Consider the following 121,164-nt stretch of genomic DNA (forward strand, 5'->3'; position numbering starts at 1 on the left):
CAGAGACAGGGGCAGGGACAGGGACAGGGACAGGGACAGGGACAGGGACAGGGGCAGGGACAGGGACAGGGACAGGGGCAGGGACAGGGACAGGGGCAGGGACAGGGACAGAGACAGGGGCAGGGACAGGGACAGGGACAGGGACAGGGACAGGGACAGGGACAGGGACAGGGACAGGGACAGGGACAGAGACAGGGGCAGGGACAGAGACAGGGACAGGGACAGGGACAGGGACAGGGACAGGGACAGGGACAGGGACAGGGACAGGGACAGGGGCAGGGACAGGGACAGGGGCAGGGACAGGGACAGGGACAGGGACAGGGACAGGGACAGGGACAGGGACAGGGACACACTCCGGTTCTCAGTCGCCATTCTGGAGGCTGTGGGTCCATCTCTCTCCCCATGACTCCCATCCTCCAAGGCTGCCCGGGCTGCCTCTTCCCCCGGGGTTTGCTTTGCTGGGCTGCTCCGTTTTTCTTTCATTGCCTTTTTCAGACCCTGCTTTTTTAACCCGAATTTTTGGCTCGTTTGCTCGCCCACGTCCACAATTCTTTTTCTTCTTCCTTTTACTTTCCCTCCTCCCTCTGCTCCCAGTGCTGCCCAGCTTTTCTCTTAACCTCCTGCTCTCACTCTCGTATTTTCTTGGTGGTCCTGCCAACAACCTTCTGGGATATAAGAAAAGGAAAATCTCAGGGCTACACAGCTGAGAAGCTTCCCTTAGGAGCTGAGGCTGGCTGGGATAACTTCTTAATTCCCTTTTCTTCAATTCTTTTTAAACCATGCCTTCCCTCACCACTGCATTCCCAACTGGATCCCTGGTGCTGTGGGACACACCCCAGCCCCAACTGCACTGCAGGGATGAAGGTGGAAAGCTCAGGGCAGAAACATTCCCAGGAGCTGGCTCTGTGCTGGGCCTGGTTTTGTCCCTAAAAACCAGGGAATATCAGAGACTGAAGTTTGACTGAGCAGTTGCTGCCATGGCCAGGCCAAGGAGGAAAGCAGAGGCTTGGCTGGAGTATTGTGAAAGGGAAGAAGCTGAAAGAATGGAGTTACAGGCTGGGTAGATCAAGGATAGAATTTTGATAGATCCTGGTTTTGGGAATGTGAAAGTGGATCACAGATGATTCCTGGTTGTGGGAATCTGAAAGTGGATCGGGCACACTCGTTCCTGGCTCCTGCAACACTTTCTGCACCTGAGGGTCTTGGGTTGGGTTTTTTTCATTGTATTTTTGCCTTTCTGATTTGTTTTCTTCTGCTTTGAAATCCCTTTGGTGCCCCTGGTATTTCCAAAACTCGGTGAGAGCCTCTTCCCAAGGAGGTGGAACATGTCAGGTCCTGGGGATGCTCCAGGGATGTGACAGGAGCCACCTGACTGCCATGGCAATTTCCTTCACTCAAATTCAGCTTTGTTGCAAAATTCTGACTCTGACAGCAACCAAAGGAAGGAGGAATTGTAGAACCATGGAATATCCTGAGCTGGGAAAGACCCACAAGGATCATCCAAGGAGCTGGAGGCATCTCCTTGTAAAATCGGAGCTGCTCCTGATGTTCCTCTGTATTTGTTCACCTTTTTTTTTCCCAAAAAAAAACCTCAAAGAGCTTTCTCTGCAGTGCCCAGGCCTGGTCAGGCCAGCAGGGAGTGGTGCAGAAAATGTTTTATTTCAAGTTCTTTAAAGCATTTGTGAAACTGCTGCTGAGCTGGAGGAGCTCTGCAGTGACCTCCTCTCCCTCCTGGCCTTTGAATTCCTCACTTCCCTCTTTTCCCTGTTAGTGGAGAGCTGCTCTATTTAGTGGCTGGTGAATTCCTCATCAAAGGCATCTCCCAGCAGCAGGTTTCTGTGGCTCTTGGAGTCCCAATTCCCTGCTTTGCTCTGGAATGATGGTGTGGAGAGCCAGCCTCAGCTGAGCCCTCTCCAAGCCAATCTCTATTCCCAGCAGTCTCTCCCTGCTCCCTTTCCCACAAACCCAGCAGCCTCTCCCTCCTCACTTCTGAAAATTCTTCCACTCAGGAATCAGGAACTGAGCTCATGGGACCAGTTAGTTCTGGGATTGAGGCAATCCCACAGCATTTTTTCCATATGAATAACACTAAGAATCCCTTTCTGGGCACACGTTGCATCCCACCATGGGCACTATTACACCAAGAGGGATGAGCAGAGCAGGGAAACCTCAGCAAAACTGAAGATTCCCCTGGCAATGGGTGGGGTGGAACTGTGTAAATCCAGAGTCATTCTGTCACTTCCACCAGAGTCAGAGCGGTGTCCGTGTCACCAACATCACAACCTTGACACTTTTCTATGTGGGATTCCAGCCTGAAGGACACAGGTTATTTAAGCAATAGGGAATTTCTTGGCATGACCTTCATGCCAAGAGGCAGAACTCAGGGTAGGAGCAAAAAGAGCAGTAGGAAGTTGGATCTAAGCTGGATCCTCCCATCCTGTGCCCAGGAGTTTTCTTGCTACACCTCCACCTTTGCCTCACTTAGTTTGTAAATCCCCCTCCCTTTGCACATCTTTGTATCCCAAATGGGTGGAAGTTCCTCGACTTTCCCACTTATGCCATTTTCTGGCCTGTTTATGTCCCATAAATCAAGTCAGTGATGAGCTTGGCATGGGATTGGGAAGATTTTCACAGCGGGATCAGCTTCTCCCCTTTAATTAAACATTACAGGTTCCTCATTAATCCTCCCCCTGTGAAACTTTTATGGAAAGCCTTAACAGAGTAATTTATGAGGAATCTGTTTTGATGTGCAGATCTGGGCCCCAATTCTAACCTTGCACACAATTCCAGAGTTCCTGTAAATCATCTGCATTTGCTGGATCTGCCCTGGAACTAGGAGTCAGGGGGTAAGGCTGGGCTGGGCAGAAGAGTGACCAACTTGCCCAGGTTTGGGCTCTGAAGTCTGAATTTGGCCTCTCAGTTTGGGCTCCAGAGTCTGATTTCACAGATCCTTCCTCCAGGTGGGTTTTAAACCCTTTCCCAAAGTATGGAACACTTGGCTCCAGGTGCATCACACAGCAATGAGATCCATGAGTCCCTTACAAGTCTGCAGGCACTGAGCTCTGCTCTGGGACAGGGACAGGAGCCCAGGAAGGGCTGGAGCTGTGCCAGGGCTTGGGATGGATCTCAGGGCAAGGTTCTTCCCCCCGAGGCTGCTGGCACTGCCCAGGCTCCCCAGGGAATGGGCCCGGCCCCAAGGCTGCCAGAGCTCCAGGAGCGTTTGGACAGCGCTCTCAGGGATGCTCAGGGTGGGCTTGTTGGGGGGTCTGGGCAGGGCCAGGGGCTGCACTGATCATCCCTGAGGGTCCTTTCCAGCTCTGGATATTCCAGGATTCTATGAAGAGACCTTTGGTAGATTCCAACCTGTGGCTTTCCAGTTATATCTGGACCCAAATTTCTGTGCTTTGTGGATTAGAGGGAAACTGCTCCTTCTCCAGAGCTCCCTGGGGTTGTTGTTTCTCTTCCAAGCCGACATTTCCCTCTCTTCAGCCTTTTCTCCTGGGGAAGTTTTGCCCTTTGCACCATTTGCTGCCACACCCATCCATTTTTCTTATTTTTCTCTCCCTTTCTGAGGTGACCGAGAGCTGCTGGCAGAGACGTGGGGGTGCAGCAGATTCCTGCAAACACAGGATGATCTTTCCAAGCATCATCCCTGCACCACAGCAATTCCCTGGCAAGGCTTTTTGCTGCCTTAAGCCCCAAGCTGACATTTGCACAGTGACATCCTCTGAGGCCTCTGAGCAGCTTTGGCTCCTTTACAGCCCAGTTCTGCAGAAAAGTTATTATTTTTTAAAGAACCAAAGTGGTTTTGGTTACAAATTGTGCTGTGACCTCACTCCTCCTTCTGTAGAAACACCAGCCAGCAACAGGTGAACGGGAAGGAAGGATAAACATCCCTGGGAGGGTTGATTTCCCCACAGCAGTGGAAGAGGGAGATGCAGGGCCTGTGCCACACTGGCAGTGAGGCTGTCCCTGCACCCCCTTGTCCCACCCAGGGACATGGGAATGGGTGACAAAAATGGGAAAGGAAATTCCTCCAGTTCCCTTGGGCGCAGCAGAAGTTGTCCCATGTAATGGTGCTCTCAGCAACCCCAAATTTCACCTCCTGTCCTGCTGCTGCTTTGTCCCAGCCACAATGTCCAGGGACAATTTCCCACATTGCTGGGGCAGGATGGTTCCAGGCAGCTCCCAACAGGCACAAGATGCCCTCTGAGGGCTGCCCAAAAGTTGTTTTTTGATAAAGCCCCAAAATGCTAACACATGTGTAAGGTCTGTTCTGCAGAGCCAGCCGGTGTCCAATCCCACCGTGGGTGTCAGATTCTTCCCAGCCCTTTTCCACATCAAGTTTTTTCTCCTGCTATTCCCATCTCTCTGCCTACTTCATCCTATTTATAGAGCGCCTTTCATTGGAGTCTCCAGGCTTTTAACCTTTATTCTTGGAATATTATTCATTTCTTGGACCTGCCATGGAGCAATTACTCAGCCAGGCTCCTCCCCAGCCTGAGTTTAAAAGGAATTCCCACGGGGCAGCTCAGGGCGTCGAGCTCCCCACGACCAAAATCCCGGCTCTTCCCTGTGCCTGTCCCGGCGTGTCCCGGGTTCCCAGCCTGGCTCTGATGCTCATTCACCTGCAGAGAGGCTTTGATGCTTCTCTGGTGAGATCATTCACCTCCCAGTGCAAGAGCCAAACACTCCCAGTGGGATTCTGGCATCGCTTTCTCCAGGTTTCTTCCTCATTCCCCAGGTTTCTTCCTCATTCTCTCCTCATCACCTGCTGGGCCACCACAGTGTCTGTCTGGGAGTGTTCCAAAAACATGTGGATGTGGCACTTGGGCACGTGGCTCAGTGCTGGCCATGGGTTGATGGTTGGACTTGATCTTAAAAATCTTTTCCCACCTTAATGATTCCATGGTTCTCTGCTCCTGATGTTCCTCTGTATTTGTTCACCATTTTTTCCCCAAAACCTTGAGCTCTGAGCTTTCCCTGCAGTGCCCAGGCCTGGTCAGGCCAGCAGGGAGTGGTGTTGAAAATGTTTTATTTCAAATTCTTTAAAACATTTGTGAAACTGCTGCTGAGCTGGAGGAGCTCTGCAGTGACCTGTAGGAAACTCTGTAGGACTCCGTGACTCTGTAGGACAGAAGATCCCAATGGTGAAGATCCCAGAAATCTGCAGATCAGATCCCAGCAATTTGGGGGGGGGGGGGGGGGCGGGGTTGTCCCCCAGCTGGATTTGGATATTGTCCCAGCCATCTGGGCATGGATTCTGTGAGTATGAAAAGGGGAAATTTTCCCTTTCCCCCCAGAATTCCTACAGCACCTTCCTGGCACTGTGGAGGGTGGAAATAACCAGCAGGACGTTGGAGATGGGTGTCCCAACACCACAAGGATGGATGGGGATGGAGAGGTCTCATGTCCCACTTCTCTGCAGGGCAGAGGTGGGTGGAGGGGAGGTGACTTCTCCTCACTTTTGCTGTTGAAAATCTCCGATATTTAGAGCAGGAAACCACCTGCAGCACTGCAGGGACCCGAGGCTGGCATGGGGACCGTGACCTGCAGGACCTGGCTCCTCCCTGAGCCTGGCAGATGTGGTATTTGGATTTCGGAGATGCTGATGCCTGAGACTCCTGCAGCATTCCCTATGGAAAAACCTCCTTGTGGGTTTCAGTGTCTCATATGGGGCCTGGCTTGGGACTTAAGGAGGGAATTCTTTCAGGCTGTGGGGGATATTTCAGTGAAAAAGTCAAAGAAAACAGCAAATGGACACAGCTGGTTTGGCTGAGGCAAGCTGGGCACAGGTGGGGAGAGGAGGAAGGAATGGGGGAAGTGGTGCTTAAACACTGGTCTTGGAGCTGTGCTGGAGACTTCTCATCCCTTAATGACCCTTAAAGAGCCTCACTGGAGCCTGGAGGCACCACTCGAGGGCAGCTGAGCCAAAGTGGGGCTGGGAAAGGACACAGAGCTCCTGCCAAGCCCCTTCCAACTGCTCTGCCTCCATTTCCTTCCCAGGATGGAGCCTACAGCTGGATCCAGGTCTTTGCTCCTCTCGTTGGGATCTACAAAGTCATGGAATCTTCACTGGTCACTTGAGGAGTCCCAAGACAAGAGATCACTGAAACCAAAATGGTTTGGGCGGAAAGGGAATTAAATCCTTAATCCTCAAACCTTAAATCCCACCTCATTCCACCCCTGCCATGGAAGGGACACCTTCCACCATCCCAGGCTGCTCCAAGCCCCGTCCAGCCTGGCCTTGGGCACTGCCAGGGATCCAGGGGCAGCCACAGCTGCTCTGGGCACCCTGTGCCAGGGCCTGCCCACCCTCCCAGCCAACAATTCCTTCCCAATATCCCACCCAGCCCTGCCCTCTGGCAGTGGGAGCCATTCCCTGTGTCCTGTCCCTCCAGGCCTTGTCCCCAGTCCCTCTCCAGCTCTCCTGGAGCCCCTTTAGGCCTGTGGGCACCCCCAGCTCTCCCATCCCAGTCTCCCAGGGATGTGAGGATACTCTCAGGGACAGATCCTGGCTTGCAGGGACACTGGGCATCTTCCTGCTGGGAGAAGCCCGGGCAGCAGCTCCTCTCCTGCTCCTCTGCTCACTCCTACACCCGTGTTGCCACGTTTTAAATAATTCCATCATCACTTTCAGGGTTGTTACCAGCAGAGCCTGCAGGCTCCTGCCTCAGTTCCTGGGCACAGTGCCCTTCCCCTGCATGTCTCTGCACCTTCCTGCCCCATCCCAGGGCACATTTCATTCCTTTGTGCCTTTTTGCCAACAAATACCAGACTGGTGTCGTATCTGATCATGGGAACCACTTCAGTCTGTGTTGAACTCTGTGATCCAAGGTGTGATCACAGCCCTGCCCAAAGTACAGCACAGGCAGCTGAAAGCAGAGTGGGAATGAGGGTGTTTGGGCAGGAGGGAGAAGAGAAGGGTCAGTCCTCACATCATCATGTGGTGTTGGTGAGAACACAGCCTAAAAACCAGGGCACTGCTCCAGGCTGGATGATTCCTGAACTCTGGAGCCACCTGGGTGGAAGTGCTTGTCCAGTATCACCTTCCCCCAGCCAGGTGGGCAGAGGTACTCGAGGTTCATTCCTGAATTCTCTTCTCTACCAGCCAGTGAAAGATTCCACCCAATTTTGTATTAATCACAACAAGTTGGTGGATGCTGCCTGGCTTTTGTAGGACATTTGCTTTCTCCTGGTGCTGGCAGGGGGCTGAGGAGGAACAGTCCTAAAGCTGGGCCTTTTTTGTGCCTGTGAGCTCTGTGATTTCCTTCTAAATCTCCTGTAACCCCATGGAGAGTGGGGGTGCTCACCTGGCGAAGAGAAGGCTCCAGGGAGAGCTCAGAGCCCCTTGCAGGGCCTAAAGGGGCTCCAGGAGAGCTGGAGAGGGACTGGGGACAAGGCCTGGAGGGACAGGACACAGGGAATGGCTCCCACTGCCAGAGGGCAGGGCTGGATGGGATATTGGGAAGGAATTGTTGGCTGGGAGGGTGGGCAGGCCCTGGCACAGGGTGCCCAGAGCAGCTGTGGCTGCCCCTGGATCCCTGGCAGTGCCCAAGGCCAGGCTGGACAGGGCTTGGAGCAGCCTGGGGTGGTGGGAGATGTGTGGGAGTGTGGCAGGGGTGGAATGGGATGAGCTTTAAGGTCCCTCCCAACCCAAACTCTGATTCCCTGACTCTGTGGAGCTGCCCTGGGTGTATCCAGCACCAATCCGGCATCCGGAGCACGGCGTTTGGGATTGAGCAGAGCCCTGGCAGCTGTGGGTGCTAAGGGTGACCCCTGACATCAGCCACAGCCACATCCCTGCCCTCAGTGCCACATGGATGGGCCCTGCTGAGCTGTCCCAAGGGCTTTGTGTTTGTGCTCCAGGCCAGAGGAGACATTTCATTGCTTGGCTGCTGCTCCAGCCCAAAGCACGCTATCTCTGGTGTGGTGGAGCTGGGTCTTGGCTTCCAGGACCAGGCTGATGGATCCAGGATCCAGGGTTATGGCAAGGAGGGCTGAACCTCTCTCCATCTCTTCCCTTCCAGTCACACCCTGGCTTTCCTGCTGGTTGGGGATGCCTTGGGGAGGCTCAAGCTTTATTCTAAACACAAACCTTGTTGTTTGAGCAGGACATGTCTTAGGAACAGATGTCCAGCAAGAACATGTTGGGAGGGACTGGAAAACATTAAAGATCCTGAGCTTTGACATCTCCTTGTTGCACTGGAATTGCCAGCACTGGACAAAGCCTGGTCTGCAGTGTGGGTCAAGAGTGGTGAGCTAGAGCGAGAGAAAATTGATTCATTAAAAATGTGGCTTTGGAAAGGGAGTTTTCTGCTTTTTAAAGTCCTTGCTGGTTTGGTTCTTGCTTGTTCCTATTACATAATATATTGCATTTGGCATTGCTGTGTGAAAGTAGGAAGAGGGAAAGCTGGAGCAAAAGGGGCTTCACTCAAAAACCTCATTGCCAGGTCCCAGCCCTTTCTGTCCTGCTATAACTCAGATGAATTTGGATACCAGCTATAATTTTGGAGAAGTAAAGTCATCATCAAAGTTTCCAGACCTCGGAGAGATGACAAAACCCCTCCATGAGGACCCCAGCAAGTGCCTTAGAGGGACAAAGAGCACCAGGGCACATTCCTGGTCTTGGCAAGGAGATAAGGAAGGAACCCAAATGTCTCCAGCCTCCCTAGAGTGTCCCAAAGGAACTGAGAAACCCATGGTGTGAGGCAGGGAGGGGAGAGCAGATGGACCTGGCAGGGTGAAACCTCTGCCCTTGGTTTCTGGAGTCTGCTAAATTTTAATTTGGGAATTTCTGGTTCTGATAACAGAGAGAGAAAAGGGGAACAGGGTGAGAGGCAAGGAGAAACTGGGAAAGCCCAGCTGAGGTCTGGGGTGGGTAGGAAGTTCCTGCTATTTCTGCTGTCCCTGCAGCACTTTCTGCTGTAATTTGTGGTGGATTTTGTGCTTTTATGACCCTTTTAAAACCTGAAGCCTGCCTGGAACATCTCCTCCCTCCCCATGTCCCACAGCCCAGCAGCTCCCAGCACAGCTGCCAAGTCTGGGAGCATCCCCATGGCACAGGGATGTTTCTCTGGACATGGATTGCTTCAGAACTGGCTGCTCAGTCCTGTGGGGCCAACCTGGAGCCCTGGGAAAGGTGTTAAATCCACCAGGACCTGCTCTCCAGTGGGTGCCATCATCCCAAAGAGGCTGGTGGCTCAGTGGGAGGAGCTGAGGAACAGCTCCTTATTCCCACAGGAGGCAGAGCCCTCTCATTCCCAGTGTCCTGAGTTGTTTGCAGGTGCCTGTTTGGAGCAGAGGGAAGTGGCTCCTTCGCTGGGAATGATTTGGGAAGTGAGGAACATGTTGGGATCTGCAGCCCTCAGTGCCAGAACCTCTCAGGGTAAATGCACCAACGCTCCATCCATCAGGAAAGCCAAAAAAGGAGAGGATTTGTGATCATTGGGATGTTAAATATTCCCAGGCTGTTCCACCCAAAGCTTCACTTCCCCTAAATCTCCCTTTGCCTCAGTTTCCCATGGCATGGCCACACCCCCCAGCTCTTGGTGGGACAAATATCGTGGCCACTTTCCCAATCCCAAATGGCACTTCCAAGGATAATTCCTTTGAAATGCCAAGTTCAAGTGAAGTCATGTCCTCCTGTTCTCCTGGGAGTGACAAACAGCTTTAAATCTTTAAAGAGAACAGTGATCAGCCTTGAGTGGTGCTGAGCTGTGAGAAAAGGGATCATGGAACAATTACGGAAAGGAGCCGAGACTAAAAGTAGGATTTAACAGGATCTGGATCTTCTGTCCCCACTGACCTGAATGAGCTCCTTCTGCCAGGGAAAAGGAGCAAAACCTCTGAGATTTGTGAACTGGAGTTTTTAGGGCACACGTGGATTCGAGGTTGGGCAGAGTGGCTTTAATGTGGAGCTGCTCCAGATACCTGTGGCTCATTCCTGGGGGTGATGGGATGAGCCATGGAAGGCTCTCCACTGTCACTGTGAGTCTCCCTCACCCCTGTGTGGTCCCAGTGACATCCACAAATTGCAGGAGATCCTGGACCATCCCTGGTGCTCAGGCTCAGACATAGATGTCACAGCAGGATGTCCCTCTCTGATTCCTCTCTGCTCTTCATGGAGCCCTGCCAAGCTCATTTCATCCAACAGCACATCCACAGCTCCTGATTGGTGACAAAGGTGTTCCGTGTGTGTTTTGTGTCCCTGCCAGCCTGATCTTGTCACCATGCTGGGTGGCCTGAGCTCCAGCCAGTCCTGGGACTGAGACCTGTAACTGGACCACAGTGACCCGCACAGACCAGGACCAGGGAGCAGAATCTTGTCTGTCCTTATCCTGCTCAGCGCTGCCAAATCCTGTCCCCTGCAGGATTCCTCCATCACTGGGAGTGTTTGGAGATAGCCCTGACCCCAAAGGTGACCAGGACACCTGGGGTCAGGGGTTGGTGTGTGTCCAGCACCACCTCACCAAGGATGGATGGATGGGGATGGATGATGGATGGATGGATGGATGGATGGATGGATGGATGGATGGATGGATGGATGGATGGATGGATGGATGGATGATGAATGGATGGATGGATTGATGGATGATGGATGGATGATGGATGGATGGATGATGGATGGATGGATGGATGGATGGATGATGGATGGATGATGGATGGATGGATGATGGATGATGGATGGATGGATGATGGATGGATGATGGATGGATGGATGGATGATGGATGGATGGATGGATGATGGATGGATGATGGATGGATGGATGATGGATGGATGGATGATGGATGGATGATGGATGGATGGATGATGGATGGATGGATGGATGGATGGATGATGGATGGATGATGGATGGATGGATGGATGGATGGATGGATGGATGGATGGATGGATGGATGATGGATGGATGGATGGATGGATGGATGATGGATGGATGGATGGATGGATGATGGATGGATGATGGATGGATGATGGATGGATGGATGGATGGATGGATGGATGGATGGATGGATGGATGGATGGATGGATGATGGATGGATGGATGATGGATGGATCCAGCTCAGGGCTGGGAAGCCAGAGGGGACATGGGAGAATTTTTCTAAGGGATTGATCCCCTTTTCCATGCTCAGCTGGAGGAATGTGTTAAGCTGCAGCATTTGCTCCCAAAACCCTGTGGTGGGGTGTCCTCCCTCCCTGGGCCCCTTCCCTTTAAACAAAGAGCCATCATTTTTATGGCTTGCATTCCCTCCAGGCTGAAAGGGTAAGAGGAGGAAGATCCTCCATGATCCCAGAATCCCAGACTCATTTAGGCTGGAAAAGACCTCTGAGACCATTGAGTCCAACCTGTGCCTGATCCCCACCTTGTCACCAGCCCAGAGCACTGAGTGCCACCTCCAGCCTGGGCAGCCCCTTCCAACTCCTGACCACCCTTTCCATGAAGAAATTCCTCCTGACATCCAACCTGAACCTTCCCTGGAGCAGTTTGAGGCCATTTCCTCTTGTCCCATGGATGCTCCAAGCTGTGGTTCAATAAACCAAGGTGGTACCAGCCCAGAGAGCTGCCATCTTCCCTCACCAGTTCCACACCATCTCAAACCCAGGACAGATCCCCTTGGCCGTGTTTTCCAGCTTAACTAATCCCTGAAGCTACGAGGAAGGGCCAGGTTTGTGTTCTTGATCAGAACTGGCATCAGAAGCTCTGCAGCCCTATGATCTGCAACCAGCCCTCCTGGGCATGTGGAGCCCATCCAGTATCAGCTGTGGGAATCAGCTCATGCAGAGGATGCTCCATCTCCTGCTGGCTCCCTCCAGCTCTGCTGCAACACCTGGGGATGTGGAGCCACAGGAACATCCAGCATCCAAAGCGCTCCAGGCCTTCCATTATCCACACCTCCACAAGGAGATCGCTCCGCTCAGCAGGTCTGAAATCTCCATGCTGACAGATGGGATCTGACAGGAGCAGCACAGCTGGCAGAAAGGAGACATCCCTTCCCTTCCTGAAACCTCCCAAACGCTCCTCAATAACCCCAGTGCTCGGAAAGCTCTGTGGTTCCTGCAGGAATCATCTCCTGGTGGATGTTTGGTTGCTCAGGGGAAGGAGGCAGCAGCTGTGCGTCAGCACAGCCATTGCACAACCCCCCGGGCTGGGAAGAGCTGATGGATCCAGCTGAAAGAGGAGTTTTGGGTCAGCGGAATATTGCTGTCAGCACTGGGCCGTGGCCAGGTTGCCATGGGGACACCTGTGCCTTTGGGGTTTGGCTTGTGCAGGGATGCAAGGTGCTCTTTCACCCCATTTCCCTGAGAATTTTGGTGTTTCTGTGATCTTCTCTTCCACCAGCCCCGCTCTGAACAAATCCCCAACCACATCTGAGGGAAGTGTGGAGGGCTGGGAGACTCCAAGCTCCTCCAACAAGCCCAAGCAGCACCTGGGTGAGCTCCACGTGCATCTCCAGCAGGTCTTTGGTGCCCTGTGCAGCCTTAGACCAGTGGCCCTCAAGGGACAGTGCCAGCATGGGGGTGGCACAGCTGGAGCTGGGCATTGCCTGCAGAGCTGTGCTGTGCCCAGGGCACTTGGCTTGGCAGACAACATCCAAATTCCCATCTCTAAAATCAGGCCAAGAGCCCAACCCTGCCCAGGTTGGAGGGTAAAGGCTCCAAAGGCTGGGAAGCGTTTTGGAGTCCCAAGCCTTGGGAACGTGGTCAGGCAGGTTCTGATGGAGCCAGGGATGAAATCCAAGGGGAAAACTTGCAGCCAGCCTGGTGAGCAGTGGCAAAGCCACCTGAGCTGCCAGCTCGAGCATCTGCCACCCCTCATACCTGTGGCAGGAGGAGACAGAGTCAGGCAGGGGCTGGGAGCTCTAGGGAGAGAGGGAATTGTACAGAGGGAAGGAATATTCATCCCCAGAACCAGCCTGTGCCGAAAATACCCAGTGACTAATTTTATGCCTTTCTGATTGCCTTTTAACTGTGAGTTATTAAAAACGGGAAGAAGGGAGATGATGTCCTGGTGGGAGGATAAGTGAGCGTTGCCATGGCAGTGAGGGGATGCTGCAGCACAGCCTGGACCACAATTGGTGAGGACAGATGCTGGTGGACAGCCCGGGAATCCAGGGAAGAGGGGCTGTGTCATCCAGCCGAATCCAAAGGCACTATTTGGCCTGGACGCTGCTCCACTGCCCTCCCCTGCTCTCCCACCTGGCTCTCTCCTCCTGCTCTCCCAGCCGGATCAGATTTCCCAGTCCCTGAGCTCACCCCTTCCCAGAGACACTTTTATCAGGCTCAGGGCAAGGAAGAAGCCGGGATTTGGGGGGGGTTCAAGAGATTAGGAAAGAATTTGCCTCTGGGAATCTCTTTCCTCCATCTGCCCAGGATAAATTGTGTGACGGCGGTGGAGGCTTTGCAGCTCCACCTGCTCCGAGCTGAACGTGTGGAGGCAAAAACGCTGCCGGTCCCTCCCTGCTGAGGGAACAGGGTGTTGAAAGGTCTTGGGAAGGGTGAGGAGAGCTCTCTATCCTGTGGCTCCATGTAAGGATGAAGTGGGAGGGTGTTTTGCCGGAGCTCTGCGAGTGCAGACGGTGCCTGTTCAGCCCCTGGCATCTTTCCTGGAAGGACCAGCTCACCCAGGGAGGCAGGAGCAAGGAACAAACCTGGGCCAGCGTGGGAAACGTGATTAACTGGGAGGAAAAGAGATTTTATTTGGCCTGTTTATGATTTTCTTCTTTCATCATCTCCCTATAAAGCAAATGCCGCGCCAGTGAACTGCCCTGACCCTGCTGGAGTGGGGATACAACCGAGAAAACTCTCCTGAGAGTCTGCTCACTGCTCTGGCCCGTGTGGGGGCTGTGTGCATCCCATCCCTGCTCCATCCCTCCAGCTCCCACAGCACATTGTTCATCTCTCACTGTGCTCAGTCCTGCCCCTGCCAGAGAGGGCAAATCCCTGCCCTGGAGAGCAGAGGCTGCTCCTGAGCTCGTGTGCTCAGAGCTCCTAAAGCAGGGCCTGGATCCAGCCTCACCGGGTGTCCTGGGAAAGGCAGTGCCTGGTTTATTCCTCCTTTAGATCTTGCTGAAGAAAAATGTCAATACTGCAGGTGTGAAATGTTACAATTTCAGGGATTTGGAGGGTTTAGAGCCTGAAACCTCTCTACAAGAGCAATATCTTCAAAGTGGGATGTGCCAGACAAAGTGGGATGTGCCAGTTGTGTCACTGCTGCACCACATCCCTGGCACAGAGCTTCTGCCTGAGGCTGTTCCTGCCTGTGCTGAGCTGGGGGCTCAGGATAACCCCCACACGGCCAGAACCCGAGGGTCTTTTATTGCTCCCTTGATGGGATTCTTCATCTCCTCCCTGTATCCTGGGAGTGGGTGGGATGGGACATCCCCTCTCTCACCTGCCCAGGAGGTGCCAGTGGCTGTGACAGGGCTCCTGGGAACAGGAACGGGGACATCAGAGGGGTAGGAGGGCAGTGGACCAAACACTGCAAAATGGGATTTTCACTGGGGTTGTCTGAGCACTGCTGCCCCCAGGGGGATGTCTTGTCCTCTCTCCTTATCTGTGCCTGGCAGGTTTCTTCTCCATCCCTGCACCCCCCAGCACCTCCATCCATCCATCGATCATCCATCCATCATCCATCCATCATCCATCCATCATCCATCCATCCATCCATCCATCCATCCATCCATCATCCATCCATCCATCCATCCATCCATCCATCCATCATCCATCCATCCATCCATCCATCCATCCATCATCCATCCATCCATCATCCATCCATCCATCCATCATCCATCCATCCATCCATCATCCATCCATCCATCCATCCATCCACCCATCCATCATCCATCCATCCACCCATCCTCCATCATCCATCCATCATCCATCCATCATCCATCATCCATCATCCATCATCCATCCATCCATCCATCTATCCGTCCATCCATCTCTCCCACAGCAGGCTCAGATACCCGGGGCTGGTGGCCTTGTTCCCTCCCCGTGCTCTCCAGGAGTGTCACAGAGGGACAAACCCCCTCGCAGGTGCCCCTGAGAGCCTCACTCAGTGCCCGGGGCAGTCCCTGCGCTCGGGGCCGGGGCTGAGCTGCCTTTTGTGGCGCTCGGGCCCCGGTGATTGGGCGCTATTTTGCTCCGGCTCCCTCCGGCAGCTGTTGCTGTTCTTTACCCGGGACAGCCGGGGCCGCCCGGGGGCTGCAGCCGAGGAGGAGGCGGCGGCCGACCCCAGGTACGGATTTCTGTGGCTTTTGAGTCCTGATGTGGGGCAGCCCCTGGGCAGCCCCTGGCCACAGCCCGGCTCCCTCCGGCCGCGCGGGACCGGGAGCCACGGGGCTCATCCCCGGGCGAGGGTGGCAGGGAGAGCGGGCAGGCGAGGGGACTATTTTTGGAAGTTTCTTTGATGTGAGTCAGCGGTGAAGGCGACCTCGGAGCCCGTGCAGGAGGAGTCCCAGTGGCAGCAGAGCGGAGCTGATTATTTGTTAAGTGCCTGCGATTTTGAGCCTTTACGGGCGGATCTGGCGTGCGGGGAGTGAGTCCCGGGGAGCGGGATGAGCAGGAGGGATGGATGGGAGCGCTCCTGGGCAGGGCCGGTGCGAGCCAAGGCTGCAGCTGGACTTGGGGGCTGCGGGTGACCGGTCCTGCCATGGGCAAAGTGTCCCTGGCACTGGTGGCCACCCCTGCCCTGCTTGGACACCCTGTGCTCATCCTGCAGGTGACACGGCCCATCCCAGCTGGGGACAAGGATCCTGCGTGGGCTGGAGAGCCCTGGAGTGCATCCACCTCCTGCCAGGGCACAGAGCCCCATCTCCTGCCCAGGGGGGACAGACCTGGACGTGGATGTACTCAGCTCTGGGGCCCAGTTAATGTCTTTGGGGCAGGGAAGGACACCTGCCTGCCCCCAGGTCTGGAGGCTGTTTAGGCTCCTCCATCAGAGTGAAGCCCAAGGGGTGGAGATGTGGAAAGAGCCTGGAACTCTGTGACAGGGCACTGGGCTCAGCTGGGGCCTGGGGAGCCCAGCAGGGGTGTGCTGTGGGCACAGTGTTTGATCCCTCTCAGTTCAGTGAGGGTCCCTTGAGGTCACACGGTCTGTGTGTGGCATTGGAGAAAGATTTGGGATGCCCTGAGGCCACCAAAGGGCTGTCCAGGTGGGCAGGGAGAGCTCAGAGGCGGCAAAGGAAGGACAGAAGAGGTTCCTTGTCCTCACCATGAGCCATGGCCACTGGTAAGGTGTGTGAGACTGCAGGACATAGCTCAGGCTGGCAGAGATGGTTCTTTGTGGTGGTGTCACTTCACAGGGTGACCTCGGGCATTGAGGGACACCTGTGTGACACCAGCTCCATGGGAACATGGATCCTGGCCAGGGAGAAGAGGAGCAGAAGCTCAGGCCCTCCTCTACCTTCCTGGTGCTCATCTGTGCCCAAAACCAGGGTGAATGATTGAGAAGCTCAAAAACACAGCAAGCACGTGTGGAGAAAACACTTTGAGAAGTTCTCCAGCTTTGTGCTTTCCCTGGGTCTGGAAAACCCCCCAGCCACCAGGAGAGTGCTGGGACAGCTCCATCCCTTCCCAGCAGAGAAAGGACCAGTTTACATCACTTAAACAAACCACAGACTCATTTTATTTCCTCTTGAAAGCAAAGACCTTTCAGATTATGACCAAAAGGTTTCTTCTTATTTATCTGTTCTGCTTCCAACATTGAGTCGTAGGTTTCATCCTGGGAACTGGGGTCTTTTCTCAGTGTTCCACAGGGGGGAAATAACTAAATCCAGCTCAAAGGGGGCAAAAATTTTCCTTATGGGGAGGAAAACCTGAGGCACTGGACTTGGAGATAACAAGAGGGCTCAGGCCGGTGGTGCTGGGACCTTGTGGTGCCTTCCCAACCCTGCAGCTCTCCCAGGGCAGAGAAACCCCCAGGACCCTGAGGAGCCCAACCCCCCTCCCCAGCCCTTCCTCATGTCAGAGCCCTGGGGACTCTCAGTTTGCTCTCCCACTCCCCAGCTGGGAAAAGCCCTGAGAGGCCTCCCTGAGCCCTTGAGTTCCTTTTTGATGTCTGGTTGCTCCATGGACTGAGACTTCCCCTGCTGTCCAGCTCTGGCCTTCCAGTGTCCAGCTTTGTGTTTTTGTGGTGTCTGAGCCCAGCCCGGGCTGTTGGTCCCCCTGTGTGCCTTGGCAGGGAGGTCATTGTCCCTTTGGCTGCCACTCCCCTGGGATGTGCAGGTTGGTGACATTTTGGGGCTCAGAGCCCTAGAGCTGCCCAGAGCTGCCTTTGCACCCCCTCAGTGCCAGGGGGGCTTTTTGCCTGACTTGGGACACCTCTGTCCTTCCTTGGCAACACCAAAGGTGCAATCACAGCCAGGTGTCCCCTCTCTGCAGGCTGGGGGTGTCACCAGGGGATCTCCACCTCCCCAAATTTGTCACCTAAGGAGCTGTGCTGTGCTTGTCTTCAACAGATGCCAACGCTCCAGTGAGCAGAGACAGCCACGGGGAGAGCACTGGAACACATGTGAGTGCCCAGGGTCAGGGTGGGGCTGCTGGGGAGCATCCCTGTGCCAGGGCAGGGGGTGCCAGGGATGGATCCCTGGTCAGGGATGGGGGTGCCAAGGATGGATCCCTGTGCCAGGATAGGACAGGGTGTGCCAGGGATGGATCCCTGTGCCGGGTCAGGGGATGCCTGGGGTGGATCCCTGGTCAGGGCAGGGGATGCCTGGGGTGGATCCCTGTGCCAGGAAAGGACAGGGGGTGCCAGGGATGGATCCCTGTGCCAGGACAGGGGGTGCCAGGGATGGATCCCTGGTCAGGGCAGGGGGTGCCAGGGATGGATCCCTGGTCAGGGCAGGGGGTGCCAGGGATGGATCCCTGGTTAGGGTCAGGCTCCTGGGGCTGAGCTGGGGCTGTCCCGCAGTGACATTCCGGCCTGCAGTGCTGCAGCACGTCCATCCTGGGGCAGCCCAAGGTCCCCCAGCTGTCGCTGTCGCTGTCACTGTCACTGATCCGTGCCGGTGGGCAGCTCTCCCTGGTGCCTCTGACCAACACCAAACCCGGCTGAGCACCGAGCCCGGACACACGGACCCCGCCCTCAGTGGATGCTGCAGCCCCAGCCCAGCCCCGAGGGGGCTCTGGGGGGATCCCAAGCACAGCCTGGGGGTCCTCAGTCTCCAGCCCACCCTTGTGTGCCGGGGGTAACTCGTGGCTAAATCCAGCTTAAATAACGTAAAATACACCCCTGTTTAAGGCTGTTGAGGTGAACGCACGGCCCAGGTGCTGCAGGAGCCGGGTTGGTGCCTCTCGCTGGGGCAGCGCCGGCTCAGCCCCGGGGACCCCCAGAGCAGCGTGTCCCTGTCCCCCCGGCCAGCCCTGTGCCCTCCCAGCAGGGAATAGAGAAGGAGAGTCCCTGGCGCGGTGTCTCCGAGCAGGACCCGGGCCAGCCCGAGGCAGAGACAGGAGCCGGACATGCCAGAGCCAGCCCCGCTCGGCGGGGACAGGAGAGCGGCGGAGAAGAAGCGGGTGGAGAAGGTGGGAGCCAAGGGCAGCGCTGCCGGGCCTCCAGGTGGGTGTGTGGGAAAGCCCTTCCCTGCCCCAGAACGGCCACCCTGGCCCCAGGGGATCACAGAGGCACAGTCCCGTGTCCCTGGCCAGCCCGGGGGCACTGCCTGGCCATGGAGCAGTGACAGGAGGAGCTGTGCTCTCCGCAGTCCTCGGGGACATCAGTGACACGGGGAATGTGATGGTGCTCCTCAGCAGCCTGCCAGATTCCCCACTTCCTCCTCCTCCTTCTCTCCACCCTGCCCAGATTTGCTGCTGGAGAAGGAGCACGGGCAGAGCTTTTCCCAGCTGGATCCCCAGGATACTCCAATGGCACCATGGCCCAAACCCCTGGGTGCCAGCCCCCGGGACACTCCTGTCCCCACTCCTGCAGTGCAAACACGTGGCAGGAGCAGCTCCTGTCCCTACCCCTGTCCCTGTCCCTGCCCCTATCCCTGTCCCTCTCCCTTTGTCTGTCCCTGTCCCTGAGTGGGCTGTGCAGGAGGATGTTAAGAGCTCTTCCCACCCTCCAGCTCAGAGCCCTTTGCCCCTTCCCAGTTCCCTCCAGTAACATTTTTCCGTGGGGGCTCCAGTCCCCAGGAGCCTTCCCGTGCAGAGCAAGGTGGAGCCGCCCAGCCTGGACCCTGCTGAGGAGCCGCTGCTCTGGGAAGGGCTCACCCTCAACAAGTGCATCCTGGTGGCCTCCGTCGTCGCCTTGCTCAGCGTCACCTTCCAGGTGCTCCAAGGTGAGTCGGGAGCCGGACGGAGCGGGAAGGGGTGGCCCGACCGTGCTGCCACCTCCTGGCTCCTGTCCCCTCCTCTCTTCCAGCGCCGTGCTCCAAGGAGGGGCTCGCCCGCGGCCGGCAGGAACCTCCGCCCCCTCCCGTGCCCGGTGGGTCCCGCGCTCCGTCCCTCCCCGGTCCCCCGGATCCAGCCTGAGACAGGGCCACGTCCCAGGCCCTGGGAGCCCCTGTCTGGGGCATCCCACCCAAACATCTCATCATTCTCAGCTGACTGTGGCCTGTCCCTCTCCCCTCCCAGAGGTCGTGAGCCCCAAGGCGGAGGAGATCCCGGAGGTGGTGACTGCCCAGCCTGCGCCGCCACCGGACAGCGGCGCGGTGGAGGATGATGATGATGACGGTGACGATTACGATGACAGCGAAGCTGACAGCAACCTGGTACGGGTCAGGGTGGCACCTCCCGGGGCAGGGAGCATCTCGTCCCCGGGGGAAGGGGTGGAGAGGGGTCCCGGTCACCTGGGCTGCATCAACAGTTCCTGGTCCCCTCTGTCCCCACAGGCAGAACCCTGGATCTTCAAGAAGTGGTTTGGCCGCACAACACCAGAGGATGAGGAAAAAGATGAGGACAAGGGTGAGGACAAGGATGAGGATGAAGACAAGGATGAAGAACCTGCAGATGTCCCCGAGGTGCCAATAGCTGTGATGGAGGGGAAGAAGAGCCAGGAAAAGAAGGTGGAGAAGGAGGAGGAGGAAGAAACGGAGGAGAAGGAGGAAGAAAAAGAAGGGAATGAGGAGGAGGAAGAGGAGGAGGAGAAGGAGGAGGAGGAGGAAAAGGAGAAGAAGAAGAAGGAGGAGAAGAAGGAGAAAGCCCGGGAAGGCCGTGCTGTCCATACGGAGCGAAGCAGCCGGAGGGAGGCACGAGCCAAGGACAGGACACCGGGGGACAAACCCGGCAGAGCCCCCAGGGCCCCCAGGGAACCGGAGCAGCAGCCCCAGAAAAAGCGGGACCGGGAGAGGAAGGAGAGGAAGGAGAGACGGCGGGAGCGGGATGAGGCCAGGAGGGAGGGGTGGAAGGGCCGTCCCGGCAGGGCTGAGGGCGGCCGGGAGAGCCCGAGGCGGGACTGGAAGCAGCAGAAGGGCAGGAAGCCCTGGGAGCTGGCGCCGGGCAGGGACGGCAGGGCCAGGGAGGGCAAGAGGCGCGACTGAGGCCGGGGCGGGCGCGGGGCTCGGTGACGCTGGATCCAGGGGAATCCAATCCCACCACGGCTCCCAGCAAGGGATCCCCGCCCCCGCCTGCCCTCCAGAGACACCCCCGGGCACGGGCAGCCCCCCAGCAGCCCCGAGCAGCAGCAGAGCAGCCCAGGAGCCTCCCCGGGGGCTTTGGGCCCCCTGGATCAAAGACGACCTGAAAGGACTCATGGAAGGAGCTTCTTTGAGCCTCGTTACTTCCCCATTCCCTCCCAAAATCCCCCCGCAGTTCATCTCCGCTCGTGGCTCCGGGGCACTGCAGAGACCCCAGTGAACAGAGTTGTGTCCAGACTGTGCAGCTCTTGGGTTAATGGTTTTATTGAAAGCAAATCAAGAGAGAAGACTATTCTGGGTTATGGAACCAGGCTGCAGCCGTCCTCAGAGGGACATCAGGGACAGAACCCCTGACCGAGCCCAGAGCCCAGAGCCATCGCTGCAGGGTGGCCCAGAACGAGCTGGTGACAGAGCAGGGCTGGAGCCCCTCACCCAGGGATCCCTGCGGGCCTCATCTTCTCCGAGTCGCTTTTAGGAAGGAAACACAAGAGCAATATCACACAGCCAGAGACGTTCACAGCCCCGACCCATGGCAGGTTTCACTATTTGCTAAATCAACAATGGTTAAAATAAACTATTTTCATTTTTAATAAGGTATTCAACTGGATGTTTAAAAAAAATAGGAAAAAAAAAAAAGAGAGGAAAATGAGAAAAGCCCTTGTCATGTGCCCTGGTTATGTGTTTTGTCCCTGGTTGTGTGTGTGTGTTTTCTGTGCCCCCCAAACCCGCGGGGCTCAGGGCTAATCCTGCAGGGCTGTGAGATGGGACTGGGGGGTACCGCCCTCCAGCCGCGCCTCCCCGTGGGGACACTGCAAAACCCGAGGAGGAGCAGCCAGGACAAGCCCAGGAGCTGCTTCCCAAGGGTTTGGATCCCCGGCTGAGGGCTGGGCTCAGCTGGAAGATGATCTGGGACAGGCGGCCCGTGCTGACGCCGGAGGGACGCGGAGCAGGTGCTCTGGCAGCCGTTTGCTCCCGCTCCCATTAATGGTGCGAGCAGCCCTGGAGGTGTAACGGGATCGCTCCCTCCCTCCTCCCCTCGCCCCTGCCGCGGGGTCAGCGCGGGGTGACGCAGATGTGACCTGGCCGGGAGCCCCAGGACACGGCCGGCGGCTCCTCAGGGCCCGGCTCACACAGAGACGTGTCCCCAGGGCAAGGCTGGCCTCTGCGAGGGGATTTGGCCTCTCTTGCTCTGCCGTCACAGCTGGAGCCGTGGGGCCAGGGGGATCTCGTGATGGGCCGTGGGCTGGGGAATGGCCAGAGGATGCTGCAGGGCTTGGAGGAATCAACACCTGCCCTTCCCAGCCACTGCAGGAGCAGAGAGTGAGGGAGAAATGAGTGCCTGGATCGGCCAAGCTTTGCCGTGCCCGTGCCCAGCCCAAACCGGAGTCAGAGCCCGCGGGCACCTCGGGCATCCTCAGCAGCCGGAGCGGGGACGGCCCCAGTGGAGCACGGAGCAGCCCCAGGGACAGGCATGGATGAACCCAGAACCAGAGCGACGCTAACGAGCCAAACCGTGGGGAAAGGACACACGGGAGCTCCCGTCTCGGCCAGAAGCACCAGATCCCGAGCCGGGAGGGCAATCCGGGAGAGGGGCTGGGGTGGGGCGAGCGGGGAGGCCGGCGGGAGCCTCACCGGCAGCCGCACTCCTCTGCCACCATGTTGGGGAACTTGCGGATCTCCAGCCCGTCCGAGGAGAGGCTGATGATGAGCTGGTCCGAGTAGCGCACGGGCACGCAGCAGGGAGCCCTGCGCAGCGGCGAGCCCCGCTCCTGCATGCCCAGCAGCAGCACCGTGTGCGAGAAGTAGCTGGGGACGCGCGTGGACAGCGGCAGCCGGCAGGGCCCCTCGCAGTTGTTGGCCGCGTACGCGGTGGGCATGACGATGAAGTGGCGGTCGCGGAGGTCGATGGTGAGCTCCTGCAGCCGGCAGTGCGCCTGGTGCCGAGCGCTGCGGTTCTGCCGCTGAACCTTCCTGCGCTCCTGCCAGCGCGCCCGCACCGACTGCAGCGCCTTCAGCAGCAGCAGCGTGCGGAGCTTCCGCGAACCCGGGCCCTGCTCGGCCCCCTCGGCCTGCCCCGGCTCTGCTGGGTAATAGCAGAAGGTCAGCAGGTGCTGGAAAAGCGCCGCGTTGGCTTGGAAAGCCGGGATGTCCCTGAGCTCCTGGATGACCAGCTGCAGTTTGCCCATCAGCAGCTGCAGCACGGTGCCCTCCGGCTGCCAGTCCCCCAGGTGCTGCTCCAGCACGGCCCCGCTGTCCTGGGCCAGCAGCAGCACCGAGGGCTCCTCCGACTGCACCAGCCGCTCCAGCGCCGCCTCCTCCGACAGGTTGAGCAGCTGGTGAGGGAGGGTCTCTATCGCCTCGAAGTCCAGCCAGTGGTGGGCACTGGGCTGGGGGGGCGGCTCGCTGGAGGAGCTCAGGAGCTGCCGGATGAAGCGGGTCAGGACTGCCAGGAACTGGGCGCTGCCCCCGGGCGCTGGGGACGAAGTGTTGGCTTGGCTCGGGGCAGTCGGGGTCGGCAGCTCCTCGGTCCCGGCCTGGGGTGGGCTGCAAGGAGAGCACAGGGAGAGTCACGGGGCTCCTGTCTACGCCGGGGGTCCCACCAGGCCGTGCCCTACACTCAGCCATGGTCCCACAGCTGGGGCTGCCCCTGTCCCACCTCATCTCCCAGCCCCCGCGCTCTCCCGCGCCTGCAGCGACGGCCACGGACCTGAGCTGTGGGTACGGAGCCATGTCCAGCACCCCCTCAGCAGATTGGTAGGAGGATGGGGCCAAAGCGTCCTCTTCCTCCTCTTCCTCCTCCTGCTGCCGTGACTTGGCCAGCAGCAGCAGCACCGGGGTCATCCGGGTGAAACATTTGTCATCGGAGCCGAACAGGAGCTGCTGCACCTCCGTGCGGGGCAGGGGGGCACCTGCTGCGGCAACGAGAGGGGAGGACGTTGGTCTGGGGTCTCCTGCATGTCCCCACCGCCTCTCGTGGGCTTGAGAGGACCCCAAACGCCCAAGCAGGGCTGCTGCTGTCCCCAGGGTGTCCCCCCGTCCCTACCTCCCGCTCCGCCGTGGATGGCCAGGGAAGCCGAGAAGCGGAGCCGCTCCGCGCTGCGGGTGACCGAGGCTGCGGCGGCTGCCAGGGCCAGGTACTGCGTGTCCCTGGAGAGGCAGAGCCTCTGCACCGGGGTAGAAGACACAGAAGGCCCCGAGGGCGTGGGTGAGACATCAAGGGGGACACACGTGAGCCTGCGGGCTCCGGGTCACCCAGCCCGAGTGGCCCAGGGAGCAGCCACAAGGAGGGTGAGGACCACTGGGAGCTTCGTCCTCAGCCCCAGAGCTGCTCCGGGGACCGCGGAGTGCAGGGAACCCAGTGAACCCCCGAGGGGACAGGCATCAGCACCTCAGACCGGGCTGGGTACCGGGGGCAGCCCCGCTGGCCCTGCGGGGGCTGGGAACAGGGTAAGAGCTCCATCTTCAGGCACGGCGGGAGCGGAAGACGGGGCGGAGATGCTGGGAGGGAATGGCAGAGGGACTGGGAGGGGGCTGCGAATGGATTGGGAGGGGATTGTGGATGAATTGGGAGGGGATTGTGAATGGATTGGGAGGGGATTGTGAATGGATTGGGAGGGGATTGTGAATGGATTGGGAGGGGATAGCAAAGCCCTGGGGGAGCGATGAATGAATTGGGAGGGGAGCTGGAGGGGTTGTTGAATGGACTGGAGGGATGAGAAAGGCACTGGGCAGCAGAGCCACCCCTCCCGCCCCCTGCTCCCACCGAGGCCCGGACCCACCTGGTCCCGCTCCAGCCCCGGGCCGGTGAGCAGCAGCTCCTGCGGGGGCCCGGAGCCCCGGCCCTCCCGGCGGCCCGGGTAGAAGAGCATCACGGCCACCTGCAGCTCTCCCAGAGCCCGTCCCACCTCCGCCTGGAAAACCAGCTGGAACCGCAGCTTCACCTGCGCTTCCCACTGCACTGCAACGGGGGAGACACGGCCGTGAATCCCCTCCGGGGGCTCCGGGGGTGAGGAGGGGGCTTCGGGACGGGCACTGTCCCCATGCAGGGACCAGAGAGCCTGGGACAGGAGCCCACAGGGTGAAGGGACACGGCAAATCCCGGCTCCAGAGAGACGGAGAGCGGGACACACCCCGCACCCACCGAGCTGCCTCCCCCCAGATCCCATGGAAATCTGCTCTCCAGTGGCTCGGGGACGTTGTGGCCTCTGCCCGGAGAAGAGCCATTTCCCCACTGCCCAGCACCTGGGTGTTGGTCAGAGGCAGGGACAGATGGCAGAGCCACGCTGCCATCCTCACTGCTAAACCTCCTTGAAAACGTGCCCAGAAACATTTCACTCCATCACTCCGCTGTTTTTAAAGGGAACCCAACCCCCAGATTTAATTCTGTGTTTAAATCCCTGACTTTGAGCCAGCAAACAGCATCACCACCCCGAGCCCGGCATCCTTCTCCTCGCTGTTCCACCTCGGAGCCTGCAGGGCTCTCCCACCAACCTTCCTCCAGGTGCAGGACGAGGAATCTCTCCCGCCCCGGCTCCAGCACGTGCTCGTGGATCCTCTGCAGGGGATGGGGAGCAGCCGCCGCCTCCCCGGCCCGGCACAGCCCGAAGGTCCCCGGGAAGTTCCCATCCCAGCTCCGGCGCCGTCTCAGCAGTTTGATGAAGCTGCTCTCGTAGTGGCTGAGCACACCTACCACCTCCAGGTGCCTCGGGGTGGCCCCGTCCTGCTCCATCCTCACCCTGCACACGGGCCCTTCCAGGCCCCCGAGGGGCCAGGGCTGCGGGCTAGAGCGGGACCAGCCCGGGCCCCCCTCCTCAGCCTGGGGACACTCGGCTCCCGGCTCAGGCTTGGAGAAGAGGCGAGTGGCAGCAGCCCTCCTGGACCTGGGTGGCTCCTGTAAACTTCCATTTCCCACCTTTGTCCCTTCTGCTTCCAGCCCCAGCTCTTCCAGCAGACTCAGCTCCATCAGGGAATCCCTTTCCCCTTTCCTGGGCAGAGCTGCAGAGGGGAGCAGCAGCACCAGGCACAGCAGGAGCCCCCTGAGAACGCTCATGGTCCCACCTCGGCTCTTCCCTGGAGCAGCTCACGCATCCCAAGCCCTCGGCAGGAAGAGGGAGGACGGCGTCTCCCTTTTAACCAGGGTGGCCTTGAGTGGCCGAGGCACAACCGCCTCCCCTGAGCCGCCCCGGGGCTGTCGCGCTGCAGAGGAGCGAGGGAGGTGGCAAAGAAACTTTTTTTTGTTCTATTTTTGGGTCTGCAGCTCGTTTTGGAAACGTGCAAAAACCGAAGCTGTTGCACTCGCTCCTAGGGATGCACGGCCTTGACTTTGGATGTTTTCTAAAGGAGGATGAGTGTCTGGAATGGGATCCTCATGGGGACTGGCACGTACAACCCCATCAGCACCGAAACACCGGGAGGGGAGAGCGAGCCAGAGCAGGAGGAGGGGGACAGGGGCAGATAATGGGCTGAAAGAAGTAAATGTATGGAAAGCATTCCCTCTTCTGGCTGGAAAACCTTCCCCTCACACCCTGCAGCTCAACAGGCTGCCCTGGAAAAGGGCTCCATCCTGGGAATGAGAATCATGGGGACAGCAGCAGCCTGAGGACTCTGAACACTCAGCGCCTCCCTTAGAAAGTCTCACACACACCCACTGTAAGGACTTCTCCCTCCATCAGATCCCAGACTCACTGGAACAGCTGGAATTGCCAGTGCCACCTGCCTAAACCATCCTGGAAACCTGCCTCCCCCACCCAAGAGATCTCCTGATTTTGGAAATGTCCCGATAAAAAAATTCCAGACCCTTCTCTGGAAGGGAAGACCCTTCTCTTTCCAAGTCTTTGCAGCCTGGAGCTCAGAATTGTCAGGAACAGAGAATCCAGACTGGAGCAGGACATGGACAGCACGAGGGCTGGGGGAGTCTGAGGTCACTTCTACAGCAGCTGACCAAGGCCACAGAGCTGCTCCAAGGGCTGGAGCCCCTCTGCTCTGGAGCCAGGCTGGGAGAGCTGGGGGTGCTCACCTGGAGAAGAGAAGGCTCCAGGGAGAGCTCAGAGCCCCTTGCAGGGCCTAAAGGGGCTCCAGGAGAGCTGGAGAGGGACTGGGGACAAGGCCTGGAGGGACAGGACACAGGGAATGGCTCCCACTGCCAGAGGGCAGGCCTGGATGGGATATTGGGAAGGAATTGTTGGCTGTGAGGGTGGGCAGGCCCTGGCACAGGGTGCCCAGAGCAGCTGTGGCTGCCCCTGGATCCCTGGCAGTGCCCAAGGCCAGGCTGGACGGGACTTGGAGCAGCCTGGGATGGTGGAAGGTGTCCCTGCCATGGCAGGGGTGGCACTGGATGGGATTTAATGTCCCTCCCAGTCAAACCAGTCTGGGATTCTGTGACTGAGTGGGACCATCTCAGCCCAGCAGCAGAGATGAAGGCTTTGATTCCCCCATCAAGGGGGTGCAGCTGCAGGGTTCCTGTGGCCCCCCAACCAGCCAGAACTGGTCAGGAACCCCAGCCCTGGCCATGCCCTCACCCACTGAGCCCCCAGGATCCCCAAATGATCTCCCCCAGTTCAGGGACAGGAACCTGGGAAAGGCCAGACAAATGGCAGAACTGCTGCTGCTTTTTTATGGGAACCAAGTGATGGTTGGAAGGAAATATTTGGGATAAACCCACAGAGAACTAAAAACCTGCCTGAACAGAGCTTTCAGTGGGAGGAGGACACACAATAAAATCATGTGCAGGTGCTACACCATGGTACTGACACTTAATGAATTAAAATAATAAATTAATATTTAATGTCAGGAGCCTTTCTATGTCCTCAGTGAATGAACAGAGATGGGCTTTGGTTGAACCAAAACTGATTAATGGGGGGTAATTAATGGGACACTCATCAGGCAGCCTGAGGGGGATACCTCAGGCCAAGACAGCTGAGGGAGATATCCTGTCAGGAGGGGGGTGCATTGAGATTCCCAATCCTTTGCCTCCTCTTAGGAGAACTTCCAAAATAAAACCAGCCTGGGAATGTTTCCTGGATCTAAGGGGTAGGGAAAGTGAATCCACAGCAGCAAAGCAAACCAGAGGGAAAGGAAAATCAAAAACCTTTTAATGAATCTACAGAATTCAGTCAGGTTTCCAGACATACAAAAAGGAACTGCTCCCTGGATCGGGGGTGAGCTGCAGTTAAAAAGACACAAATCCCACGGGATGGAGTCCAGGAGGGGCTTCAGTTGGAGGGAGGGGGAGGGGGGATGGTGCCCGGCCCCTCCGTGGGGAGCGGCGGCCGCATCATGGGGGGCAGGGGGGCAGGGGGGGGCACCCCCGGTGCTGGGGGCAGCTGGGGGGGCACTGGTGGGGGTGGCACCGGGCCTGAGGGGGGCATGGGGGGCAGGGCCATGCCCCCAGGGGGGGGGGGGGGCATGGAGTCGGGCAGGGGGGGCCGGGGGGGCACCCCGTTCATCAGGGGAGGGGGCGGCGGCCGCTTGACGGTCGGGGGCCCTGGGGGGAGGTTTGGGGGGGCTGGGGGCTTCTCCATCTTGAAGTGGAATTGAAGGAAGAACTGGGAATGGGAGGAAAGCAGAGAAAAAGAACAATTAATCAGAGATTCACAGAATCCTGGAATATCCAGAGCTGAAAGAGACCCTCAGGGATGATCAGTGCAGCCCCTGGCCCTGCCCAGACCCCCCAACAAGCCCACCCTGAGCATCCCTGAGAGCGCTGTCCAAACGCTCCTGGAGCTCTGGCAGCCTTGGGGCCGGGCCCATTCCCTGGGGAGCCTGGGCAGTGCCAGCACCCTGGTGACAGCTCTGCCAGCACACAGGAGCTGCTCTCTGCCCCAGAGCACAGCTCAGGCCCCTCCTGTTGCCCTCAGATGTCCCAGCCCTGGCAGCATCTGTGACTGGTGCCAGTCTTGCCCCAGATTTTACCTCCCCTGGACTCTGAGCACTGAGGGGCTCCTGTGAGGGGTGGGCACCCCCCAGGCAACATCTCCTGCTCTGACAAGATACAGGGGAGCACCCCCAGGCTCCCTCAGCCAGGTGTGTGCAGGGAACACAAGGCACAGAGCCAGGGAGGGGACTGAGCTGCACATGCATCATGGAATCATTTGGGTGGGAAAAGCCAAACCTAACCCTAAGATCAACAAGTTCAACCATCAGCCCAGCAACACCACCACATTCACCACTAAACCATGTCCAAAAATGCCACATCCACATGTTTTTAAACACTTCCAGGAGTGGTGACTTCACCACTGTCCTGGGCAGTCTGTTCCAATGCCTGACAATGCTTTCAGTGAAGGAATTTTCCCAATATCCAACCTAAATCTCTCCTGACACAGCCTGAGGCCGTTCCCTCTGGGCTTTTCTCCTGTTCCCTGGGATCAGAGCCTGACACCAATCTGGCTGCACCCTCCTGTCAGGGAGGTGTAAGAGCAAGAAGGTCTCCCCTGAGCCTCCTTTTCTCTGGATATTTACGCCCCATCCTGCTGCTGCCAGAAATTTAATCCTCTCCAAGATCCCACACAGGAGGAGCTCTGTCAGGAGCTCTCACTGTACAGGTGTACTGAGGGAATAAGAGATTTGAACATCAGAGGCAGCAGGACAGAGCTGATGTCATTGTCTCAAGTTGCTCTGCTCTCCATAAGGACAGACATTACAAAACCTCAGTTACCTGTTTGGTTTCTCTGTTCCAGTGAGTCCAAAACTTTCCCTCTGCTTTATCAATTTCTCTGCTTGGCACCTGCACCAAAAGAGAACATAGAGCTATTCTTAGCCGCACTAGATTAGCTCAAAGACCTTTTTTAGCCCCAGAGCCTGTGAGATAAGCACAGTTATTCCAGGCCCTGCAGGGTTGTTATTAGACAGAGGTGGGGGCAGGAAAGAATTAAGTTACTTCCCTATCGGTCAAGGACAACCAGCAAAAATCCCTCCCTGAACATCTGCACAGAGGCTGAGGAGTGAAGCCCAGGAGGCTCCTGTCTGTGCCAGACACTGGGAATTCACAGCTCCCCAGAGCTCAGCACAGTCTGGTTTTCATGCCAGAGTCCTCCACCAAACTTCAGTGGGGTTTAATGACTTCCAGCCACGTCTTCCTGACCCCCCTTCCCAGTCCATTAACCCCTGAGGGTTAGCACAGACATCAGAGGGTTCATTAGGAATCAATCCCAGAATCTCCTGAGCTGGAAAGGACCCACAGCAATCATCAGTGCAACCCCTGGCCCTGCCCAGACCCCCCAACAAGCCCACCCTGAGCATCCCTGAGAGCGCTGTCCAAACGCTCCTGGAGCTCTGGCAGCCTTGGGGCCGGGCCCATTCCCTGGGGAGCCTGGGCAGTGCCAGCAGCCTCGGGGGGAAGAACCTTGCCCTGAGATCCATCCCAAGCCCTGGCACAGCTCCAGCCCTTCCTGGGCTCCTGTCCCTGTCCCAGAGCAGAGCTCAGCCCCTGCCCCTCCGCCTCCCCTCGGGAGGAGCTGCAGCCCCCGAGGAGCCTCCCCTCAGTCTCCTCTGCTCCAGCTGAACGAGCCAAGTGCTGCTCCTCAGCTGCTCCTCAGAGCCTTCCCCAGCTCCGTGTCCCTCCTTTGGACACTCTCTAATGGCGCAGCATCTTTCTCACATCACAGTGACCACACACAACACTGATGGTGAGGCTGTCCCAGTGCTGAGCAGAGCAGCACAATCCCCTCCCTTGACCTAGCAAAGGCAGGAAGGGAACTCTCCCAGGTTTCCTCTCCCAGGTTTTCTCTCCCAGGTGTTTCCCAAGTCTCACCTTGAAGGCGATGGTCTCGTAGGGCTCTGCTGCCATCAGCAGGTACTGCCAGCGCCGGTCTGGGGGCTCGATGCGCTGCTCGTAGGCCGACATGAAGCGGTGCCGGGGCATGATGCTCTCAGCTATCTCGGGGTAATCGATCTGGGGGGGCAGGGCAGCATCAGCAACACCCCCCCTGTACCCCCACCTCTGCTCCAAACTTATTTCCCAGGGTGGAGCATACCCAGAGCAATCCCCAACACAAAGGGAACAAACAGTGGAGGGAAGGGCTGAGAATCACAGAATGGTTTGGGTTGGGAGGGACCTTAAAGACCCCAAACTGAAATAGGTGAAATTTAGGAGAGATATTGGGAAGGAATTGTTCCCTGTGAGGGTGGGGAGGCCTGGCACAGGTTGTCCAGAGAAGCTGTGGCTGCTCCATCCCTGGAAGTGTTCAAGGCCAGGGAAGAGCAACCCAGTCTCATGGAAGGTGTCCCTGTGTCCCTGCCCATCACAGGGGGTTGGAAATAGATCATTTTAAAGGTCCCTTCCAGCCCAAACTATCTGTGATTCTGGGATCATCTCATTCCACCTCACACTACACATTCCTCTCCCACTACACAGCCTGGCAGCTGAGCTCAGGGATTTGCTCAACACAACCAGCTGCAGAAACTAGAAAGATAAGGCCTCCTTAATATTGCCTCATTATTATTGATTTCATGGATCCTGCAAAGAACTGTTCATTCCGCAGCAGTTTTATCTGGAAAATCCTGACAAGGAGAGTTTTAACCCTGCCCTTACCTGGAAGAGAAGGCTCTGCTGGCCTGTTTCTGGGTCCCTCTGTTTGGTCACTGTAAAAAAATAAGAAAGCTGAGAACATCCCCCAGCAGGGTGAGAGCACCATTAATCTGCCCTGAGAAACACAAAAAGCTTCCAACAATTAAATATTACAAGATTTTTCTCCTGTTTATAAAAAAAAATGTCTTTAACCAAATCTACTTCTGTGAGGGTGGGCAGGCCCTGGCACAGGGTGCCCAGAGCAGCTGTGGCTGCCCCTGGATCCCTGGCAGTGCCCAAGGCCAGGCTGGACGGGGCTTGGAGCAGCCTGGGATGGTGGAAGGTGTCCCTGGCCAAACCTGGGATGGGATGAGCTTCCAACCCAAACCATTCTGGGATTGTGTCACTGCTGTGGGCAGGTTTGGGTCCTTCTCCCCAAGGACACTGAGGGGCTGGAGTGTGTCCAGAGAAGGGAACAGAGCTGGAGAAGGGTCTGGAGCCCCAGGAGGGGCTGAGGGAGCTGGAAAGGGGCTCAGCCTGGAGAAAAGGAGGCTCAGGGGGCCCTTCTGGCTCTGCACAAGTCCCTGCCAGGAGGGGACAGCCGAGGGGGTTGGGCTCTGCTCCCAGGGAACAGGGACAGGAGGAGAGGGAACGGCCTCAGGCTGGGCCAGATTTAGGCTGGATATTGGGAAAATTCCTTCCCTGAGAGGGCTGTAAAGCACTGGAGGGGGCTGTCCAGGAATCACCATCTCTGGAAGTGCTAAAACACCTCTGGATGGGACACCAGGGGACACGGTTTAGTTGTGGCCTTGGCAGTGCTAAGTTTACTGTCTAATTCAGTGATCTCAAAGGTATTTTCCAACCTAAATTATTCAATGATTCTCCTCTGCTGCTGTGGGACAAAGCACTGGCGAGAATAAAAACCAAACTTTGTACTGAAGGCCAAAACTATGTGATTTCAGAAAAGAAACATGAGTTCTGGATGGAGTGGGTGATTTACAGCATTAATGAAAGGTGCTGCAGCACAGGAGAAGGAGGAGAGATGAAACGCCATCATCTCCCTGGCAGCCTGAGACACCCCATCTATTATTAAAGTGGTTCTCCCTGCCCTGTCAGCAATAAAGAAATGTTCCATGAACAATTTAAACAATAAAAGGACTCCAGGAGAGGTATTTTAATGGGCAGAGCTGCTAAAAAGACTAATGAATAATTCACATCCCATCTGGGCACTCCAGGCACTGCCCATCAGGGACCTCCTGGCCACCCCTGACTCACCTTTGTAGCCTGGGCGCCCAATTTTCACAAATTTCTTCACTTCCACTTTGACCTTCTCTGGGGCAGGTTGGGCAGGGGCTTCCTTGGCTTCCTTGGCTGCTCGTCGGGCCCTGGGGATGAATTTCAGAATTGAAGGGTTACCTGCCCTTGTTTCTAAAGGATACCCAGGAGCAATCTGAATCCCTCAGCACAGCATTTCACAGGAATCCTGCCAGGAAATCCTATTTCCCTTCCCCAGCTGTATCCATCCTCCCCCTAGTTGTCACTAGGCTGTCACTCAATCTGATCCACCCTCATGATGACCTTGAGGCCAGACTCCACAGATGGATTTGAGAATACTTTAATTCTTGAAATCAAACTGAAAAAAAAAAAAGGCATCAAACCCACAGATAAAGCAAACTGGATTCCTTAAAATAAAACTTACTAACTTCTCCAAACCTGTACTGACAAATCCAGATCACAGAATCTTGGAATCTCCTGAGCTGGAAGGGACCCTCAGGGACCATCAAATCCAACCCCAGGCCCTGCCCAGACCCCCCAACAAGCCCACCCTGAGCATCCCTGAGAGCGCTGTCCAAACGCTCCTGGAGCTCTGGCAGGCAGAGTTCCATCTAACCAGACTCAGACAATTTGCTTTTAAAACTCTTTCTCCCTCTTCCTTCAGAGATTTCACAACTGGATTTGAACTTTAGCTCAAAATGGGAGATTTTCAGCACCATTTTTCATGCAGGTTCAGGCTGTGCCTCCTGGCTGCATGAGGAACCACAGTAAAAGAACAATCAGGCAGGGTGCAGTGGAGTTAAAGGACTACAGATACCAAACATCATAACATTAAAGTGCTTCAGTAAGGGAGAATAAAGTTATGGTAGAGAATGACTTACAGATTGGTCTGATGCTTCTTCCCCTGGGTATGTGCTAAGTAACTCCCCTGAAATAAAAACCAAGGCAGAAGTTAAATGAAGTCATGATTGAAACTCTCCTGTCACAGGGAGATTATATCACAGCCTGACAGGGGTGTTTTAATCCTCACCACAGAGGAATCTCACTCCAAAAGTGCAGATTGCACTCAGTTGCTGAGCTGTTCTACACTGTCAGGTTTAACCACCCCTCATAGCTCAGCAGCCACTGCCCAGGTGCTGAAGGTACTGTTATTCCCAAATTGCTGCTGCTGGGATCAGGACAGGCAGGCCTTCCCCTCACCTCATTGTTGTGGAGCGTCAGGCAGAGCTTGCACTCGTAGGAGCCCAGATGATTTTTCATAAAATATGGGTCCTGAGAAAAGAATGATTGACAAGTTATGAGCAAAATCCACTGGCAAAGCAAGAGAACAACCAAAATACTGCAGAGTTCTGCGCTAGAGGAAGTGGCTCTTCCCCCCGAGGGTGCTGGCACTGCCCAGGCTCCCCAGGGAATGGGCCCGGCCCCAAGGCTGCCAGAGCTCCAGGAGCGTTTGGACAGCGCTCTCAGGGATGCTCAGGGTGGGCTTGTTGGGGGGTCTGGGCAGGGCCAGGGGCTGCACTGATCATCCCTGAGGGATCCTTTCAGCTCAGGATTTCCTAGGATCCTGTAGCTGAGTTCAGATTTTAAATTTACAGCACTAGAGAACTCTATGAGGAGGAAACAGAGAGGACCAACAGCAGCTGTGTGCATTGGTGACAGAATTCCCGACTGCAGCACGAAACACCACAACCCAAACCAGCCCTGGGGAGACTGGAAATAGATGGATAAACAAGAGCTGGCATCTCCCTGTCACTGTGTCCCAAACTTTCTTTATTCAACCCCCACATGCCCAGAAACAGAAGTATTTAAACCCAGTCCAAGCCCCAGCCTGGAGATAAAAAGGCTCTGGTTCCATAGAACCTAAAGGGGCTCCAAGAGGACTGGAGGAGGACTTTGGAAAAAGGCCTGGGGGACCAGGACAAGGGGGAATGGCTTCAAATAGACCAAGAGTAGGTTTAGATGGATTATTGGGAAGGAATTGTTGGCTGGGAGGGTGGGCAGGCCCTGTCACAGGGTGCCCAGAGCAGCTGTGGCTGCCCCTGGATCCCTGGAAGTGCCCAAGGCCAGGCTGGACGGGGCTTGAAGCGACCTGGGACAGTGGGTGGTGTCCCTGGATGAGCTTTAATATTCCTTTCAACCCAAGCCATTCCAAAATCCCAGGAATGTGACACTTCACTCTGTCCCCCACACTGTGGGAGGGCCTGTGCCCATCCCCACCTTGTTGATGTCGATGGTTTCCAGCGCCAGCTGCCGCAGCCGCTCCCGCCGGTCCCGGTTGCTCTCGGAGGCCGAGGCCACACCACCGCTGCCTGTTTTACCCCCAGGGCGGTGCTGGAAATCCATGGTGAGGACTTCTGGGCTTCAGCTCCTCCTGGAGAAAGGGAGAGTCTGGGAAAAGGAGAGAAAGCAGTGTGAGCAATAATGGAACCAGAGGATTGTTCAGCCCTGTCAGTGAGGATGGGGATGACACCCCAGACATACCCTGGGCACAGGGTTTCTGTATGCAATCCCATACGGAGCACATCTGGTACCACCAACTCAGGGAACACGAGTAAAAGGATCCAGAAAATCCCCCCGGAGCCTTCCCCATCTCCTCAGCCCAAGCCCAGCTGGGCCCCAGTGTGGCCAAACAGCCCCACCAGAGGCTCCCCCAGATCCCCAACAGGAGCCTGCCCCCCTCACCTGAGGCACCAACAGCTCCCCCCTCTCCATCACCCAGGCCTTGTGCTCCACCACCATCCCCCAAAACCCCAAGGCCACCACCATGGGAGGGGTCAGAGGCTCCAACAAGATCAGGGGCTCTGAGCAGTGTCCCCAAGCCCCGGGTAAAGTCCTGGAGCTCTCCTGCCCTCGACAAGGTCAGACCCCCCCCCAGACCTCCCCACATGGAGCCCAAACACTGTAAAGACCTTTGAGAAATCCCAAATCCTTCCCCACAGAGAGCCCAGTTCTCCCAGTGTCTCTCCCCCAGTTCCTGTCCTCTAAGTCTAGTCCTGCTTCTCCTGATCTTCCCAATTCTCCCCCCATTTTCCCTGTCCTAATTCTCCAGTACCCCCAGTCCTCCCACCCATGTCACCCAGTTCTCCCAGTCCCCCTCCAGCAACTCCCATCCTGATTCTGCAGTCAAGGGGCCCCAGGTACCCCCAGTCCTGCCCTCCCGATGCTCCCAGTAGCTCTGCTCTGGTCCTACCCCAGTTTCTCACTCGTCATTCTCCAAACCCTCGGTTTTCCAGCCCAGATTCTCCAGTACCCCCAGTCCTCCCACCCGGAAACTGAGAACCCAGAGAACCCAGCTCCCGCAGTGCCTCTCCGCCAGTATTTTTCCAGTAACTCTGTCCCAGTTCTGCACTTGGGTCTCCCCCAGGTGCCCCCGGTCCTGCCCCGCTGACCCTCCCAGTACCCCCAGTCCTGCCCTGGTCCTACCTCCAGTTTCCCACTCGTGATTCTCCAGTTTCCCCAGCCCCACCACCCCCAGGTCGCCCAGTTCTCCCAGTCCCTCCTCACCCAGCACTCCCAGCTCCTCCTCACCCAGCTCTCCCAGTTTTCCAGCTCCGATTCCCGCAGTCCTGCCCTGCTCCCGCTCTCCCCTCAGGGTCCCGCTCTCCCCTCAGAGCCCCGCTCTCCCCTCAGAGCCCCGCTCTCCCCTCAGGGTCCCCCTCTCCCCTCAGGGTCCCCCTCTCCCCTCAGGGTCCCCCTCTCCCCTCAGAGCCCCCTCTCCCCTCAGGGTCCCCCTCTCCCCTCAGGGTCCCCCTCTCCCCTGAGGGTCCCCCTCCCCCCTCAGAGCCCCCTCTCCCCTCAGGGTCCCCCTCTCCCCTCAGAGCCCCGCTCTCCCCTCAGGGTCCCCCTCTCCCCTCAGGGTCCCCCTCTCCCCTCAGGGTCCCCCTCTCCCCTCAGGCCCCATCCCGGTCCGTACCTGCGCGCGTCCCCGCTCCCGCCCCGGCGCATGCGCGCTCCCTCCGCCCCGAGCGCTTCCGGGGCCGCTGAGGGCGCTTCCGGCGGCGCTGGCGGCGGGCCCGGGCGGGGCCGGGGGCCGGGGGCCGGGGCGGGCCCGCCATGCGCTACAACGAGCGGGAGCTGCTGTCCCTGGCCCGCCAACCCGCCGAGAAAGCGGCCGAGATCCGCATGAGCGTCCCCAAGAAGGGCAGCGGTGAGGGGGAGTCCGCGAAGGGGCGGGAGCGGCGGGGCCTGAGTGGAGAATCAGGGCTGGGGGTATCGGGGTAGGACCGGGGCAGCATTGGGAGGATCGGGGTGGGGCAGGACCGGGGGTATCTGAGGGGCCCCGAGGCGGGAACCAGGGCTGGGGTTACTGGAGAGGGACTGGGAGAACTGGGGAATCCGGGCTGGGGAAATGGGAGTAGTGGGCGAGGAGGGACTGGGGGAGCTGGGGCGGTGAGACTGAGGACACTGGAGAATCACAAGCGAGAAACTGGGGGTAGGACCAAGTCAGGACTGGGCAAACTGGGAGTATTGGGAGAGGCAGGTGGAGAGGGAGCAAGGTTGGAGGGCGGTGTGGGGAGGCAGGTGAAGGTGGGTCAGGACCGGGGGTCTCTGAGGGCCCCCGAGGGGGGAATCGGGGCTGGGGATACTGAGGAGGAACGGGAGAGAGGCTGCGTGCCCTGGGTGGTGGGACTGGGGACACTGGAGAATCACAAGTAGGACCAGGGAGGGACTGGGGGTACTTGAGGGGCCCCGAGTGTGGAATCAGGACTGGAGTTACTGGGGGACAAGGCTGGAGAGGGACTGGGGGAGCTGGGTGGGAGGATTGAGGGTACTGGAGAATCCAGGCTGGGAAAGCAGGGTGGGACTGGGAGCACTGGGCAGAGGGGAATGGGCAGGACTGGGAGCACTGGGTAGGGGGAGTGGGCAGGACTGGGAGTGCTGGGAGGCAGGACTGGGGACAGGCAGACTGGGAGGCTGGAGTGTGGGAATGGAGAGCATGAGTGGTGGGATCCAGTCTGGGCATGGAGGGAGATTTTGAGGCTGGGCTGGGGCCAGAGAGATGCCCCGATTCCAGAGGATCTGGGCAAGAAGCTCTTCCTTGAAATCTCCCAGCAAATTCCCTTGCAAACCAGCACCGAGTGTTGAGCTCACTCCCTTATCCTGGGCCTTTCCTCCTCTGAGCACCTGGTGGACTTTGTCCCTTGGAGGTGACGCCTGTGCTGACAGCTCCAGGCAGGGTTCCTGGGATCTGGAGCTTTTCCTGGAGTACCTGAGGCCCTGCTGGTGCTGCTGTTGTGAGCTGGAACTGCCTGGGAGCTGCTCAGGGGCTTTGTCAGCCTGAGGCCACTCAGACACTGTTTGGGGGAGCAGCCTCAGGGGGGTGCAGGGGGTGCTTTGGGGGGGTCAGTGCCGTGCTGGGCCCTGGCAGGGGGTACCCCCTGCTCCCCGTGCCCGCTGCCTCAGCCCTGCCCTGCTCTCTGCTGTCCCCACAGTGCTGAAGAAGCGCCTGGTGAAGCTCGTGGTGAACTTTCTCTTCTATTTCCGCACTGATGAGGCTGAGGTAGGGATTGGGCCTTGTGGGTGGGGTTTGTTCCCCTCCTTTCTTTTTCTGTGCGTGGTTTGTGTGGGCTGGGAAAATGGTGCAGACACAGAGCTGGAACAGTGTCCACCTTTTCACTTCCATCAGCTCAGCCAGGCTCCAGGAGAGTTGGAGAGGGACTGAGGACAAGGCCTGGAGGGACAGGACACAGGGAATGGCTTCCAGTGCCAGAGGGCAGGGCTGGATGGGATATTGGGAAGGAATTGTTGGCTGGGAGGGTGGGCAGGCCCTGGCACAGGGTGCCCAGAGCAGCTGTGGCTGCCCCTGGATCCCTGGCAGTGCCCAAGGCCAGGCTGGACGGGGCTTGGAGCAGCCTGGGATGGTGGAAGGTGCACCCATGGCAGGGGTGGCACTGGATGGGCTTTTAGGTCTCTTCTAACCCAAAGTGTTCTATGAAATACAAGACAAATCAGATTTTCAATCCCTTCCCTGCTGCCTGATTTTCTTCTGGCACGTTGTGTCGCTTGGACAGGGGTTTCCTGTGCTTGTTCTTGTTCATGGCCAGTGTCACTCGCTGTCCCCACATCCCTGAGCAGTACCAGGTGTTTTTTTGTTCATCCTGAGCTGCTCCAGCTCCCCTCACACTGTTTAACCTCTTGCAAGACTCCAGACTTACACAGCTCAGTGTTGATTATTCTGGGTGTCACAGTAAATGTTTCGTTTTTGATTCAAAAAGAAAAAGTTCTCTGCTATTGCAGAGTAGTAAAGGCCAGGCTGAATCTGAGCCAGTAGAGGTGATTAACACCTAATTAACAAATGCAAAGTGCTGCAGGTCAGACTGGCATGAAAAGTAGATTAAAGTACCAAAAAATACGGTGCAATCAGACTGAATTATTTAAATAAGTCGCACCAGCTTATGAAACTTGCTTAAAAGGCTCCAGGGAAGAACTGCAGGTTGAATCTTCGTGGTGTTGGGGGCACTGTGGGTTAAACCCTCTCTCCATGTGTTTTCCAGCCCATTGGAGCTCTGCTGCTGGAGCACTGCAAGATCACCAAAGAGGAGGAGAACGTCTTCTCCATCAGTGAGTGCTGCCTGGGCACCCCTTTGCCTTCCCCTCGTGGCACAGGAAACATTTTACTGTTCAGTTCCTGCTTTTCCCTGTTCTCTGGTGACAGTGGGGTCAGCTCAGCCCTTCCCCTCCTCAGTGGGGTCACTGGCCAGCCCTCCTCTCCCTCAGTAGGGTCAGGGCTCTGCTTCCAGGGAGCAGGGGACAGGACAAGAGGAAATGACCTCAAGTTGTTCCCAGGACAGGTTTAGGTTGAATATTGGGGAAAATTTACTCACCAAAAAGGTTTGGAAGTACTGGCACAGGCTGCCCAGGGCAGTGGTGGAGTCACCCTCCCTGGGAGTGTTCAGAAAATATGGCACTTGGGGACAGGGGTGAGTGGTGAATGTGGTGGTGCTGGGCTGATGGTTGGACCTGATGATCCTAAAGACCTTTTCCAACTTTAACAATTCCTCAGCCTTTCTCCTCCTCAGCTGCCAGCTGTTCCTCACTGTGCATGTGGCCCATCCCAAGGAGATCTCAGGGATATTCCATGGCACAGCCTGTGGGATTTGCACAGCTGCATGTGCAGAGCAGCACTAACAGCAGCCAAACCCCGCTGGGTGCCTGTGGAATCCCTGGCAGGGGAGATTGGTTATTGACAGATCTGCTCTGTGCTGCTGCATTTTATCCAAAAAAACCCCTGGAGAGGCTCAGATAAAGCTGCTCCAGCCCCGTCCTCCCCTCTGTTTGTCCTTGTGGCGGCTCCAGCTGGGCTGGCTCCCCTGGGAGCAGCCTTTCATCCCGCAGCTCTCCCCTGTGCCAGAGGTATGTGGCCACAATAACAGGATGTTTCTCCAAGGCCATCCCTGTATCTTTTGGCCTGGCTGCCAGGCACAGCTGTGGCTCTGCTCTGTGCTTCCAAAGGACCCTCAAACAGCCTGAACACACTGAGCCCAGAGCACCATGTGCTGGATTTTGGGGATGTTGGGAGCTCTGGTGGGTGAGGATTCCTGAGTGGGGTTAAACCCAGCAGTACCTCGTGTTAGGATGTGTCCACAGCACACTCAGCTGTGTCACAGCCTGACCCAGGTGTTTGGCAGCAGCAGCCCTGAGGGTCTGCTCAGCAGAGCTCTGGGGACAGGAACTGGTGCCATGTCCTGGCTCTGTCCTGGTCAGGAGCTGGAGTGGCCCCAGGACCTGCTCTCCATGCTGGGAGTACCATGTGGGTGCCACGTTCCCAAAAGCCTCCAGCAAAGGCAGCTCAGGACCTTCTTCCAGTGCAGTTTAACTCCTCAGTTGGCTGCTCCCTGCAGGTATCCCAGTTCCTCTCTCAGGGCTTTTTCCCACTTGGATATAAATCCCTGGTGTCTTTGCAACGAGCCTCAGGGAGTAGGTCAGGATATGGCTGTGCTGGTCCAGTTCAGTTCACCCTCAGTTTGGGAAGTTGCTCTTCCTGAGGTCTTTGACTGCTGTAAGCTGGGAAATGCTGTGGGCAGCTGCCCCAGGCACCCAGAGCCACCCAGGGAATGGGAGAGGGGCTGGGGGTTGGGATTGCAGACTCGTTCCCAGCTCATCTGAGTTAACAGAGCTGCTAACTGTGGCCTGGCAGAGTCTGGGGAGGGAGGCAGGGGAGCACCAGCAGCTCTGTCAGGACCTGCCTGGAGCTTTTTCCTTGTCCCTGGCAGGTTTCATCGAGGAGCCAGAGAGGAAATACTGCTTTGAGTGTGCCACGGAGGAGCAGTGCCAGGAGTGGGTTGAGGCACTCAAGAGAGCCAGGTGGGCTGAGCCCTCGGAGCCAGGGCAGTGCTGGGGGCTCTGGGCTGTGTTCTGGGATCAGGAACTGGGAGGGCAGTGCTTGTCTTCTCCCAGACAAGCTTCCCTCTAGCTCTAAATAGCATCTGAAACTTTCCCACATCCTTCTCTGCTCAGCCCTCCCTGTGCTCTGTTCCTGTCTTGCAGCTACGAGTTCCTGAGGAGGAGCCTGATTTTCTACCGGAACGAGATCCAGAAGATGACAGGGAAGGTGAGCACCTGCCTGCAGGGCACTTCCCAGGTGGTGACTGATGCCTTTGGATGGCAGCAGAGGCTGTTACTGCCAGTCCTGCCCAGGCTGTGTGTGAGAAGGAGATCCTGTGGTCTCCACAGCACCTTCTCCTGGGTGCTCACTCCCACCCTGCTGCACACGTTCCAGCGTGTGTTTCAGGTTTGGAGCTGGACGGGTCCAGAGCTGGCCTGGCCTCCCAGGGAGGGGTCTCTGGGACAGTTCACACCAGCCCTGGGCAGATCCATGGGTGGAGATGCTGCTCACCCCCTGCCAGGTGCTGGGAGCATCCAGGGAGGGAGGTGGCTGTGGCTCCCCTGGACCTTGGGTCCTTGCTGTGTCCTGGTGTCCCAAGGGTTGCTGGGCTTTACCTGCATCTCACTGGTTCCTCCCTGTGCTCCCCTGCAGGACCCCCTGGAGCAGTATGGAATCTCTGAGGAAGCTCGTTTCCAGCTGGGAGCACACAGGCAGTGACCCCCTCACCTGGCTGGAGCTGGCTCCTGGCTCCACCCCAGTCCCCTGGGAAGGACAGCAGCTCCCACAGTGACCACGTGACTTTTTTATTTATTATCCAAATAGTTTTGTATTTTTTTTTTAAGGGAATTCGTTGCACATTCCCAGTTTCCCAGCTGGGGAGGCTGAGCTGCTCCATGGATGCTGCAGTGGGAGCAGAGCTCCCCAGCCCTGGGATGAGCAGAGGCAGGGACTGACGCAGCTCCCAGCCCCTGCTCTCCTCCAGGACACTCTGGGGCCACCTGAGCCAGCTCCATCCCTTCTGCTCTGTCCTGAGGGGCCTGCTTGGCTTCCCTGGCTCAGGATCCTGCTGCAGTGTCCCAGGAGCCATGGGCTCATCCCTGGCTGTAAGAGCATGGTGTGACTGATGCATTTCTGGGCTCCAGGGTTAACCCCTTCCTGCCTCTCCAGGGAGGAGTGGGAATTCCTCCAGCTCAGCCACAGCTCCAGCTGATGGAGAGGGGCATCTGCTCCCCTGTGCCAAGGCATCAGCCCTGTGCAGCCACGGCCTTTTGGGATCTTCTTTTCCCTCCCCTGGGCAGGTGCTGTAATTCCTGGGGACTGGGTAAGCCCATCCAAAAGAACAAAGCTGCAGAACATGAGGGAACAAAGACAGGGAGAGATCCCTGTGTGATCCTGCCTGTCTGCAGAGCTCTGCAGTGATCCAGCTTCCCAGGGAGGAGAGGCAGATGGAGAAGCTGGCAAAGGCCGGAGCTGCTCCCTTTGGCTGGAGGATGGAGCTGCAGGACGTGCACCAGCTCAGCCAGGCATTAACCCTTCATTCCCTGAGCCACTGCTGCAGCTTTCCTCCCCTCTGTGTGTCCCCTTTGTCCAAAGGGACAGACCAAAAAACTGCCAAGGTCACAGTGAGCTGCCAGGGAACCAGGGCTGCCTGTCCTGGAGCTCGTGCAGGGAGGAGATAAGGATTAGGAACATCCCCACAGGATCAGCCCTGGCTCTGGCTGCACCGAGGAAAACTGCCCAAAAATGAGGAATGGAGGACACTCCCCACACCCAGGGCTGCAGCAGACCCAGATTCTTGACTATCAGAGCAGATTCCCTGGAAGCAGCCTGGGAAAACCCCCAGGAAAGGCCTCTGGGAAGGTCCCAGGTGTCCCTGTCCTGTTGCTGGCAGCAGGAACGGGACTGGGGCAGGGTGGGGGCTTGGCCTCCTGGGCTTTGGGAGCTGCAGTTCTGGGTGTGTTTCCCCTCCAGCTGCCCAGCCCAGGGAGGGGGTGGAGCAGCCTCTGAGCTGGGATTGAAGGGAATTTTGGGGTCTTTTCCTCCTTCGCTGGAAATTAATGCCCAAAGCGGAGCCGACACTGCAGCCTTTGGTACCGTGGTGTTCCCTCTTTACCTCGTGCAGCTGAGTACCAGGAGTGACACCTCTCACTGAAGCTTTAATGTGAAAGCTGAGATATTTTTCCCTCCTCAGATATTTCCTTTCCCTTGAATCATTCCAGGTGCTTGCTCCAGAAAGTACCAAAATCAGCAGAGGGGCAGCTGCCCTAGGGCATCAGCTGAGGGCAGCAGGGAGGGAGCAGAATCCAGGGGGGGTTGCAGACAGATGGCAGCTCCAGGGGAAGCAGCAGCAAGGGATTAAAAGCAGGAACACAGAGGAGCTGTGCTTTAGGGAATCAGTATCCTTGGATGACTCCAAAGTGCATTTTAATCCTGCCCAGCCTGCATTTTTACAAACCAGAGCTGAGTTCTCAGCTGGGCCTGCCACTACTGTAGCAAAGGTGTCACCTGTGCCTTGCAGGACTTGGTGGCCTCACTGAACACCTTTCCCCAGGTGGAGCTGCCAACCTCCAGTGTCACTGTGCAGAAAATGGGTGTTTTGTATTTGCTGTGACAGGGAACAGTTGGGTGAGCAAGAGCAAAGCCCAACACTGATTTAAATGTTCATCACCAATGACATTTCTTAACTGAATGTACAACAAAAGCTGTGAAGGGTTGCCAGGGCCAGGCCAGGCCCAGGGACTCAGATCCATTGTAGGGCTGGGACACGGGGTGGGATTTAGGGAGGGAGGATGGTACTTTGTAGACACTTTGAAATCTGCATCAGCTGCTGCTGATATACAGACAATTGCTCATTTTTCACACTCTGAGGACTTTGCTTGTTGTGTTTCAGCTGGAGCTGGTCTCCCTGAGAGCCAGCTGAAGCCATTTCTCTGTTGTACAGTGAACATTCCCAATAAATCCTGTTTTAATCTTTGTGGTGGTCAGAACTGTTCTACAACACCAAAACCTCCCTGGGAGGGGTGGCTGGAGCCAGCTCAGGGGCCAGCCCAGGGCACCAGGTGTGGTTCATGCTCAGAGCCAGCTGGGGATGGCTCCACAAGAGGCTTTGGAGAGGCTTTTTCATACATCCAGAGAATACTCTGGGTTGGAAAGGAGCCTTTGAAGGTCACCTAATCCAGCTGGTTTTGGTACTGGAGCCAGGGCAGTGGCAGGTGCCAAAGCAGGAGCTGGGTCAGGCTGTGGCTGTGGTCCAGCAGAGCCAGGGGCTGGGGGCTCTCATGAAGCTGGGGCTGTGGCTGGTTTTAAATCCTACAGGGAATTGGCTCAGGAAGCGTTTGTGGCCTCCAGCTGTGAGGTTTAAACACATAAAGCCTGTGGGTTTGTTGCACTGGTGCCACTGCTGGCTAAAAGGGACCGATGCTTGGATGGGTTGGGAATTGTGGAAGCATTTAGGTTAGAAAAGACCTCTAAAAATTCATTGAGTTCGACCCAGCAGTGCCACGGCCACCACTGACCCATGTCCCCAAGTGCCACATTCACACTTCACTCCAAAGCTCCCAGGGTTGGGGACTCCACCACTGCCCTGGGCCCCCCCTTCCAGCGCTTCCCAACCCTCTCAGTGAGGGCATTTCCCAATATCCAATATCCAACCTAAACCTCCCCTGGCCCAGCCTGAGGCCGTTCCCTCTCCTCCTGTCCCTGTTCCCGGGCAGCAGAGCCCAACCCCCTCGGCTGTCCCCTCCTGGCAGGGACTTGTGCAGAGCCAGAAGGGCCCCCTGAGCCTCCTTTTCTCCAGGCTGAGCCCCTTTCCAGCTCCCTCAGCTCCTCCTGGAGCTCCAGACCCTTCCCAGCTCCGTTCCCTTCCCTGGACACGCTCCAGCCCAGCTCCAGCTCCCTGGGCCCTGCTGTCCCCAGTGCTCAGCACAGCCCCAAACCCCCAGAGCTGAAGGTGCCACCTGGTTCAGGGGTCCCTGTCCCTCTGTGTCCCCACAAAATCCCCAAATCCCATTTCTCTCCTGATCCCAGCCCATCCTGCTGAGGCAGTGAAAGTCCACACGAGCTCGGTGTATTAAAATACAGACACTTTAATATAAAGACAAAACTTCAAAGCATCATTTCAATTACAAATCAAGGGAGACACAAGAAATTAAGTGGAGGGAGGGGAGCAAAAACTAACTCTTACATTGTGGAGAATTAGAAAGGCCGGGTGGAAATATATATATTATACATACATATATACACACCAGAATTCACACTACTGCTAGGCAGGAATGAAAGGAATGACAGGACAACTTACCAGTATAAAAAAAAAAAAAAAATTAAACAAAAAATTAACAACCAAAAAAAAGATAAATTAGGGGAAGTTTGAATTTTAAATAATTCAGTTTAATAGGCTAAACTATATAAACTAATTCCTATTCACTAGGAAACATCCCATATCACTGTCCTAAGAAAATGGGTTTTTCTAAAAATCCATTGAAAAATGGATTTTTATTAGTAGTTAAAAGTTTAATAATCAATTCCTGAGCAACAGCAACCTCATCATCTACTGCTTTCCCCATCCAAGTCCCACTCAGCAAGGGCAGGCTCTCACTCCTAAAATGTTTAAATAGAACAGAGACCTAAAAAGTTGGGTTTTAATTGGAAATTGATCACTTCAAAGATTAATAGGTTAAAAAAGCCAAGCAGGATGGATCAACTCATTCCACCTTTTCCTCAATAACTCCAGAGACGAAACCTTTTAAAAATTATGTGACTGCACCAGAAAAGCAACCAGATGTACCTTGAGAAAACCAAAGGATCACAAACCTGAGAACTTCAGGGTTAGCATCGTCAAACTTTGAATTTTCAATGTGATTTTGTTTTTACACCATAAAAATCAAGGAGCCTCTTCAGGAAGAAGGTCCCAAACAGCGAAAGTACTGGACAATTATTTCCCAATTTTTTTGTCTTGGGTTTAAACCCTGAAGTTCCCAGTAAAAGCATTTTTCAATGCAATATTCAGTCTAAATAGATATTTATATATTTATAATGTATAAGGATAAATAAAATATGGCACAACAACATTTTGAAACTGGAACTCCAGCTTTTAGTGAAAACCTGATGGAGCGGAAAATGGAAATGGAGTAAAAAAACAAAAAGGAAAAAAACCTTTAAAACCAGTAAGACTTCAAATATTCACACACTGACTGCACATCTGTGCTCCCAAAACTCCAATTCCTGTGATTTTTCCTCAGTGCTGCAAAGATAGTTCACAAAAACACTGTGCAGTTTCTGCTCCCCAAAAGGATTTGGGGTTCACAGCCGTGTCCAAGGCCCTCCCCTGCTCCCAATCCTTAATCAATCCTCTCTGTGCTTTTGGCTCAGACAAAACAAGAAAAGCAGAGTTTTCCATGACAGCCACCCCCGGGATAACTCCAGGGTGGAGTTACCCAGGACAAAACACAGGGAGAACCCTCAGGTTTCCACGCCCGGGATCAGAGGGCAAATTCCAGCACCGAAAGCAAATGGGCGACACAGGGCGAGCCCAAACCCCGGAACCCTCGGGACGGCTGCTCCAGGAGCATCCCCGGGGCCAGGGACCCCGGGCCAGGCAGTGCAGGGACCCCGGGGGTGCTGAGGAAGGAGGGGAATCACCATCGGCAGCCTGAGAACAGCTCCCAGTGCTGGGAGTCTCCTCTGGCAGCGATCAGCAGGGCAGCCTGAGCATCCCGAGGGCACCGGTGCCAAGCTGGGCCCTGGAGGGACCGGGAGGAGCTGGAAGCACTGGCTGTCCCCTCCCTGAGCCAGGGCTGGTGTCCCCAGCAGCTCTGCACCGCTGGGATTGTCCCTACCACCACTCTCTTGGCCTCTCCTCTGCCTGGACTCTCTTCCAAGTGGAAAAATAAGGGGTGGGGGTAGCAGCTGCTGCTTTCTGAACACACAATCCCAGCAAGAACCAAACCCCAGGCCGCCTGTCTGTGGCCACAAGAAAGGACCTTCCCCTGGAAGGGGCAGCCCAGCAGAAGAGGAAGATCCAGAAGGCTGGGATGAGATGGAAACAATTAATTCGCTGTGGTGGGGAGCACCTGAGCAACTGCTGTACCCCACAGGGCTGGGGAGAAGGTGCAGGAGCAGCAGGTGAGGCAGGTCTGGCTCTCACCCACCTCCTCCTGGATGTGTCAGAACAGTTTGGAAAGACTGGAAAGCACCTTTAAAGGTCATTTAGTGCAACCCCAAGGAATGCTGCAGAAGTGACCCCAGCACACGTCTCAGAAGGAAACCTGTCCCCAGCAGGGTGAGGGCAGGGACACAGCCCCAAGCAGCCCTGGAGCAATGCTCCAGCTGGAGATGTTTCCAGGTGGGATGGAAGAGCTGATCAGGCTGGAAACCTCTCCATTCCCAGGCTGCAATTGCTCAAGTGACTTCCTCAAGGATTAAGTTTGACTAAAGAAAGAAGAAAGTGACTCAGCGCTTGAACTGAGTGTGACCCAGAGCTGGGCAAGTTTCACACTAAGGAGTGTCAAATCCTGGGGATTTGGAATATCTGGATTCAAAAAGAGATGATTAAATCCATTCATGACCAAGTGATGTCACCTGTGGGACTTGAGGGACTGATCCCAGACTCAGACCCTCCAAGCTCAGCTTGATCCCACCAGCGAGTCCTGGCACAGGGGGAATCCCACTGCCTGTGCCAGGTTGAGCCCAGAGCCAAACCCCAGCCAAGAGCAGGGGCAGCACAAAGCCTGCACTGCAAGATGGAGTGCTGTCCCCAACAGGAAGGAAGGAAGGAAGGAAAAGAGATGGAATCACAAGAATTTCTGATCTGTATGGTCGAAGAGACACAAATTCCTGCTGATTAAAAGGAGCTGGAGTTGATGCTCAGTCCCAGAATTCCAGGGACAGTGAGGATGTGCTGCACTCCCTGCTGCTTCCCTAAAAAGCTGCTTCTCCTCGTCCTCTCTCCCACTGCATCCACAACTGAACTGGATGAAGATGTTCCCTGGTTGTCCAGACTGATCCACACCTTCCTGCAGGAACAGCCTCGTTTGTACCACGCCGAGAGGTGATGGAGGGACACTTCCACATCCCCACTGTCCCTTGCACCAGCTCAGATCCAGCCTCTACATCCTCAGCAATGCTTTCCCACTCTCTCCCTCAGCAATCCAGCTGCTGGGTGTCCCCACACCCCTGGCTGATGGAAGACAAATTGCTACTGAATGACTCATCTGCAGCAAATCCCAAATTCAGGTCCAGTGCCTTTGGAGCCTTCCCAGCACTGTGGCTCCCAGGGGACTGGGCCTGGCGAGCCAGAGGTGGCAAATCCCCCAAAAAGGAAGAGCCCACGCAAGTCTTGTTCCTCAAGGCTGACATTTAGCAGCAGGGACAGGTTTTCCTCAGCACAGCACTCAGGAAGTTCCATTCTTTTGGCAGCAGACTTGCTCCAAGATGTGTTTTTGCTTCCTGGCAAGTCCTTTGCTGGCAGCAGGGGGGTGGAGGAGGGGGAATTGCGCGACAGCCCCGGAACAACTGGACCCAGCACCAGCAGGAGAAATTCTCTCTTCTGGAACTGTTTGGCTTTGATTGCCCCAGAGGATCTTCAATTATTGCAAACAGGTTTCAGCTTCTGGCTCAGTGTTCCAGCAGTGGGGTCACAGCTGTGGCCACATGGATGAGATCCCACCAGCTCCAAGGCCTGCCTTCAACCAGGTGAAAGCTTTTCCCAATTTGCAGACAGAGCAGTAAGAGACTGGCCAGGAACTGGACACGATGAAGCTCCAGGTCATTTCCAACTCAGGATGTTCTGTGATTCCACAATTTTAAGTTGAGCTTGCCCCAGATGATGGCAAAACAATAAAAGGTCAGGGAGAGGGAAGACAAAACCAGGAATCTCTTGGCAGAAACATCTCCCAGCTCAGCCAGTGCCAGGTCCCAAACTGCCCCCTTGGCTTCCCAGCTGAGTCTGAGCAGGCCCCTCTGGAAGCACCATTTGGGAATCGCTCCCAGGAGCGGTTACAGTGCAGGGCCGGCGCTGGGGGCAAGGCCAGAGCAGCTCCAGGTTCCAGCAGGGTGGGAACAGCGGGCACTGGGATGCCAGCAGGCAGTGGTGCACAGGCAGGGGAAGGCTGATGCTCAGGCAGACTGGATCCCTTTCCAGGAATCCCAGAGATTCATTCCTGGGTCTGGTTCCCTTGGGCCTTCCTGGGTGAAGTCTGGATCAGACTCAAAAGCCCTGGAGGGGTTGGCAGTGGCTCAGCCACAGCCGAGTGCCGAGCTCCAGGGGTTGTGCTGCCCATTCCCAAGGCTGCTCCTGAGCCAGCCCTGCCTTGGACACTGCTGGCCACCAAAGCAGTGACAAAAGGGACAGACAGGTTTTTGCTTTCCCACAACACCCACCAAAGAGCAGGTGACAAACTCCTCACCTGAGGCCTTTGCTCAAAGGGTCCTGGAATCATAGAATTGTTCAGGCTGGAGAAGATCTTTCATATCAGCGAGTCCAACGGTGAGGAGAGTGCCCAGGCCACCCTGAGCTCTCTGACAGCTCAGTCTGGCTCCCCAGAACTGCAACTGCAGGATGCAGAGCTTGTCATTCCCACAAGGATCTGTCCCTCCTCATCATGCAGGGAGTGTCAGGGGCCAGCAGGGTGACACAGGTGACCCAGGCCTTGAGCAGTGCTGGGAAGCTCAGAGGGCTCCATGGAATCTGTGGGTTGGTTCCTTCTCCAGCACAAATCCTGTGAGTGCCTTGGGCACCGACCAAACCAGGACAAGGGATGGCAGCTGAGTTTTCTTCCTGGATCTCCATGGTTGGAGGTGAAGGGAGGCACAAGAGCTCCAAGGGGCACCATATCCTGGTCCCTCTGCAGGAAAGGATCTGATAAAATCAGGGGGATGAAAAGCTTCTACTTGTATCTCCTCCTCTCTCTCTCTCTCTCACCAGAGATATAAGCGATGGGGGAGAGGTAATTAGGAAATTAATTAAGGCTGCTGCCCCTCCAGCAATCACTCATTTACAGTCTCCAGAGGTCCCAGCACTCTGCTGCGTGCTGAGGAAGAAGCTGGAGCTGCCCAACTCCCAGCTGCAAAACATCTGGGTTACATTGTGCTCCTGGATTCCAGGACATACGCTGTGTTTGGCTCCTACGAGAAGCTACTGGATGTTCCTCAGCTCTCACCCTCCAAGCACTCCTGCCCTTTTCCAGGTTTTCCTCGTGCTGCCAGTCCCTTAGCAGGACACACCCTGTCCCACACACAAAGCAGAAAACATTCCAAAATGCCCCCAACTCCCAGGGCATTCAGTCCCTTCCCAGTGGATAAGGAGGTAAAGCCAGACCTGAGTCTCACACTGAGGCTCCCATGGAAGACACGCTCAGGAATCAATGAAAACTTCACTTGGTCCTAAATCTCTCCTTAGACTGCCCAGGATGAGGCACAGAGAGCTGAACCCTGCAGAGTGGGAGCTGCTGCAGCCCCTCACCCCCTCTCCAAACACTCCCAACCCTGCTGGACCCAGGCAGCAGGAGGGCACAGGAACCTCACTGACTCCAAACCCAGAGGCAGGAGCTGAGCAGCTGTTTGTGACCCCAGGATGCTCCATGGAACTCCTGCCAGTGCCTGATTGCTGCACTGGGGACTCACCAGGGAGCACTAGAAGGGAATTAAAGACAGTGTTGCCCCTCTGAGCACCAGGTTCAGCAGGGAGGTGTTTTCCAAAGCCTGAATGTGATTTTTTTTCCAGTCATTTTGCTGTTGCAATCCCCTTTCTACTGTAGTTTCCTTTATTGGTGCTTGGCCTGGCCTGAACTCAGACCAGCCTGATTTCTACTTCAATGGATCCTCCTTCTCCTCCTCACTTTGTGCACTTGAATAAATAAGTTTTTACAGGTTCATTGTGCATTGTACAAGCTAAAAATAAAGGAAATAAAGCATAGGAAGCGTAGAAGTTTTCATCACAGCTCTATAAAATCGGCCCTTCCTGCACACACAACACCGAGTCACGACACAAGTCCCTGCCCCAGGGGGACAGTGGCAGCACAGGCAGCCAGGTCAGGGTGTTTTTGTGAACTACCATTCAAGAACCTACTCAAAAGCAAAGGAACACAAAAGCAAAATGCACAAAATGCACCTTGTCAATCCATGTACACGGCCAAGCCGGGTCAGAGTCAAGTATCAAAACCTTACCAACGAAACACGTCGTGCTTGGAACGAAAAAACAACGAGCTGAGCAAACTCTGCACCCTGCAGCAGGACAGAAGGACAACGTTCAGTCTTCCCAAGGCTGGGAAGGGGCTGCACCAGCACCAGTGAACACAAACCCTGTCCACAGGCCAGGGCCAGCCCCAAGAAGAGAGTTACCAAACCAGCTACCAAAATTCACAGTGACCCAAACACCACCAGCAACTGCAGATGGCCCAGGGAAGTAGTTTGGATGGGGGAGGACTTGGATTTCTCCGGTTCCAGCTGTGCCTGCATGGGCTGTGCCTGCCCAGGCTGCTCCAGAGGGGAGCACAGAGCCCTCCTTAGTCACAAACTCAATTAAAACTCACCCAGTTCAAAAGCGCCCGGCTCAGTCCGAGCCAAACCCCAGGGAGGAGAATTCCTTCCTCGGTCAGCCCCGGCTGCCAACCAAGCGGATTTTGGGATATGAACAGAGTCAGGGGAATAAATAATCTGCAGACCTTTAAGAACTGGGTTTGGCATTGGTCAACCCCTCAAAATCAGCACCAAGGATTCAAACCAGAGGCACAGTTCTGACGGACAAAATAGCACCGAGGAGGCTCTTTTACGTCTCTGCTGGTGTGCCAGTCCTTTAGTATTCAGAGAATTTAATAATAATAACTTGTATTTATGAATCTAGGTGGAATAAAATAAGTCAAAATTGTTTTCACTTTAAAAAAAAGATAAATACTTTATCTAAACTATCAACAATACAAACTGGAGCTTTAAGCATTTCTTTTGCCTTTTTTTTTTTTTTTTGCCTTTTTTTTCCTTTTTTTTACTCAGATTCACAGTAAATGTTTGCTCTGTTGTTTAGGTCTTTTTAATGGTTTTTATTTTGTCCAGTAGTAAGAGAGTAGAAACCCCTGCACAGGCCAGGTGAGCACCTTTCAGTGGAAGCCGAGTGAAGTTGGTCCACGTTGTCCTTGCATAGGTCACATTGGGTTGAGGTAGAAATCCTAGTTACCTGCACAACAGGAGGAGAGGAAGAGACTCATCTAAATAAAAGGCAAAAATCTGTAGTGTTGTTAGATGTGTCAATCATTTCTACATTGCTCCAAGACCTCCTCAGATGAAGCAAATCTTGACCCAATCCCATGTTTGGGATGTTCCAAGGGACACGTGGCCCCTCCAGATGCTGCAGTTTTTCAAGCTGTGACTGTGTAGAACTCTGTCCTGTGGGGCTGACACCGAGTGAGGGGGAAAAGAGTAAAAAAAAAGGTATTTCCCCCCTCAGTACTTCACCTTTTTATAGTAGAAGATAATCTGCTTTGAGTTTTGTTATTATTGTGGGGGAGGAACATGAATCATAGAAAGGCTTAGGTCAGAAGGGACCTTAAAGCTCCCCCAGCCCCACCCCTGCCATGGCAGGGACACTCTCCACCATCCCAGGCTGCTCCAAGCCCCGTCCAGCCTGGCCTTGGGCACTGCCAGGGATCCAGGGGCAGCCCCAGCTGCTCTGGGCACCCTGTGCCAGGGCCTGCCCACCCTCCCAGCCAACAATTCCTTCCCAATATCCCATCCAGCCCTGCCCTCTGGCAGTGGGAGCCATTCCCTGTGTCCTGTCCCTCCAGGCCTTGTCCCCAGTCCCTCTCCAGCTCTCCTGGAGCCCCTTTAGGCCCTGCAAGGGGCTCTGAGCTCTCCCTGGAGCCTTCTCTTCTCCAGGTGAGCACCCCCAGCTCTCCCAGCCTGGCTCCAGAGCAGAGAAGCAAAGTAACTTATTTGAGTCCCCAATTCCTGGTTTCAGCACATCTGTTCTCACTGAAATCAAGGGCACTGCTCAAATACCTGACCTGGCTTCAAGTCAGGCTTGGGATCACAACCACCTCTGGTACCATCAGTTCTGCTCCTGTGCTCCAACAACCCAGCTTTGACACCCAGCTACTCTTCTACAAGTCCCTTTTGTGCTTTGCCTCTATTTTCAGTATTTTTCAGTGACAGGGACTGTGACACCTGATGGATCCTAGTCCAGCATGGCCTCAATTCCAGGTAATTCCAGCAGAGACTCTCACACTGCCCTGGTACAGACCCCAAACTGACCCTCCTCACCACCCCCATCTTCCTTCCTCTCCCCATCCTCTCTCTGTTTGGGGTTTTCCAAGCCCATCTCTCTGCTGGCACACAAAGCCCTTCCTCAGCCTCCCTTTCCTGCAGGGAGGGACCTGGCAATACTTACGTGCCTCCCAAAAGCCTAACCAGGGGTTTGTGGTGTCTGAGGAGGAATTTGGTGAGGAAGACACTACACACAATGCACAGAGGCTCTCTCAGGTATGTTGTAATCGAGTTTTATAAGCAGCAAAGTGTGTTCAACCACGTTTGTAGCTTTGGTACCAGTGGACAGCAACAACATCACAGATCTATAAGGAAAGCACAGAGCCAGCTCCGGGGCTGGACACGCTGGATGCACTTGGCAAGCACGAGTTGGTACAGCAGGATTGCCACAGAGTGTTTGCATGAACCACAGGACCCAGCTCTGTGGTGGTACAGTTTATTCTGGAGTAGCTCTAGAGACAGTTCAATAAATACCTGCTTCAGGAGAAATGCACACAGCCTCCAGAACCCTCCTCTCCTTCAGCCTTTGTGGAGAGTGGAACCCACTTCCCCCTGCACATTTCCTGTGCTCCCAGGGCTTGTGAGCAAAACTAAAACATCTGCTGAGACTGTTCCTGCCAGCCCTGGCAGTGAGTCCAGCACAGGGAAGTGACAGGGGAGTCACAGCCCTTCTCTGCTGCCTGTGCTTGTGTTTCCAGTGATGCAGGGAACACTGACTGCACTGCACCTGCAGACCCAGGGAATTTGCTCTCCAAGCAAAGCTAAAGCTTGTAACCTAGAGTTTTTTAACTTTATGACTATTTAGAGCAGCTGTTGTTGACTGGCAGTTTTTACTGACCACCACGTTGTCACAGAGTCACAAAGAGGCACCTTTGGGTACCTCAGTGCTACGGACAAGGACTGGTTTGGGATAAACAGGCTGTGCAGGAGGGGAGGGGATCAGATGGGCAACACCCACTTCCAACAGTATAAAACCACATGGAAAATAGACATTTCCTCCTGTTACTACCTCCAGAAAGAATACTCTCTCTTTCTATGAAGAGATTTCAGCCTGAACATAACCCTGAGCCAGAGCAGAGTTACCCCTGTGAGCACTCCTTGTCGAGAAATCCTGACTCCCAGAACAGAGAGCACCAACACTTTCCATCCTCTGCCACCAGGTGATTTGCTCCCCACATTTTAGAGATTTCTCTCCCCATTTTAGAGGTTTGTCTCCCCCATTTTAGGGGTGATTTTCCCCGTTTCAGAGGTTTCTGTTTCACGGAGCCCGGCCCCGACCTCTCTCTGTAAAGGAAGAAGCGTCAGTGAGCATCTCGCACACAAACTCCTCTGGTTTTGTGTCTGGCCTTACCTTACAAAACAAGAACTGTTAGCTAAGCAAGCTCTTTATCGTGGCTTAACCCCCGAAAGGTGCGAAGCATAAGGAGGCTGCATGCCAAGGGTCACCCACATAGCGGCCGTGCCAGCGGCGTTGGGCTGCGGGAGCACGCGGGGCAGGGGCGGGTGATGGACTGTAAAGGAGGGACGGGAGGGTTTGTGCTGGAGAGAAGCCAGTTTAATAGACAAAGAAGAGTTAGACTGGACAGGAGCAGAGGAGGAGGGCAGGAACGTCTCGCCGGGGGGGATGGAGGGCAGGTTCTGCAGGAGAGCAGGCTCGGAGTTAGAAGCGAGTAAAGGAGGAGGAGGAGGCAAGGACACGTTAGGAGGGGGCGGAGGGGGATGGAAGACAGATTGCACTGGCGCTCTGTTGAGGTGCTGAGCAGGTCTAGTCTCACTAGATGTTACTAAATTAGAGGAAGAGGGTGGGAAGGATGAGGATGAGGTGCTGGCAACAGCCTGCAGAGGGTTTAAGCTTAGCACGGTGCTGCTAGAGACAGCACTGCTGCTGAAACTGGCTCCAAATTGATGAGGAGAGGAGGCAGAAGGCACCGCATGGTTAAAAATACCTGCAAACAGGAGAGAAAAACTCAGCTTCAACAGATGGGCTTTGTACAGTCTCAAGTGACAAGAGAAACAAAACAAAACAAAAAAAAAGAAACAAACAAACAAAAAAGCAAAATTATAATAGTTACAGCCCCATACAAAAATATGCAGCGTGAGAAGGCAGCAAGCAATGAAGAGATAATGGTGCAGGCCAGGAGGTACAAAAGGTTCCACTTACCTTTCCTACTGCCAACCTCTAAATGCCACGAGGAAAAATGGTCAGACCCAAGAACTGTCAGTTCTATACCACACAGGCAGAGTTTTGATGAGATTAGAAGTGGTCTTTAGAGTTGGTTATCTGAAGACAAAGTGCTGCTCTTCCCTCCCCACCCTCCTGCTCCCCCACTTACAGGGCAGCAGAGGGGAGTTGTAATTCCAGCAAATCTACGTGCTGAGAGATGTGAGAGTTAGGATTTCCCGACATGGTGCCTGAATGATTATGGACAGGTAAGAAAAACTGCCCTGGACACTTAGAATTGGCAGGTTCAGCCTATCTTCTAGTCCTGCCAGCTTGTCCTCGGTGTGGGCCACAGAAGCCAAGCCTGTGCAGAATCCCAGAAGTGCAAGGTGCATATGGCATTGCCCTTCCTGGCCAAGAAATGCTCTTCGTGTCCATTCAAGGGCCAGAACGCTACAGAACTCCCAACACCAGCTCCTCTGATGTTCTGCTCCTCCTGGATCATGCTAAATCCATTCAAGGCCTAATCTCAACCTTTACTCAAGTTGACAAGTTAGAGATCCTTAACATGGTACCAGGACAAGTCAAATCTGTTACCTGCAGGCAGACCTAAGTTGGTTCCAACACAGCAACATCTGAACAAGCAAACATTATCAATCACAAAGTCTGGGTGTATTGTTTCATTAAGGTGGTACAACAAGCTCATCTAGCAGACAAAGCTCATGAGATTTCACTGTGGGGAACTGAAATCATCCTAGCAATTCCAAGAGAGAGAGAGAGAGAGAGAGAGGAGACTGGTTATGTGGGACAGATCTGCTTCGCATCCTGTAGAAATGAAAGGGTTTCACCCCTGGAGAGGCAGTGTCAGACTTTCCTTTAGGCCCTGTCTTATACCAGAGAAAGAGTTCTGCCTACCTCCAACTGTTCCACCTGTAACCCCAGGAGAGAAGTTCCCCATAGTGTGAGAATTAGTCAGTCTGGTTGCAGCTGATGACACGTGGACCAGACTGGCAGCAGCTGGCATTGAATTAAATAAGGACTGCAATACTGAGGAATTTGTCACCGAGTTGAGGTTTGCTTGCAAGGCCATGGGGCCGAGGGGGAACTGCGATCCAGTGGTCAGAGTGTTGAGGAAAGGATGGTGCGTCGGGACAGACGGCGCTGGGTTCCCTGCTGAGGAAACAGCAGTAGAAAGGCTTTTACCATTCAGAAGGCCACCAGACGAAACAGCAGCAGAAATGAAAAGGTTGTGGCCGTTTTTAAACTCCACGTCTCGGTCCCTTCCCTTGCCGACCTTTCCGTTGTGCTGCACAGAGTTTTTCTCCGCAGACCCCCCCACTCGGGCGCTCAGCTCGCTGAGCTCTTTGCCCTTCACCCCCGGCCGGCTCAGCTCTTCTCCCTTGGTGCCCAGACCTTCCAGCTGCCTCTTGTTCAGGAAAAGGTTGGTGTCTGACACCCCCAGGTCCTTGCCTCGCTGCGAGGGGAAGCCCAGGGAGCAGGTGGAAGCCGTCCCGTCCGGAGCTTTGTGTGGAAGAGCGGCGCTGTCCATGAAGCCGTGCAGGCCCAGCTCGGAGGACAGGCCCCCGTTGTAGGTGAAGCCATTGGGGGGGTTTGTGCCAGGGCTCAGCCCATCCGAGGGCACTGCCAGGCTCTTCCTGGGGTGTCCTGGGACCTTGGTGTCCATGGCCAGCCCGTCCTCGGAGGGCGGCCTGAAGGCAAACAGGGAGTTCTGGCTCAGGGCTGACACCGCCTGCAAGGGGCTGTCTGTGGTTTTGGTCAGGTTGATGTCAGATATCGGTGAGAAAGTCGATTTCCATTTGCTGCTGTTCATGTTCTCGTTGCTTTGTGCTTGTTTCCTCCCCGATAAGCTGCCACCTGGTTGGGAAGGGGAGGTTTACAAGTGTCAATAAACAGAATTCACTAAATCTGCCCCTTGAGAAAGGGGTTTTATAGAATCACAGAGTCCTTAAGGCAGGAAAAAACCTTTAAGATCATCAAGCCCAATCATCAACCAGCACCACCACCACCATGGTTATCACTAAACCATGTCCTCAAGTGCCACATCCATTGTTTTTTTTAACACTTCCAGGGATGGGGACTCCACCATTGCCCTGGGCAGCCCTTTCCAATGACTGACAATCCTTTTAGTGAAGAAATTCTCACAGTATCCAATCTAAACCACCCCTGAGACCATTTCTTCCTGTCCTGTCCCTTGTTTCCTGGGAGCAGAGCCTGATCCCCCCTGGCTGCACCCTCCTGTCAGGGAGTTGCAGAGAGAGAGGGCCCCCCCAAACCTCCTTTTCTCCAGGCTGAGCCCCCCCTGCTCCCTCAGCTTCTCCTCGTGTTCCAGACCCTTCTCTGGGCAGCACCCACATTTTTTATCCTTCAACATCCACCTTTTATCAGTCTGTAATTCTATTTCTGAACCAAAGGCAGAAATATTTGTGAAGTCACATAAAAGTCCTTAAAATTCAGTTTAATAATCTGGAAAAGTCTGAAAACACTGATCTGCTTTTTCCCCCTATTTTTGTACTGTAGATCCCTCCTCAAACCCTGAGACAGTGAAAAATTGGTCAGATATTTGGTGACCTGTGGCTACAGAAAGAATCGACTCAAAAATCTGTAATTAGCAGCCCCCTGGTTTAATGATGATTAAGAACCACATTTTGTCCAGCAGCAGAGAGAAACCTCCCACTGGCTGACAGCTTTGCCCATCCCCAGGCCCAGCCATTACCACAAACAATTCCCATTCCTCAGACATACCATTTTCAACAGTCTTCTGTGGAGATTTGCTTTCCAATGATATTGTTGCAATTTTCCTTTCAATTCTAGTGGGAAAATAGAAAGGTTATAGCACCTATAGCAAACCTTCTGCTGCACATTTACCCTCACAGTCTATACTCCTCATGATTAGGTCTTATCAGATGAGGGAATATAAAAACCAACTCAGCTCCACAGTTTTGTGTCACTAAAGGAATTTATAAGCATCAAAAACCCACCACAAACTTAAGGCAGGAGCTATTACAGAATTACTGCTCTTTGACAGGATTAGTGCACATTCAGAGAACTTTGTTGTTGTTTTCAATTTCAAAACAAGAAGTAGAAGCACATTTCTGTAGTGGTTATTTTTCACAGAGCCATCGGAGGGTTTGGGTTGGGAGGGACCTTAAAGCCCATCCCATCCCACCCCTGCCATGGCAGGGACACCTTCCACCATCCCAGGCTGCTCCAAGCCCCGTCCAGCCTGGCCTTGGGCACTGCCAGGGATCCAGGGGCAGCCACAGCTGCTCTGGGCACCCTGTGCCAGGGCCTGCCCACCCTCCCAGCCAACAATTCCTGCCCAATATCCCATCCAGCCCTGCCCTCAGACAGCTTTCCAGCATCTTAAACAAGAAAAATATTGCACCCCACAAGCAGGCAAATAATCCATTTCCAGAGTAACACATCAATAGTCTGGGACAGGAGCTGAAGAATTTTAAGCAAAGTTTCACACTGGGAGTGAGCAGGAGACAGAGCCTTAGCTAGAGATCACACACAACCTCAGTGTTCCTACAAAGCAACACAATAAGAAAATTACAGAGTCCCAGAATGTCCTGATCTGGAAGGAACCTTCAGGGATGATCAGTGCAGCCCCTGGCCCTGCCCAGACCCCCCAACAAGCCCACCCTGAGCATCCCTGAGAGCGCTGTCCAAACGCTCCTGGAGCTCTGGCAGCCTTGGGGCCGGGCCCATTCCCTGGGGAGCCTGGGCAGTGCCAGCAGCCTCGGGGGGAAGAACCTTGCCCTGAGATCCATCCCAAGCCCTGGCACAGCTCCAGCCCTTCCTGGGCTCCTGTCCCTGTCCCAGAGCAGAGCTCAGCCCCTGCCCCTCCGCCTCCCCTCGGGAGGAGCTGCAGCCCCCGAGGAGCCTCCCCTCAGTCTCCTCCATTTCTCAGCCATTTCTCCTCCAGTTATCTCCAAGGCCAGACCCTGCCAGCCTTGCAAACACAGCAGCAGCAGCAGCTTCTCACATTCTACTGCCTGAATACCTTCCCTGTTTCACAGGTTCAGCCACATAAGAGGTCTGGGATAATGGGATGGGCCTTCAAGCAAGGGGAACAAAGAGGCTTAAACACACCCCTCCTGCTGTGAGCAGTGTTATCAGCCCTGAGAGAAACCTCATCCTGAAACTGTGCCTGTGCATTCACCTGCTGCTATTGTGCTCATCCTCAGAGCCCTGCTCGTCATCCGATGTCAGGGGGGAGTAATGGACACCGTTGCTCTGAATGAGGGGCTTCTCCTTTTTCAGCACTGGGGGCTGGTCATTGTCCTGGTAAGGAACAGGAGAGTTCTTCAGGGAGTTTTCAGGAGAGGAAATGGCTGTTATTTCTAAGGGCTGGTTAATGTTATTGACCTGGGTGAGAAGGAAAGAAAGCAGTTACAGATGAGAGTATCCCTGGAAAGGCATCTTGTTAAGGATTTTAATGCAGGTTTAACTTGCTCTGGGACATCCAACACCTGCTTGTTTAGCATTGCTGCTGCTATCTTCCACCTCCTGCACTAGAACCTGGGGTGAAAGCTTAAACGTAAAAACAGCTAATCTTCATTCTTTGATTTTATGTTTGAAATCAGAAATTATGACCTGGGATAAACCTTTCCTTCTCAAACTATTCTGCAGGATCACATGCACACAACTCTCTAGCTGGCTTCATTAGCAAGAATGCCATATGCTTCTGGCACTCCTCTGCTGTTTAGTCAATCTTAGCTTAAACTATTTTCACAATATTGAATCTACAGCCTCAAAAATCAACTTCGCTGCAGAAACAAGCTCTTTGTCACGAGGGAAGAGATTATTTTTAATTTTTAATGCTCTGACAGCAAAGAGCTCTTTGAAGACATTCTGCTTATACACAAACTGTTCACCAACATAGTGAAAACAAGAGGCAGGAGAATTGCTGCAAAGAGCCTTCACGGCAATCCCTCATCCCTAATCCCAAGAGCCTTCCCAAAGCTCCTCCCGTGGGCCCTTACCATGGAGTTGATATTGAGCGGCGACCCCGAGGGCTGCGTAAAGAGCCCGGCCACCGAGGGCAGGGATTTGCGTTTCGGGGAGACGGCGGCGTTCCCGCTGGGATTCCCCGTGGAGGATCTCTTCCGCCGGCCGCGCTTCTTCCCGTCCTGCGCGTGGGCCTGGCCGCCCGCTGGCCGGGCGCCGGCGGGCACGGGGCTGTGCTTGCTGGAAGGGGATTGTTTTACATGTCCTGTATTAGGAGAGATTGTAAAGATGATTCTCCTCTTGGCCTCGTTCTCAGGATCTGAAAACGCTGCATCAGACTGCAGGTCCCCCTTTGTTCCTTCGGCAAAGATCTTCTGAGCCTCTGCACTCTGCAGTCCCCCTGCCAGGCTCGGGGCCGGGCCACTTAAGCGGGGGCTCGAGTGCTGCTGAGCAGGGGAGTTCTGCCCAGAGTTCCTCATCATTAGCAAAGGATGTTGTGGAGTGGAACTCCGAGACCCTACAGAGTTAAAGAGACTCCCAGAGTCGTCCAGAGCTGCCTGATCAACACTATGGTTAAGATGGGCTGGGCTGTTTGTAAGATTTCCATTGACTGCCACGGAGCCAGAAGAGTAAGAAAAACCTGTTGAAAGGGAAAGTATAGATCATTGCTGGGGCTGAGCGAGAGAGAGGTCACCGAGTGCAGGGCTGGGAGGGCCGGGAGGGATTCCAGCTCTGCCTGCGGAACAGCCAGTGGCCCTGGTTTACATGGGGAAACACACGGCTGCTTTCCCACAGGACAGTGAGAATGTGACTCTGGGTGCTGAGGTGCCAGTGGGACATTAGGGACTTCCACTGCTCTCTTGGCAGTTCAGGAAAATTCACGTGGTATATGGAGGTATCCCATAGAACACGTGCTCCTCCCAGTTTTACATGGAATTCAAGTTTAAGCTTTGTTTGAACGATTACCCCTTTTGAAATCAGGGCTCCTCTGCTCTCAACTCCTTCCTTTCATCAAGGAAATGGATGGCCAGACTCAGTCCTGCCCTTCCCCAAAAAAAAGAAGGACTTTGCCATCCACACAGCCCACTTCCTCCAAATTCAACAAAAGGCTGTGTCCTAGGAAGTGACAGGGGACCTTCAAAGACATAGTGGCAGAAAAATGCCACCAGGGAGGAATCTTGGTAAGGGAATTCAGTTTGTCATGGGGTATCAAAAATGGGTTTAGGGCTCTAGGATGGCCTGGGCTCTCTAAATGAAAGGCACTACATAGTAATAGTTTACAACAAGGTTTTTTTAAATACTTCATTTGCTTTATAGAGGCAGCCAAGCCCTTTACAAAAGATACTGAAACAACCCAAGCCCCTTGGGGTGGTAAACACAGAACAGAGCACTCTCTGCTGAGAGATCAGCTGTAGAACCTACTTTTCCTGGCCCACAACATTCCCAGAGTAGCTAAAGACCATGATTTCCACAGATGAGTGAGTCAGAAGCAGTGTCTGCACCTAAAGGGATCCCCATCCTCTCCCATTTGAGCTTTTCCCATACAGGGTCTTGTGCTTTGACAGCTGCCCGTGAGGCACCTCCATAACCTGCCCCAAAAATTCATTCTGGTACTTAAAGACCAAGTAAAATAAAACTTTTAGAGCCAGATGACCAGCTGAGGACACAGCTGTGCAACACTCTGCAGGTTTGCCCCACTGTAAATCTGTGGGAATCTCTGGATCCCCAAAGAATTTACAGAAGCAATTGTTTATTTACAAGTAAAGCCACATCAATCCAACCCTTTATGCCAGATGCACCCAAGCTGGAGGCACATCAAAGCATCACCTGTGAGTTTCTGGTCTCACCCACAGTTATCCAGCACTCCAGTGCCTGCAGGACCTGGCAAGAAGTGCTTGGAATATTTGGCTGTGTGTGTTTGGGTGCTGCCCCAGCACAGGAGCAGCTGTGCACAGGTGAGGCTGTTACCTGAGGTAGCCAAAGCCAGAGGCTTGTTTCCAGCAGCATTGCTTATGCCATTATGAGAACTAGCACCAATCTGCTTTTCAAGTGTCGATGAGTCTCTACTCTGGTGAACTGGGCTGGGTGTGCTTCTCTGGGGAGAGAAACAGGCATTTCAGGAAAGCAGCATCAGAAATTTACAGCTTAAACCAAATTCACATGCATTAGTACATCTGCCTAGGAAAGTGGCTCTACTTCCTCTATGGCCTAGATTCAGCTTGTTTTGAGAAAAGCATGGATCAGCACGTTACGGGCCAAAAATGTAGTGATTAATTATAGTGGGGTGGTATCTCAAACACAGCAGACACCATGCAGAGAGGGAGGCTCATCACAGCATATTCAGACTCAGGACAGCTCTGCCAGGAGCAGGAATGGCTCAGGCCACTGCTGCAGCAGGGAGGAGACTGATGGCTGTATCATGTCCCCAGGCCTGTGCTCACAAAGCTCCCCAAAACAACCCCAAAGGGATCATGAAGTGCATTAGACCATGTCCCCTGGGACACTCACTGAGGATGTTCTCCTAAACATGGAAAACACGTGTGAAATGGCAGCCTGAACAAACAGGGAGGTGCTACTCAGGGCTGGCATTGTCCTGAGGACACCCAGAGCTGGGCAGACTGGTTCTGCCAAATCCAGAAGTCTTCAGCTGGAAAAATGCAACAGATTCAATACTGTGAACCAACTCCAGCTTTCCCAATATGGGATTGAAAAACAGGCCATGGATGGATTATAACTCAGCTCTTAGGAAAAACAGCAAACACTTCTCAGTTCTCTGCTGCAGCACTTCTGTGACAAACTGCTGTGAGAAACTGGACCAGGCCTTTTGGAACTCCTCCTCCACTCAGAGAGGAAAGGACTTGTCACATCTCAAAAAGAGATGCCCCAGAAGTTCTCTGCTACAGAGCAGTCACTCACATGTGAGGTATCACAGCCCCAAGGGGCTGTTCAAGCTCACCCTGCACACGTGTGAGGAGAACAGGCAGCTTTGAGGTGACTGACAGAGAAGAATTCTCTCCCAGGTTCCTGCAGAAAGCAGGGCTAAGAACAAATGGACACATGCAATTCTCTGCTTCCACTGCCACAAACTCTCAGGCTTTTCACCCAGACACACATTCCAGGCTAGGCTCTCCTGAGGCATTTACTTTACTCTCCCTTCCTGGCTGAGCCCCCCCTCCACCCCACAGAGAAAGGAGAGGGAAAATCTACAGGATCCAAGAGCCAAGAGGATGCATCCCCCAGAAGCCTCCCCCGAGGAGCAGACCTCGTGCCCATGGAGGATCCTGGGGCACAGCCCCCCATTCCTGCCCACTGGGATTTTAGTTAGGGATGGAAAGTGTTGACAATCCCTTACTCACCACCTTCTCAACACGGCTAGGTAGGACTACGCTGGCCAGAGGGATACTAACAGGGAGTTTATTGGGCTGCACTGTGCTCAGAGGAATACTGATAGGGAGGCTGGTGATAGTTTCTCCATTACTCACAGAGGTTCTCTCTCTCAAAACCTGTAAAATCAAATGAGAAAGCAAAGTTCTTGCAGAGGACATTGAAAAGGTTTTTAAGGTACTGGTAACCTGCTCATTTCTATGTGTTTGCCATCCCTGCACTCCTTTTTTTTTTAGGAATTACAGGACTAGGAGCAATGACTGTACATCAGACAGGGCAGGCGTGGAGCAGCTTGGTTACCAGCACCAGGCTCCTGGGACAGCAACATCCCACAGCACAGAAAGGTGTAAATTAAAAGCCACTGCTGGCCCCAAGCATCTGCAAAAAGGAAGCCTTAGGCAAGCTCATTTCCCTGTGTTTTGGTTAGAGCTCTGTGAAAAGCACTCAGATGTCAGATTTTGTATCTTGAGGCCCTCTGTAGCAGCCAGATGCATTTCCATGGCAACCTGCTACTGCAGGGCACCTGCTGCTCTGTGAGCCCCAATATGCTCCAAGGCTGCACCAATTACATGGACCAAATATTTTACTCTTAATTTTTATAACTATGGAAGAGCCTCCTTTCCCAGTTCAAGCAGCCAGATGGAACAACAGTCCCACTGCACTGCTGCTGCTCAGAGAGGAGCACATCTTTCTCTCCCTCTGACCAGCTCTGATTTATTGCATCATACCCACTGTATTTTGTGTCATTTCCCATGCCAAGGTGGCTACAGAACTCAGCATTCCTGCATTCCCCAGTCTGGCCAACGTGCCCTTTGTTTCTCCAGGAGCAGCACCTGAGCAGCAGCAGATCCTTTACCTTCTCTCCTGCACTGGGTAAGGCCGCGGGGGAGGAGGGCCGAGTTTCCTGAGGACTCAGCTTTATGCCATTTGCAATTCCAGGGCTTGGATATGTAAGGCCATTCTCTTTGACATGCTCAGCTCTGGAAGGGAGATGCACAGTTGTCAGGATACAAAAACCAGTGACAAGGAATTCCCGTACCACACTCAAGGCACTGTCCCAATTTATTTACCCCATTAGCTCTCACAGCTCATTTTAAAACAGATAAAGGTCCAATTTGAAAAATATCTTTCCACAATCTAAATTACCAATGCTATTAACACCAGCCACTACCCCCTTCCCCATCCCTCTCACCTCTGTATCTCATTAGCTGTTGCTTTTCCATTGACTCCGTGGTCCTGATTCAAGTGTCTCCGCAGGGCGATTTTAGCAGGGGAAAACCTGGTGTAATCAGGGAGGGACAGGCTCGTCACCTTGTCTGCCTTCTGCCTGCTGTGGTTGGGGGTGCAGGGCACAATGTCTTGGTCCAGGTGGGAGTTGGGGTACTGGGGGGTGTTCTGCTTGGACGAGGACCGGCTGAAGGCGTGCTGGAGCTCGTAGGGGGTGGCGTGGCCGTTCATGGACAGCTCGGGGCTCATGCCATTGATGTGGGGCATGGGGAACTTGGAGCACTCCAGCTCCAGCTGGAACCTGCCGTGCTCAGCCTCGGGGTCACGGCTCAGGTGGCTTTTGCTGTGCAGCTGCACTGACAGGGGCTCCTCTGAGGGTGTGTAGGACTTGAGCTGCAGCAGCTCCTGCTGCCGCTGACTCTTTTCAAGTTCCACAATGCTGATCTTTAAAGGAAGAGGAAAACAAAAATTAAAGACTATACTTAGCAATTCTATCACATTATGGAGTTTTGCTTCCAAATTCTTCTAAGTAAAAGTGTCCCTGCTTCTGGGAACAATGCAGAACAAGGGACCCAAAGTGAGAAAAAATTTCTGCTCTGAGCTTAAGACCAAAAAGCCCAGGTGAGAGGAATGGCTCAGAGACCCTGAGAAAGAACATTCTGGATCTTAAAACCAAAAGGAAGATATCTCCAACTTACAGAGAGAGTGTGGAGTAACTCAGTACTGCACAGTCACTTCATGCCAAGGCATCCAGCAAAAGGCTGGGATAGCTCTGGAGCCAATCTCACAGGGAAAGAAAAGCTCTTCACACAAAGGAGTTTAATTTCTTGTTGCTATGAGAAATGTCACTCTGGGGGAAATGATTCCCACCCTCTCCCTGGAAGTGTCCCAGGCCAGGTCTGGAGCACTCTGGGATGGTGGAAGGTATCTCTGCCCATGGCAGGGGTGGAATGACATGATCTTTAAGGTCTCTTCCAACCCACACCAGTCTGGGAATCTGGGATTCCTGAACTGAGACATCAGAGCACACATGAAAAACATCAGTTTGTGATTTTTAATTATATGAAATGATAAACCATGATTCCTCCTTCCACAGCATCACCAAGGAATCAGGTCATGCTATCTACTGCCTTTATAAGTTATCCACAACCTTATTTACTAAAATCCTCAAATAGAAAGCTCAGTTTCTGGGGGAACAAAAAGAGAATAAACAAAAAAGCAGCACCTGGTTCATCTTTTCCCATCATATTTAGTGTAACACCCATAACTGGCCCATTGCCCAAGAGCTACCCCAAACTGGTGACTCTGCATTTATTTCTTGCTCTCTACCTGCAGTTCCAAACAGTGCTTTTGCTTCTCAGAAATCTGATTCTTCAAGGCCTGCTTCTCTTTCAGCAAGTTCTCCAGTGACAGCGTTGACCAATCCAGCTTCAGTTCTTCACACCGAGCCTTCAGCTGCAGGGACACACATGGACAGGGACAAACAGGTCAAAACACAGCTCTCACCCCTGCACACCCCCTGGGGTCCCAGCTGAAAGCAGGAACTTTGCACTGAATGTGCAAGAACCCCTCAGCCCATTGAAAAGTCCTCCCAGCTTGGTGCTGGGGAGTGTGGCAGGAGGTGACCTGGCTCTTTTTCAAGTAGTGTTATCACCCACCCTCACTGCTTCCACATCCAGATATTCCATTCATCTACCTCCTGAGGGGGCTCAGCCTGGAGAAAAGGAGGCTCAGGGGGCCCTTCTGGCTCTGCACAAGTCCCTGCCAGGAGGGGACAGCCGGGGGGGTCGGGCTCTGCTCCCAGGGAACAGGGACAGGAGGAGAGGGAACGGCCTCAGGCTGGGCCAGAGGAGATTTCAATTGGAGATAGTGTCCTAGTTTAGGGAGTCACCCCAGGACAGATGGGTAAAATTTCCTCACTGAAAGGGTTGTCAGGCATTGGCACAGGCTGCCAGGGCAGTGCTGGAGTCCCCAGCCCTGGAAGTGTTCAAACAAGTGGATGTGACATTGAGGACGTGGTGTTTTGGTGACCGTGGTGCTGGCTGATGGTTGGACTCGATGACCTTACAGGTCTTTTCCCACATGAACAGTTCCAGGATTCTCTGAGTTACCAAGATGAGCACCACAGGAGTGCTGCCACAGCACGCCCTGCACAAACTCCCTGTCCAGCCAGACCCAAACCCAGTGACACCCAGAGCTGTTTGGGGACACAGCTGAGGGCAGAGCCAGATGCCACCTTAGGATTTGCTATGGGATAAATCAAAGGTAAAAAAGGACTCCCTGCAGGCTTCCCCCCATCATCTCCCTGTTTCAAAGGACCCTGAGCAGCTGGATGATGTTTCAGCCCCCAGCTTGTGCCCTGTCCTCAGCCAAAGGGCAGCACCCCCTGTTCCCAGCCCAGGGGCTGGACCCACCAGCTGCAAGCTCTGGTTCCTGAGTTCACTGTTGTCCTTCTCCAGCTGTTTTGTCTGTTCTTTCAGCTGCTGGTTGTGAGCAGAGATTTCCTTCTGAGCCTGGATCAGGTCGTTGTATGTCAGAGCTTTAACCCCCAACTAAAAGGTGAAGGGTGAGATCAGTCAATAAAGTCCTGCCAGCCTCATTCCCAGTGACTGTCCCATTCCCAAGTGACACTGAGGAGATCTGCAAAGCTCTGCAGCTCTCAGGACCTCTCCCATCATTCTCCAAGGCACTTTGTGGCTGCTGGGGGATAACAAGGAAGGACACAAAGACCTTGGAACTGCTGTTCCACCCCTTCAACTGTAAAACTGGCATTTAGGCTTTACCAGCCAACAGAACTGCCTGTGGAGAGCCTCCACATTTCCTCCTGTGCTGCTGAGCTTGGTTGGCAGCAGAGTTTGAGCAGCAGAGGATGAATCCTTCACCAAACACCACATGGCTGTGGTTTGTCCCCTTCCTTGGGCAGCGGGCACACAACAATTCCAACAACAAACACAAAACATAACCAGAGAGTGACAAAGATTGCACCTTCCTGAGCTTGATCTTCTGCAAAGCAGAGGCTGAAGACCTGAGACTGCTCTGGTCTTACTCAGCTTGACCAGAAATGTTTTCATGCAGCTGACTCAGAAATATCCCCCCAGCACAGAGGTACCTCATCGAGCTTCTGCTGAAACAGGCGTTTGATTTCCTCTTTCTGGGCCTGGCAGTGGGTGAATAACTGCTGGGCTGTCCCCATCAGCTGAGCATTCTTCTCCTAGAAGAGGGAACAGTGACAAAACACACTTTTAGCACCAGCTGCAGCATGGGCCATCTCAAGCAGATGTTTGTGGAGCACTTTAGGAGTGAACCTGGATGCAGGAGAGCTCATCCAGCCCTGCCTCAAACTCCTGAGAGCCCGGATTTGTTGGGGTGTGATACTGGTGGAGTTAAGTCAGATGAAAAGAGCTTTTAAGTAGTTTTTTTCCTGCTGTATGGTAAAATACAATCAAGGCAGTCTGAAAAACTCATTTTTATCCTCCTAGTGCATCGTGAAGCAGCAGCAATAATCACATCCCACAGAGCAGAAATAGAACTGGAAAAGATTATCTGCATGAAATCTGCTCCCAAACTGGGAACTGGCTCTAAATCCCCAGAGCCCCAGTTCAGAGTTTCCCTGTCCAATACTCATGGAAGAGATGCAGTAAATGAAAATATACTGTGGAGGAGGCAAGAAGAAAGTCCCAAATAAATCAAACTAGTTTTCCTATTTGTGCCACCATTATTTCAGCAGGTCACCTGAGCCACTCACAGCACATTCCCTGCCCAGAATATTCCTTAAGCAGATCCCTGCTCACTCAATCCGTGGCCATGCACAGCAAAGGGCAGGACAGGACTGGCTGAAGAGCCTCATTTATCCAGCCCCAAATGCAGGATTAGTGCAGCAAGGACAGGGAGCTTTGGGATTATCCTGTTCTCCACCTTGTGCTGCTGAGGCCAAGCAGGGATTGCACAGACTGAGCCATTGCTCCAGAAAAAGTGGGCAACAAGAGCAAAAAGCAGCTTGATCCTTTCCAACCTTAATAATTCCGTGACTCCATGACTGATCTTCCAAGGGAAGCAGCAGTGCTGGAAATTCCCCATGTGCAGGAACATGGGGAAATTTGGGAAAACAGTCCCTGCAATGCTAAAGGGACTGCTCTGGGGGATGCTGAAAAATCATTTTTGTTTTCAATATGAAGCATTTAATTCAGCCTTCCCAGGCACTGCAGGGGCTGACAGCTCCATCTAAGGGCACTCTGGGAAGCAGCAGCTGATTTCAAAATCATTATTACAGAGAGATTTTTATTGTACTTGAAAACCTTCCTGTAAGAGGGAGATACTGAACAGACCATACCCAGCCCCTCACCCAGCCAAGTTCTGCCTCTGTGAGGTTTAATTTGCCATGTAACACTCCATAAAAAAAATATTTTCATACTGAATTCCTCATTTTAACATTTAGAAGTGTGGAGAAGCTGTTGGACACCACCACCAAGTGATGACTTTTCCACACTCCTGATTCATTCTCTGTGCAGGGCACAACCCTTGCACACCATCATTTCATTTCTGCAGGAGACAGGTTCACTTCACGCTGACTTTCCTGACAAGTGCAGAACAAGCAGAAAAATCTGCTGCTTAAGGAAAAGGATGAAAGTTCTGTGTGCTGATTGACTGTGAAAGCAAATGGAAATAACCACAGAAAAAGAGATTTCCATGTACACCAGACCAGCGTCAACCACTTCTCAGTAAGGAATGGGGTGGCACAAGTTCATCTCTCTCCTCTGGAGAGTTCCCAACATGGAAGACACAATAAAAAAGCCCTGTGGCTTTTTTGACATTCTCACAAAGACTACAGAGCAAAGGAAAGCTTCCACAGGGAATGCCAAAAGCTGAACCTGGACAGAATTCCAGACTGGTTTGGGTTGGAAGGACATTAAAGTTCATCCAGTGCTACCCCTGCCATGGCAGGGACACCTTCCACCATCCCAGGCTGCTCCAAGCCCCGTCCAGCCTGGCCTTGGGCACTGCCAGGGATCCAGGGGCAGCCCCAGCTGCTCTGGGCACCCTGTGCCAGGGCCTGCCCACCCTCCCAGCCAACAATTCCTTCCCAATATCCCATCCAGCCCTGCCCTCTGGCAGTGGGAGCCATTCCCTGTGTCCTGTCCCTCCAGGCCTTGTCCCCAGTCCCTCTCCAGCTCTCCTGGAGCCCCTTTAGGCACCGGAAGGTTTGAACTGCAAGTTCAAGTTTACTGCTGAGAATTATGGGGAAAGGCTCCTCCACAGAAGCAGCAGAACAGACTCTCATCAGGGCTAATTGATGTAGCAATGAAATCATTCATAGCTGAGACAAAGCAAGACAAGAAGGTGTTCAGGCAGGAGATCTCCTCCCTCTGCTGGTGGCTCCATGGCAGAGAAACATCCCAGCTCCAGGACTCTCCTCGCCTTTCCACACTTTCCAGTCCATGATTTGGGACTTTACACTTTGCTCATCAGTGCAATCCAAAACATTCTGATTTATCAATATAATTCCTCATAACCAGTGATGAAAGCTTGGGTTTCTTAATCCCTATGAACTATGGTTCATAGAATCCTGGAATTGGTTTGGGTTGGGAGGGACTCATCCCTGGAAGTGTCCAAGGCCAGGTTGGACAGGGCTTGGAGCAGACTGGGACAGCAGAAGGTGTCCCTGCCCAGGGCAGGGGTGGCACTGGATGGGCTGTAAGGTCTTTTCCAAGCCAAACCATCCTGGGATTTTGTGATTCCAAGTCAGCATTGACTGGTGGGGGCAGAGAGGGAACAAGGGAGCTGCAGCTCTCTCACTGTGCAAATTTAAGCACACAAAAAGCGAGTTTGCAACAAAATCCCCTGGCAGTTGTTCAGCCTAAGCAGGACCGGTGTAAATGCACACAATTCCCATCTCCAGCATCCTTCCCCACATCCTAGGAACTTTAGAGTCTGGTAATTTTGTTTAAAAATATTAAAAAGTGAGACCCACCTTTTCCTGCTCCAGTAACTGTTGCAGACTTGCTTTGTACTGAGGAGTTTTCATGTATGCCATGAACTGCATGTACTGGATCTTAAATGAGTCTGCAAAATAAATCAGATCAGGAATTTCAGCAGGGGGAAAATGCCATGCCTCTGTTTACTCCTATTTCCTCTCCTCACTTGTCTCTCCCTTGATTTTGATTTGGACCCTGAGTCAGACCAAGCCATTGGGGATGGATTTAAGAACATGCTGAAAATCCCTCTCCTAGCACAAAACAAATTATTGGTTCCATCAGGTCCAATGGAAGCCATGACAACACATCCAAAGAGGCAGAGGAGGGTGCTGGGGGTTGAGGATGTGTTTGCATGAGCAAAGAGGAGCTGAGTGGTTTTAGTGTTCTGTAAGCAAAAATAATAAAAAAAATGAGCTGCAGGAGCCCAAACCAGCCCTGAGCTCAGAGCACTCACCCAGCACCAACACAGGGCCTGTTCCTCCTCTCCCCTCCACACACGAGGAGCTCTACACCCAGTTTACCCTCCCCTCCAAGGAGCATTTGGCTTCTCATTACCCTTTATCTCCAGCAATGACCCTTCCTCATCCCCAGCCCTTCCATCATTAAAGCAACCCCAGGATTAAGCCCAGTCTGCTGCACAAAACAGACATTTACGTGGTGAGCAGAAACCTGCATGAGGCTCAGCCCAGACAAAGGTCATTGACCCCATCCACCCTGCCTCAAAACATTCCTTAAAAATCACTCTTTTGCCACAAAGTATCTCTTTAAATTACTCTTTTTCTCTCTCTTTCTCTTCAACAAGGGATCGGCCACAACTGACACAAAAGCAGGAGAGCACAAGTTAAGGACATCACTGATGCCCTTGGTCCCCACACAGACAGGACCATTCTGTCAGATTCCCAGAGCATCCTGGACTGGCTCATGCCCAGTGCCAAAAGCCAGAAACAGCTGTGAGGGGACAGGCAGCACAAGATTAAAAAATCCCCTCCAGGTTTTCCCTTAAATCACTTCTTGCACATGAAGTGCATTTTCCAACCACACCTTTGTGACCTCAGACTCTCAGACAGGATCTCGTTTATTGGCTCTGAGTTCAGCAGAGGAAATGGAGTGGTGTTCCTCAGGATTAAGAGAATGGTTTTATTTCAAATAAAGCTATTTCTGATTATTCCTGCTAGATCCAGGCTTGCAGCCTGTTGTGCCAAAGGAGAGCTGAAACAACATCAGGGAACAAATGCAGAGTGAAACACCAACTTCAGCGGGAGGGGGGGACCTTGTGGTGATGCCAAAGGATGTGGGGCAGGCAGGGGAAAGTGGGGAAGAGATAATCCCCCTCCTGCCCCATGCAAAACCCCAAAGGGGAGGTGGGCAGGCCAAGGGCAGCCTTACCTAGCAGCTTCTGTAGTGCAGGGGGGGTGGGTGTCACCAGGAGCTGGTTGGACGAATGCCGTTGCACTTTAGGAGGTAGTTGGTAATATGGGCTATGAGGTGACTTGTAGGCATCTGGAGAGACACAAACACAGCCCCAGGTCAGCACTCAGTGCTTGGGACAAGGACAGGAGCTTCACCACTGAAAATTTGGGATTTGTAATGAGATCCAGCAGCTTAGTCCATCAACACATGGCTCCAAACACATCCACACACTGCTCCAAACTGTTAGGAAGGGTAAGGGTGCCTGTGATCCATCCTAAGAGCAGCAGCTGAGAGAAGGCAGCTCAGCCCCAGCTCCTGGCTCAGTACCCACAGACAGACCCCACCCCCAGCCCCATCAATACATTAATCACCATCAATCACCATTAATCCCACCCCTATCCCGTCAATACATTCATGCCATCACCATTAACACATCGATCACCATCAAAACATTAATCCCACCCACATCACCATCAATCCCATCACCATTAATCCCACCCACACCACCATCATCACAGCTTTGCTCTGGTGACAACAGGGAAGTTATGCCACACAACCAAACCCAACCTGGCAATAAAGAGCACATCCAGAGCGTCAGAGATTTATCCAGGCTCTTCCAGCACCCTGGCACTCACCCTGAGGAGAGGATGAAGATGTCTGGGAGACAGTCTGAGCATGCAGAAGTTCTAGTGCAGTTTGGTTCTTCTTGGTCTTGCGTTCAGTACTTGCTGTGTTCATTTTCTTGGGGCGGCCTCGTTTCCTCCCTGCCATTTTCCTGCCTTTCTTACTCAGCTTTTTCTTCCGGGCCTTGGAGGGAGATGGCTTTTTTACAGAATTTGCTGCAGCTTTTTCTTCTTCAGCACCAGAATCCTGAGAGATTTTGAAAAACTTTGGTCATTTCTACCCCCATATGCAGCATTCCTTTTCAGCAAAATAAATAATGGTGTTTAACTTTCTGAAAGGAAACTGATGCATTGTAGTTCAGTAACTTGCCAGGGAATTGGACTTGCTTGGGATAAGAGTTGTTCCCAAGGGGTTATGCTCATTCTCTTCTGGACTTATCAATTAAAGAATAGAAAATGCTGAGGAAGGAGAACTTCAGGCAGGATTAGGTGGGATATTGGGAAGGAATTGTTGGCTGGGAGGGTGGGCAGGCCCTGGCACAGGGTGCCCAGAGCAGCTGTGGCTGCCCCTGGATCCCTGGCAGTGCCCAAGGCCAGGCTGGACGGGGCTTGGAGCAGCCTGGGATGGTGGAAGGTGTCCCTGCCATGGCAGGGGTGGAACTGGATGGGCTTTAAGGTCCTTCCAGCAAAACTGTACTGTGAATCTGTTAAATCTGTATCTGCTGTCTAACAAAAGCTGATTATTCATCCTTCCCTGACTACATTCTTCAAGTGAATTTCACTCAAAACTCAAAGTACAATCACTATTTTATATTTTTGGGCATGAACAGGCACTGCGTTCCTCACAGCATTACCCAAGAAAGGAAATGAGTCTTTGCAGAAGAGACTCAGCACTCTGAACTCCATTCTGTGGGCTGTGACTCAGGGACAGCTCTGCAAACTCCTGCTGGATGCAAGCGAGGGTGGACAACCAACTATTCATCTTACAACACTTTTTTTTTTTCCAGAATTAGTGGTGCAACTCCCAAGTGCAGCTTTTATTAACTCACTCCATCATATTTTTGGGCACAGCAACAGCTAGAGCAGTTTGTGTGCTCAGAGTAAAACCCAGCAGCCTTCCCACAGAGCCAGGCTTCTCCTGACTCAGAGCATGAGCTCATGCACAGCCACAGGAAACACATTCAGAGCACAGAAGAGCAGGATGTTCACCTTGTTTTCTTGGATCTTCGTTGGAGTCGTTGTGTTACTTTTGTTTTCTCTTTGTTGACGACGTCTAGCTGCCTCTTGTTCCTCCTGGGGATGAGGGATGGGAGATTTCACCATTTGCTCATGTATTTATCACTTTTTAATACAGATCACCTTGTTTCCCAGCTTAGTTTTCCACAAGAAAAGGGAACAAACTTCCCCTTGGCTCAGGCCACATTCAGGTGAGAACAAGTCCTTTTGCACCTCTGGAGGGAATTAAATCTTTAAAAATCTTCCAAGACTGGAAGTGGCAAAGCCATTAATCATCATCTCATTTAACTCCAGCCAAGTTTTTTGAGGTGACTAATAAAAAACAAAAGCAGCAACTTTTCAGGTTGATTTTCTCCCAGGCTGACAAGAAATTTCCTTGTTCAGAGAAAATCTCTTTTCCTCTCAGGAAAAGAAACTTCTTTCAGACAGGAAATTTCCAAGAGCTCAGTCAAAGCCTTTCCTGCACCTTTCAGGTGAGGTTTAATCTCCATAAGACTTCTGGCAATTCCAACACTCCTTTGATTTAAGCACATTATCAACCAAACCAGTGGCAGGTTTAAGTGTGAAAAGCAGGGAAGGTCAGAAGTACCCTGACCTTTTTTTATTTTTCTCTAAGAAGTCTTTCTTTGTCCCAAATTTGAGTGGAGCAATTAGAAATAATTCCCTTTCACAGCCCCCATGAGTCTGTTCTTACAGTCAGCCTGAGGATGAACATTCACCTGAAGTTTTAAATTAAGTGGCCTCTCTTAATTCTCTTCCTGGGAATCCATTGATTATTTCAGATTAACACAGCCCTTCACAGTCCCAAAAATTCTCTGGCATTTTAATTCCACGTGAATTTTCCCAGACTGCAGCAAATGACAACTCACTCTGTGCCTCCAATGGCACGTCCCAAAAGGAACATTTCAGGGCATTGCTCAGCTTCATTTCAGGAGCTGAGCACAGGGACAGATTCCAACCATCATTCCCTTCTTTAATTCCAGTTCTTTAATGAAGAAATAGCTCATTACAGACCACCAGTGCAAGGTAAAAGCACCTTGGGGCTGCCCCATTAATTCTCTATTAGAAATCCCTTGGACATGATTGAATTAGTGCTTGATGGCATCTGAGACTTCCCTTCAATTAGCTCCATGTTCTTTGCCTACCAAGAAAATTTGATTTCCTATCAATTCTGTCCACCTGTGATTAAATTCCTCACGGTGGCTGCTCCCTTACTTTGAGTTTTCTACAGAAAATGATTGAAACTTACCCTGAGTTTTGGATTTTTGAGACTAGAAAAATAGTTTTCAAGCTGAAAATAGAAAGAAAAGAGAGTCATCCTCAAAGCCATGACAGATGAACACAGAATAATAAAATATTAGCTTAAAACAAGTGCAGAACTGCAGAAATTCTGACTGCTTTGCTTCTGATAAGCTACATCAAGAAGCCATTTACATTCATTCTTTTCAGCCACCCAGTCTGTTGTGTAACAGGGCAGAATCCAACCTCTACAAGGTTTTATCATCCCCACCACTGCCTGGCCTTGTTTTAAAGCTTTGTGTCACATATCTCCCCTCAGCAGAGGTTGATTTTCAATGAAATTATTTTCACTGAAGCTGCTGCACCCTCATACTCCACCATTTATCTGCACTCTGCAACATTCCTGAACAAAAGCTTTGTTAGACTACAGCAGAGTAAGGAAAACAGCCTTACCATCCCACTGCAAAAACCTTGGGGCGGGAAAAATAATTTGTCCACAGAAGTTTTTATTTCCATAGGGTTTGTTGGCTTTTATGGGGGACTTGGGGGCTTTTTTGTGGGGGGTTGGTGGGGGTTTTTTTTTTGGGGGGGGGGAGCTGTTGTTTGAGTATTTTATTGTTGTTGGTTGGGTTTTGGGTTTTTTGTTAAGTTTTCTTTAATTAAAAAAAAAAAACAGTGAATGCATCACCATTTTTCTGGAGCTTGGGCTGCTTCTACAGCAGCTGAGAATTTTACTAACATTGACATTTCCTGGTTGAATATGACTGAATGAAATGGTCTGTGCACCACAGAGGAATCAAAGCCTCCCTCTGTGAGGAAATAACAGCAGGAGACCCCAGTTCTTAGGAGCAGCAGAAGGAATTTTATCATTGAATCTCTGCAGCTTCAGTAAATCAGCACTGCCCTTAACCCCAGGGTGTGTGGAGCCCTGGAGCAGCCAGAGTGGGTTTGCACACTCAGGTGTGTAAATCCACCAAGGGACACAAGGAGAGGAGAAGGATGTGGAGCTGGGAAATGCTGCCCTGGAGCAGGGCAGAGGCTCCTGGCCCGTGGCACCCCTGGTACTCACTATGGTTCTGTCAATCGTGTGCAGGTAGTAGGAGACTGGCTTCCCCGTCCAGGACACGGAGCCCTTCAGTGGTGACAGCTCCACAACCCTCATGATAGTGCCAATATCTGTGGGAGGAGAGCCAGGTTAGGGGAAAGCTCAGCTGAGACCAGCCAGGCACCAACACAGAGAAATGTGGTTTGCAGATCCCACAGGAAAACACTGCTGGGGGTTTGAAGGGAATTTCTTCTCTCTTGCTACGTGCACCCCACAGGAAACAAACATGTGGGACATGTACCTCTGAGCCAGCCACCCCAGCTCTGGCCAACACAACTGTGTCCCACACAACTCTTCCAAGGAACAACACATGTGTGTGTGACAGGATTGAATTAAACTGTCCCAGAACGTCACCAGCCCAGCCCCTGTCAGCTGCAGCTGCCCCATATTTGGACTGGGCACAAACATGTTTTGGGTTTGCTTTCTTGTCTATATTTGTTTTGTTTTCCAGAGTTAATAGCTATGGGATGTGCCTTAAACATTCCCACAAACACTGAGCAGGGCTGCAGGAGAAATTATGGCACATTTCTAATTAAACACAAATGATCCAGAAGAGGCCAAAAGCAAGGTTTGGGATTCAGCAACCTCAACCACTATTTTAACCACATTTTAATACTTGTTTTCATTTGTCCCAACTCTTTCCACATTTCCGTGTCTTCCTACAGATGGAACTACTATGGACACAAAAGTGGTATTGAGGGAACTGGTGCCTTCTTCTTAAACCTGATCTTTTCCAGTGTTTTGTATAAATTATTTAAGTGTTCATACTCGAGATCAGAGTATTTGATAGACAGGTGAGATATGACTCAAGTCATGCTCAGGCACCAAAAAAAGCTTTGATGCATAAAAGTATTATGAAAAGCCTTGTGGGGCAGCACAAAGGCAGCAGAGCAGTGACATTCCCTGTTCCATGTGCAGGATATTGGCCATGGCTGGGGATGGCATTTCCTGGGAAGTGTCACTTGGAACAGGCCACCAGAACAAGCTCCAGGCCCAGCACATCCCACACAAGCTCATTTGATTTATTTCCCAGACATAATAAGGTCTCAGAAAGAGATTAAGCCCTAAAATTTATTCACACAATTCTCCCTGTTTGTAGCATGCAAAGGTAATTTTTTAATCTGAATCCCTGGAAGTTTCCCAGTGGTGGAAGCTGCTGGCTCTCCTTTTGCTAAGCCTCTCACCCATCCAAACCCCAATTAATCATGTCAATATAATTTGAACATCAGCATTTCCATTCAGCATTAAATAACAGCTGAGATCTGAAACTTCAGCATTCTAGAAAATATTCCAAATGAATCCATGCTGGGGTGAGACCTGGAACAGGGTAAAGATCTGGCTCAAGTGGCAGTCAGGGCTGTTCTGAGTTGAAAGAGCAGCACATGCTGGCCTCAGTCTCCCAAATGCAGCAGAGAGAGAAGGAAATGGGAAGAATCCAGCAAAGAAAAGCCTTGAGTGGCCAAAGCCCTGTATTTTTGTGGGCAGGTCTAATTGAAACCTCTCCAAGTGCATTCTTGGATTTCCTCAAGCTCTGGTGGGCTCTGCAAGAAGGCCCAAGCTTCACTCAGGCTCTATTTGCCTCATTAGCAACCTGACATCCCAATCCCAACTCTCCCAAAGCTTGAGGAACTCCAGAAGCACTGCACCATTTTCCCCTTCTATTTCCAAGTCCGTATCTCCAAAGAATTGGCAGTCCAGCACACAATAAGGTTCCAAACCACCAGAGGCCCCAGAATAGAATTTCAAACAGGGAAGAAAAGTGCAGGTTTGGGTGCCTGATGTGGGGACACCCACAACAATTCCAGCTTAAAAATAACTCCCAAATGCACAATTTACTTCGTGACAGTCCAAAAATTACTATTCTTTAAAAGCAGTTTAGGCCAAAATTAGACAGCACAGCTTGAGATTTGGAACTCAGTGAGTTCCTCCCCACGTCTGCACAGGAAGGGGGGTTTGATTTAGGGAAAATTTAGCACTGGACACAGTAAATACATGTAAAGCCCAGCTTGGACTGCTTCTTTGCTTGAGAAGTTTCATAGAATAACCTGAACTGGAAGGGACCCACAAAGAATGTCAGTCCAACTTCAGCACAGACACTCCAGTTTCAAAAATAAAAGTCTGAAAAAGGTCAAAAGCATCAGCAACAGCATGGAATGTCCCCAAACCTCCTTAAACTGTGCCTCATGCCCTTGCAAAGGACAAGGCTGCCAAACATCAGGTCTGGTGCACTCAGAGGAGGAGGAGAAACGACCCTGTGTTGGCAATAACCAGACCTTAGTTTCTCCTGGGTGTGTCTCGGAGAGGTTTGTTTGCTCAATGCACAGTACAGGAGATGTTCAAAGTTGAACATTTCACAGAATCCTGGAATGGTTTGGGTTGGGAGGGACCTCAAAGCTCCTCCAGTGCCACCCCTGCCATGGCAGGGACACCTTCCACCATCCCAGGCTGCTCCAAGCCCCGTCCAGCCTGGCCTTGGACACTGCCAGGGATCCAGGGGCAGCCACAGCTGCTCTGGGCACCCTGTGCCAGGGCCTGCCCACCCTCCCAGCCAACAATTCCTTCCCAATATCCCATCCAGCCCTGCCCTCTGGCAGTGGGAGCCATTCCCTGTGTCCTGTCCCTCCAGGCCTTGTCCCCAGTCCCTCTCCAGCTCTCCTGGAGCCCCTTTAGGCCCTGCAAGGGGCTCTGAGCTCTCCCTGGAGCCTTCTCTTCTCCAGGTGAGCACCCCCAGCTCTCCCAGCCTGGCTCTACAATCTCTAATCCTGACTGATGGGATTTGCCTGCCTGGATTTAGGGTGTAAGGAACTCCCCTGTGAGTCACAGCAGCTCTTTGTGGCTGAAGAAATGAATCACGCCCTCAAACTCCAGATTTCTCTTCAGCTCTAAAGTTGCCCAGCCCGGGACACAAGAAAAACCCCAAAACCAGCAGCACAAACCCCATGAAAAGTGTCTGCTCCTCTCTTAGGTGGGGACTTTTAGATTGATTTTAAGTACCTGTAACTTGATGTGCCCTAATAATCCAACAGCATTTTCTACTTAAACAACTCTAAAAAGCAATAACACCCCCCCAGACATTTTCAGATAATGAACATCCACAACTGTAATGAACAATAAAAAGGGCAATCATACCACTCAAGTTTCGACTGTTAATTCTAAAATTTAGAGGTGCAAAAGGTTTTGAGGACACAATTCTCCCACCTGGAAAAAGAAGGGAAAAAAAAAAAAGAGAGCACAGTCAGCTCCATTATTCATTCAAGAAGTAACTACTTATTAAATATAACCCAGTACAGAGCCCTAATGAGCAGGCCTATAAAACTGCTCCTTGTACAGCATTAAAAAAGAAATAAATCCCTTAATTCTCCTTCTGACAGCCCCAAGAAAGCGAATCTATGATTTCTGCCAGGTGACACCTCATGGATTGCTCTAAATTGACAGATTTGAAACACGTGGAAAAAAAAGAGCATGTTAATTCTCAGTGGCAATCTAAAGAAATTTCAATTATCTTCTTCCTGCTTGGGATCTTTTATACACAAGCCCCCAAAGCCCTTTTATTTAGAGGCCACTAATGTTCATTTCATGGGTATTTGGGGTCATTCAGCAGAGCCTGAAGCACACTCTGGGAAAAGAAATCAGGTTTCCTCTTTGTAAAGGGTTCTTGAACCATCCCCACCTTCCCACTGCTTTCAAGCCATCATTAAACAAGTTTGAAAACTAAAAAATAATCCAGTTAAATTAAAGAAAACAGCTTAAGCTTGGGGGTTTTATGGTTTGCAGCAGAGCCCAAAAGTCACATTATTTATTTCAGCATAAAGCTGTGCCATGGGAAGCCACAGCTGCTTTGTTCACACCACACATTTTTCTTTTCAGAATTTGTTATTTCTGTCGTTTCTGCCACAGCCAAGTATAATTGTTACTTAGCCCAGTGGTTAAGAGCAAAGAGAAGGACACCCAGGGCAATGGAGAGGCCATGACGGGGTCAGTGGGTGTCCCCAGTCTGCAGAGTTTGGCTTCTCAGGAGTGTCCAGTGACAATGTCCCAGTTTTTATGGAATTGTGGATGCATTAAAGTTGGAAAAGACCTTTAAGATCATCAAGTCCAACCATCAGCCAGCACCACCACCACGCTCACCACTAAACCCTGTCCCCAAGTGCCACATCCCCACAGGTTCAGAGCATTTCCAGGGATGGGGACTCCAGCATTTCAGTAGTCAGGAGTCAACACCCAGCACCAAATGTGACAGCTCTGAACAGGAGAACCCAGGAAGTGAATTCTGTATGGAATTACAGATTTGCCTTCCAAAGCTGAGCCTCTGCAGCCAAGAATCATGGAATGGGCTGGGTTGGGAGGGCTTTAAAGCCCATCCCACCCTCTACCATGGGCAGGGACACCTTCCACTATCCCAGGGTGCTCCAAGCCCTGCCCAGCCTGGCCTTGGGCACTTCCAGGGATCCAGGAAGCTTGGCCTTGGCTGATGGGTGTTTTGTGAGCTCCCAAAAGAGGGAAGGACAGAGCAGCAGCTCCTCCCACCCCAACCCTGCTCCAGAGTCATCCCAGCAGAGGGGATGGAGCCAAGGACCCAGGCAGGTCTGGGCAGACACAAAGGTGGGAAGTAGAAATCCCAATGTGGTGCAGACACTTCTCCCCGAGGCACAAAATAACCCCAAGGTCTGGCTTTGCCAGCTGGAACTGAGCCCCTCTCCCAGCCCAGCTCCCACAGGAATCACAAAACCAAGGGAAAAACATTTCCAGTTGGATTTACCTTCCTTCATGTTCGCAAAGCGCTCCTTCAGCTGGTGATCCACCTCAGGCCCGAAGGCAAAGTTATTGACAAAAATAACACTGCAAAACAATGATCCAGTTAAAGATCAGGGAGCCAGGAACACCCCACAAGGACCCCCAGTCACACCACAGCCACTCCTGGATGCACAAACCTGCTTGTCCCCAGCTCTACAGCTCCTGCCACCCAACACACGGAGAGCAACACTCAGCACTTCATGCTGTTACTTCTTGGTGAGGACTTGAAATATTACAGCAAAACAGCAAAATGTATTTTAGAATCATAAAATGGTTTGGGTTGCAAGGGACCTTAAAGCTCATCCAGTGCCACCCCTGCCATGGCAGGGACACCTTCTGCTGTCCCAGGGTGCTCCAAGTCCTGTCCAGCCTGGCCTTGGGCACTTGCAGGGATCCAGGGGCAGCCACAGCTGCTCTGGGCAATCTGTTTCTCTTCCAGCTCCAAATTCCCCATAATGCCAGAAGACAGTAACATCTTAGCACATTTTCCCTGTCCTAAACCGAGCACTTCAGCCCTGTCTACAACAGAGGAGCTGCATCTTTCTGGGTTAGGAAATTCAATGAGGGGAGGGGGTTGTTCCTGGATAAAGAAAATCATACGGAAACAAAGAAATCTGCACAGAGGTAGAATCCCACAACTGATAAAAGGACTTGGGAAAGAAACAGAACATGCCACAGATTAAAAAATAAACACCCCTTTAGTTTTAAGGTCTATTCAGCCTGGTCTAATTGTCCCTGGGGTCCATTTACTACCAGGCTGCAACAGAAGTCCTCAACACCTCTTGGAAGTGGTTGAGCTCCATGCTGAATGAACGTGTCAGGGGAGGTTTGGGATGGATCTCAGGGCAAGGTTCTTCCCCCCGAGGCTGCTGGCACTGCCCAGGCTCCCCAGGGAATGGGCCCGGCCCCAAGGCTGCCAGAGCTCCAGGAGCGTTTGGACAGCGCTCTCAGGGATGCTCAGGGTGGGCTTGTTGGGGGGTCTGGGCAGGGCCAGGGGCTGCACTGATGATCCTGGTGAGATCCAGCTCAGGATATTCCAGGATTCTGTGAAGTGTAAAAGCCATCCTGGCCTATTGTTCCCACATGAAGAACTGATTTCTTTGCTGGAAAACTCCCTTCCCAGTGCCTCCACACACGAAACGTGTTCAACAAGGACATGGAGTTTAAGAGCAGCAGTCAAAGCTATTAAAAACTACGAATGAAAAAAAAATGTTTATGCACCAAGGGAAAAAAAAGTTATTCTTGCTACGCCTTGCTCTTGGAAATTTGGGAAACCCTGCCTGGCAAGTAAAGCTAGCAGGGGTTTCTTCCTCCTCCCTCCCATGTGCCAAAAAAAAAAAAAAAAGGCCTTGCAAAAGAGCCAAACATATTAATGTGACTAGAAAACATCCAGGAGAGGAAGGGAAAAAGCCAGAGCCTGCAGATGTGTGTTTTTATAGTTCACTCTAGCACAGAATTTTGTGTGCACGTGCAGGGCACAGGAACCCCAAATCCCTCTTGGGCTCAGCCCTCGTTCCAGGAGGTTTTGCCAAGCCCAGGCACAGGGATCCCTTGGAATACACAGGGAACTATGTCCTGGCACCAGCCCCATCCCTGCAAGTGTCCAAGGCCAGACTGAACAGGACCTGAGATACAGGAAGGTGTCCCTGCCCATGGCAGAGGCAGCACTGGATGAAATTTAAGGTCCCCTCCAACCCAAACCATTCCAGAATTCCCCCATCCTGCACCAGAGTGAGGTGGAGCAGCACTAACACACACAGCGAGTGCCATGCCACACAAACCAAACATCTCCCAGCACTTCTGGGTGCAGCCAGAGCTCCTGCAGCCAAAAAATTCTCTAAAAGTTTATATGAATTCTGAGGAAAGTTGCCCGGGCAGCAGAGGATTGTGCACTTGGAATAACAAACAACAAAGCCAAACCCAAGTGTGCTGCAAGGCTGGGACAAGTCTGTCCACAAATTAAAAGGCACCTCCAGAAGAAAGTGAGGGGCAGAATCCTGCAGGAGTCACCAGCCTGGCAGACGCCTCCTCCAGGCTCTCAAAACCAAAGCTTTGGGAGCAATCCAGAAATTGCCACAACTCTGAAGGCTTTCAGAGCTCTCTTTGACAACTGCCTTCCATTCCCCCACATAACAGGGTGGCCCAGAAGGTCATATAAAAATAAAGAGGTTTTTTTCTACCCATAAGGCTGAAAGAATGCAAAGCTTTAAAAATACAGACGACTTTTATTGCTTTTAACAAATTTACTCCTTTTTCTGCTCCCACAGAACAGAAAGGAGCCCAACCCTCTGCACAGCTCTCCACATAAATAAATCTTCAAGACAATTAGTTTAAATGAACTTTCAATTTAAGTTGAAACAAACTCAGTTGGATCTTTTCCCTTTTATTAGAGGGAAAGTGAGTCTGTGTGCCCCAATAGCCAAGAAAATGAGGTTTTAGCCAGAATCCCTGACATGAACTATAGGGACATGCAAAACAAATGGAGGTTTGTGCTCCTCATATAATCAGAATTTATCTTGGATACACCCTTGTAAGGAATATCATGGGACGTGCACTCAAAGCCATTCTTCTAGTCAGAAAACAGGATCTAAAGAGGCCAGTGTAAGAGTTGGCAGATAGACTTTGGGTATTTGCTATGGAAATTCTATATAAAAAGCTGGCCAGCCTCCCAATTTCCATTATACAAACTCCCAAATATCCAGCTCAGAAGGCAGCATTCAATTGCTGTACTGTACCTTGTGTTTGCAATCCTCTCTCTCCATTCTTCTGAGAGGAAGTCACCTCTTTCCAGCTTAAAATAAGACAAAGAACACAGAAATACAGAGGGGTTAACAGGGCTCCCTCCTGCTTCCTTCAGAGAGGGACAAACAGGCTGCACCAGCTGTGAACCCACAACAACCAGGGACAAATGAAACCTTTTGGAAGCCCAGAGGTGGAGCAGGGAGAGCTGACACTGCTCATTCCTCAGATCCCAGCGGTTTCTCCCTCCCTGCTCCCACCCTCGGCCACTCTCCTGTGTGGGAAGAACAGGGAAGGGTCTCTGGTCACTCCATGGAGAAGCCAGAAATGCTGGCACTCACTGCAAAACTGATCAGCAAATCCCTCCTGAAGGCCCCCACGGCAGAGGGAGCTGAGCATGGATTGGGAACAGCTCCTGCTGGGAGCCCTTAATTCAGGCTTTTTCTGCACTGCACAAACAAGAATCTGATTTTTGTGGTGTTAAATATAAACCCTGAGCACTTCTAACACTTCCAAGTTGGAAACGAACTTGTTTCAAAATAAATACAGTTATGACTTCAGTGGCTTGTGAAGCACCTTTCTGATGACACCACATCAAGTCCCAGGTGAACACAGAGCTCTGGCAGATTGATGTTTTCTCAGTCATGTTTTGGAAATGAGAGGAGCCCATGGGCCACACTCTTCTTCTGTGCCACAAGTCAGGCAGGAGGAGAGTTGGGGAGGAGGATAAGAGGAGGAGAGAAAAAATAAGGTGCGACTCTGTAATTAATGCTGATGACACCCTTTGAAGATGATGGTTTGTGCCAGAACCTCAGGAACATCAAAGCAACGGCAGCGACTGCTGAGGCTTCTTTTCCTGCACTGATTTCTCTGTATGGGAAGGAGTGAGGATTTCACATGGCAGCACTAATTCTCATTAGTGACAACTCTAAAGTGCCAGCACTGCAGTGCAGACACTGGAACAACTTCCATCCCTCAGGGCTGGCTCAGCCTGGGAACACCCAAAGGGAGCTCCAGGACCTGGTGCCACTCAGGGACACAGAGGAGGTGACAAACCTGTGTGAGCCACTGGGAAGGACAAAGCCACAAGTGCCAACAGGAATGGGGCTCTTCCAGGAGGAAAGGAAGGGGAAAACCACCAAAATGTCCTGCTGCTACACAAGAGGGCTGAGAAAAGTGGACATTGAGGGTTCTCAGTCAAGAGATCAGGAACTTTGTCAAGAGTCTTAAGCAGTAGAAACTGAACAGAGTGGGTAAGATTAGCTCAAGTTATTCAGAAATACCTGTTCCACCAGCTGGGCTGAAATTAGAGTTAAACCAGAATTACTACCTGTGATCTCCCACCTGCTGGGAGGGGAAGCATCTTTGGCATCCCTGCTGTAATAAAAACAAAGGATAAGCTGGAAGCTAAACTCAAAGATCCAACCCGAGGACATCTTGCTGGGTACTGTCAGAATCTAAACCAGAGACTCAACATCAAAAAAGTTCTAAGAAGAGTTCTTCTCATCTCATAAAAGGAAAGAATTTTTCTGGATGTCTATATGTGGACACCATCTCTAGATTGATTTTAAGAGATAATTTTATCTCAGCCTTATCTATTCTTATAGTGAACAGTTCCACGGTTGAGTAACCAAGACAAAGTCAGAAAAAATCCACATGACAGGCAACTGTGTTTATTTTATAAAAATATTTGCAAGTCAGCTTCTCTATGGCATCCTCCACACCACCAGTTTCTAAAGTCTCCACAGGGTTTTCCTACACTAACAGGGAAAGAAAAACATTGGGAAAACCAGGAACCACGAACGCCACAGTCTGCAAGAGAACAGAGAACCAGCGTAACACGAAACAATTTTGAAACGCTAAACTTCATATAAAGGTCTTGAAATCCAACCTAAGTGGCTGTCAGGCCTCACTTGGGTCCAGTTTCACTGTGTGTTTGCCCTGTCTATGTGGTTAGAAGAGCACTTATAACCAAATCTCCAGGTTTTAACCTGATATCACCCATGGAGGATGAACACTTTGAAAGCCAGAACCATTTAACAATTCAAATTAACCACAGCCCAGCTTAAACACATCTATTTTTGTGTGGCACTGCTTTCCCAGCTCATGTTTAGCCAAGAGTCAAGGGAAAAATTTCACCAGGAAAAACATTGGAGTACAGAAATAATCAGATGATCACCTGGAAGAAAATGGGTTATTTTTTCCTTCTGGAAGCAAGGCAGTGATTCCTGGATGCTGCCCTCTGACAGGGAATGAGCTGCCCGACCACTGTAAGCAGCCCTTACCCACTGTGCTGGGGCAGTGATCAATAAATTGATGCCCTAGAAGTAGGAAATGAGCTCTTTACCCATCAACTGACAGAGAATCCAAAAAAATTCCCCCACAAAATCCCACTCAGCTCAGTGGTTTGCAATAATTTTGAGAGTGAAACAAGAACTGAGAAGAAAAGTCCAGCTGATTAATCCCTGCCCCAGGGCAGCAGCAGCTGAACCAGCAGAACATGGTCTGTGCTGGTCACTCAGGGAGAAGGGGACACATCCACACGGTGACAGCCACAGGGCCACACTCAATCTCTTCCTCCACTGTCCCCTCCCTCACCCTGCTCCTCCTCTCTCTCAGAAACTTAATCTCCTTAGTGAATAATGAATGGAAGGGACCATCTGTAACACAGATATTTTCATCTGATTAGACAATGCAGGAGATGCTTTATCTAACAGGATAATTAGCTCAGCAAAATCGCCTCCAGAGCTGCTGCCTGCGTTGCTTCTAAATTCAGATGCCAGACCAGGTTTTTACTCAGGTTTTTCAAAAAGACACTGCAGGAATACACTCAGCAGCATCTGATTCCTGTAACTCTTCCTGCAAGTGGATGGAAAGCAGCAGGTCCCAGTCTGGGGGAAGCAGCCAGAGCTACACAGAGGGTGTGAGTTCATCACGGAGCAGAGCAGGAATTTGGGAAGGTCAGGCCCCTGTGCTGTGGAGGAGAGCTGGGTTCTCACCCCAGTGCTGGACAGGGAGGCTCTCTGGTAACGCTCCACAGAGCCATAAATTCACAGGCAGGATGCCTCATTCCAGCCGCCTCCGTGCAAACATTTGGCTCCCAAAAACGCGGCATTTCTGCCTGGAAAAGTACACACGGTTATTTTTAGGTCCCTGTTCTTTTCAAAAATAACCAGAGGCACGAATCCAAACCTCCAAAATGTGGCATCATTTCAAAGCCACAGGGGACGTTTGGAGGGCTTTTCAAATGCCAAAACAGCAAATTTCCCGCTGAAATGGGGCAGTCGAAAATACCGGGAGCAAACAGCTGGCTCATCCTTCCCTGGGAGCAGCTCCTGGCAGCAGGAAGTTCTGAGGTACAGGTGATGTCAGTCACCATCACAAACCAGCTCCTGGGCACTGGAACTCCCACAGGACTCCCTGCTTATGCTCACAACAGAAAAAGCAGGCAGAAAGGCACCCCAAACTCAGGGAGAGACCTGCAAGCCACAGAGCCAGGCTTGCACTGCTCCATGCCCAAAACTCACCCCTGATCCTCAGGGCTGAACCACCTCCAGCCACCAGAAGCTCCTGGGGTTTCCTGGGAGCAGACAGAGGCATCCATCCAGCCCAAATCCCACCTTTAGGAATGCTGACCTGCTTCCTGCTCTTGGTTTGATAGTCACTGCCACCTCCTGCTAAAAGAAGCTTTTATGAAGAGCAGGGCAGGAATTCTGTTATAACAACCCTGAGTAAATAAACACAAAACTAATCCTGGTTCTCAGCAGAGTCCAGCATGGGACTGCACTGACTCCTAACTGTTCTGAGCTCAGCCTGGGATCCTGGGATCAAGTTGTGCTTATTTTGTCACCAACATTTGGAATTCTGGGACCTCACAAAGCATTTTGCAGGGACAAAGCTTCCAGAAAGACAAAGATGCCAGGCTTTCCATTCCACATCTTCCTGTGTCCTCCAGGTACATCATGAGCAAGTCTGCTCTGTGTTTTCTTCTCTCAGAAAAAGCCAACAACAGGTTACAGGCACTGAGAACTTAACAAAAACAAAAAAAAAAAACCCTAAAAACTTCTCCAAGGGAAGCCCAGAGAAGCTTTGTGCTACGCAGCAATCTCAGCCTCCTGCCCCAGATACCTGAGATGGCTCCGATTCTGAGGCCACATGAGGATATTTACAGTTAGAAACCATGAAAACCCATCTGCCTCTTAATTGCCATGCCGGGTTTTAATTTGATGGCTGCACATATGCAGGAATTCCCCAAGAAAGACTAGCTAATTAGCCAGGCCTAATGACCTTCCCAAAGTCTCCTGCTTTCTTCAGACAAGTTTACTTGAAAAGAGTGGGGTAAAGCTAATCTTGGAAACTTCTCAGCTCCATGGGAAGAGAAAGGAGAAGACAGAAGGAGTTGGAACAAAGGGACATGTGTTGGAAGTGGGATGTTCTAGTCCAAAAAGCTGAAGCAGATGATGATGATGATGAAAAGCTCTAGAGGAAGAGGATTCTTGCCTCAGAATGCAGGAGAGAAGAGCAGCAATAATCTGATTTTCCCTAAACGAACAGGAATTGCACATTCCAAGGAGAGCAGGGGATGCAAATATTCATTTAAGAGGATTATGAGACTCAGTGACCAACAACAGCTGGAGATCAGGAGCCTCCCAAAGCAATGCAGGAGGAGCAAACTCCTCCCACTCCTCTCATGCCCCACATGGATCTTCCCCCTCTCCAGCTGCAGGGATGATCCAGCTGTGGCTCTGCAGCCTTGGGCATCCAACACCCCCAGGACACTTTGCCACCTGCAGCTGGGGAAGTTTAATGTGCTTTTATCACCAAGTGACTACAGAACAACTGAGGCTGCAATTTTATGTGGAACCATTGCTCAAGAGGGATTTTCTTTATATAATTGTGGACAAAATAGGGTGGAAATACACCTAGACAATCAGGGTTTATTTTAAATGTTGGCACTGGGCCTTGCTCTCCAGAATTCATGTCCAAGCTCAGAACTTCCAGCAGCAATCCAATGGAGAAGGCCAGAAGGTGAATTTGAAGGCTGCAGAACAACTTGGTGAGGTAACAGTGACTGCCCTTCTCTCCAAGGGTTCTCAAACACGAATTTATTGTTTGAAGAGTTTTGGGGGTCATGGGTTTTTGTTTGTTTACATTCTTAGCAACTTTCTTTTAATGGTAATCTGAAAAAATGCTGTTGGAAGGATTTGGGGCAGGTTATAAAAACATCATGAGGTTCAAGTCCCTTGGACTGCTGCAAAAGGCAAAAAAAATCAGAAAATATTTCTCAGGAAGGTTGTACCTGGTGGGAAGGGAAGGCTGGAGATGGTGAAAAGCTACAGAGATAATTTCCCAAGTAAGAAGGAACTGTTGAGATGCATAAAGCCAAACAAACATGGAACACTCTGCTATAGTCAACTTTGCAGCAGATTGCTTTACAGGGAGAACCCCAAACCCATTTGAATTGGAAATCTCTAACTGTACTGGGATCTTGGCTGTTAAAATAACCCCAAAACCCAGCACGACCCTGCAGGCCCAGCTCCAGGATTCATTGCTGCCTTATGCATCACAGTTTTTACTTTTACAGCAAGAGAGAACCACCATCCACAAAGTTCAACCAGAGCTGCAGGTGGGATCCAAGATTCTTCCCACTGAACTCATGCCAAGCCCTCCCCTCCTCCAGCACTTGATTCTTCTCAAAACACTGATTTTTCATATGATTGCCTGTAACACTGGAGTGGAATTCATGAGTTGAGCTCTGCTGATGACAGATTATTTCAATTTGTGCTTATTTTGTCTCCAACATTTGGAATTTTGGGACCTCACAAAGCATTTTGCAGGATCAAAGCTGTTTTCCAGAAAGACAAAGATGCTGGGCTTTCAATTCCACATCTTCCTGTGTCCTCCAGCTGCACCATGAGCAAATCTGCTCTGTGTTTAACAGTCACCTATAGCAGATGCTGCTAAGGAGTTCCTAAAGAAAATAAACTGCCTGGTAAAAGTCTGTTTGATGAATAAAAACTAAATAAAATCTGCCCTGTGTGTCTACTATAAAAGCCCAAAATCTGTGTTCAAGCATCACTCCAAGGTGACAGGAAACCAACTTTCCCTCAGACAAGAAGCACTGCAAGTGTTAACTCTTCCTAAAAAAATCCCCAGATTGCATATTCAGGGAAATTTTACTCTAAACACTACAGAAAACAGAGTTATAAAAGCCAAAGAACCTGGCAAAAATAAGTAGCTTTGTTTCGATATAGCACCAGACTCTGTCACTTGGAATGCTCAATACGGAAATGCTGCCTAAGGCAAGCAATATGCTTCCAATATTTCAGTCCAAGTTCCTCTCCTATTCCTTAAATTACCCAGCTCAGAAGCAGAGCATCCTCAGGAACAATTCCTTTCATGTCATGCCAGCTGGGTGACACAATGGAAAAATGCCATATGGCCACTGCAGGAAAAGTAAAGCATTCCCAGTGCTTCCACAGCAGGAAGGAATTATCAATCCTGCTGCAGACCAGTCCCCCCACAGGCACAGCATCCCCTGGAAGGGAATCCCTCTATCCAGATCAGGAATTCCAGGAGGGAAGTGTTAGGGGCAGGTGGGACCATCACCTTCCCAGCCTGGAAGAGCTGGAGAAGCTTCACTAGAGGATGAGAGCACCAAGGATCCCAGCAGACAGAAAACTGAGAAATAAAGGCTGGGCAGCTCCAACCTGCCATTGCTCCCACAGTGCTGGGATGCTGAAGCCACGTGGATCACACCATCCCAGGGACATGGCAGAGATGGATCTTCACAGAAGGGAAGGGAAGGAGCAGGTCCCCAATCCTTGCTCACACCTGGATCCAGGACACATGGCCACTGCAACCTCTGAGCAGTGACCTAGTTTCCCTGGGATATTTGGGAATATCCCTGATCCACCCAGCCTCTTCCCTGACCATAGGAAAGTGGCAGAAGCAGAAATAGATGTGTTTTCAAAACTCCCAGCAGGTTTCTAATGTGCATCCATTTCCTGACTGGAAAGTAATTAAGCAGGGAGCAGATTTTCTTAATGACATTCACAAAGGGGAAGAAAGGGAAAAGGGAAGGAATGGAACAGGACAGTGTATGGATTTGCACAGGCCTCACACCATCCTTGGGGTGCAAAACATCCTCAGAGAAAAAAAACTTTGGGAGGAAGATAAAGGAATTCCAATGCAACCCTTGCCACAGGCAGGAAGATCTCCCATGATGACCCATTTACTCCTCCTGCTCCAGCTCTACCCTCAGAGCATCCAAATCCAAACCCTTCCAAACCAGAACTAACCACCCACCACCCTCCCCTGAGAGCCATCCAGCCTGTTAACTGTTTCTGGAGCTTCCTGCTCCAATCTCCATCCATCCACAACTTCCCCTTCTGGCACCCCATCCCCTCCAGAACCCAGCCCAGGTGGCCACACCTTCCTTCCCCTGCCTGCAGAACCAAAGCTTCAGCTTTTATTTCCAGCAGGAGAGTTCAGAACCCCAAGGAGGAGCTGTCATACCTGGCAAAAACCCAGATCCACGGAGAGGGAGAGGGAGAAAGGAAAAGGGGATTTAACACAAACAGAAGACTCATGGCAGCCCCAATCAAAAAAACATTTTAGAAGAATAAATCTCCCAGGAGTTTCTGGAGAGACCTGGAAGTGCTCCAAATAACACCATGCCCCACATCTGGCATGACAGAGGGGTCTGGGAGGATATACTGGAAACACCATGCCCAGGATCAAGACAAGAGCCAGGAGGCAGCCACGGCTCAATTGCTGGTGGCTGAGAAAAGGCTGGAGGGGACTTTACAAATCCTGCAAGTGAGTGTGGATCCCGATCTGCAGCTGAGTTTCACTCACTGTGTATTCTGCATGTTTCTTCCCATACCATTTCATCCATTTTCTGAACTCTCTGTCCATCGTCTGCAAGAGGGAGGAAAACCAAAACCAGATATTAGGACATCTCGTATTTCTCATTCCATCAAAACAACGGAGACACAGCTCTGAAGCACTCATTGAGCCCCAAGAATTCTGTCTGGTTGGAGGTTTTTTGCCATTAACATTCCAAGGAGAGGCAGACACAGAGCTTCTGCTGTTTAGTTTCCTTAAAAAACCAAACCCTCACTTCCTTAGGGCCAAGGCAAAGCTGGCATCTTCACCCATGGAAGTTCCATGTTCTAAGAAAAGCCCTTACACTGCCCAGCACTAAAAATAGCCCAGCCTTAAGTTGTGGTGCATAATCCCACAAGGAGGAGGCGGGTGCAGCCCAGCCTAAACCCAGGCAGCAAAGGGACAACCAGGACAAAGCCAGGTCTGCTGGGGTCACTGAGAAGGCAGAAAACAGCAGGCAAAGCGTGCCAGCAGCAGAGGGAGAATCCTGCTTCCCACAGCAACTGGGAGTGCTTCAAACTGCACCCAAACACAGCAGGGCTGCAGAGGAGGGAGGGCTCTGCTATTTTCTGTTGTCCAAAGGCAGAAAGGAACAAAATCCCATATCCAGACAGCTCAGTGCCTCACACATCCCCATCACCACTTTTCCAGCAGCTTGACCCCAGCTGATCTTTAGGTTTTGACCCAAAAAGGTGAGTCTCCCTCCCTGGACCCATTCCTGTGTCACCTGCTCCAGGTGACTCTGCCAGAGGTCCCTTCCAACACCAGCTATTCCGGGGTTCTGTGTGAGAAGCCCAGCAGAAATTCTGATCCCATTGACAACTCAAGCTGATGGCTGGTCAGCTGCTCCATCAGCAGCTCAACAAAACTGTGTGTGCTGACAGGCATGTTTTATGCTGAAAAGCACACCAAAGCTGAGCAGGAGAACCCAAAAATCTTCAGTATTTTCATGTATGAACTTACATTTTAATTTATTAAGGCAACTTCATTAAAACAAATCCATAACATTCTTCCTCTTTAGGTGAAGCTCTTCAAATTCCATTATCCATCTATTATCTGGGTACTGCTATCATGGCACCCAGACATGTGGTGTCACAGCCAATTTAACTGGAAACTCAACCCAACTTCTTCCACAAATAATTGGAGGATAACTGGACCCTAATAGAGGCACAAGGCAGCTCCACACACTCTGACACTGCAGCAGCTCCTTGGTTGTTAAATTGACAGGATTTAAGCAGGGAAATAATCCAGAGCATTTTGTTCACCAGTAATCTCATGGAAGACTTGTGACACTGATGTACCCCAGCACTGACTACCTCTAATGCTCCATTTGTGGGTCACTCTTTTGTTTGCTGTTTTCACCAAAGCTTTGTGTTTGCACAGTGACAGGAAGGGGTATTAGTGAGAGAATTTCACTTTCCCTTATAAAGCCGATCTTTAAGTTTAATGGCAAACACAGAGGGGGTTCCTGGCCTTGTAAATGCTCCAATGTAAAACCAGGATGTTCACACAGAGGGACTGCAGAGCCCTCCAGGTAAAAAATTCCACTGAATCCTGGCAGAGGAAACAAAGTGGATTTTTAGGTCCTTGACTGATCAGCCTCACCACTGTCCTTATGCATTTATTGCCCACATCACTGAAAAGAAGGATCAAAGAGTTTCATTTATCCCCTCCCTCCATGAGGGATAATTTTCCAGCCTGTTCAGGCTGAATCTGTGTTTTGACAATTCAGAGGGATCAGTTTCTGTTCAGACTACTGAAAAAAGCAAACTTCTTGTGGTAAGACATGACTGACCTTCCCTGTGTACTTGTGGCCTCCCAGCTGCCTTGAACTCATCATCTGTGTGTGTCCCATTGGCACAGAATTAGAAGTATAAGGAAACCTGACTAAAGAAGCCTGACTCAACATTATCAAACAATCATGGAATGGTTTGGGTTGGAAGGGACCTTAAATATCAGTTAGTTCCATCCCCTGCCATGGGACACCTCCCACTGTCCCAGGCTGCTCCAAGCCCTTTCCAGCCTGGCCTTGGGCACTTGCAGGGATGCAGGAGCAGCCACAGCTGCTCTGGGTACCCTGTGCCACCCTCACAGCAGAGAATTCTTTCCTGATCTCTAATCTAAATCTCCCCTACTTCAGCTTCAGGCCATTTTATGTTTTTTCTCACTAAGGTGCCTCCTAAGCAGTTACACAGCAGACACCCAGCACAGGCCTCAGGAGGAACTTCTGGTGGTTTAATAACTGAAAAAGGGGCACCATCACCACAGGCAGACACATGGCCCTTAAAATATTTAAGAACAAATTGTTTGGTGAATTTATTCCTGGATTTGCTGCATGCTGTGGCCTCGGGGAGCTGCATTAGAGCCATTCCAGACACAAAATGACTGCAGGTATTTGGGTGAAGCTTATACTGCACTACTCCCTTTTGAACAGGCAATGGCATTATTGTTAAAAGAGCTTTCAGGGCTTGACATCACCCTAGAAAAATGCCAATGTTCCTTCTCAACACTCCAGACTGGACACACTTCTTTCCTCCAGCACATCCTTGTATTGCAGGCTGATATTTCACTGCTGCAGGACTGACTGCTCTGAGAAGCAGAAGTCCAGCAGGGCAGAAATTCTGCTTTTCTTGCAGCACAGCTCTGGTCACGGAGCAGCAGTGAGTCCTGCAGGCACGGCCCAGGCTCACTCACCTCAGCGTACTTGGCTGGAATATCAGCTTTCTCCACTCCGTAGTGATGTTTGCAGTTTGTGGCTGCAGCCACTTGAAGCACCACCTGCCCCACACCTGCAGGGAACAAAAACCCCACAGCTGAGAGCACTTCCAGCAAAACCACTGCCAAGGGAGAGAAGATTTTAGAGCAAAGTGCACACAGAAAAACACAGGGGAACTGTGGGACTGGGCTGAGGGCAGGTTCAGCTGCCAGGGGTCTGACATTCCCAGCTGGAATGCACACTGCAGGCATTGGGAATTCCCAGAGCTGTTCCCACTCCCCTGGTGCTGCTCAGCCCTGAGGTCAGAGCGAGAAACATCTGATTTCTTTCTGAGGATAGCAGATTAAAGTGTCTGACATGGGCCTGTGACCCAACCTGCAGCACTCCAGGGCCCCAGATATGATCTTCTTTAACCTTCCTGGACAAACAATTGTGAGAATCTATGGAGATTTTGTTTCCCTCCAGATGGAAAAGAGTTTCTCAGCTCTGATGTCTTTCTAAAGGTCTCATCTGAACATCAGTGCCTGACAGGAAATTTCAGTCAGTCCCACTGACAAAGAAAGCAGGGGCAAGAAAGATATTCATATAATATATAATTATATTTTATATATTTAAGTACCTATTATATTTTATTTTTTAGAATATGTTAATATATTTTATATACATTTTAATAGTATATTATTAAATATTTAATTATTCTACAATCTATTATTTTATTATGTATAACATATATAAATATTGAGCATTTATATGTAACTGTTTAATATTTAAACATTTAAGTACTTTCAAATTTAAAATATAATTTTGAAAAAATATTTTTTTTCCCCTGAAGTCCTGTATCACACATACTTGTTTGGATCTAAATGTGTTAAAACTTCGGAACACATTAAGCAAGAGTGGAAATTCTTATTACTCCTTTTATTACTCTGTTCTGAACCAGATTTTACCAAGAAAAAGAACATTATCTTCTTACTCAGTATCTCTGTTGCACATGTGCTTGAGTCATACCTGGTTTCCTCACCAACCAGAAACATCGATTTCCTTTTAAAACTCTGTTGCAGTTGTTGGTTAGATTTTGTGGGGTTTCACAACTGTTCAAGTAAACTATGAAAGCTTTTTTGACACACTGACAAGACAGAGGCAAAAAACCCTTCATTTTCAGATTCCACACCAAGTGTTTCACATGGGAAGGGTCAAGAAATCCCATTTTCAGATACGAAGGGCATAAAGCAAATCCAGTGAAAACAGATGAATCCTTAGGAATGCAAGTTTATGGGTCAAACATGATTTTTAACATTGCTGCTTCTTCACAAGTATATCCAAAATACCAACACAAACAAAGGGTATAAAGGGTTTATTGCACTGCAGGCTGATATTTCACTGCCACCAGAAAAGAGGTCTGGGGTGTTTGTTTGGTCCATTTAATCCTGGCATAAAAAGCAGGAGCATCTTTGGGGATTATCTAGAAAAGATGCTTATCCTGTAACACAATCTGTACTTCTGGGTTACTTCCCAAATATGGGGTTTTTTAAAGTACAAAGAGCAAAGAAAAAAAGCAGTTATTGGTCACTTACCACTGCCCAAGTCAACGAACAAATCATCCTCTGTCATTTTAATCTCATCGATCATTTGGGCCACCAAGTCAAAGGAAGTTTCTCCGTAGACCTCAGGGGAGAAGGGCTCGTAGTTGTTGAGTTTCTCAGGGTCTGTGACCGAGTGGTTGTAGACCTGCTGCAGGATGTGCCTCAGGAGCCCGTTGGAGGGACGCGTGTTCAGCTTCATGGGCTGCGTCGTCCCCTTCCACTGCAGGGGACAGCAGGGGCAGGGACAGGGTGTGAACCCACTATGGGGACAAGGAAGTGCCACCAAACCCATCTGAGGAATGAGGGACAGTCCCCTCCCAGCCCCTCACCCTCAGCTTGGGCTGCAGGTGCTCCTTAAAGATAAAAACAGGGAACGGAGCTGGAGCCAGGCTGGGAGAGCTGGGGGTGCTCACCTGGAGAAGAGAAGGCTCCAGGGAGAGCTCAGAGCCCCTTGCAGGGCCTAAAGGGGCTCCAGGAGAGCTGGAGAGGGACTGGGGACAAGGCCTGGAGGGACAGGACACAGGGAATGGCTCCCACTGCCAGAGGGCAGGGCTGGATGGGATATTGGGAAGGAATTGTTGGCTGGGAGGGTGGGCAGGCCCTGGCACAGGGTGCCCAGAGCAGCTGGGGCTGCCCCTGGATCCCTGGCAGTGTCCAAGGCCAGGCTGGATGGGGCTTGGAGCAGCCTGGGATGGTGGAAGGTGTCCCTGCCATGGCAGGGGTGGGGTTGGATGGGCTTTAAAGTCCCTCCCAAAGCAAATCATTCTGTGACACTGCAGAAATTGCACACCAGCAGGTGCTCTGCACTTTGTCACACTTCAGTTAACAGTTAATTTCACAGGTGATAAAGGGGAATTTAAACAGATGCAAAAAAATAATTGGCAATGTAAATCACAGCACTGAATAGAGTTGGGGAGGGTGTAAATGTTTGTTCACTTCTTTTTTCTGTGCTATCCTCACTGAACCGATGTTGACTGTCAACACAAAAACAGGTTAATTTTGCTCCAGGAGCTGTCACATGGGAGGGAGGGATCAGATACACTCAGACAGGGAGTGGCAGGAAAGAGATGGAAATCAAGCTTCCTTTCTGCTTCAGAAAAATACCCATCCTAAGCATAAAAGTTAAGTTTTAAAAATGTTTACCTCTCCCTTTGATAAAAACAAACAAAAAAAGGGTGATTCCAGGATCTATCCTAAACACTCCTGTGAGATTCAGATGGGAAGGAAAAAAATAAACCCATCAGGTTTGCCAGTTCAGATAGCAACTGCAAATGCTGAATAACTGCTAATATTTAGCTATTAACCAACATAGACATGATGGTGCCTGAATCCAAATAAATACAAGTTTTTAAGGCCCAAAAAATTAAGAAAATCCCAGAAAAAAAGGCTTGTTGCCATAATATTGCATATTTCAAATAATTCCCATAAGCACAGCAGAGAAAAAAATCCACCTATGCTTTCAAATTAAGGAGAATAGTAACATTACTCATTGCTCATGTTTTGCTTCCTCCAGTTCAACCTTTTCTGGGGGTAAGAGAACCAAAAAGCTCATTAAATTGGCCTGAAAAGAGATTACATTCTACTTTAGCCAGTGATCCCACAGGCCAGAGCAGCTGAACTATGGCAAGGAAATTCCTAAGCCATGGATCATTTCCACAACACACAGGAGAGTTCATATGGATTATTTAAGTACCCATAAGTCACAGATTTCCCTGTGCAAAAGTCAATCCATATGAGAAATCCCTGTGTTAAATGCAGATAAACCTTTCCTTCCCCCTAAAGGCAAGTCAGCTATTTCCAAGTGCCAAAATAACAGTGCCAGAAGTGCACAAGGAAGAGCAACAGCTCTGAATTTGGGAACAAAAAGTGGTGTTTAATTCCCTTTCTTTCTGTAAGAATGTCTCTCCAATACTAACTCCTTGACTGCTCAGTTGTGATCAAGAAAATAAGTTTAATACCAAGCTCAAGCCCCCAAAAACCTGGAAGTGCTGGCTATTGCTGATGCTACAGGAACAGGTAAAATGCAGCACTGAGTCAGTCACAGCTTTCTGCTGCTCTTCCCTACCTGAATTCAAAGGTGGCACACAAAAACCATGGCAGGGCCCAAATTCAGCACTTACCAACTGGTGGATGCTGTCGATGGCTCGGTTGTATTTGTCACACAGTCTCTGCATGCTCTCAAAGCTGAGGGGAGAACACAGGGGCAGCTCAAAACAGGCAGCTTCAAAGGGAAAACCTTGGGCTTTTCCATCCTCTTGCCTAGTAGGTATTTGGGGTTTGTTTCTCTCAGAATATGTAATTACATACATAGATTTAAGACTTTGTTTCCTTTAAATAAAATCCTCATCAGACCAGGAGTACATGACAAATAATATTAGTTGCTTTATTATAAGTCATGTTTTGAGTACAGCCCTTTTCCTGATAAAGTGCTGTATTCTCAGAACCTCTTCTCCATATTTTCAGATGGACAGAAATTTAAGAGGTCTGTACATTTTTCTCCTTTTTGCCGTCATCTCTCCATGATAATCAGTCCTGAGACAAGCAGATGCTTTTCCAGAAATTTACTCTGGGACTGAAAATGCAGGCAGGGCCAGAACACAGCCTAAAACATCACCCATCAGGAAAGCCTGGGGATTGCTCCATGGGCTGCCTGGGATTACTGGCAGACCAGGCAGATGCCCTAATGACACAAACTGAGAGGATTAAATCAATTCATCTCAGGCCAGGAAAGAAAGTATATTCCTGGGAACATCAGTTGTTACATAACCAGACCCACAAAGAGCAGCACAAACAATACAAGGAGTTACAGGAGCGACACCATTAAACCACAGGCACTCCCAAAGCTGGGAAGGGATGGAGAGGCCAAGGGACATCCAAGGGACACTTCAGTCTCTTGTGATCCTCAGGGTCACTACACTGTCCAGGACACCTCTCCCATGAGCTCTGCCCATTCCATTCCAAGCTTCCAGCTGCCTGTGTTTGTTTCCATGCTGGGAGAAGCAAGAGGCTGCAACAGGGTTTGTCTGCATTTCCATAACCTGCTGCTTCCCCTTCACATCCTTGGCTCAGCCCATCTGCTGCCAGTGATTTTTCTAACAAATTTTTTCGAAGGAAGAAAAAAATCATTACTAGAATTCAAATTCATTACTTCCTTAAAAAGCTGCAGGAAGGTAGTGGGGGGTGACTTCAGGGAACAGAGGGGTTTCACTTTTATTCAGCATTGCTGCCAACCACACTGATGATCCCCAGTGAAACTGAGGATGCCAGAACCACAAAATTACAGTAATGCAGTTGCTGTGAGTAATCCACAAATCCACATTAATGGATTTTAATGACAAGGGATGCTTGACCTTGATTACTCTTTTTGAATTTTCCAGGAGGAATACAGGGACTAACAAGCCTTGCAGTGAAACAATTGAAAATTGAGAGAAGAGGAAGAAATAACTTCAGCAGATCATGACAGAAGCATCTGGTGCTGGGGAGGTTTGGGAAATGTTCTTCCCCCCAAGAGTGCTGGGGCACTGAACAGGGAATGGTCCTGGTCCCAAGGCTGCCAGAGCTCCAGGAGCGTTTGGACAGCGCTCTCAGGGATGCTCAGGGTGGGCTTGTTGGGGGGTCTGGGCAGGGCCAGGGCTGCACTGATGATCCCTGAGGGATCCACCTCTGGATATTTTGTGATTCTACTCACAGCAATGCAGTTTCATCTGTAAATTTTCTTCTAACAGTTTAGTCATTCTGTGGACTTGGATAAATTCAGTCTTTCCCATGAAGGCAACCAGGGAGTTTTTTGTAAACTGCAGCTTGAGCATCCTCCCTTTTCCCAGTCTCAGTAGAGCCAAGTCCATGCACAGAATCTCAGAACTCTCCACAGACACACCACAGGTCAGGATCTGCCTCTCCCAGCCAGGAGGGGAATATCCCATGAGAGACATTCATTCTGAACTGCTTGTGGGTAAGAATTCCCATGTAACTGAGGCACCTCAGAACCCCTCCAAGTGCCCGTAACACTGCTAGGAATTTCAACTTTTAATTCAGCCCCCATCCAGCAGGAAGGGGAGGGAGGAGAAGGTGCAGCTTCCACTGACACCCAGCTCTGCCATGCCCTGCTGTGAGCAGGAATTCCTGGTTACTACAGGAGTAGGAACCTCACTGCCATTGAGAGTCCCACCCTGGCTGCACTCCAAGGGCGCAGATACCGATCATTGTTTCACAGTGAGTAATTCAATGTACAGCAGAGCTGCACTGGAGCTGTGTGGAGTTTCCAATTATGTCCTTAATCCAACTGCCTTTGCCAATGTTGCTGTTACACATTTCCTACCAAAATAACTCCGGCAGAGCCTGAAGCCAGTTCTGAGAGAAAACTTCAGTTGGTAGTGTCTAAGAATAACCAGTTACACACTGGTTCACTACACCCCGTGCTGGCCTGAACTCCTGCTGGGAACAAAAACATTCCTCTCACCTTTTTGTATCATAGTCAATTAAAACATAGTTTTCCATGGCAAGCTTGAGATCTGGGATTTCTTCACAGACCCACCTGGAAGGAAAGAAGAAATAATGAATAGAGGTATTGCCAATTAAGTGTGATTTGTCTCCATTCTGGACTGCTTTACATGAAGAGAGGATACTGCAGCAGCCCTGGGAGCTCACAGCATTGTTAGAAATAAGGCAGACATCATGAGAAACTGCAACAGTTCACATTTGTACTGAATAAACAGCAAGATGCCTGTAGACACTGGCAGGAGCATAAAGCTTCAAAATGAGGTGATAAATGTATTCCACGTGTCTAAAAATACTCAAAGTCATGGCTGATGTTAATCTAACATAAAATGCAGAAGTGCAGAATTTCCAAAGAATTCTGATGCTGCAGGAAGCTTTGACAAAGCTGAAGAAGACATTTCCCACAGCAACCCAAAAACCCTGTCACCAACAGGACTGCCAGGATATTCTCCTCTATGGAGTGTCTAAACTGTTCTTACACCTCTCACACCCAACCAAAGCACATTTTTAGGAGTTATTTTGATAAAAGACCCCTTTGTTACTCTGAATTAATACAGCCCTGTGTGTTGTGGCCATCAGAAAGGGAAAGCACATGCCCACTTGCAGTGCATCTGACAATGGCAGCTCATAGGAGAGAGATTCACTTGTGGAATGGAGGAAGATTAATTCCCTTCAAAGGCAATTTAAAAGCCACAGAAGCTTTGCACACACTTTCTTCCACAAATATCAAATTGGAAAGCACTGTCAGCATCAAAAAACCCCACATCCCAGGATGAACTCCAATAGGAATCCCAGAATTTCTTCCTTGTGAACTTTGTTCCATTCTTCACTGTTAAAATGGTGGGAGAAAAAAAGAAAAGGACTAAAGTTCCAACAGTTCTGTTCCTTCTGGCTGATTCACACATGGTTAATAACTACACAGGCCAGTGAAAACCAGAACTTGGACATGTATGGCTTTCCCTCTTCTGGCATCTCCCATCTCCCCTAAACGCACCAGGGCTCTCCCTGCAAACTTCTTACCCTTAAATCACAGGAACAGGCCATCAACAACTGCCTACCAGCAGCTTGATCCTTCTGTCCCTTCCAGCTTGGGATATTCCATGATTCCACTGCCTGATGAGATAAAGGCTTCCTTGCATTCTCTCACCCACCACTTTCACAACAACACTGTGGGCACTTTGCACAAGGCAAAGGCAGCACGAGAGCTTCTGACACTGAGTTCACACCAACCTTGCTTAAAACACAGTTGTGAAACTTTATTTGACCCAACTGGTTCCTAAGACAGCTTCCCTCTGCCTCCAGCTCAGAAAGCACCAACAACTCCAGCCACCCCCTCCAGCCCAAGCTCCCTTGGAAAGGGCCTTCTCCTCACCCCAAGGCACAGGATCTTATCCCCACCAGTCCAAGCAAACTGGCAGCACCAGTGGCAGTGTTTTGTAGATAGGAAAAGAAACTCCTTTACGAGAAAAATTTTCAGCTCCAGCCTTATTCCACATCCTCTGCCACCCCAGACCATGGGTAATGCTCTGATTTCATGAGAGTGAGCGATGTTATCAAGCATTTGGCTCTCTCACACTCACACTGGGAGCACACAAGGCTCACTACCACCTTTGCCATATGTGACTAAATTGAGATCAGGTGATTCTACAGGTAAAGCACCTCCTCCCTCACCTGTATCTGCACTACCCAAGCATTAAAACCTGCTGCAGACACAGCCTCGAGCTGAGCCAAGGGCAGCATGTAAGGATCTAAAACAGTTAACAAGAACAGCTTTGTAATGGGGATAACTCATCCTCATCCCTCAGGTGTTTGGGGAATTCGTGTAGCATTTATTAAAAGTTGTTCTTTGGCAAGTCCCTTCCTAATCCTGCTGAAATAACAGCAAGTCACGTCCTGAGAGCCTGTGTTGGGAAATCCTCTGACTTTCTGCTTCTCACAGTTGTCTTTCACCTTTATCCTCCCATTTTCCCCACGCTGTTCCAACTCTATCAGCAGGATTAAGAGGAATGCTACAGGGAGATCATTGCCAAACAACCCAAATGCTGCAAGATCACAGCAACAGGGGAAACAGAGAGGGTGGGCAGAGGCAAGACCAGGACATAACACATCAAGCCAAGGATATTTCTTTAACCTTGTCTGTCCAAAGCTCAAATACAAACTGCCACTAAAGCTGAACACCATCACTCATTTTTAACTCTGTTCAAACAGAATGGAATATAGCAAGATAAAACAAAATCTATTTGGCAGGGAGCTCTGTATTGCAGCGAATTCAGCTTTGAAAATAACTCAGAGCTGCTAAATGGTAACTGCTGCCCTGCTGCTGCATCTCCTGACTCCAGACATCCCTTCCCAGAGCTGCAGAGAGGCACAGGAAGGGTCCCAGCCAGGCTGCACCAATCACTTACCGAATTGTCTCAATAATTTCATGAGCAGCATCATGGTGTTTGTCCTGAAATTAAATAAAAAAAAGACATGTCAGGTGCTGTTTGTCAGGAGTTTACAGCAATCACAGTGGTTCAGAGGATACAGGTGCCAAGCATACTGGGAAAGGAGTCATTGAATTCCACCCATTAAAAACCATCAAAATGAGCCCTCTAAGAAAAAATAAAGCTTAAAGAAATAAATTTTTCAAGTGTCTCTGATTGATATGAAGGAACTGTCATTCTAGTTGTTTCTCTGTCATTCCCTGCAGTCAGGGACCGCGTGGCTGGGGATTATGTGACTGAAGCCTTTGGGGATTATTGGGATGCAGCAGGTACTTGACTGAAAGTTCCCAATGAACAGCTGATTCCCTTGGCCCAGCAGCTGGCACAGGCTCCCAGCTCCAGATGGGCAGTGAGATTCTCACACAGGGAATGGCTTCCTAAAATAAAGCATCCAATAAACTGTGGGAACAGCAAAAACACCCTCAGAGCACACAGAAAAAGGCCTGGATATGCAGCCCTGCTCATGAACTGAAACCCAAACCTTGAGCATCATACATCCACACCAGGGTGAGACATAGAGGTTTGTTGATTTAATTTAGGGGTTTATTCAGGAACAACAGAAGTGCAAGTGGGTTTAGCAAATTATTACAAATGCATGCTAAAAAGAGCCCTTGGAGCTGCATTTATATGCACCATTGTACAAATAAAGTTCTATTTTAGGGAAGCCACAGGAGTTCCTTACACACACTGATGTATCCAGCTTGTGAAGCCTTAGTTACCAGAGTCCATCTGCACAAAGCTGGGGTAATATTTAGACATTTGTTTCTGCAAGTGGCTTTGACCTTTTAATCAGAAGTCTTGTATCTACAGCCCTTCCAGAAATACAAGTGCAAAGGCTGCCTCAAATCATTTCCCTTGTCTTGTGCTGCAGCAATGACATTTCTGTAGAGTTACCAGGGGAAATTCTGTAGCAAAGGGCAGAGACAGGTAACAAAGGAGAGGACTGGAGGCAGGGGAAGGAAGGGAAGGGAATAAGAAAACCACTGACAGTTGATGAGAGAAAATGACTGGATTATCTCATTTTCAAGACCTGGAAGGACATGATCTGAGTCAAATGGAAACATTTTCCAACAGTATCTCAGCTTTTCTATTTTTTAGGAGGAAACATACTTTCCCTTGTATAACCAGTTCACATACTTGGGATCAGCCAAGTTCTCATTCCAAGAAACCTGTACACAGCCCTTTTGATGCCTGGTTAAAAATCTCAGGACAGATGGACAAACAGGCAAGAACTTCTGAGGTCTGCCATCCTTCCAGTGCCTTAAAGCAGCTCACAAACAGGAGGCAGAGGAAATTTTAATATGTGGAGTTAGTGACAGGACAAGAGGGAATGGCTTCCCACTTACAGAAGGAAGAGTTAGATGGGATATTGGGAAGGAATTGTTGGCTGGGAGGGTGGGCAGGCCCTGGCACAAGGTGCCCAGAGCAGCTGTGGCTGCCCCTGGATCCCTGGCAGTGTCCAAGGCCAGGCTGGAGGGGGCTTGGAGCAGCCTGGGATGGTGGAAGATGAATCTAAATTATATTTAAGGTGCCTTCTAACCCAAACCAGTCTGGTATTCTGCACTAAAGCTATTTTAAAATAGGACTTAAAGAAAATTAGATTAAATTAGATTGGTTTTTAAATTAAAATAGAACTTTAATTAATTTGATTTATTTTAAAATTAAAATAGAACTTAAAGAATTTAAATTAAACAGAGAACGGTATTTTACCAGAAAAAAGCTCTACTTTTCAGATGACAAAAAGTTAACTCCAAATCTAGGAGTCATGCAGAACACTAAGGCAAGAAAACCAAATCATCCCAGTTACAACATGGAGAAGGAAAAACAGCCAACAACAGTAGCCAGGACACTTGGGATGGAACACACAGAGCCTGGAGCCCAGCACTGCCTTGGCCACATTTAACAGCTCACTGCTGCCACAGCAGCACCCCAAACATCACAGAATAGATCTGGGGCTGTGTTTCCTCCAGTCTGAGACAGCCCAAACCCTACAGAAAACAGCAGCATCCATAATCCAGTCTCCAAGGAATGTCAGGTAATTCTTTTGATAAATCTTGGCCTAGAAACCAAGGGAAACAACCAAACTAAAACCTGCTCCTGCCTCTCAGCGCACAAATAAAAGAGTGTGTTCTCTTCTCTTTTCTCTGTGCACTGAAAGGAGGGCACAAGGAGGGAGGAGAACTTCTCTTTCTTCTCATTTCTTATCTACCAAGTGTAAGAATAACCCAGGACAGCAGCTCATCCATAAACATCCCCCAGAAATGTTCACGTTTCACTCCATGCAGAATTATCCCAGCAGAGCCCCCCTGGGCTGATCCAGCTCTCCCAGTAAAAACTGTCTTCCTGCAGAGTCAGAATTTGCTTTATCAACATAAGCACATTATACCGGAAAAGTGAATTCAGGCTTATTCTGATATAACCATTTCCTGGGAGGAAATCCTACTCCCCACTGCTGGGGCTGGACACTTGCAGTGTGAGCAGAGCACATAGAGACCCCTTGTCCTACAGGTCTTCATGTCACCCCTATAAGTGACAAAAAATTTCTAATTAACATATTCTTCTGTCTTGGATTAAAAAGTAAAAAAATCAATCTAAAAAATCATAATAATAAATCACAATTCACATCTACAACTACAGATCAGCCAATTTAAGTGACTTTGCACAACCTCACATGGAAACTCCAGGCAGAAGGGGCTTTTGACTTAGTTTGTGACATTATCTAGGAATAAAGAAATCCAAAGCAGTTCCACATCTACTGCTGCTGAACTTCCCATGCTGAAACACTTCCCAAGTTTACTTTGCTGTCTAACAGACTTTGGCTGAGCAGAGAAGCTCCCAAGGTCTCAAGTCTCGCAAAAAAAAAATTTAAAAAATAAAAAATTTTAAAAAATTAAAAAATAAATAGAAAATAAAAATATAAAAACCCAGTAGGATCTCCTACATTTCTTCAAAGCAGAGCTGGCTAGGGAAAAGGGAAACATATCTGAAGGGAATACAGAGCAGCTTCCCTTTTCCTAGAGAAACTTACAGCCCCATTTCATCACTATGGTTGCATGATTTAATCAGAAAAGACACTGAAGAGCAACAGGCATCACATCTGTGCTCAGGCAACTGGCTCAGAGAGGGAGTCTGAGGCAACCAAAAGGCAAATGGAATAGAAACCCCCCCCAAACCCCTGATCCTGCTCCAGCCTCTGCCATGGATCTTCCAAACTCCCCAAACCCCTGATCCTGCTCCAGCCTCTCTTATCAGCCTCCAAACCCCTCAAATCCTGACCCTGCTCCAGGCTCTGCCATCAGAATCCCAAGCAGATGCACTGGTTCACTGGGACACACACCAGAGCTCAGAGCAGCAGCTTTAACCCTTCGGAGCCCCAGGGGATGAACACCAAATCCAGCAGCTTGGGAGGATGGATGGTGATCCCTGATGGCTCTGCTGCAGCACCAGCAGCCTGATCAACCTTACCCTGCACCCCCAAAGGCGGCCTGAAGCTTCTCCAGTTCAGCCATGGCTCTGAGTTTGGGGTTTTTGGCTCAGTTCAGGTGTTTTGTATTATTTTTCCCAGCTGCAGTGCCCATGACTCAGGTTGCAGACAGGTTGTGCTCGTGTGTCGTGCTGGACTCTGACACCCACAGGGCTTTGGCAGTGGAACCTCCTGGGGAAGAGCCTCCCACAGGCTCCATCAATCCTGGAATCCCGCGTGCAGAAGCCTTTTGGCTGAGGCTCAAGCAGCCTCTGTGTTCTGTTCCCAGTCACGAGATGAGATGATGCCACCACGGTGCTCCCTGTCACAAAGAGCAGCTCCATTCACCCTCCTCCTCTCCAGGCTGCTCTCCCTCCCTCCCTCCTCCCTGCACTGGAGGGGATGGAGCACACTACGTGCTGCTCCTGGCCTGGGTGTACTTTCCAATGTTCCTGTATTTATGTCGTCTGAGAGGCCCTTGGAATCTTCTGAGCCACATAAATGGAAGCTTTTCACAATCACCCTTATCTCTTTAATGTGGAAAGTATTTAAAGTAAGGAGTTGCAGTCTGCAGTAATTATTGAGGCTGCCCAAAGCTCTTCACAATAAGTTTAAAACAAACTGAAGTTAAACACACATTGAATTGTTGCAGCCAACCCCTCTCCAGCTGAACTTTTCACAGAGTTCTGTCTTCAACCTAAATGCTGAATTTTAAATTGAAACGTGAGTTCCCAGAGAAAGTTCAATAGTTTCTGCCAAGATATTTAATTGGAAAAGTAACAGAAAGAAAGCAGACACTTTCTCAAAAGTCACTTCAAAGAGCATCCAACATTTTATGGAAAACACTGGAGTACAGTTCCAGCCAGCACGACTGAACAGCTTCACACTTGCAATTCTTACAACAGGTTTCTCCCGCCACATGTTCCTACAACTCTGAGCACAGGAGTCTGGAGCCAGGAACACCCCACTGCTGGAACTCTGAGCACACCAGTGCCCCCAGCACACAGAGCTCCTGTCCCACACATACAGAGCTGAGCCCTCCTACAGACACCAACTCCTCTCGCCCTTCAGGCCATTGAGGCTGGACCACAGAGAAATTTTTAAGAGTTCAAGCTTTCCCTTCACCTCCTCATGAAAAACACCTTTTGTATCTTGCAGATACAAGAAGCCCTAATATGTGATTTGGAAGCCAAATAAGACAGTGCCCAAAAGCTCTTTCCAAATTTGTATACTGAAGCAACCATTATATTTTTCTATAATCACATTCTTTGTTTGTTAACACAAATTTAAAAATCACCAGTATGACCAGAAGTCAGTGCACTGGGCACTGCCCAGGCTCCCCAGGGAATGGGCCCAGCCCCAAGGCTGCCAGAGCTCCAGGAGCGTTTGGACAGCGCTCTCAGGGATGCTCAGGGTGGGCTTGTTGGGGGGTCTGGGCAGGGCCAGGGGCTGCACTGATCATCCCTGAGGGTCCTTTCCAGCTCAGGATATTCCAGGACTCAGCAGCACTCACAGCTTTTCCTCTGGCACCAGGGCGAGAAAACTAAAGCAGCCCCAGTAACACATATTATATACAGAGATCAGTGTGCGACAGGATCAGCACCAGCCACAGCTCAGTTATCTGTGCACAACTTTGTTCCACAAAACACCAAATTCTACTAGAAACAACCAAATCAGAAATTTCTACAAGAGCAAGGTAAGATATAAATTAGAGTTTGCAACATTTTTGTTACAAGCTGGTTATTGGAACAGTTTGTGATTCTCTCCCTGAATACAAAGCCCTACCTCCCTCCTCCAGGTGTGGCTGCTTTGGTTACATCAAATTTTCAAATTAACATCCCTTAAGATACTTAAATGGCAAGATTTTGATTTAATTCTGTGTTCCAGTACCATATCCCAGACTCCTGGGTGTGTTTGTACAGAACAGTTATCCCTCAGTGAAACAAACCATAGTCTAAAGTGAATCTATAACCTAAAGCAACAGTTTTAAATGTTCTGGTTTCCATCCTCAAACACAAAGAACTTGTTCAGTTAAATTGGGCAGCCAGCGCTGCCTGGAGCAAGGAACACCACCCCAAGCACCCTTCCAAATTTACAACTTTTTTTATTTGGATTCTTCTTACAAAACTGTGCTTAGCCTTGGGGTAAGCCTAAATTCGGGCTTGAGGGTAAACACCATATTATTCTAAATCTTATTTCCCCACATGCCAACTTACACCTCATCCAGGCTGAACAGGGCTTGGAGCACCCTGGGATAGTGGAAGGGGTCCCTGCCCATGGCATGGGGTGGGACTGGATGAGTCTAAGGTCCCTTCCAACCCAAATCTGGGATTCCATGATTCTCTGAAAGTGAGATCTTTGTGAGATCTGATCATCTACACAGCACAGGTAGTGAAAAGGTGGCCCAAAAAGCCTGCAGACCTGAGCAGTGGACAAATGGTTTAAAAACCTGGATAAGTTCTTGGAGAGAAAAAAAATAAAAATAAATACAGCTCAGATCCCTTCATTCTTTGACTCTCCCAGCACCACACAGACTTTTATGACCCTTTATCTCCTCTTCATAGGCAGGAACATTTCTGGGCACGGCTTTGGCTGCCCAGACTCAACAGACCCACACCAAAGCAACCCTTGCCCTTTTAGAGCCAGTTCTGTCTCCCCAGACCACGCTTCCTCCCCTAAAAACAGCCCAGGTGACCAAAGCAGCTCTTCAGAAATGTGAAAAGCAGCTGTGGTCAAGCAGGGGCAGAGCAGGAAGGACAGATCTCCTACAGCTTTCCCCTGTCCACCAGATGTGTGAAAACCAAAGCTGAAACAAGGCAGTTTCAAATAAATCAATGGCAACACTTGTGTACCTTTTAATGACCCTGTCTGGATACACTCCCAGCACTCCAAAGTAACACAGCTCCTCCTCCCAAATCCTGAACACTGACCCCACTCATGGATTAACAGAAGTCATTCGGATTTGCCAAGTTCTGATCTCCACACGACCCATTTAACTCGCAAAACAAAAGAGGTCAGTCCCACCAGCCCCTGGGTTTAAACAACAGCTTGGTTGCCTGCAGTGGCAGCTCTCTCTCCCCAGGCAGCAGTCCATAAATCCAAAGGAGAGGATGTTACAGCTGCAGACAAGATGGTTAGCAGAGATCAAAAAGATGGATTAGGAAAAGCCAATCAATCTTGCAGAAGGCTGGTGGGACAAGTGCTTCTTTCAAGGCCCTCACTTCCCTCCATCTGGGGAGGATGATAAGGGTTTCTCTGGACACCAGGAAAGGCAACATGAGCCACTGCAGCTGCAGCTTCCCTTGAGCCAGGAAAGATCCAGCATTCTGCGAGGCACAAGGATGCCCTCACAAACCAAGGATTTCAGCCTGTCAGAAGTTTGTGTTCCTCTTCCCACAGGGTTTAATTTCATTTAACCCACCTAGGGAGATCCACCAGCACAGTCCCCCTGCCCAGAGCACATCCATGGCCAGCACACCTGAACACAGGAGTCACAAGAGTCTGTGAAAAGCCAAAGCTCTTCCAGCCACTGCAGCACCAGGAGCTGCTCAGTGAAGGGAAGATCTTGGGTTCCATGTCCTGCCAGCTCTGCCTTCCACCACTTTGCATATTAAGGTGTTTGCCTTGTCTTCAAATACCAGTTAAACCTTGAGTAAGGGAAAGCCAGCTCCATGCAGTATTCCATATTGGATAGCGAGATTCAGTTTAATATTACCAGATTTTATCCCAAATCAAGATAGTGCTATTTTAGCTTCCATAGCAACAACCATAGCACAATTTTTCTTACCTAGACAGACAAGGACCAAGAGTCTCCTTTGAACCACCCAATTACTGTCATTGCCTTAATCAAGAAAGCACAAGGACATTCACAAGAATACATTTTTATTAGAATGTATAAAAAGAGATCTCCTGCAGAGAACACCTTGTATCCATAGTTTTCATCCCAGTTTCAAGGAAGAAAAGACAAGGGAAGGAAGAGCTCCCAAGACTGCATTTGGAAGCCCATCTCTCACACAGCAGGAGGCAGAGCCTGAGGTAGTTTCAGTAGTTTCTAAGTTACTGTCACACAAAACCAAATGTAAAACATGGTGGTCACTATGGCCTCCTTAATGGCTACATAAGAACATTTAAATGAAAAGAAAGGGTTGGCCCAAGAGCCAAAATAAACTAACAAAGGAAACAGGCATTGGGAAAGAAGATCCAAACTGCTCTGGATAATCATTTAGTGTGGTTGCAACAGGGATTGCACTTTCACTGCTGCTACTTCAACCACACACAGTTTTGCCTTTCCACACAGCAATCCCAACTGTTGCTACGGACACTGCACAGATGCAGGAGGGAATGGTTCCCCTGGTACGTGCAGGAGGGGCTGTGTCAATCCATTAACATGCAATCAGCCTGCAGGACTGTTGGAGGCACACAGGACAGTCACAGCAGGATGAGCTTCCCCAGCGTGAGCCAGACAAAAGAAGTAATTCCACTATGCAAAAAAAAGTTTAAAATCATGTTTATGTTAAAATACGTAGGGGAATGCAATTATTTTGGTAAAACAGCAATTCACAATGGTCAAATCAGCAATGGTGTGTCCTACTGCCCCCTCCCAGGTGAGTTTTAGGCAGAGACACACGCTGCCCACACCAAGGCAGCTGGAAGCGCTGGGCAGATGCTCTAGTAATCCCATGTGCACATGCACAAGAACCCAGCAATGCTCATTCTGGGACAGAGGGAACTGCTGAGCTTTCACTCCCTGGAACAGAGGAAGGCAGCCCTGCCACCATTTCAGACAGTTTAACCCCACCCAGCCACCTGCCTGCCACCACTTCCCCAAAAGTCACCTCTTGCTCTGGGCCAGCATTGCCTGTGCTCACACACAGCAGAGCCAGGGGAGGCCTAAACTAAAACTAAACTTTTGTGGGGTTTTGGTTCAGTTCCCTTTAACCAGACCAACTCGCAAACACTGCTCCAAGGGTGAGAGCAGCTCAGGCACAAGGGAACAGAGATTACAAGAGTCATTTCTACCTGCAGATGTCCCAGCTGCAAACTGGCACCTCCCCAGGAGCCACAGCCTGTGCTAGCAGGGAAATACCCCATCCATGCAGGTACAGGGGAGCACAAAACATCTCTGATCCTCCACACTGCCAGAACAAACCTTCACACAGAACTCAAGGGAAGAAATGAACACACAGCCCCAAAATTCGTGCCAAAAGCAGCCACCATCTCCTTCACAAGCCCAGGGTCTTCCCACACCCTCGGTGGGAGGAAGCTCATGGCACAGCCTGAGCCCCATCTCCTGCAGGGAAAACTGGTGAGACAACAGCTCAAACAACCACTTTATATTCTGTAAAGATAATTCATTCTTGGACAGCTCAGAAATTCTGTTCCTATTTTACACACATAAATATTCCACATAACTGAAATTAGCAGCAAAACCTTGTACTCTTTCTGAAGCCCACTGGGCATGGAGTTCTGTTAGGTACAAAAAAATAAAAAATAAAAAGATTAAAAAAAAAAAATATATATATATATGGGGTTTCCTTTATAAGCTTCAACTTTTGTAGCAGAACAGTGATCCTGTGGAGGTTCTGAACAGCAAACATCAACTTCCAGCCACCAACCATTTCCACAACCTTTTACTTTAAAGACTTAAAATGAGCCTACAATATTACAATGTATTCTTCACAGATTGCAGAATTTCAAATGACTGCTGTAAGAAGCAGGGATGGAAGCCAAGGTAAGATCCACAAAAACTCCAAACCCAGCTCCAGAGCTCGGAGGGCACCCTGAGCCAGCACCTGATCTCCCAGGACTTGTTGCCAACAGATGTGGGAACCAGAGGGAACCACCTGCAGCTCAGAGGGAATCCAGCTGAGGAATGAACGAGATGCCTCAAAAGCTCACAGGTGTTAGAATTTTAGTGTCAAATAATAATAATAGTGCTGAGCTGCAAGAAGTAAATGACACATTAATGCCAAAACCTCAGGAAACTGCTCTTCACAGTACCCAGAAAATAACAAAGAAACACTATTAAAACCCATTAATTTTTACTCAGAAATTTAATTCAGAACTATCTGTAGTGTTTGATTCAGAAAAGTTTTCCAATGCTTCATTTATCTGTCTTCAGAAGTTCCTTAGACTTTTCATCCAACACTACAAAGTTCTTTCAGTGTAAGTTTTTAGAAAACTCTCATTCACTTGTGAAATGAAACAAACCAAAATACTCTGAACTCCATCATTTCCTGCTGTAAAATATACTCACCCTCTTCCTATGCTCTAAAAATAGTCCCTACTTGATTTGATAGCTCTAGCAGCATGTGGCCAACTTTTCTATTCAGTTTTATTTCTTGTTTCTCTTCAGTGTTGGTTTTGTCCTTAGTAATTACCATTAAAGTAAACATGTTCACAATTCCTAACATGAACTTTTCCTCCTTCTGTGGATCCTTCTGTTAGGAAGGAGAAAATAATTGAAGCAAGAACATGTTGAGACACTTTATGATTATCAATCTGTGATAAAAGACACTGCAAGGGACAAATAAATTCACCCTACCCCTGGTCCTTGTGTTGATCATTACAGTGCAAAACTTTAATCAGACAGTTAAAGGTTAACTCAAAGCAGGAAGAAAAAAAAGCAAGTCAATGAGAAAGGGGAAAAAGAAAGAAGGAAGAGTACAAAAGTAGACATATGGACGTCTGGGGAGAAGGGTGATTAAATCCCCCGTAAATCTCACATACCAAGAGGTAAGATATTTTGCCTAAATTCCCAGAGGCAACACAATTCAGTCCCGTATCTGAGACATGAAAGGATAATCATCTCCATATATAATAAGGCTGCCATGAAGAACAAGAACTGGAGCTGCATGTGGGGGCATGGATTTCCCTTGGCACACTGAAAGCTTTCAGTGCTGTGTCCAACTGGAGCTGATGGGTGAATTTTTAGGTAGATAAATCTGAATTGCCTGAGCTGGAACTTTGGCTGGGACAGGAACATTAATCCTCACTCATCTGCTGACGAATGAAAGGGGGAAAACAAGCAGTCTTGGACAGCTACTCTGTCTTTCAACAGTTGCCTTTCAGATAAATCAGTTATATAAAAAAATAAATACTAGTGTGGTCTTAAGATGCAAGACAAGAGACCAACTTTCACTTTTCAAACTGGGAAAAAAAAAATGTCTGTTAACTGAACTCATGATTTATCTTGTACCCAATGGGTCAGAGCTTGGAACAAAAGGAGTTTGAGAACTGAACAAGCACCGATTGTCACTCAGGGCAAGTTCTACTTCAAAGGGTAAAGCCCAGAAGGAAGCTGCTCCTCCGTGCTGCCCAATTAACGCTGTAGGGCTCGTCTGCCCCTCAAGAGCGCATCCCTGAGCCCGCTGGCACTGGGGAAAAAGGCAGAAAAAAATGATGTAACTGTGCCAACTCTGTGATCTGCTGGGCAGTAGAGAAACCCAAGTGCTTTTGAAATGACTGAGTCAATATTTCCCAGTTTCACGCTGCTCGCTCTCTTCCCACTCCAGGTGTTTTTACAAGTGGGGAGGGCAGACAGAGAGAGAGAGGTGCTGAGAAATCGGAACTGTGCTCAAGCCTTCAAACCTCTCCTCGCTAGACAAGCTTTTCTAAGTGATTAGTCATCCCCACAAGCATTTCCCAATAAGCAGCATCAACAGCAGCGGGGGGGAAACCCCCCGGACTCAGCCACGGCTGCCGAATTTCTGGGCGGTTACTCAGGGGGTGAGGAGGTTTTGGCCTGGCAAAGGCACAACAAGTTTCCTCCTCTGCCTCCTTTGTAGGGCCGGCTGCCCCGGGCAGGCCCTGACTCACATTTCACGGAGTAGGGCGGGGGGCCGCCTCTCAAAACACTGAAACATTTTTTTCCAGCCCAGATCTCTCCAGCGATCCCGTTCCCAGAGCCGCCCCACACACAGCTCCACAGGCACCAACACTCCCAACCGCAGGGAGGATCAGGGGGGCTTCACCTTCCCCCTCCAGCACAGGCTGATCCCAGGGAAAAGCCAGGAGCACACACAAAACGTGTTTTCCATCAGCTCATCCCACAGGAGTGCAGTGGGGTATGGAATAAGGACAGGACGGATCTGTGGCAGAGGGCAGGATGCACAGGACCACCCTCAGCAGCAGGGCAGCTCCAACCCTAAGGGAACAATTCAGCTCCTCTTTGGGTCCTTCCCAAATTCATCTACAGCACCATTCTATGGCACTCCCACACCTGCCCTGCTGCCTGGGAAGTCAAAGCCAGGCATCACAGAAACTCTTCCCAGGAAAGCTCAGTGACACGCACAAAAAAAAGAGGATTCAATTCTCAAACAAGGTTTGTTATTCATCTCCATCGCTGATCTTTAATTTCAAAGGTGACAATCCCCGCTGGGCTGTGGTTTTCCTTAACACTCCCTGCCCTTGAGGTCTCCCTACACAGCACATTCCTTTGGTGACAGAATGGTATCAGCTGGATCACCACAGTAGCGAGGGGGAAAAAAACCCAAAACCCACACTCTGCACCCTCCCACTTGTACAAACTCTAGTAGTAAGAAGCTTGTATCCCATTACTCCCATAGCAGCCACACACACACCTCCAGGTGCAGGGTGATGCTCTGACAACACTCAATTAGAAAATGAGAATTTTCTTGCCATCACAGCTGAGTGGAAAGTCAGCAGTAAGGAAGAGGAATACAGACAAATAAATTAATAATTCAAGCCAGACTTCTCATCACAGGTGCTAATTTGGAGGCTTAAGCTCCAGCAGCTCAGGGCAGAGGCACCTCCTCACCCTAGTAAGATGTGCACAGTGGCACCATCAGGATTGACCCCTCCTGGGACAGAGTCAAAGGCTGGAAAAAGGGAGTAAAATTGGTACATTAAAAAAATGGTATTGCCATATGGTAACTAGGGCAGAAGGTAATTCTTGGCTGTGAGGGTGGTGAGGTCCTGGCACAGGTTACCCAGAGCACTTGTGGCTGCCCCAACCCCTGGACATGTCCAAGGCCAGCTTGGACAGGACTTGGAGCAACCTGGGATATTGGAAGGGGGTGGAACAAGATGGGCTTTAAGGTCCCTTCCAAGCCAAACCATTCCATGATTGTGTGATCCTATACCCAGAGTACAACGCTATTGGGATCCCCAGGGGCTGCAGGAGGAGTTCCCAGCACTGTCACAACTCAACCCCCTGGCCCTTGCAAGTCAAACAGAGAGAGGGGAACACAACCCACAACAACCTGATGCACAAGGACGCTTGCAGCCACTTTCCACAGGAATGCCACCCCACAAGGAACAGAGCACACCAGGCAATGCCTCACTCTGAAAAAGACCTGCACCCAGCAACATTAAAAACTGGAAAGGACTTGCCACAACAGCCCTGCACAAGCAGGCTCCTCCTCAGCACCTGGCTGTGCCTCCTGTCCCTGCTCAGCACTGACACTGATCACTCTGTCAACCCCAGCAGTGCAGGCCTTAAGGAGAGCAAATGAATGAAGCACAGTGTTGTCCTCTCTTTGACAGACTGCAAACAGGCTTTTCCACATTCACCAACTCTGTGCTGCTACAGGGTGCAGTTCAGCTAACATTAATTCTGGGGACAATTATCAGCTTCAGCAGCTCTGAACCTCCTGTTCCTCAGCTCTCTGGTGCCACAGATTTATCAGCAGAACCCTGCCAGACCAGACTGTAGAGCTGATCTACTCTACAACATCCCCACCTCTTTCTCCCTCCTGCACACACAACAGCCTGTGACTCTAAGCAGGAACTTGTCAAGAGTTCAAAGTACAACGTGAGACACCTCAGAGATCAGGCAGACCTTACAGTGGTATAAAATGAAAAATCTTCACGTTTAAACCTAATTCATATTCAAATTTAACTATAGTAAAAGTCAGAGACAAGAGAATGAACCATTTCAAGAAAATTCCTGAGGAAAAAAAATAAATATCTGCAAGTCTTAAAACTACATAAGGGGACTTCACCCCTTGTACTTTTCAGATCTAAGTAACGAATACCAAGTTATGCTGAGAAATACTTGAAGTATAACTGAAAATGCCATCATCCCCCACCAGCAGTAGCCTATGTAAGACCAGTTAGATCCATTAACTCCAGTCTCTCAGCCAAATACTTCCTTTATCCAGGCCTGTATCTTTCATAGCATCAAAATTAAAATTATAACACTGTATCCCTGGTCTCTTGACAACCTGGCACGAGCAAAAAGTGGGGCAGGTACGTGGGAGCCGAGGAGTTAACCAGCACACAAAAGAGTATACTCACTTCAGCTCTGATTAAGTGGGGCAGTCACAAAAACAGAGGTCAACATCAGAAAATATTTTGTGAGTCATGAGGAGAGATTACTCACCATGCACTATTCAACTTACTCATCACAGTGTGGCACGGCCAGCACGGCTCACCACGGCTTCATTAGGGCACCGTGGCCTTTCCTTTGAGGCGGCGGAAGGCGGGGGAAGGAGCCGCACTTTCAGTTTTGTGTGGAAGGCAGTGGGAGGCTGGAGCTGCACCACCACCGCCGCTCTCTCTCTCCTCCCACGGCCCTAATTAGACTCGAAGGGAAATACATGTTTCACATCAGCCTCCCCGGCTCTTTTAGCATCCCAACAAGCGCCGGGTTGTCAGCCGGGCTATTATCCGGACTCAGCAGTCTGGAGAGACCCCACTTTTCCTATTATACACGAAATAAGCAGCAACCCGGCAATAAATGAGACACGGTATTAATCCAGGCGTCCATTAATAGGAGAGACCAGCCTTCTACGCAGCAACACCGACGCCGCTAATTTGAGATGTAGTAAGAGCATAAAAATAGTCAAGTTACTCAAGGCAGGGTTACATCACACCACGGAGCCCGGGCACGCAGCAGGTTCACACTACAGAGCCTCGGATGTTGGGAAAGACGACTCCCCGCCACTGCTGCTGCTCTCACCAAAAATAACCAGCCGGGACCGTGAGTTCCCCGTTTCCTTTCCCTCCAGCTCTCCTCGGAAAATACATCTCAGAGTCCAACAAGAAGCAACCATAACGCTGCTAAATAAAAACTTGAAGTGTGCCGTGGTTTTTTTCCCTCCCTTCAGCTATCCCACCTTGCTTCCTCGGAACCACGAGCGGTGAAACTAAGAAATGTTCTGCTTACGTCAAAGCGAGCCGAGCTCTCCCGGCAGCTCGGGGCCGAGCCAGCGCGGGGAAAGCGCGGCTGCAGTTCAGCAGAGCACGATGTCAGCAGGCCAAGCGCTGCCACGGACACAGGGATTTGTTTGCAGAGCCCCAGGGTTCAGCAGGAGCAGCGGCCAGCGCCGGGGTGTGCGTGTGTGCGAGCACGCCTCGGCCGCGCTCCGCTCCCCGGAGCTGCGGGGCACGATGCTGCGCTGCTCCCGGTGAAACATCCACAAGGGAATTACTCTGGAAAAGCTGGCAAGGCCAAGCGGACGGTTTAATGGAAGGATGTTTGGGGTTTGTGGTGTTTCTTAGTACATGGGGAGGATCACACTCCCCCCCCCACCCCCATCCGCTGCGTTTCTGATTAACCGAGAAGAAATTCTATTTATTCTGCCATCCTCAAAAACAGCTGCTCAAGCTTTCCCGAATCAACTAAATCCTTATTTCCCATGCTGCAAAACACACGTTTCACCCTTAAAATAAAGGGCGGGGAGGTTCGGTTTTTCGGGTTTTAAGCCCGTAGGAATCACTGTGAACAGACATAAAACATCCCTCCCTCCCAGAACAATCCGTATCCCGCGTAATCTTTAACCTCCGCTTCACACAACCCGCTCGGGGAGGGGGGTGGAGGGGGAGACACGAGTTAATATTTGGCGAGGAAAAAACCGAACCCGGTCATCGCTTGTACTTTCAGTTTCTGACAATTTGAGCAGAGCGCGCGCCCGCCAACACTGACAGAGCTGCCCAAACAGGAAAGGCTGCGATTAACCAGTGTGTGCTGGGAGACGCGCCGGCAGCAGCACGCCAGCCTGCATGGAGGATGTTTTGGAAAGGCACGGCTACAGCAGCAGCCCCGAAAGGCAGGCGGCAGATAGGAGCAGGCAGCCGTCTCCCCCTGCCACGAGCGATATATTCCTAATCACTCACACACAAGCGACTGCCAAAGCGAGCAACAACATCAGCAGTATCAGCTGCCCCAGCCTGTGCGTCCCAGCGTGTTCTCGCCGGGAAACGGCTCACGTACAACAGCACAGCCTGGAACGCAGGGATAATCAACAGTGCCTGCGCCAAGTAAACATATAGTGAGACGTTCTGCCTTTGCAAACTGAGCTCCGAAGGGCTACATGCAGTTAGGGAGAGAAATTGCTCAAGGGTTGATAGGAAGCCTACACACATCCAAAAATACCCTCCCCGGAGCCTTTCGCCTCTCGTGGGATTGTCACTAATTTGAACATGGACATTGTTATCAAGGTCACACATCGCTCGTCCGGGCTCGGGAGAAAGTCGGGCAAGTTAAGGAAAAACGCCGCTCGGTAGCTAAGCAAGGACAAGTGACACGTTATTTAAAAGCACGAGGATTGCGGCTGGCTCGAATTCTGCTCGGGATAAATAAAAGGGGAGCTCCAAGGGCACGGCTGGAGGGGACTGGCGGCAGCCCCGGACACCAGCGTTGCCTCCAGACCCACAACCGCCGCTGGCCGCTGTTTATTCCCACTCTGCGGCTGGTCCTGGGGGTCCCCACGACCACCAGAGGCCATCCATAATTTAAGCGCTATTCCCCCATCCAGAATCCCTGGATTCCACCCTGCTCGCAGCAGCACCGGTTATTAATCAGTTACACGAGCCCAGCGCGAGGAAAACACGAAAACTTTTCATTAACCAGTCCTCCTCCTCCCCGCCCTTCGGTTTAGTCAACCAATTATAAAATGAAATTGGGGATTTGACTTCCAGGCGAGCAGCGGCGGCACCCGGGGCCGGGGCTCCGGGGGGGTTCCCGCACGAGGGGCGATCACCCCGATGGATCCCGGGAAGGGCCGGCGCTGAGGGATCGCCCGGCGGCTGCCAGGGCCGGGGCAGGGCCGGGGGCGCTGACAGGGCGCGGGGCAGGTGCGGGGCCGGGCCATACTCACGTAGACGGGCAGCGGCCAGGGGTACACGGCGGGCTCGGCTCCCACGGGCGACTTCAGCCGCAGCTCCAGCCTCTCGCCCATGTCGGCAGCCGGAGGACGAGGCGGCGGCGGCCCCGCACCATGCTAGAGGGGCCGGCCGGGGCGGGGTGCGGCGGCCGGGCCGGGCCGGGGGCGTGGGGCGGTGCGGCGGGCGGGGGGCGGCGGGAGCGGGGGGGAGGGGCGGCCGGTGCCGGGGGGGCGGCGGGTCCCGTCCCTCCCTCTATTGTCGTTGGCGGCTCGCGGGGCTCTCGGGCGCCGCCGCCATCTTGGGCCGGCGTGAGGCGAAGCACAATGAGGCGCCGGGGCCGGGCCGGGCCGGGCCCGAGCGACGCGACAGACGCGGGGAGGGGGCGGGCGGGGAGAGGGGCGGGCGCGGCCCCGCGGTCCCTCCCCCCTTCCCTTCCCTTCCCTCCCTCCCCCCCTGTCCTCAGCTGCCCCCGCACCGCGCGCGCTCCCGCGGCCCCCCTCCCCCACCCTCTGCGCGCGGGATGCGGGCGGGGGTCGCGCGCGGAGGGGGCCGGGGAGCGAGCGGCGCGCGGGGACGGGGCGGTGTGACACGGGGGTGGCACCCGGCACGCGAGGGCAGGACAGGCTGCGGTGTCACACGCGTGTGACAGGGCCGGGGTGGCACATGGGCACAGGACTGGGATGGGCCACATTGTCACATGTGTGATGGGGAGAGGGTGGCACATGGGAGCAGGACAGGCTGTAGTGTGACATAGGTGACAAGGCCAAAGGTGGCACATGGGAGCAGGATGGGCCACATTGTCACACAAGAGCAGGGGCGAGGGTGGCCGTGGTGCTCAGGGTCTGTGTAAGGGTGGAGCGCCCGTGGGACAGCACAAGGCTGGGACCCTCCATGTGACAGCACGGGGCTGGCACAAAGCACTCAAGGGGGATGCCTGGTCATGGCACAGCAAGGGTGACATATGGCACCTGGTGGTGCCACACACATGTGGCACAGGGCAAGGGTGGGACCCTCTCTGTGACTTCACCAGGCTGGCATGGGACATTCATGTGATCTTGCAGGGCTGGGTCACTCGTGTGATTGTGCAAGGCTGGCACACATGATGGCACAGGGCTGGCACACACATGATGGCACAGGGCTGGCACACATGTTGGCACAGGGCTGGCACACACACATGATGGCACAGGGCTGGCACACTCATGATGGCACAGGGCTGGCACACACACATGATGGCACAGGGCTGGCACACACATGATGGCACAGGGCTGGCACACACATGATGGCACAGGGTTGGCACACTCGTGTGAGGCCAGGATTTGCCCATGGGTCACTGGATCAAGCCCACGTGGCTGCTGGTGCAAAGTCTGCACACAAGTGACGTGGAGCTTTGCCCGGTGCCACACGGTCCCAGTCACAGCCTTGGGGGGTGTGTGGCACGTGGGGACACGCACGGCTGAGTGTGCCAGGCTGTGCAAGGGGCTCCACACAGCTCTGAGGAGAAGCTTTACTGGCATGGGGGAGCACCAGTGTCCAGTGGGGACAAGGGGACAACGGGACAGAAGGACACGGGGATGGAGGGATATGGGGGACAGGGTCCATCGGACATCAAGCACTGGGTGCCTAGAGCAGCATCGGGAGCTGCCGTGGCGGCAGCTACAGCTTTACA

At 51.6% G+C, this 121,164-nt stretch overlaps 5 protein-coding genes across 19 annotated transcripts; 2 read left to right on the forward strand and 3 right to left on the reverse strand.

Annotated features, from left to right (window-relative positions):
• The first annotated feature begins 15,155 nt into the window (after positions 1–15,155).
• On the forward strand, positions 15,156–21,167 carry JSRP1 (junctional sarcoplasmic reticulum protein 1). Of its 5 annotated transcripts, none has more exons than XM_088067783.1 (7): positions 15,156–15,239; positions 17,461–17,513; positions 18,379–18,557; positions 19,126–19,278; positions 19,362–19,424; positions 19,574–19,710; positions 19,831–21,167. In XM_088067783.1, exons 3-7 carry the CDS (start codon positions 18,461–18,463, stop codon positions 20,476–20,478), a joined length of 1,098 nt encoding a protein of 365 aa, XP_087923909.1. In that variant the 5' UTR covers positions 15,156–15,239; positions 17,461–17,513; positions 18,379–18,460; the 3' UTR covers positions 20,479–21,167. The 5 variants fall into 5 exon arrangements, with proteins under 5 accessions (XP_087923909.1, XP_087923905.1, XP_087923906.1 ...); XM_088067779.1 differs by having other exon boundaries at positions 15,183–15,239; positions 18,424–18,557; XM_088067780.1 differs by lacking the exon at positions 15,156–15,239 and adding an exon at positions 15,406–15,488 and having other exon boundaries at positions 18,424–18,557.
• Positions 20,821–25,766, reverse strand: AMH (anti-Mullerian hormone). Of its 2 annotated transcripts, none has more exons than XM_005531327.2 (5): positions 25,066–25,766; positions 24,354–24,532; positions 23,618–23,738; positions 23,282–23,483; positions 20,821–23,118 (listed from the first exon to the last, which is right to left on the reverse strand). In XM_005531327.2, exons 1-5 carry the CDS (start codon positions 25,622–25,624, stop codon positions 22,203–22,205), a joined length of 1,977 nt encoding a protein of 658 aa, XP_005531384.2. In that variant the 5' UTR covers positions 25,625–25,766; the 3' UTR covers positions 20,821–22,202. The 2 variants fall into 2 exon arrangements, with proteins under 2 accessions (XP_005531384.2, XP_087923904.1); XM_088067778.1 differs by having other exon boundaries at positions 23,282–23,486.
• Positions 25,767–27,708: 1,942 nt separating this feature from the next.
• On the reverse strand, positions 27,709–36,371 carry SF3A2 (splicing factor 3a subunit 2). Of its 2 annotated transcripts, none has more exons than XM_088067809.1 (9): positions 34,835–34,959; positions 34,571–34,741; positions 33,554–33,625; positions 33,235–33,281; positions 32,354–32,463; positions 31,103–31,152; positions 30,323–30,463; positions 29,228–29,296; positions 27,709–28,118 (listed from the first exon to the last, which is right to left on the reverse strand). In XM_088067809.1, the coding sequence occupies exons 2-9, from the start codon at positions 34,694–34,696 to the stop codon at positions 27,786–27,788; spliced, it is 948 nt and encodes a 315-aa protein (XP_087923935.1). In that variant the 5' UTR covers positions 34,697–34,741; positions 34,835–34,959; the 3' UTR covers positions 27,709–27,785. The 2 variants fall into 2 exon arrangements, with proteins under 2 accessions (XP_087923935.1, XP_005531385.2); XM_005531328.3 differs by lacking the exon at positions 34,835–34,959 and adding an exon at positions 36,267–36,371 and having other exon boundaries at positions 27,710–28,118.
• PLEKHJ1 (pleckstrin homology domain containing J1) lies at positions 36,345–43,652 on the forward strand. Its single transcript, XM_005531329.3, has 6 exons — positions 36,345–36,500; positions 37,786–37,853; positions 38,848–38,914; positions 40,567–40,657; positions 40,841–40,904; positions 41,331–43,652. The coding sequence occupies exons 1-6, from the start codon at positions 36,407–36,409 to the stop codon at positions 41,394–41,396; spliced, it is 450 nt and encodes a 149-aa protein (XP_005531386.1). The 5' UTR covers positions 36,345–36,406; the 3' UTR covers positions 41,397–43,652.
• A 4,879-nt stretch (positions 43,653–48,531) lies between these two features.
• Positions 48,532–119,647, reverse strand: DOT1L (DOT1 like histone lysine methyltransferase). 9 transcript variants are annotated; one of them, XM_088067884.1, is made up of 29 exons: positions 119,492–119,647; positions 102,884–102,927; positions 100,441–100,515; positions 98,102–98,165; positions 95,973–96,201; positions 94,377–94,471; positions 91,653–91,715; positions 83,789–83,844; positions 81,019–81,098; positions 79,389–79,457; positions 76,224–76,330; positions 75,165–75,206; positions 73,889–73,972; positions 72,692–72,926; positions 72,033–72,146; positions 70,643–70,734; positions 67,784–67,885; positions 67,089–67,226; positions 66,004–66,129; positions 64,640–65,118; positions 64,304–64,427; positions 63,420–63,566; positions 62,032–62,158; positions 60,099–60,703; positions 59,276–59,481; positions 57,853–57,917; positions 56,560–56,964; positions 56,005–56,262; positions 48,532–54,874 (listed from the first exon to the last, which is right to left on the reverse strand). In XM_088067884.1, the coding sequence occupies exons 1-29, from the start codon at positions 119,570–119,572 to the stop codon at positions 54,315–54,317; spliced, it is 4,872 nt and encodes a 1,623-aa protein (XP_087924010.1). In that variant the 5' UTR covers positions 119,573–119,647; the 3' UTR covers positions 48,532–54,314. The 9 variants fall into 9 exon arrangements, 8 of the variants coding, with proteins under 8 accessions (XP_087924010.1, XP_014115552.1, XP_014115554.1 ...); XM_014260077.2 differs by having other exon boundaries at positions 48,532–51,843; positions 54,280–54,874; positions 56,005–56,964; XM_014260079.2 differs by having other exon boundaries at positions 56,005–56,964; positions 60,099–60,328.
• Between the last annotated feature and the right edge of the window lie 1,517 nt (positions 119,648–121,164).

Source organism: Pseudopodoces humilis, chromosome 28, assembly GCF_049639895.1.
Source record: "Pseudopodoces humilis isolate 2021_Gansu_Grassland_sample_001 chromosome 28, ASM4963989v1, whole genome shotgun sequence".
Taxonomy (NCBI): Eukaryota; Metazoa; Chordata; class Aves; order Passeriformes; family Paridae; genus Pseudopodoces; species Pseudopodoces humilis.

What these genes read in the sequence shown, in the direction of transcription:
- PLEKHJ1 (XM_005531329.3), top strand. Translation starts at nt 36,407, where the DNA reads ATGCGCTACAACGAGCGGGAGCTGCTGTCCCTGGCCCGCCAACCCGCC. An exon ending in TCCGCACTGATGAGGCTGAG is followed by an intron (nt 37,854 to 38,847) that starts GTAGGGATTGGG and finishes TGTGTTTTCCAG; the next exon opens with CCCATTGGAGCTCTGCTGCT. An exon ending in GGAGAACGTCTTCTCCATCA is followed by an intron (nt 38,915 to 40,566) that starts GTGAGTGCTGCC and finishes TGTCCCTGGCAG; the next exon opens with GTTTCATCGAGGAGCCAGAG.
- DOT1L (XM_014260077.2), bottom strand. Translation starts at nt 119,572, where the DNA reads ATGGGCGAGAGGCTGGAGCTGCGGCTGAAGTCGCCCGTGGGAGCCGAG. An exon ending in TCGACAGCATCCACCAGTTG is followed by an intron (nt 96,202 to 98,101) that starts GTAAGTGCTGAA and finishes TGTCCCCTGCAG; the next exon opens with TGGAAGGGGACGACGCAGCC. An exon ending in TAACAGTCGAAACTTGAGTG is followed by an intron (nt 76,331 to 79,388) that starts GTATGATTGCCC and finishes CTCCTCCCACAG; the next exon opens with ATATTGGCACTATCATGAGG.
- JSRP1 (XM_088067779.1), top strand. An exon ending in TCCGCCCCCTCCCGTGCCCG is followed by an intron (nt 19,425 to 19,573) that starts GTGGGTCCCGCG and finishes CTCCCCTCCCAG; the next exon opens with AGGTCGTGAGCCCCAAGGCG. An exon ending in GCGAAGCTGACAGCAACCTG is followed by an intron (nt 19,711 to 19,830) that starts GTACGGGTCAGG and finishes CTGTCCCCACAG; the next exon opens with GCAGAACCCTGGATCTTCAA.
- AMH (XM_088067778.1), bottom strand. Translation starts at nt 25,624, where the DNA reads ATGAGCGTTCTCAGGGGGCTCCTGCTGTGCCTGGTGCTGCTGCTCCCC. An exon ending in CGTCCTGCACCTGGAGGAAG is followed by an intron (nt 24,533 to 25,065) that starts GTTGGTGGGAGA and finishes CCCCCGTTGCAG; the next exon opens with TGCAGTGGGAAGCGCAGGTG. An exon ending in GCTCCGTACCCACAGCTCAG is followed by an intron (nt 23,119 to 23,281) that starts GTCCGTGGCCGT and finishes CTCTCCTTGCAG; the next exon opens with CCCACCCCAGGCCGGGACCG.
- SF3A2 (XM_088067809.1), bottom strand. Translation starts at nt 34,696, where the DNA reads ATGGATTTCCAGCACCGCCCTGGGGGTAAAACAGGCAGCGGTGGTGTG. An exon ending in AAGAAGCATCAGACCAATCT is followed by an intron (nt 32,464 to 33,234) that starts GTAAGTCATTCT and finishes ATTCATCCCCAG; the next exon opens with GGCCCGACGAGCAGCCAAGG. An exon ending in TGGGCGCCCAGGCTACAAAG is followed by an intron (nt 31,153 to 32,353) that starts GTGAGTCAGGGG and finishes ATTTTTTTACAG; the next exon opens with TGACCAAACAGAGGGACCCA.